The 144,179-nt window shown below is 38.6% G+C and overlaps 1 protein-coding gene across 1 annotated transcript; it reads right to left on the reverse strand.

Moving 5' to 3' along the window:
• Window positions 1-2,420: 2,420 nt before the first annotated feature.
• On the reverse strand, window positions 2,421-71,105 carry GADL1 (glutamate decarboxylase like 1). Its single transcript, XM_062496527.1, has 14 exons — window positions 70,881-71,105; window positions 69,953-70,079; window positions 68,190-68,280; window positions 67,483-67,589; window positions 65,838-65,953; window positions 59,817-59,896; window positions 59,649-59,703; window positions 56,153-56,269; window positions 50,246-50,310; window positions 49,920-50,001; window positions 42,901-43,100; window positions 38,592-38,643; window positions 35,419-35,508; window positions 2,421-2,695 (listed from the first exon to the last, which is right to left on the reverse strand). The coding sequence occupies exons 1-14, from the start codon at window positions 71,028-71,030 to the stop codon at window positions 2,522-2,524; spliced, it is 1,506 nt and encodes a 501-aa protein (XP_062352511.1). The 5' UTR covers window positions 71,031-71,105; the 3' UTR covers window positions 2,421-2,521.
• Window positions 71,106-144,179: the final 73,074 nt, after the last annotated feature.

The following is a 144,179-nucleotide window of genomic DNA, read 5'->3' on the forward strand; positions in this document are numbered from 1 at the left end:
CTATAAAAGAGACATTTTGTACATGCTAATCCTACATAAGTAACTATGAGAAAATTACATTAGTCCTGAAATGAAACCATCTTATTGAGCACCTGGGACATGGTAAGGGGTCAGAAACAATTGAAAATATATGGAGATTGGATAAGGTACTCACATCACACTGGAAGGTTAACTTCAAAGAAATCAAAGGTTAGCTTCAAAGAAATCAGGGTGCATGTTGATCAGAGACTTATTTTTCTGCAACTATGAAATAAGTTCCAGTTTACTCTAATTTAAAAACACTAGACCTACTACTGCTACAGAAAGAAACTGTGTTACTTCCACTTGACATGTGCCATAAGTGTCACAGAGTCTGGAAACAGAGAAATGCACTAAGAACATGAAGAGAAACAAGACAGTAACACTTTTTTGATAGTGGCGATGTCACAAAACACCACACACCAAATCCTTAGCTGATGAAAGGTGTCATAATTTCTACATTAATCAAAAAATCAAGTACTCACCAAGAACCTCACCATAAACAAAATATCTGACACTGTATTCTGTCTTTCCCTTCAGGGTCAAAAAAAGAGAAGGAGAAGGGGTAATGGTCCTGTCTAACTCAAGATGAAAGAGCAAAGTCATCAGCATTCCTTCATGCAGCATTCCTTGACTGGGAGTCAAAAAAAGCCTTATGGGCCCTAAATTTAGGCTTTCCAAGAACAGGAAAACTGGTATAGCCAGAAGCACACTCCATCAATAAATGATGGAGTGATTTGTGGGCATGAAAGAGCAAAATCCAGGGGCCAGGTTGTGATATTCGTTTTATTATCAACGTGGGTTTTGCTTAGAGTCCAGTGGATCACTATGATGGCACAAGTATATCCACTTCCAGGACACTGTTAAAGGTGTCCCAGGTGACCCTTGCTCTTAACTACTGCTCTGACAGTGTGACCCCCTTGGTTATCATGACCTTGTTAAGCTTTGCACACCATCATTCCAGAGACTGGAAACAGGAATTTCATGCAATGTTGGATCCTAGTACAATGTAGGAAATTAAAACAAGGAAGCATCGTGTTTAAAAACAGCTTTCAGGGGGACAGAAAACATTACAGCAGAAAGGTTCATACTGGTCAGTGCTACCTCCAATACAGAATAAGGAACTAATAGCAAAACATTAACATTGAGTAGATGTTGACTACAAGGTGAAAGACATGGCTATTTCCATTGGATCGCCGCAACAACTTCGTCACAAGAAATACATTTCTATCTTTATAAAATGGATTTGTTTTATGGAATAAAAAACAGATGTAAAGCAAAAGTCTAATTCTTACCACAAAGACAAAGTGCAGAACTTCATTTTGTAACTCGAGATTTACCAAAAATGTTCAAACTGTTCATACCCTAAAATCACAGGAAGACCTTCTCTGATCACCACTACTGTAATTTCAGAGTAAAATTACAAATTATACACTGATAACATAAAATCAAGTCATCTCAAATCTGTAGGAAATATAAACAAATAAGCAATTTTGCTATATTATTAATATAAAGTCACCATGCGTAAAAATATGTATCTTCTGGGTAAATATATATTTTTTTCTCTGTTAAAATTTTGAAGTGCATCTAAAAGCTTCTAAATAAATCTCTACATTTTAAAAATAGATGAAGGTGAACAGCAGCTCAGAAATCATCGGTAACTTTTGTTAACAAAGTAAGAAGTTCTAAATGTTATTCCAATATTTTCAGCCCTCCTAAAGTGGTGATATTTTGGGTGGGCAACACTGGCAAACACTGACTCGACCAAATGACTCTGTTTTTTGTGTTTTCACCATTTTGTGTTTTCACAAAATCCTGTGTGTTGGAAAGTCCTGTGGTTCAACCTGCTTCCAGCAGGGTGAACATTGGTCATTCAGGGCTTTGTGCAGGAGGTTCATGCAAACCTCTGGGTGTGATGACTGCACTGAGCCTCATTGTACTGTCTGCCTGTGCTCACAGCAGAAAACCTGGGCAATCCACCTAGTTAGGTGGCCTTGAGGAACTCATTTCACATAAGTTTACAATTTCCAGTCTTATCATGTTAATTACCAAACTAAAATATTGACAGAGTAGAGAAGAGAATTAACTAGCATCTTAAGGCTCACTGACAAATCCACTCATAATAGCAGCTTTAGAGGAATTTTGCCTGCATGCATAAGTGACCAGTTAGAGTTACACTGTGCACAGACACCCAGTAAATAGCTGCCTTTCCTGGGACAGAGACACCATTTTCAGAAAGTGCTCCTTTCTTGAGGAAACACTTCCCAGAATGGCAGCAATGGTGCTGGAAGCACCAACCTGTCCCCCAGCCCCCGTCAGCAAATAATTTCCTGTGAAGGGGTGTTCTACCTGCAAAGTTCTCAATACCAATCTGTAAAATGACAGCCTCCAAGCTATATGCCAAGCTTTTTGCTACCTTTCACAAAATAGTACCAGAATGCCGCTGCCACTCTCTCTCCATAAATATCACACATGAGCAGCACCTGATGCTGTGGATCTACAGCTACAAGTCCTTAGCAAGAAGCTCGATTTCATCCAGCAGGAAGTCCATGTCCTCTCGGCTGACTTGTGGGCTGATAACCACCTGGCGGAAGAAGTTGACTTTGCCCCGGTGAGGCTGGTACCCAAGCATCATGCTGCCCTTCTTCATCATCCTCTCCTTAATTATAGGGGCAACCTGAAAGCAGAGACAGAAAAAAAAAAAAAAAGGTTTGATGTCACACTCAGAAATGCAGCATGTTTGGGCAGGAAGTGTATTTTGTGACTTAAAGAGATTTTCTGAACTGTCTGAGATTTGTAGACAGTCTCCTTGCCTGTCTTCCCCACTGCCCGCCCCAAGGAAAGCTAAGCTCAGACCTGCAGGTTTAAAGCACTGACACCCTTGTGTTCCGCAGTTCCCGAAAGAATTGGAGCAAGATCTAAACCCTGGTGCTTGAGGCATTCATCAGTGACATGGGAAAGGCTGGGTTAAGGTCTCTAGTCTTCCTGCTTTAGATCAAAGGTTTGAACTCAGGAAGAACATCAGCCACAGCTGGCTAAAGGCAGAGTTTGTCTCCTTGTGCTAACTAGGCTAAGCATAACTTCTTGCCCTGGATGACCCTTTTCCACCACATCTGCAAAGCAGCTGTCCTTAGAGGACATTCTGCAGTGAAACCCTGTGAAACTCAAGTTGCCAAAAAAGTCAGTGTGATGCAATATTAAAGGACAAGGCCTGATGCTGTTGCTTAAGATTTCATCTTGTAGATTTAAGACATGAATAGCTTTTGGCTAAACCAGTCTTGTGTTGCATGGGATGAAATTCCATAGCTTCCTACTGCAGAAAAAGCCCATCTGTGTCAGATGAGTCAGGTCCTTATAGCAGAGCATTTGATCTCATCCCAGCAGGGCTCTTAACTTTGGCCAAATAATCTTGTGCATAGCTTAAAGCACGTGAGTAGTTCTGCATTGTCATGCTTGAAATAGGTCATAAGCTTAAATGAATTGCTGGACTATTCCTTGGAAGGCAGAACTAAGTATTTTGAGAGGAGTATTTTTTTAAAAGGCCTTTCATTTTAATATATTAGTAATAACACCAAAGTATTTCAGAAGTATTTCTTCTTAGAGATGGTTCCTCTCTTTGTGATGGTGATTTTGAACTAAGAAAATAGGTTAGTGACCTAACCTTGGTTTCTGCATTAATTCATTTCAGCTCTAAAATTTTGTGCCTGCTCTGCAAAATATAATTGATGATGCCAAACTTACCTAATAGCTTAATTTATTCATTATGCATTTCAGTTGTCTTTTTTGCTTAGATAGATCAGGTTCTCAATGCTAACAGCCTAGCTTTTCTGCATTTCTTTAGTGGCCAGGTCCCCTGAGAACAGGTCACAGCAGCAAAGGAGCAGCTGCCATTTCCTCAGAACAACGTCTCAACAGCGACTAGTTACATCTAAATGTATTCATCTGGTTTGCTTGTGGAAGTAGTGTGCAAATTAATAACAAATTTAATTTAATTTATTTCTTAAAAATAAATAAAATAAAATCCTCTCCACTCCAGACCAAACATTCCAAACTGCACCCACAGTCAGGACACACCAGCTGTGTCCTGACATTACCTTGACACTATGACATATGACTTGACATATTACTATACTATTACTATTACTTTTATTTGACATATTACTATGACACTATGACCTTGGCACTTTGCCCCACAGGTGCTGTGCAGGGCACCATGTACATATAGAAAAGAAAAATAATCTTCCACCTCTGTCCTTGACAGAGCCCCCAAGTGACTTCTGCTCACAGAATAAAGACATTACAAGTGCAAGGGGAGAAGCAAATTCTTCTTAATACACTTTCTTAGGCTCCTCTTTAAGATTCAAATCCCTATGGCAGCTTTTAGCCTTTATTGATGTTCCATCACAGTTATTTCATCTTTTGTATCACACTATTGATTCTCTTCATCCCAACACCTGGCGCTCCATAATCCATCATCCCAAAATGTGCAGTAGCACAAACAGAGGCCATGAAAGCAAAAACATTTACAGCTTCAGTAGTTTGAGGACTGTAAATATACTGCATTTCAGTAGGTCTTCTCTCATGGAAAGGAAAGGTAGAAAAACCTCACTTTCATGATCTCATTCATTATCTCATTCATCCTCCATGCTAATGAAGCTGTCCTTTTAACCTGAAGTGTGTTCGTCCCTTTTTGAAGGCAAAACAAACTCTTCCTACATAAATATAACAAAACAAGCGATTTATAGGCTTTTGACATTATTAGTTTTGGGAAGACTTTCCGTCACATATTTTGCATGTTCTTTTTGCTAAAGTGGTGCAGTCAGCCTAACACAGAAAACAGCAAGGAACAGAATCTATGTTCAAATGCTGAAGCACATGTCTTACAAAAGAACCACTAAATGATACCTGCATGCTGAGGCTTGGACTTGAGTTGCACAGGGTATTACTGCTAACAGAAGGGAAAGGCAGCTACCACTTTGCAGCAGAAAAATTAGACCTAGAAGAAACTAATTGCCAAGTGAGGAGTTCAATGAGTTTAATTCTCACTGAAGTCAATGAGAAATGAGTATGCTCAAATATCAGAAAGAGCTGCACAGCCCCATTCAGGATAGGCTCCTTGGAAAGCAATTTAGTGAGAGTGAGATTGCTTCACCAGTCCAATTATTTTCCTAAGGAACTTAGTTCAAATTGTAAATCTAATTCTTTATGTGGCCCGTCCATGGAGCAGTCTCAGAATTTTAAGTGTAATATATCCTAAACCTGAAGGTCTCTCCTTTCCTTTACTTCCTTTACCTCATCCTTCCCACTGCTAGCTTCCCCTGCCAATCCACCCTGGAGACTATTGTTTCAAACACTACAGAAGCATAAAATCTATCAGACAGGCTTTTCTTCCACCTAGAAATATGGGGAGGAGGTGCCATTTGTGCAAGGCCATTCCACACCAGGATTTCCCACATTGCTCTGTGAAGCCAGAGCCCAGGAAGATTTTCCTAAGGATTGATGGGTGCATCACAGTCAGCCTCTGCAGAGCTACACAGCGGCTGTAACAGCTCATACTTCCCTTCCTACTGATAGCAGAGCTTTTTAAAATAGACCAAAGATTGCAGAGCAGTTTAGCTCCTTCTGTAGCTAGTTGAGTGACAGGTTAATCTCTTTTCCCACTCTCAGTCAGCACTCAGCCCCACTACCAACAATAAAAAGTTTCAGCCCTAAACTTTAAGCTGTTTCTGTCAAGAGTCCAGACTATAGCTGATCCTCATACATATTTACATGGAAGATGTCAGTGCTTCTTCCCAGCACATATACACAGAGAGCACTATGATAGTAGCCGGGATGAGCTTAGACACTACAGCTGAAGTATTTAGTGCACCAGAGGGATCAGAAGAGCAACATATCTCCTTCTCTATATCTCAAGTATCCTTGAGAAAAGTGATTCTGCACAGTCACACCACAGGGCAACATTTACCTTTAAACCACTGTGTCCTACTACTTGATGAGTCCATCAAAAACATTTAATCCAAATTTCTCCAACACTTTAAGAATGTCCATCAGGCTTAGGTTATAAAAGCATAACACACTTCAGCGACCACCATTACAGACTGACTCAACAAAAGGATTGAGCACATTCTCAGCAGAAGAATCCCATACCCAGTGTCTCCAAGGGCTAGTTCCCAAATTTGGACAATAAACATCTATTCAGAGGACTTGATGAAACCCTTATTTGAGAAAATTTCTTTTTCCAAATAGCAGGGCCTCCAAAACCATTCTCACCTTGGTCAAACTATGCAAACCTTGTTTTTAGGCCAACAACTGCCTTCTAGCACATGGGTTTGTTGTGCAAAGGGAAACCTTCAGAGCAGCTTTGTTAAATAGGTAATGTTCTCACTCCATTAGTCATGGCACAGTATTATGCTTTGGAATTCATTCACTGTTAGTTACCTTTTGGTGAACATTATGGACATTTATGAGAAGAACTGGTTTGTAAATTTTATTCTTTTTCAAAAAATAAAAACTGCATTAAGATAAACTACTTGATTTGTTCAAAGCACATAATCTCATTGACTTCTAAAATACATACCCCACTATCACCAGTTTGTAGTTCAATTCATACACTTAGTCCAAAATATCAGATACCTTCTGACATGAAAGAACAGTACAGAGCAATCTGGCTTTTTTGCTCATACAAGGTAAATGCACTGAGCCCCCAGCCCTAACTGCACTGGTGCTACTGGGTATGGATAGCTAAGTAAGCTGTGCTAAAGAAAAGAAGAATTTCCCAAAAAATATGCTTTCTTGTTCTTTTTTTTTTCTAAAACAAAGAAATTGGCACCTACTGGTTTTAATTAACCCCTTATTTTTCTGAGCTAATGTTGTCCCTGACAATTGCAATTAACAGATAAGATGAAAATGCAAGAAAGCTCAGGCTGGACAACTGCAGAGTGGCTTGCTGACAGTGGAAGACTGTGTCAACCTTGAGTATAAATTTCTTTCTCTAGTATTCTCCTTTAATCGGTAAGTGATCTAATTTTAGACCTAATTGAGTAATTTCAACCTGTGCCATCACAAATTATATTCCCTACCCCTGACACTGTACCTCTGTTACCTGGATGCCACCTGTACTGCCCTCATTCTCACAGACTCCACCTGGATTTCTCTAGTTATGCCTGATACACAACAAACTGTAGGCTAGAGGCTATAGGCTTTAAAAGCAACATTATGTCAGGCTTTTTTTTTTTTTTTTGTTTGTTTAAACAATAAGGCAAAAGAAGTGAGTTGCAAAATTGCTAACAATGCCGGGTAAAAATATTCTGCTAAGCAATGAGTTTACAAAAATATATTGCTTCAGGGGGAAAAAAATGTGAATTTGAAAAATAGCCTAAGATATCATCAACCATAAAAATAAAGAAACCAGAAAAAATAAACATTTTCTACCCTTTGGAAATAAACATATTTTGAGTATTCATTTCAAAATACTGTTTTCAATTGAAACTTAAATTCAATTGGAAATTGACCCATTTTTATTAAAGCCCATAGAAAAGGACTGAGGAAATTGAAACTATGCAAATTGCTTCATTTTAGCTTGCCTGAAAACAACTTTCTGGTCAACTAAAACCAAGAATTTCTTCCAGTTTCACAATTCAATGGCCAAGCAAAAAAAAAAGGATTCATTATTTGTACAAGCATAAGTATGTGGGATCAAAAGTGCTGACACTGCTTAAATAAAACATCCGTAGAATTTTTGTCCCTCAGAAAAGACAGAAAGTATGAGAAAACTCATGGGACTGCCCATTCTGTTGGCAAAACCTGTCTGGACATCCCACCTGAACAGCTTTCAGTGGTGTGGATGAGTCCAAATGTGCTAACCCAGCAAATACTGCAAAGACAGAATGCCTACCAAAATTAGTGTTAATATTGGCAACTGCTATCAGAAACATTTTTCCAAATCTTTTAAACAGTTCCCAGGTGGTTGAGCATCTCTGCAGCATAAAGCTGAAGAGTATTTCCAGTTGCTGGCAGCAGTAACTCCCAGTCACAGGACCCCATTCTGCTTCTCCTGATATTAATTTCCAAATTTCCATGGACTTCAATGGAAGCAGAATGCAATTGTCTAAATTTCCTGCCTAAGCCTCTGCTTCAGGTGGCAGTTTGCAAACAGCCTTCAGCTTTTACTACAGAAAGCCACATTCACAGTAAATCAATAACCTTTCTAGGGATCCATAAAAACAGGCTAGACAGCACTGGAAGAACAGAAGCATATTAGCAGCTCAAACTATTTCTCTTCCTCAAATACAGCCTTGATTAAATTTTCCAAGGTACAGAATACCACATGAGAAACTGGCTGAAGATTCATAGCTGAAAGACAAAAAAGCTGCCCTTCTGACAAAACAGAAAGATCACATTCTCACGATTTCACAGATATGGGAAACACATTTTGTGCCCTTGTCTAAATTGTTCCTTGCAATGAAAGACAAGTTTATACAGACCAGTCCCTCTAATCTGACCACAAAAATCTATTTTGCCTCCCCCAGAAAGGGCAAATTTTCATTTGGAAGTTCATGATTTTTACTTAAAAGGCAACTATTGGCTGTTCAAAGTCTGACAAGTTACTCTTCCTGCTAGAAATTACCAGTTTGAATTCAGATTCAATGAATGCATATTCATATTCATGCATATTCATAGCAAAACAACTATTGTACAGCAATGTCCACCAAAAAAAAAGTCAGTAAAACCCAAATTTATGAAGTATTTGGACACAATCTTAAATCTTCACATAATAATCTATTAATTTCAGGATTTTTTCACAATGCAGCTTCTTAACTTGCTTAAATGATAGAACAGTGATTTAAGTACTGGATACAGAGTCCACAAACAGGACTGGGCCCAAACCATGCCAGAGGCTGTCTGGACAAATAACTACATCTCTTTTGGGTAACATGCTTCTTTTTTTCCTATATAACCTTTCAGAACAGTGAAGTCTTTATGTGTTCATACATTGGTGAGGGTTGGTCTCTTCTTTCAAGTAACTAGCAATAGGACAAGAGGAAATGGCCTCAAGTTTTACCAGAGGAGGTTTAGATGGGATATATTGGAAAATTTCTTCACTGAAAGGGTTGTCAGGCACTGGAGGAATCTGCCCAGGGAAGTGGTTGAATCACTATCCCTGAGTATATTTAAAAGCCATGTAGATGGTTCAGTGATGGACTTGGCAGTGTTGGGTTAATGGCTGGACTAAATGAACCTAAAAGGTCTTTCCCAACCTAAATGATTCCATGATTCTATGATTCTATCTATTGCAATTGGCCAACCCACTACACACTGATACAAGTGGGCAGAGCATCCACAAGGTATGATATATGTATTCCATAATTTCTGTGTTAAGCAGGTCTCACAAACATCGGCAACAACATGCCTGCTGCACTTCCCAGTGTGGCTGCAGAAGATAAGCTTGATATCAAGTCAGTATCAAGTAAGAACAGTAGCCTGACATTTTAATATTCATCACTGGATGCAACACAAATGAACAAAACACTTTCTTTGGTTGGCTGTAATCACAAAACTAACTAAATACTATAAATATTAAGTAATAGTGCTTTCATCATATTTTAACACCGAGAAAGTGTATTCCCTACTGTTAAATATCTTTTCTTGCCTTTTGCTGCAACATCACTTGCTGGCTTTAAAACAGGCTTTTCCCCTCTCGGTGATAATTAAAAACAAACTCAGACCATTTGTCAGCTGTCACAGCAACCAGGACAATCAAAATACCAAATATTTGCACACCAAATCACAGCTTTGTTCCTGTAGCCAAGGTTCTCTGTAAAACCCAAACATGTTTTTCTTTTGTCTAGAATTTGTTCTGGGCCCACATCCCTAAACCACTAATAAATTATTGCCTTACAGTATTGTGCCAGTGTTCCCCTTGTGCCATACCACGCAACAAAAGCAGAAATAAGTGCATTTGTCAAAATAGCAGTAACCACTTCCATGTTCTTTGGGCAACTAACATATCAAAAAAGAACAGATGCTGCTGTATTTTAGTCCCAGTACCAACATTCTCTGTGCACCTTCTACTCATGCTCAGGGCTGCACAGTATGTCCACACTACCATATATTGCACATCATCTTCCCATCCACTGCTTTTTGCCAGAGGACATGTTATGAATCCACAAATCCCTGAAAATTACCTGAATAATAGGAAATAGTGGGCTGGCTTCAGATTTTGATTGTCTTCAATGGCTTCTTTAGTCTGGTCATTTATGCAAGAGAAAATAGCCTTCAGACAAAGGCTTCCACACTAATGGTATTGGCCTCTGAAAAGGAGCAGCCAGGACAAACAGCTCCCAGAACAGAATAAGCACTTGAACAAGTTTGTGTGTGCTTTTACTTACAGCTAAAAAGTACATTGCTGAATAACATGGTTTTCCAGGTGCACAGTCCCATATCTGCTGCTGTCTGAGCACCTGTGGTTTTAAAAGATAATTCACATGGAATTCTTTTTTTGTCACTTCTGTGTTGCTTTACCAAGATCTTATTAACAAGTCATGTAGAAAGTGCAGGCATTAAGAGAGCTCCAGAGGTTAGCACACAACACCATGATTCTAGTGTTCCAATCTGTTCAAAAGAGTTAAGCAGCATTGGTTTTGTAAAAGTAATAATTTTAAAAGTTTTTGCAGCATACACAAGGCTCTTCTGTGCACCATTTTAATAAGTTCCCATTTTAGTGACTAGGATTTTCTGTCTTTCAACCCTGCCAAAGCTCCCTTTCTCCATCCAGGATGAAAGGGTGGCATGTCATCTTGAAAGCAAGAGTAACAGAAAAAACCTATCCTTTTTGGTTTGCATGCAGAGGGCTGAGAATCCATTCTGCTCCATCGAGGGAAGAAAGAAATCATAGTGCAATGTGTATGTCTGGGGCTGGGAGGGACACTTTACAACAGGAGACAGTTGCATTATGTAGTGACACAGGTTCAAAAACTCAACATGCTTCTAGCGTAGAGAAAGGAGCACCACTTCAGAAACTTGGATTTATTCCCTACTGTTAAGAACTTATTTGCTATTTGTACAAGTCAGCTTCTGGTATAAGATATCAGCACCTTCTGTATTTGCAGTACAGTAAGAACTACAGAGCAGCAATGCATATTCCTTAACCAGATCTAAGGAAAAATGTGTATTTCAACAAAACAAGGTAACTTTCATGTCTTGTTTTTTTCTCCTTTTCTCTCCTTTCTCCTCATCATACTGACTGTCTCAGAGGCTGCTACAATTCCTTGGGAAGCATGAGGGGACAGTGTCTGCCATGACTCAAAATGCTAACACAAAAGCAAGGCAGTTGTCTAATTTGATCACCCAGTTTAACAAAGTAAATTATCCCATTTGCCCCTCCACACAGTGAAATACAAGACCAATTACTGTCAGTTATCAAAATTGTTTTTTCTGAGACTCCTTTTTGTAAAGCCTGATATGTCTATGATATAAAAGCCACTGAGTCCTATCAAAGTTAACACATTTTTCCCATGAACATCTTGTCCCCAGACAATGTTCACTCCAGCTCCGCCTTGCTTCTCATTCCCAGTGAGCTGTTTTATCTATTTTAATCCCAACTGAAACCAAATATATGTTACAAACCTCTGTGATTAATGCATACACAACCAGGAAACTAAAAGAATAAAGCAGAATCTCTAGGGTGTCAAAATGTGCAATTCTATTGCAGTCTGAAAGGGTGAAAAATGAAAGGAAAATAATGATTTGCACCTATGAGTATTTGCAAACTAAAGAATCAAAGTAAAGGTAATGATGATTAATAACAGTCTTAGGTAAGTAGAATTAGACTGCAGTCAATCCCTAGATAATTGAAGGTCAGTTAAAGGGGGAACAGCAGACTGGGAACAAAATTTAGAATCCATTTTCCAAGGATTTGTAACCTCAGAGGAATATATGAAATAAAAAATCTGCTAACCTTGGGCCAAAACCCTTAGAGACATAGATACGGCTCAGTATTCAGAAGCACAGATGAAATTTTCTAATCCTGTACACCAAATTGCTCTGAGGACCTTATTCTTTCTGACCAGTCTGACCAGGTATTCCCTGTGTACCATGGTAAATGGCACAATTTCCCTTAGTGCTGCATCTACCTATAAATCACACACAATCAGAAAGAAAACAAAAGCAGGGTAAAGTACTTGCATGCTTTTGTCATGGTTCTGCACCAACATAGATATTCTTAAAGAAGGAGAGAGAGCAAGAACAATGTTTTGAGCCTTGAAAGCAATTATGATCTGCTAAACAAAACTCATCCATTAAAGTCTGATAGATTTCACCTTCCTTTATTGAAAAAGTTCTGCAGAACTCAATAAATAAAAATAATTTTCCTACAAAAATTTATAAATTTTCTGATTGTTCAGTGTGTCTGGAAAAGATTTTCTACATTAATCAACATTTACCACCAGAACTCTGCAATTAAAGTCACAGGGAGTTTTATGGTTAAATTCACCTTTGACAGAGTTAGACTAACCCATGTTTCCTTATAAATATCACCTATTAAATTGTCTATTAAATTTGAAAGGGAGGTCTAAATATCTGCTAATTGGATATCTGTCTTAAGGATTTTCTACTGCTTTTAGAGGAATGCTTCTCAGTTAGAATTTTTTTACACTTTTAGATATTTCTAACCACACTGACCCCTTTGGAGAGTAACAAGAAATCCCTCCCTTGTAGGCATGAAAAGGAAATATATTCCATCCCATTTCTCTTTAAACTCTTACAGCTAGAAAGGAATCTGTGCTTAAATATTTGAAGAACAAAATGAAATCCTAGAAAGAACTTTGTATCTCACTACACATGAAGGAGCAGGATTTCCTCTCACTCATCCCCAAAAATATTTTTGACACCACTCACTCAGTATAAAGACTGCTTAATTGTGCAGATGATGCAACCTTTTCTGTGGCATTAATAGTAACTGATTTTCTCTGAGCATTTCTGGAATTTCTTATCAAGCAACAGCAAGGAAGGGCAGTTTTATGTGAAGAAAGAACAGTTTAGGGCCCAGATCCTTTTTCTTCTATCTGCAAATTCAGTGTTTACCTTCAGTTCCTGAAAGAAGAGTTTGATGCAGCAGGAAAGACGTGCAGCTCCCCTCTCCTCCTAGTGAAGTTGGTGACAGGAAACAGAAGAGTGCTAACGTAATAAGTAGATACTAATTTAAGTGGACACAATCTTAAGATTTATTGACCTGAGAGCAAGAGGTCAATCTTTATTCAGAGAACAATAAATCTTTATACTTCGTTCTACCAGATGTTAATCCAATGTATTATTAAATCCGTCCCATTAAAGCTAATTAGACTGTGTCCCCTCATGAGCCTTGTTGCCAATAGTCATTAGTATTGCATGGGTCATTATTACTGTGCTTTGATAATTAAATCACATAATATTCAATAAAATTAAATATATGGGGATAGAAATATTTATTTTTCTCTGTCATGACTATATTGTTGCACATTTCATTAGGTTCTCCTCCATGCTGCTATAGACCTTTCTTACATTCTTCTGCCAGCACAGCTAAGGAATCAAAAGCTCTGCTTGAACTACACCATTTTAAAAACTTTTTCATTTATCTTAAAAACCTGATGCTCTTAAAGCCATACCCATCTACTTGTCATGCTCTAGGCAGGTAAGAAGGAGTGACACAAATCAGTAAGTAAATACTGTTAGGGAAAAGAAAAAAGCCACACTCTTCAGTGTAAGTGAAAAATTTCTCCTACTTTGGAGTTTTACAGTGCTGTCCATCCTCACATTTCAACGTACTTCTTAGACAATAAGAAATACTAATATTTCCACCTTAATCTCTGAAAGGAACTGAGTCACATAGAAAGGAAGCAATGACTGGGATCTTAATCGCAATCTATGCCAAAGCTAGACATCACTCAGGTACATTAGTGACCAGCACAGGTTATTTTTAGTGCAAATTGGCTTTGCAAATACTCTTGCAGAATACACACAAACTCATCCCATTTGGGTCAAAGAGGTTTCCTTCCTGGGGGAACCTCAGCTGAACAGCAGCAGCAGGATGCAATGCAGAGTGCCCCCCTTGCAGCACAGATGCCAGCTCCTCCAGTGGGTAGTACTGCACAGTGCACACCCAGGGCTGCTGGCTGCTGTGAACTGCACTGGTGAAGGCTTAGTGAGGAATCACAGAAAATCAAATCCCGGTCACTCCATCTTCTTTATACCACACACATCACTAACACAGACTACCATTTCCCAAGTTCCAGCTCTGTATATTGACTTAGATTGATTTTTGACGGTATTTTTCCTTCAGGACCCACACTGTTTACAGGCTGTAATTGGTTATTTTTGTAAAAGCCTCGCACATAAACGGAGCAACAGCTTCCTTGAGAGGAAGTGTTAGGAACATTGAACTGTACAACATGCTACCCAGAGACACAGCCTTCAGCACTGAGGATAAAATGTGGAAGTAGGATTCTATTCCCATCATTTTGGCAGTCTAAAGGTTAGACATCCAGCCTATGCTAGCCATCTAGGCCTTGCCTATAGTTAAGGGAGAAAAAGAGGCACTGCTAGAGAGTGATTCATCTCATCCTAGAATAAAACAGGCCTTAAGATAGATGGACTCAGTTTGGAAAAGCTTCTCTCCTCCTGCATGGGCTTCAGAGGAAGACCTCTGCCTAAGTTTTAGTTGGCTAAAGCAAGGTAAGATGAAGTCCACACAGACAGTTTATCTTGAATCAAAACCATCTAAAACCCATGTTCCTCTGCTGTTTCTAACTGGTGAATTGCCCCACAAGCTGCACTGGATGAAATACAGAGGGAGGATATACAGAGTGCAAGAAGATTCAAGGGGAACCAAGTGTGGAAAATGCCTTATGCAATACTTAGGTGAAGAACCAAAGGTGTGGACAGAGAGAGGTCAGGAGGATGGGGGAAAGTGAGGAAAATCCCATGCAGTACTACAGGCTTGGGGCAGAGCGGCTGGAAAATGGGTCAGTGGGAAAAGACCTGGGGGTGTTTGTTGACAGCCAGCTGAACATGAGCCAATGTGTGCCCAGGTGGCCAAGAAGGCCAATGGCATCCTGGCCTGTATAAAATAGTGTGGTCAGCTGGACCAGAGGAGTGATTGTCCCCTTATGCTCAGCAGTGGTGAAGGCACACATCAAGCCCTGTGCTCCGTTTTGGGCCCCTCACTACAAGAAAGACATTGAGTTCCTGGAGAAAGCCCAGAGAAGGGCAACAGAACAGGGAAAGGTCTGGAAAGTAAGTCCTATGAGGAGCTGCTAGGCAGCTGGGTTTTTTAATGTGGAGTAAAGGAGGCTCAGAGAGCACCTTCCCACCCTCCATAAGTACCTGAAAGGAGGGCATGACCAAATGAGGGGCAGCCTCTTCTCCCAGGCAACCACTGGCAACACAAGAGCTGCACAAGAGGAGGTGTAGGTTGGACTTCAGGGGGAATTACTTCATAGAAAGTGTTATTAAACACTGGAATGGATTCCCCAGGGAGGTGATGGGGTCACCATCCCTGGAGGTGTCCAAGGAACAACTGGATGTGACACTTAGTTCCATGGTCTAGGTGGCAAGATGGTGGTCAGTGCAAGATTGGAATAGATCTTAGAGGTCTTTTCCAACCTAAGTGATTTTGTGCCTTAAAATACAGGGAAAATAAGATTAACAGGACAGATTAATTAATAAGATTACAAGCAGACAGATGGTCAGCACCCTTACCTATCTCATTCCTGCACTTAATCACTGGAGACTATCCTTTATTCTTATTAAATCAAATTTCTTTCTTCTGTGCAGGTGTGTGAACATTAATAAACTCCAAGATGAACAACCCACATAGCAGGACAGGAGGTCTGAATACCTGCAACCAAGGTGTCAGCAACTGGAGAGACTCTATTTTCAAAACCAGTTACTAGAGAGATGGGAATGTGAGTATATTTCAAGACTTCAGACCTTACAAGCTGAAGAAAATATGATTGTTTGTAGTGTCCATTTCTATACGGCATGATTTTAGATGTGTTCATGGGGATGCCAGTAAAGACACTGCTTTCTGTGCTGATCTCTGCAGCCAGCTGCATATCATGTATTTTGTGTGTGTGTGTGCATACACACACATGTGCACCTCTTGGAATTTGTGTACTCACTGGACTTGAGGACAGAGACCCACAGTGGTGTCACACCTATTGGGCTGGAAAGGGAGGAATGTTACTAGATCCCAAGGTCAGCCACCTTCTGACACTGTACTGAATTGCCACTGCTCTGAAATCTTTTCTGTGGTTAATAACCCAACCCAAACCATTCTGTGATTCTGTGGTTTTCACTGAAATGGTAGAGATCTGTGCTTTGAATAATTTTCTATGTGTAAGAAATCATTTGCGTTTTTCCCCAGGAGCATCCCACAAATGCACACTGATCTTTAGAAAACTCTGGGGTGGAGCTTCATCTGGCATGAATTTGAAAAGTAACTTCAGACTAGGATTAAATCCATATATGTTTTTACCTCATTATTTTATCATATGTGAAGTTCTCTAAGATCAAGAACTTAAACTGCACACAATGAGGCAATATGAGGTTTGCATTTCTGATGCTGTTTGAGCAAGAGCCATCTTTAACCAAGAACAGTTGTGAGAATACGTGCTAACGCCATTCTAAGGGTGTGCCTCAACTCTCTTGACGCTATTTCCCTTCTATGTTTGGAGCCAGTTTTTATAAATTTAGCACACACAAATTCCTTTGGTGCACTGCTGCCAAGCTGGCCATGCGTACATGCAAAGATCAATTTTTCCCGTAAGCACAGATTATTTGTATGCATATGTTACATATATGTATATTTGTATACATGCAGCTGTGTAGGACCAATTTAGAATGAAAGTCAGGGTTGTAGTGGACCCTCCAAAAAAACACAAACACAAAAAACAAAGGAAAAGCTCCATCTTTTGTCTGGCACAGCTTTCCAACAGGCTAAACAGCAAATGACTGTCACATCTAGCATGGCTATAGGCTACTGCCCTCCTACAAGCTTCAAACTGTGCTTATTTTACTTCGCTCAGATGATTCTCATTATAACTGAGATGAGTGCCGAGTTAAAAAGTCAGTATATGAATCATATCATCAACTCAGTTGTCTGGAATTTTGCTTTTCCATGCATTTCCTCATTGCTACACAGATCACCAGTGTAAAACATGTTGTAGCTGCATCAAATTTCCTGTTGCTCTTTTAACCCTACAATTGCCTGTGAGCAGATGTATTTGCTGCTATCCAACTTCCTAACCACTGATGATCTGTGCCTTCACTGCCTGCCTCACAGAAGTCTCAGAGAGTTACAAATATTTACACTGAGGTTAAATCCAAGGGGGGATCTCTTCATCCAGCTTTGGGGATAAAGCCTCTACACTGAGTGCCTGTGTTCTTATCAGGGGGGAAAAAAAAAAAAAAAAAAAAAAAAAAAAAAAAAAAAAAAGACAACCCAGATGTTCAGTTTAAGCCTAATTTAAGCCATGCCATTGCTCCATGCACCATCAGATCTCATCCATCTTTCCATACATGGAGGTGACTCCAGAGCACTGCATCTTTTGCCACAGCCACCACCCTTGGCACCTCCTCCCACAGCAGAGCAGAATGAGGGTTATTTCCACCAGCTTTTAACCTTGTCAGAGGAAGGATGTATGCATGTGAGTGGCTCTGAGGACAAGTCACAAGACAGGCTTCTGCTTCCCTACAGAATTACAGAGAACAAAAAAGAACCTTTCCCTGCTATTAACATTTTCTGTTTATGTGGCCCGCTCATTCCTTTAACTGTTTATTTGAACTACATTTATTTGTTATATTATAACAGCTATAGTACAGTCCAGTGTGTTCTACATCACCTTACAGTCCTGTGTTTTGTACATTTCCCTCTTGCTATCTGAACACTGCACCATTGATATTTTCTACCTACAGTCACTCTGCAAAGTACTGTACTAAATTTCCCCTTGTCCCAGATCTGTCTAGGTCCACCTATCAGCCTCCATTCCTGAATATTATACCTTGCTTTTTTTTCAGTAAAAGAATATTTTTGACTGATTCTCTTCAGTGGAATGCATTTTTTCCAGTTACAGAATCCAAAACACATCTTGCAATCTTTCCCCTTGAAGCCAGTAGGAATCTGAAAGTACAGGACTAGAGCAGGTTTTATAAATTCAGGGTGAGCAGTAAAGAAATATTTTTTCCTTGGTTTGTTTTTAATATTATAAAAAAACTGTAATCATGTTTTCAGAATAATGTCCCCTTGCTTTTTCATTACTACCTTGTATTAGCCAATGGTAATCGATCTGTACATCCAAAGTTAAGTTTCAGTCCATAGCAATTATTTCAGCAGCTAGTATATTTGAATACCTGTATTTTGGAAACAACACTAACCCCAACTTGAAGTTGTGGAATATTTGATGAATGTTTTACAATTGGACAGAGAGAAGCAGTTCCTATCCAACAACTGATTTTAAAAAATCACAGTTAGAACAGGATATGTGAATTTAGCAGCACCTCTACCTTAATCTCGAAGATGATTTTACTAAGTAGATTAATCATTAATGGACACAAGAAAAGTTTAAAAGCTTGGCAGAAAAAACTGTCAATCTTGTGCTTTCAATTTCCAATGTCAGCTGTGATTTTGGGAAGGAGATTTTGGGCTGCTTTTTATCACCATCTAGTGCATGAATTAAAGAACTGCACAGGTTTAAGGACTGACCGATTAAAAGTTAAGCAGCAGCAGGATTAACAATTCTCTTCATCATTTCTAGAAGAGCTCAAATAGGTTTAGCGAACTTGAAAATGCAGGAATTTCCAGATGCCCCTAGCTGCCTGATGAAAGTCAAATGTTTCATGCAAATACTGTTTTCTAGCAGTCTTGACTATGATGGTCTATGGATATAAAGAAAGCAAGACATGCCTAGTGAAATAGTTTCTTTTTCAGTCCAGTTTACTTAGTGAGAAGGAGCAACATGGTTTCAAGCAAGGAGTCCTTTCACCAAGCCTCTTCTATGTGTTTAAATGCTACATTCATTTCGTTGTTTTCTGGCTTTTTGTCAAGTCAGAAACACTATTTGCAAAATTTTTCACTTACAAAAATTAATTGTGTGCATTGTTATAACTAAAGCCCACATTCTGATTGTGCTACAACATTTATCCATGCAATGGGGACTTCAAGGCTGGTAAAATCAGTAGGATAACTGGACAGAGGAAGATTATCAGTACCACTGGGGATAAAAGCCCCTGGCACCTTTAGGTGTTGACCACTGCAGATGAGTCAGGACAACGTGGACTATGCTTTTCAACAGTACTGGCCAACCAAGGCCAATTCTTGGATAACAGACTCACTTTTCAGAAATCATACTGTGGCTCCACCCACATAAACTCAATATCTTCACCTCAGGAACTTACTTTAAAAGAACAAAACAAAAGAGAAAATATGTCTTCACTAAAACAGGCTTATACCTTTAGTATTAAATATTAAAACTGTGAATTTCCATTAAAGATTAGCAGGAGTTTCAGGGGGCATTGGGAAGAAGACTTTGCTTGTAGACAGCAGAACAGCCTTCTTCTTGAGGGAAACAATGCTTCCTTCCCCCATTTTCTAAGGAAAAGGCCAGGTGAAGGAGTAGTCAAAGATGCTTCAACACTGACTTAGCAGTAGCCTATAGTCACTGTTATACAATATCTACACATGCTAATAACCTCATACAGCAACAAGCCAAAAATAATGTCCATAGGTGTCCCTTCACATCTGAAATTAAGACCATCAGCTGAATTTTGGGGGGGGGGGGGGGGGAACCCCAAACACAGCATTCAAGTACTGTTAAAAATGTATACTAAATCTTTAAATATTACTGTGTTCAGACTCCATAGAGGACCCTCAAATGCCTAGGAAGAACTGTAAAATCCTTACAAGTTTCACATTTATTAGATACTGATCTTTTGATGATAAATATTCAATACATCTTTTTCAAGGTAACTTTTAGGAGGAAAGGGAAAGGGAAAGGGAAAGGGAAAGGGAAAGGGAAGGAAAGGGAAGGAAAGGGAAGGAAAGGGAAGGAAAGGGAAGGAAAGGGAAGGAAAGGGAAGGAAAGGGAAGGAAAGGGAAGGAAAGGGAAGGAAAGGGAAGGAAAGGGAAGGAAAGGGAAGGAAAGGGAAGGAAAGGGAAGGAAAGGGAAGGAAAGGGAAGGAAAGGGAAGGAAAGGGAAGGAAAAAAGGAAGAAAAAGGAAGAAAAAGGAAGAAAAAGGAAGAAAAAGGAAGAAAAAGGAAGAAAAAGGAAGAAAAAGGAAGAAAAAGGAAGAAAAAGGAAGAAAAAGGAAGAAAAAGGAAGAAAAAAGAAGAAAAAGAAGAAAAAGAAGAAAAAGAAGAAAAAAGAAGAAAAAAGAAGAAAAAAGAAGAAAAAAGAAGAAAAAGAAGAAAAAGAAGAAAAAAGGTAGTGCTGCCAGGAAAGTAGGAGACAATTCATGCTTGCTGGTTTATTCTTTAACAGTTCATGCCTTCAAAATAGAGCTTGCAGCACTAGTGAGGAAATTATGCTGATTTGAGAAGTGGAAGACATTTCTTGCCCCCCTCAAGCACAGAGGGATTTTTCCGTGACTGCCCCAGAGGCATTAACAGCCTGAGTGCTAATTAGCAGTTCCAGCACATTGCTGTCGTTCTGGTGCCCCCCGATGGTCACCTGGCCCCACTACTGCGGCTGCACATCCTCCTGGAAAAGCCGTGCTCCAGGGCTGACCCACAGCTGCACGTGTAGCTCTTCAGCCGGCTGCACCCGAGCCCCGAGCCCTGACACAGCAGAATTCCCATCCTTGGGATCCGGAGCGGGGCATCCAGGGCAGGTCCTCCAGCCAGGTCCCAGCCGCCATCCCTAACCACTTCCAGCAGAGCACCTTGGCAGCTTCGGCAGGGAGTCCTCCATAGCTGCCTCATAGCTGCTGTTGATTGTGAAAAACAACCTGATTCACAAGCACAAAGGCTAGACAGAATCGTCTGTGCTGACCTTTCAAGGTCATCTGCTCCAACAACCCTGCAATGAGCAGGGAAACCTTTAACTACAACGTTGTTAAAAGCCTCATCCAGCCTGACCCATAAATCTTTACAGGGAAGGGATAGCTGTAGAAATCTACATTATATTAATCAAACTGAGGCATCATTCAAGCAATCAAGACACATGGATATCCAGCATTGGCCTTGTCTTACCTTCCTTCCCCAGCAGTCACCACATCACATCATATCCACAGACTCTAATTCTTAAAATAATCAGTTTTGCACACCCTGTCCCAACTCACCAGCACAGTGGTGCAGACCCAGTATACATCTATACAGATACATCTTCATTTCCCACCATACTGTGGCCCAAAGAAATTACACGCTGGACTATAAATCAGCACTTCCCCCTGTGAACTCATCACAACCTGACTATACTCAGTGAAGCCTAAGGAAAAGGATGGTCACAATCACAAAGACAGGTTTAAGAGACTTAATTTCCAAAAAACTTCAGGTAGAAAAGATAGATGAAGGCTTAAAGCTCTTTAAGAAGAGATTAGATGGCCAAAAGCGGCAATACTTCAATCAAGAAAGAAGACAGCTTTATCTAAAAGCCCATCCCGATTTATTGGCAAAGGGAAGATAGCAAAGCAACATTTAACAAGTTGAAAGAGGGAAGCAGATCGGATAGCAGTCAATACAAATGTGACATGAAGAAAATTAATCGGAGGGAAAAGAAAACCTTGATTGGCAGGACTAAGGAAAAAAGAAGCAGTTTAGTATGTACATTAGGGATGACTGAAGCCCTATCCATGGTTAAAACATTAAAAATTCAGGCAAGGCAGAAATGCTCAATAAGCTTTCTTTTTCTGCTGGGAGAGATTCCTACTACAAATCTGATGGGCCTTCCAAGCCATCAGCAGCCATTGGGATGTTAAAGATCTACTGAAGAGAAAATTTTAGGTCTATAGGCCTGGATGGCTAAGATTAAAAACAACTCACTGAAGCTGTGGATAATTTTTGAGGATACTGTGGAAATTTCAGAAAACAAGCATTGGTGTTAGAAGTGGTAAGGAGGCAGACCTAGTGAAATAAGGTTTCTTAAGTCAATGTGAACCTAAAGTTAAAAAATAAAAGCTCATGCTGGACTTAATTTATTATGAGTTAAAGAGTAAGAATACATAGAAATTCTAAAATTTATAGAAACAGATTCAAAATGCAGTCTTTTGTGTTCAATTACATTTATATCTTTGCCAAGCACCATTTTTTTTGGTTCAGCCCATCTTCATTATTTTGCTGATATCCCAAGTTTTTTTGATGATTCATTTGCACTTGGAGCATTAATAGGAAAGCCTTACACAAGCCATTTAAATGAAAAATAGCAGGAACAATTCACACAGGAACAGCACAAAAAAATTAGGACCACAAAATAGGAATGCAGTAGAACTAAGCAAGATTCAAATACCTAGCATATCTCCCCATGCAGGAAAAACAGAACGTCAATCAAATAGTGCTGCTAGTGAGGCTCCACAGAGACCAGGATTAACCTTGATGTTGATCCTCACTGTTGGTTTTCTGAAAGTCAATAAATGACAGCTGATACCTTTTGCAAGTGAGAGAGACTCACAAAGGGAGAAAAATGAGGAAGACAAGCCATTGCACAGACCTGAACTGCTCAAACTCACTCAAAAGGTAAGTTATATATGCAGAGAAAAAAAACAGAGACAGCTCAAAATGGATGACTACCCTAAAAACAGTGACTCTGAAAAGCCTGTAGCAGTCAACAATAAAATAAAATTCATATGAGCTTCCAGGTCACACATCAGAAGCCAAAAATCCTTCCTGGCAAGCAATTGACTTCTCTGCAATTGTTTTCACTCTACACCCAAGCCAAAATCAGCTTTTAAAAGTTCTGTCAAGAGGCAGACTACAAAGTTTTGTAATTAGGTCATTCATGTGAATGCTTTAAAACAGTCAAGACTGCTCTTAAACAAAGATTCCCAGATCATGGGACCACTGGTTTATCTGGGATGTCAGTTTGTTTTTTTCCATAGGCCAACGGGAAAAATAACCCAAACCACCCAAGATGTCTTGACAATTTATTTTGTTCTCAAATTAGTAATTTATACACACAAGAAAACTTTTACTTTCTGCACTCTTCACCTATATATATATATATGTATATATTTCACAGAGCCTACAAAAGAAATACAGTAGAAGAAAAAAATGTGCTAAGATTTTATAAACAAGTGCATAGGTATTAGGGAGACATTTTTTCTCTACATACAGTAGTGGAAACACAGGTGCTCGCAAACACAGGTTCTGGCAAGCAATACATAGTTCAGATGTTTGTTGGGTTTTTTACAATAATGAAAAATGGGAAAGATGATGATGACAGCCATAGAAATAACTCAATGTCTAATGAAGACCTACAAATATGAATCTATTTTGTTTATAAATAGAAGTATGAGAGGTGACTTGATGATAACTTATGAGCAAAAGGGAAAAACACATTAGAAAAGGCTATTTTTACTGTGGATAAGCATTTTTTCACCATATTTTGTACAGGAAGGGTAATTTGCTATTGAAAGGAGGTGCCAAAGAAAGTGCTAGTTTTGCCATTCCTTGATGTTTTCCAGTCAAGAATAGTTGCCTTTCTAGAAGATGTGCTTATAAGAAAGTCACTGCCTACCCAGAGAAGAGTCCCCAAAATACAGAACTGGCCAAGTAGACAATGACAGTATCCTAAATCTACCTCTAAACAGTTCTTGAACTGTTTGAATATTTGCAAACTGTGTTTTAATTATGATTGTAATTCTTTCTTAGAGATGCTGAATTTGCCCAATTGCCCACATCCTTTGAAACTCCACTGACATGGGAGTTCCCTACTTACACCTGATATAACAAATAGAGGGAAATATTTCCCCAGATAGGCAAAGCCAGTGTTGAAATTGTCATCCATGTTTCAGACTACAGTGGAAGTTTACCTTTCTTGTGAGGCAAAATAAAGACTTATTATTCAGCAGCTACTTTTTTTCTGGCTGGTAAAGCAGGAAAAAAAAAATCTTATTTTCCAACAAACACATACTAACTCTTGTTGCAGCAGTCCATTAATTAAGGGTGAAAATCAAAGGTTTTATTTTCCTTCTGTCCAACTCACTACAAAATGAGCCAAAAAAATCACTATGCTATTTTATCTCATGGTCACTATTATTGCACTATGGTCAATTAATTGCTTTTATTTATTAAACCAAACAGAATGCTAGAAGACACTTGTTTCATTCAGAAACCACAGCAGGTACCAGCTAGCAGGGCTGCTACCCCCACCAATACAACCAGAAAGATTTGTAACCAGAAGGAACTTTACTGAGAAGTGTAGAAATGGTTCATTAAAAAAAAAACCATCATCAACAGACCACACTACCCCTCACTGTTCATTCATCCCCCTGCAACTTCTGATATTTAAATACCTTTATACCTAAAGCACTCAAAGAAGGTCCTGTTACCACACCCTTGCAGAGGGAAAGGCAGCACTCTTAAGAAGGTGCAAATAAATGGTGCCTTCTGTTCCACATTGCAGTTTAACTAGTGCAAAAGCAAGACATATCATTCATCAACAATTAAACAACTGCTAAGAATGATTTTTGCTTGGCCATGCTCTTTACTTTCACTCTCAGTGAGATTCATCCTATGCACAGGAGCAAGGGGAGGAGTAGATGATACTGTTATCCTACACATACCCTTCAGCATTGAAATGCCAATTATTAGTGAGGTTAATGAATATATATAACCATCATAAAGGAATATGTATAGTCATCATGTATCCAGCCAGTGGCTCTGGTGGGCAGCTCTCTTATCAGTCCCTAGTGCACCCTAAAATGTTCACTGCAAATGCTCACCTAAAAATCACCTCAGTCATCAACCCCATCCCACTGTAAAACAGATTCTCTGAACTGCATACCAAAAATCCTCCCAGGGCCAGGGAACCACAGCTTGGGCAGCTGCAGGAAGATAGCTCTAGGAGCAGCCTACAGGCACAAGGTGAAACTGCAGTGAAAACTCGATGGTCCTCGAGGGGATTGACCTGCCTCGCTGCCCCAGGTCTGGCACAGTCAGAAAATGCAGCCCTGGCACACCAGCCCTGTAATATTCAGTCAAGAAAGGTTCAAGGGTCTCCATCTTTCCAGGACTTCTACAGTTTCATTCCAAGTCTTTTTCTCTGTCAGGCTGCTGCAAAAGCCAACCTTCCTTCTACCATATTTAAATAAGAAAATAATTTATTCCTTGTGCAAACCATAGAGCAGCAAGTCCACAGAACCCTTCTGTTACTGCTGTTTTTCTGAGACAAAACTACATCCTCCCCATATCCACACAGTACCACCTGTGCTGCTTCAGGCATGCAAATTATTGCTTTCCCATCACCAGGAGACCAGTTAGGATCCTTCAGAGAGCCCCTGAGGCTTCTCATATGAAAGGAGTAAATTCAGAGCTGGCAGACAGATAGCTCAGCATCAGAGACCCAGAGAACTGGTTCAGTGCTCCTGAGAGACCATTCTGCAGACACCCAGGACAGAGACAAGATAGCCATGAGTCAAGGGTACTGGAGATACTCTGAAATGATAATGTCTCTCAAGGACTGTTTTTCTCATTTGCAGAAAATTAGGAAGAGGAAGGGGGGAAAAAGGGAGTTTATTGTTCCCCTGAACATCAGATAAAATAATTTAAGTCAGTGCATTAAAATATGATTACAATTTGTTATTAAAAAAAATATTATAGGGCTTTTTTATTCAGGTAAAAACTTAGCACAGAATGAAGCTTCTAGGCAGCTCAGCACTCCAGTACTTAGACATTCCTAGAATGCTTCAATTATTGAGTTCCCCTGTGATATATACTGGGTTTCATTTTGATCCACAGGCTATTAAACATGATATATGATACTTTCAGAAAAGCACTAGTTTGGAGTTCAACCTGTAACTTGAACTTCTTTTCTCTTACCACTGGTTATTAATGTGCATATGGCACTGAGAGAGCAGAATGAAGGGGTGCACAGATATTCAGGAGCACAGTGCTGCTTTAGGATAACAAAGTCCATAAGGTCAGACAGAACAAATTGTGTTTAGAGTCTTCAAACTCTGCTTTCTTACTAAAAGCAGTTATCTTCACAAAGAGGCATAAAAGGCCATTTAAAATATTGTCCAGCATGTTCTAACCCCAAAATGAAGCAAAGGAAGTGCAATTAGTCCCATTTAAACAGAGGAAAATACATGCTGATTGGGCAAACAAGTGCTATGTAGTCAGAAATCTGAATGCACTTCTTCATTGTCAGGGTGACCAAACACCTACCCAAGGAGGTTTTGGAGTGTCTCATCCTTGGAGATATTCTAAAGTCATCTGGACATTGTCCTGGACAACCAACTCTAGGTGTCCCTGCTTAAGCAGGGAGCTCAATGACCCGCAGTGCAAACATCAACTGTTCTGTGATTCCTTTCACAGGTTTTTTTACAATGGAGTTATTTGAGTAACACTATACGTTATTGCATCCTCTCCCTTCCAACAATAATTTTCTTTTATATGAAAAGGAGGCAAATAGCCCAGGAGGCAAATACACACCCATATACATGTGTATGCATAGGAACACACATGCATTTACATTGAAACACTGCATATGGACAGTTCTAAAGAGTTTCACAGTGTTGCATTACAAAATACTTTTTTTTTTATTATTTCTATAGCAGTAATGAACAAAAATGCAGTAGTCTTCTGTGGGGCAACATGACTCCAAGTATGAAGTACTTATTTTTGTTATGCCATTGGGAAATGGTGAAAGATACAAACAAGTATGACACTGAAGTGCTCTTAATGCAAACAAACAGAGAGGATAAACTCTTACAGTCATTACAAATTCCCTTTTGTTTTCTATACTTGGAAAATAGTTTAATATTTGCTTTTTAAAAATGTCATAGCTGACATAGTTTTCAGATTAGCTTTTTTCTGTCCAAACACAATGAAAACAATTTTCTGAGGCATGTTGCCAACCGCCTGCTTAATTTTTATGAATTGCACCACTTTCACATAGTCCCCCCAAACATTCACCTTTCTGGAAAAGAAATGGGGTTGTTTTACCCTCTTGGTCTTTCCACAGTTTGAGATGCTTAACAATGGGTGCAAAGCATCTGCTGCTCTGGGTAACAGGTTGTATCTATTTGAAAGCCAAACAAATTAAAAAGTACTGTCTTTGTTCACAATGAAATAGCAAGGAGCTCTTATGCAGTGCTTAAGTGCCCTTTAGTTAAATGAGTCTGTGCAATAAAGCAGAGAGTGCAGTTCCACTGAATTCCCACCACTTGTGTCAAACTATCAATTACAAAATAAGACTTTTTAGAAGCTTCCTGTATATAAACAGAAAGATTCATTATATTTAGAGTTTTAACAATGCAAAGATTTGACAACAGGTTATTTTCTATATCTGAACTGGAAGCTAGAATGACCCTCGGGTCTAAGGAGGCAGGATCCAAAAATTTTAAGATATTGGACAAGTGGAACCCATGCTTTCCCTGTAAGAAAGGAGTATGCCTACACAAAATATATTCCACCACAATAGGTGATTTGCTTTGGTCCTGAAAGAACCATGTCAACTGCTTTTTTTTAACCTGAATTAAGTATTATACTTAGCCTGTGGCCATATGGCTCCTGGTACCTGAGCCGGCTAAGGCATCATCACAGAGCATTACATACCGTGATGGAAACACACCTTGCAGTCACCCCCCTGGAAGGTTTAGTCATTTACTTTGAATTTGAATCTGTGGGGCTCTTGTGGCTGTATTTCCTAAGAATATTTCTCTCCACTTTGCCTATCACCCTCAGCTTCATTTCATGCCATTATGTTTATTACCACATAGAGAAATTATCGGACCCTCCATTATCCTTAAAAGGATTTCAAGCAAGAAATGACTAGTGTGAAACCTACTTCATCTCTGGAGATCTGAGCAATCTTGCTCTGCAGGTGGCTTGGGGAAGATGAAACCCTTGTTCAGCCTGAATGCAACATATGGAGCTGCAGCAGACTCCCTCCCTCCAGCTTTGATTGTTTCAGTAGGCTGAGCACCAGGGATCAATAGACCTCAGTCCCCAGTGCACCTTGAACACGCACAGCTCAGTGTTAAGTGTCTGAAAAAAGTTGCCCTGCATTCTCATCTAGTAAACCATTCAGCATCAAAATCATTGGGGTTTCTTCTCTTTTCTTTTTTTCTCCCAATAATTGAAGTGTAGTTTTAGCAGCTGTTTAGCAGTGCTTTTAAAATAGAGTTGGTTTGCTGCCAGATATATTATTTTAGTGACGTTGATTGTTGTCTATTTGCATCAATTGAGACAGGTACCACTGACCTAACAAATGTAAAGATTTCTGCATGAATGGGACTGCCTCTAACTGGAGCCCAGCTGATACTACACACCCCTGAAAAATCAGTCTGGAATAAGGGGTAAATCAGAAATCGAGAACAGAAATATCTATGACTGTCATGTCATGAATTACTACAGTATCACCTAGGACTATTATAGAAAGCACAGGTGGGAAGCAGCAAGTTCACACCCTTGCCTTGTCTTATTACATCTTCTGTAGTTACAATACAGTCATATAAATATAACTCTGTTCTAGCCCCATACACACACCTGATATGCCAGATATCCCACAAAACAGCAAGTGTGAGATTGGGTCACTCTCACACACCATTATATGTGGCTGAAAGTCAGGCAGGTGTACAACCTCACCAATGTAAAATATACACTGAAGTGCCCCTAACACCTGGGTTGAATGCTAAGGTGAAATGGACACTGTCAAGTGCATTGATTCATGCATGGAATCCTACTTCTCCTGACAAATACTTTACCAGCCAGTTCAGCCCTTAGACTAACACTACTACTTCAGTAATCATGTGAGAATAAATATAAAAGAGAACAAAACATAAATTCCAGTTATGAGCAGATACACAATCAGAAATCAAAATATTCTACTTTGAATTAACATTTTTTTTTAAAATCATGTTATTTTTTTATTCTTATAACCCAATTCTATGGAGGATATATTTAAAACAAAGTAATGTTAAATACCTCGTATAATTAACAGCTACAGTCGCTTTTGTACTGATGAATTATATAAAACTGCAGAAAAAGACACATTAAAAGGCAAAGAGTGCAAATCCCTCATTAACGAGGTACTGAAACACTGCTATAATTTTTCTCAGCTATTATATTATACTGTACTGTTTCTTCTCATTTATCAAGGCTTAGACCTTTCTTCTTAACAACAACATTTTTATGCAGTCAAACTACAAAAAAATTTTATTCATCTGCTGCTGTACATTATGCAGTATCAGTTGCAAAATAAGAGATGTTGTTGCTTTCAAAAATTAATGCTTATTTTGTTATTAAATTTCTGAGCATCACCTTCTGCTGGGGAATGGTCACACTACAACATAAGTCCTGATTATTACCATGTTACTAATTTTGTGGCTTCCGTGCTTGTTATGCCTCTCTCTCCTAAGGTCCTTGCCTGCAACCCTGCCTCCATGGCATCTCCTGATCTCACCTCTCTTGGAATGTTACATTTCTGCCCCTGTTGAACAACACAATACTGAGAATGAAGCTAGGTCTGCTCAATCGGGAGGAAATTTTGCAGCCCTTCTCCCCAGAAGCCTGTGAAATAGAAATCTAAAACTGGACACAGCATGCTGAGAATTTAATGTTAGGTTCTTTTTACCTGTATTTATAAATAATGCAGCCAATCAAGGATCATGCCATCTCTTAGGTTGCCCTTCTGAATAATAAAGTCTTTCCCAAGGGTGCTTCTGACTTCAGGTTGCCTAAGTCAAGATCTGGGAGCTCCCTTTCCTGCTCTCCATGTTAAAGATGGTGGAAAACCAGCCAGTTCCTCAAGTAGCTTCCTTGGGTAACTGCCTTAAGTTTCATAGGGTGAATCTGAAGCTTCTGTTTGCCTTGATTTCCCTGAAAAATCAAATTTCTTCAAACAGACCCTTCTGAGGTCCCATGTGATATTACAGTCCACCTGCCCCTGGAAGGTCTAAAAGAAAGTCTGCCAAAGCAATCTCTTCTGCCTGTAGATTTTTATTTATTGAACTCCACAATAGATTTGAAGGGTTCTTTAAGAGAAAGCAAAGATGTTGAGGGATGGCACTACTGAAGTCTAGATAGACAACACCCACAGCCTTTCCTTCATCACTAAGATGGTCAAACTGTCTTGGAAGCCAATGATTTGGCAAATCTAACTCCCAAATATCTCTGTGCAAATCTTGCCATTTGTTTTCCTGTCATTTGTTGTGGCCCTCCACTGAAACTCGTGTCAAACTGAGCTAGATGCTAGAGACAAGAGTCTAGCTGCTACCATAAAAGTTACTTATATAAGGAAAGTTCACAGAAACCTGTCTCTGTCATTACTCTTCGAAGACACACAATAAAGTATTGTTTAATTGTTTCCTTGTTCAAGTATAAGAAAAAGTCAATGTTTTTCTTTCCATGTACCACACACAAACGGGTACACAGGGATACAGCAAATCAAATAACATTTTGAAAAAAAAAAATCGCAAGTAGGAATACACTTGCAGTGACATATTTGGGACCTTTCTTATGTATAAACCTGATTTCACTGCATTTAATACTGTGGTTTTTACTTATGTAGTTTTTCTCTTTTTCTTCCAAAATGCAGAGGACAAACTTTCTTAATATAACCAAGTGGAGGGCTTGTTGTCACTTCCCATTCAAATCTTGTACCATAATCAATAGGTATTTTGAATACATAAATACTGCTGAATCTGGTCCTTGATTAAGACCACAAGATTCAGGGGTTGCCAAGGCAACACCTCTTCACCCTCCTTAAATTTATGCTTTGATATGAAATATCTCATTATGCAAATGTATCACAACACCATTCAGCATGACAGTCTATTTTACAAATATGCCATCAGATAACAGGTGTATTCTTCTCCTGAACAGGAGAGAAAGGCTAGAATAAGGTTACCTTTTACTAAGGTGAAGAGACAAGGGGCAAAATGGCATTCCAAGCTATACAGGCTTTAGTAGGACATTACTACCGTAATATGACTTTGCATCCTGAACATTCTATTAGAGCCAATAAGTTTTGTATTACCTGGCCAAAAATCCTCAAAAGGAAAGGAAGGAATCAAAACAAAACCAAAATATACCAACTGCATCACAAAGTATAGTCTGAGACTGAGATGCTAGAATTCTAAGTTACTGAAACTAACAACTGTGTATAAAAGCTTTACTGAACCATTGGAAATCTAATACTCCCACATATGTTCTTTAGAACCACAAAGCAGGCAAACTTTAGTAAATCAGAAAATACTTACTAGGATCCTACTGCCACTTTTTGAACCTAGATTTTGAGGTCTAAAGTGGTACTTAGCAATAAACCACTAGCCTCCTTTACTGAGCAGCATTCATTACATAGTACTCCACCTACAGTTATGCCCCAGGATCCTTTGGCAAGGCCAGGATCCTGCAGGAGGAGGGGTCTGTTAAAGACACTTACTTCTGTGATGTCTTTTATTCTGCAAGACTAAAGTCTGAGTTTCAGCAGACTACAAACTGATCCAGAATGAGACATGGCGGGCTGGCAATAAGATTGTTCCAAATGTATCCCCTCAAACTCTTCCTGGTACCCTAGCATCTTCTGTGCTGCCAGGAGGCTTTCCAGAGATGTTATCACTAACAATCAGCTAATTCTGCATCATCTGCAGGCCTTTCAGTATAAGCTGAGAAAGCTGGCTTTTCTAAAGATTTTTACGAGAAAGAATATTCATAGATATTTGTAGGTATGGAGAAAATATGAAAATTGAAATTATATAGGTTTATGTGTTTTTACTTCTCCCCTCACTCCCATTTCTGGTTTGTAATTTCCAGTTCAGCTTTTCTCGCTGTGTGACACACCGACCATTCTCAGCAGTAAACAAAATAAATACTACAGTATGTAACCAAGGGAAAAGGAGCGAAATTCCCACTGGGGGGCGCATATAGCACTAGCAAAGCCATCGCTCCTTCATCCCGACAATTATGTCAGCTCCAGGTCAGACACAGCAGCCCCCCAGTCTGCAATGACAAAATTCCACCACTTACAAATGCTTCTAGTCGGACCTACCAGCAACTCCTCAGTACCACAGAGGGCCTGTTTGCATGGCTTCTACATGAAGAAATCTCTTCTCACTTGTGAAGAATGGCACTGGAAGACACCTTATGCAGCCAGATCCTTTAGGGGCTGTACCGTCTGCTATTGCCCAGCACTGCTCAGTGCTCAGGGCATGGGCTGTCATGGACATCCAACTGCATCCAAAGCCTTGCTGGATGCTCTATTGTTTATAGAACTAGTTTCACTACACAGCCAACTCCTGCTGTAATCCCAAAACATGAAAGTGGTGTCAGACTGTGGATGTGCACAGAATTCCCAATTTCACGTATAACAGAGGAATGTACCATTCATGGTGTTCTTTACTTCCCCCACCATTGTGTTGTTTCTCACTCCCTAAATTGTTCAGGTGATGAATCAAAATACTAGTTAGTGGCTGTTCCAAATCCTTCAGGCTTCTATCACCTTTCTGTTTTGAATGTAGGAGACTCTGAAGAGTGCAAATTTCACAACTGAAGTTGAAGGCTCCAGAATTTAAAACAAACAGCCTAACTTAAAAAAAAAAAAAAAAAAAAAAGGCTTCTGAGAGACACATTCTATGTAGGACAGCAAGAAGGCTGACAGAATCAGGTATCATGCTACCATCCAGTCAGTCCTGACACATTTCCATATAAACTGGGCCATGGAAACTGGAGAAGAGCCAGTACAGCAGAAAACCTCCAGGGTTATTTTGCACAGGACTACACAAATTCTTCACAAAACTGAGGACTTTAGATCTGAACAATTCGCTTAACTACTTTCACCAGCACTAAAACTCATATAACTAGCCTTGGAAGACAGCATGTTATTCTGAACAATACTGCTGAACAAGTAGTTGAAGAAAATCAATTACTTGCCCTAGGGATTTTTAAGACATATGTTTCCTTAATTATCCTCAGTTATGCAGGTCAACAAAATGGAAGATTGATTTCTGGATAAACAGAATAACTGTGATGTTAAAATGTGGTGTGAAAAGAGAAATTGTGAATGAAAGCATTTTAATGCTCATTTTAGTGATATTATGGGAATATTCAGGAACTGCTTGCAATCAAGAAACCATCACAGCCCCATCTGTCCATCAACAGCACCATGTAACATCCACTCCAGCCTTAATGCTGTTATCATTTACACCTTGCTGATCAGGATGCACTTCTTCTTGTCCAGCAATATATTTGTATTGATTAATGTAATATAATGACCATGCTGGTTGCATCAGCAATGTTAAAAGAAATTGATCTTAGCTGAAAAAGTCAAGTCAATCTTACTTTTCCTGACCCAGCGCTGTCATCTCATTTGCCCACTGATACATGTTGTACCCCAAACTGGCCCTCAGCATCCAAAAAGCAGAGTAACCCCAGATCTATCCCTGCAGAGAATCAGAGAGGTGAAATAACATGTTTTCACTGTGAAACAGGCTGACTTCAGTAGTGTCAAACTACTTCCCGGCAGTGTCTAAAATAACACAACTAACAATCATAATTTTTTGTTTCCTCCAGGAGAAACATTTGTGCTATTTCCTAGGGGGCTTTGGTCTGTTTTGAGCTAGATTTTTTTTTACAGGCTTTTGTGGGGAAAAGTGAAATAATTTATGTCTTAGGATTTGGGATTTCTTAGGTTTTCATCAGAGGAAAGATAAGAATCAAGCAAATGTCACCTTGCCCATTAAAAGAGTGGTTTGAGATCTGCAGCAGAGGTCAGTTCCTGGAAGAAATTGCATGCCAGCTTCTTTCCCTGGAAGTTCTTTTCCAAAAAACACCAGCTAGGAAATCTGTATTTCCAAAATCAATCTATCTGCATTGGCACATAAAATAAAGGCAGGTATCTATTCCCTACCCTGACTAGAAGCACCATAGAGTAACAGAGCAAAGAATCAGTAAGTTACACTCCACAAGCCACTCAAATATGCGTGCTCGAAGCCATTTGCTGTGCTTCACCCCTTCCCTCCTTGGTCCCATCTGTAGCCACATAAATCAGAGGCAGTTTTAGCATTGTTCCTTTTATGCCTTCCGGTTGCTCTTTCCCAAATCCTCACTCTTCCATGAGTAGATGACCTGTTCCACAGCTCTGTATATATACAGACAGGCATACACACAAACACACACACACACATATATATACACATATTCATATATATATGTATATATATATAAACAAATATTCATATATAAGCCTTCCACTCTAAAGAGAGGACAGGAAGACCCAAACAAAAGGAACATAACTTTGTGAAAGCATGATAAATTCCATGCCTTTGCATCCATACTGTGGCTATGCATCTGTATTACAAAAGTATACTTTCCAAAATAATACATATGAGGTTAAGGAAGATCTTCCTCCTAAAGACACCAGTCTCCAGCAAAAATTGAAAGCAATTCCTGTGAAAGCTGCTGAAATGAGAGCAGATGTTACAGGAAGCACATATATAAAGTATGTAAAAGCTTGTTTACATAGTATGCAGATGATATAGGCATCCTTTTCTAGTTAAAATTTCTAGTAGCAAATTCTATGAAAAAAATAAACACAGAACACCAAAGCTCTTCCAGAGATGAGCAAACAATGAATTAAATTAAATTCCTCACAGAATAAGTTATTCAGTTAAACATAATACCACAAGGTCCGGAGGCTTCTTAATTAAGTCTTAACTAATGACTCTTCACTAGTAAATTCAAAATTTTACTGCTGCTTTTTTTCCAAAATGTCCATGATTTTATATCAGGATGACAAAGAGTTACCAAAACACTAATCTGTGAAGTTTTTCCAATAGTCTTCTCCCACTGTATTCACGTTGTCATTTATGCTCAACATCAGAAATATATTCTTAAGCACTTCCTTGCTTGCCTTTTCATAGATTATCACAGATAATGCAAGCCAAGTTCCAAGGACAGCACTAAGTATATTAAACAGGTAATGAATAATTTGTCTAGACAAGAGATGCGCCAGCACTCTTCCTCTTCTCTCAGTCTGCCAGCTGCTAACAGTTTGGATAGCAAGCCGAATACTTGTTAATGTTTACATCTCTTAAAGTAAGGAAAAAATTAATTAGATTTGTCTAAACCACGAAAAAAATTTTACCAATATCTATTCAAGGATTAAATCCTCAGTCTACTGATTGGTTAACATGGTGGGGCAAAGCCAAGGGCTATTTCACATTTTTATCTGGCACACAGATAAATCAGTAAGCCTCAGGTAACACAACACTCACGTGGTGCAGCTTTTGCCAAAATTCAGGTCCATCCTCCATTTTTCTTAAGCTCGGTGGAATGTACCAAAAACAGATGTTTGCATACTCCGGCTAAACAAGAGAACAAGTGATTGCTTATAAGATGCAATAGGAATACATATTACAGCTTTTCAAAGAGTTCTGCTTTATTTTTTGTGAGGGTAAAGCCTTTGAGTTTACACCCTTTTCTTTAAAGTTTCCTTCTCCAAGTCACCTTTTTTTTCCCTTTTTTTGAAACTAGAAATAATTTTTCATCGATTATCATCCATTCCTCTTCCTGCTACCAGGGGCTCCTTTTTAATTTCTTCTTCCTATATCCATCGTTAAGACTGTTTTACTCAGTAAAAAATTTTGGCTAGAAAAAGTATAAGAGAGGCACAGAAAGGTAACTTACAGAATTTAAATTTGAAGCAACTTTAAATAATACATTATCTATTTAGTGTTTTTGTGTTTTTAAATAGAAATTTCCAATGATGCCTTTTACACAAAACAAAAACTCAGTTTTTGTGACCATTTAACACTTGCACACCTTGTCATTTTTCTACTGAACAATGCCAATCTCCTCTCATGTCATAGAACACTCTATACAGTGCTGGAGTTAATGCTGAATTTCTCACTTTCCACATTTTACAAGAGTCTAAAGACCCCTTGCAGGGTGTACACCATATCCTGAATGTGTCTTGTCTAATATCTAAGCAGGCCTTTTGAGCAGAGACTGAAACGCCACATGTCTGCTTCTCTCCAGGGAAATTTTGCCTTTAAACTCAGCATAGCTAGCTGCAAGGCACCTAGCCTTCAGTGGCTCTTCATAAAGCATTATAAAATAAGGCATTTTGTGCTTATGAGGTTTCTGTATCATATATGATTGAGAAAATGTTCCCAGCAGGCCAATCCAGGGTCTCTATCATTTCCTGCTAATTTGGAACTTTTTTTGTTTACCTGCATAGAGAACAATAATATGAGGAACAGATGCACCTTCTGATCCCATCCCACACAACCCATGAATCACAAAATCAATCTTGACCTCCACTATCTGCAGCACAGCATGCAGATGCCATCTAGATTATATTACAGATTATGATACCTTGGATTGTGAACTCAACACACCCCACTGCTATCTCACATGCCATCCTCATCAGTACCAGTGGAAAGCAAAAAACACTGTTAAAAGGGAGCTTGGTCGCTGAGTCACAGCACCTCCTTCCCCCACTGTGGATGTGACTGCTATTATAATCCCAGGCAGTCTCCTGAACAAGAAGAGCCCACCAGCTGAGACATGTTCTTCCACGAAAGGCCACCGAGAGCTGCTCATATCATTTTGTACTTCATTTCAAACAATGCATTAAATACAATTTAATCATCAAGAAGAATACTATTGTCAGCAGGAACTGAGCTGCAAACCTGCCATGTGCTGCCACTGAATGGAATAAAGATTGGTTCTTAAAGTCCCATTTTTTCCCCCAAGAGCTTGCTTTGAGTACACATGTAAATACAGACCCTGAAAAGGCAGTGCCTTTCCTGTAAGAACGAGCACTAGCTAGTGTTACAGGGTTTACTGCAAACAAGAACTAGCTCAGTGCTACAGGGTTTACTGCAAAACTATTTAAAATCTGATGGCAGGAGCAAACAGATGGCATACATCACCATATTGCCATTGCCTATATTGCCTTCTTGATTATCTCAGTTTCTTTTCACACATCAAATACATCATTGCCCTCTGAAAATACCATTTATCTTAGAAAACTACCCCTAACCATGCTTCACACTCTATTTCTGGTTATCTTGTCACAGGTCTTATCCAAGCAGGTAAGCAATTATACCACAGAAGAGTTCAAGATGACTCAAGTGGCATTTCCAGAGAGCAATTCTCATTACATGTTTTTCCTCACTGCATGTATCAGAGGATCATCTTCCTAAGATTCTTGTCTAAAGCCCATCTTCCCTTCAGAGAGGCCTTGAACAGCTGGGCCTCACTGCCTCATAGCATCTTTTCTTTGAATTCTCATTCCCCCTGCACTTCTGAAATTCCCCACTCTCATATCCCCCTGCACTTCTGAAAACTTTCTTAACCCTTTCAACTTCTCAACTCATAGAAGAACTCATAGAACTCAAGAAGCTCAACTTCTTTCTCATAGTCCATACAACAACACTCCCTTCAAACCCACTTACAATCCAGGTGTCCCATTCCTGCAGGAGCTACACAGTAGCCTCTGCTCTTACCAAGACTTTTCACCTCTACAGCAGATCTGGGCTCTCTGCTAAGGCCTACAGTAAGAAGAAATGAACAGCTTTTGACAGAATTGCCACCTTACTAACCCCATCCTGTGCTGCTGGCCGAAAACTCTTTAACTGACCAGTTTTCTAAGTTCAAGAGAAAAGTTTACATTGTATGAATAGTATAAAATATTTTTCACATTTTATATTTTGTCTAGCCTAACCTGGAATGCTCATGGTGGCACTTACTCCACTTCCCATCCTCTTCCATGTACTCTCTTCCTCCTGATCACACATACCAGCCTGTCTTTCATACAAGTAGTTTTCCAACAATGCAGTAAGTTTTTTTATAAAAATGACAGGTCTTTGCAACATCCTCAGATATCAGCCTTATTAACCAAAGAGCTGAGGACAGGTGGAAAAACAGTACTTAAGCTCTGTTCCCTTCACTCATTCTCCCCCAAACAAGATCACCAAACAGGAAATAAGCTGACAGGTTTAGTAAAACAAGTGAAATAGTGAAACAACTTTTGGGTAGTTTTTAGGAAGATGGGAGTCAAAATAGAACTAGAGAAAAAATACAGACTTTAACAATGAAAAGTCCATTTTTAGGATCAAACTATTTTTCCATTCAGCACACAGTCTTATCTGTAGGTCTGGCGAGCATTGCTTCTTTTACAGCCAGCCTCTTTGCTGTCACAGAAAAGTGCTCCATCTACAACCCCTGAGGCAATATAGGACCAGAAGCTAGGAAATTAGGTAAAATGATGGTCGGGAACACAGCCTGTGTTATATGTGTTCAATCACACCTGTGGATCTCCAATATATAAACTTAGTAGATTAGACACTTTAAATACAAATTGGTAATTGACTAAAAAGAACAAAATCAAACAATGGACACTTCCTAATAATAACAATAGTTCAGTTCTCTCTTCACTTACCTCCAAAAGAAGCTGAAATCCCTCTCTTTTTTTAATTTCCTCCACTAGATATCTGTAATTAAAAAATCATGGGTTTAAAGCATAGAACAAAACAGACAACAACATAAAACAGGGTCTTAAACATGTATTTCTTTTTTCTTTTTTTCTTTTTTTCCACACTTAGAAAATGACAGAGTTAAACCTCATTTCTACCTGCTGTGAAAATGCAATAGCTATCAGTTCCTGGAAACAAAAGAAGGCTAAAGCCAGCCAAGGAGCACTGAGGAGAAGCCAACTTCTGTCCTCAGGCACAGATTTTCAGCAGAGCCACATGGCACAAATTGATCCTATTTGCATCAGGTTGTGAACTTTCCCAATGCAAATTAATACCTCCATTCCTTGTCCTCAAGTGCCAGTGCTGGGTTGCCCCGTGTTATTTCACGGTCAGTTTGACACCTCTTGCATTCTACTATCACCAGAATCTCTTAGCTTAGCCCAGAATTTAAAAATTTGAACATACTTCAAGCTCAGCGATTTTCCCAGTAGTGTCCACATTCCACACAGTACAGCAGTGCAATTTTCCATTCAGTGGGCCACTACTTATGTACAACAATCCTTGGACCTCCTATGCTAAGAGTGTACTAAAATGGGAATTGCTTTTCTTTCTCACCTGCCACACCTGATAAACACAGAAGCCCTCAATGGAAAGATGGATTTGAATCAAAAGTTTGGATACAAACAGTTTCAATTTACAGGTGTTTTAAAAACACTACCGCAACTTTGCCACAGCACATATCACACACAAATTCTGAAGCAAAGAGGACATAGATGGGAATTCTCTCTTTCTTCTCCCCCCCCTCAAAACCTTAAATATAAAAAATTCAACAAATTCACTGCAAATTTACACTGTTTTTCCATTCCAACAAAATTTTACTCTTCCCCGTGAAGATATTGCTGTCTAACATTAATAAACCTGACACAGTTAAACTACTGATTGTGCACCAGTCTGTTCTTCTCTTGCATTCACTATTTGGCACTTTCCTGTCAGAAGCTGCATTACTGGTCATCACACTAGTAATATTTTTTGGCAAGAAAGAGAAGTATTGCAAGAATAACCTGCCTTGGTCCTACCCACACACCTGAAACTTGCCCCTGGCAGGAACACCTCTAGCACAGTTGTCTCTGCAATGCCTTCTCCTCAAGAGAGGTGCTGCAGAAACAGGCTGCCTGGGGAAGCAGTAAACAATACCCTAGATGGCACACATTTTTCCAAACAGTGCCTGGGGAGCTGCCACGCTGTTTATCATTAGCAAGTGCTGTGCCTGTGACTCATCACCTCCCAGCACACATCCCAGCAAAGCCTGTACGGCTGCAGTGGAGGGCCAGCACCCACAACACAAAGCTCAGGAGTTGTGCTGTGCACTGTGAGGTGTTTCCTCTTGCTGGAACAAGTCACAGCTCTGCTATAGTCTGGTCATTTCTGCCATGACCATTCAGATCCTCCTGTGTGCATTTGCTTGTTATCTGGCTGTTAATGTCCACACTATTGCTTAGGTTGAAAGAGAGACACTATTATCTGTAGGGTAATTAAGTCAAAATAGCTTGCTGCTTCTGTCCTGTTTATTAGAAGATACTCGTCCGTGCCACAAAACCAATATTCAGCAATACCAGCAGGCTATTCATATGACAGTGGCCTACAATTTATTTTTGTCTTTTAATAAATTATGAAAGTGAAACCTATGAATAACCACTTTCCTTTTTCTTTTGTTTAAGGTTAGAGAAATTTTGCAATGCTTAACACCTTTCCCTCTTACCTCAAGAGCTTTTATTTTATATCACCTTGGTATAAAAATCTGATGTAGGCTACCTGATGGTCAGGTCAGGTTCACAACACTGTTAATCATGTTCTTAACTACACTGCCAATATCCTAAGAAGGCAGCCATTAGAAAATCCATTGCCCATGATTTATCTTGCCAGGATCATTTGATGGCAGTGGAGCAATTTACTTTGTGCATCTTTCCGCAGTTGACAGTGAAGTTTTATTATCATGTCACAGCTGTAGCATGTTAGAAGGGCTTGAGTCTTAGTGAAGACCAAAGTACACAGAGAAATGTCATTTGCTATGATTAAGCCTTGCAGAAAATGAGGGGGAGAGATCTGCTGTGAAAGTAGACATATGTCTGCTAACAGTGGGTGTCAGAAGAGGAAACAGGCAGAAAAATTCCAAAGAAGGTGAAGCATAAAATGCAGAGGTGCTTATATAGTAACTATAGTAGTATTCCAAAAGCAGTTTACTTAAATTTTCTTTTTAGTGTACTTTATAAAGCAACATCCCTACATCAAAAATAATTGGGTGCAAGAAAATACACAAAAAAATTCTCAAGTTATCAGCTGCATGCTCTACTCTATGTATTTAAAAACCAAGCCTTTCCAAAGAGATAGCATCACAATGTTCCTGGGATATTTAATACCCTGAAAGCATGATTCATCTCTAGAAGAAGATATTACTGAAGTAGCCAACAGGCAAAGTGTTCTGCATCAGAAATACATGCCTGCAGTTACCCTAAAACCTTTGCAGCTCTGCTTCTCTTCAAACAAACAAAAATTCTATTCTATCCTATTCTATTCTAATTCTATTCTAAACAAAAAAAAAAATGCCCTTAAATTCTATAGTCAGTAGACCAATTCCAGAATTAATACAGGTCTGTGTTCAGGAACACTGAAATACCACCTTTGCAATCAAAGTAACATCTAAGGTAACAAATGAGAAGGGCTGCACAGCTGAGTAGTAAGTAAACTTGGTACAGTGCCCATGTCCATGCAAACTCAAGATGGCAATGCCACCACTGTGAAGAATCTATTTCATCAGATAATGTCTAAATATTAAATTACTTCCTAATGGAAAAACAAACCAAAAACCAGAAGAGACAAGCCAGTCACTCCTTAGAAGTGTTACCATCTGAATCCTAATGTTAAACAGAAATATCGATCCCAGAAAGGTCATTAATCACTACACAGTCAAATGACCTTGGCCAGTGACCTTGATAAGGCTGAATTCTCCTACTGATAGTGGAAAGAATTACTTACTCTGAACAGACAAAGAGCAGTACAATGCTTCGGAAGAAAAACAAGGTGCAATTTAACCAGAGCATATTAAAAAACACAAAACCAGCCAAAAAACTGAGTGGCTTTAAAGAAATGAAATAGAGGAAAAAGTCACAGCTTTTTTGAGCTTTTCTGCTTTAGTTCCTTTTTTTTATTCCTTTCAAATCCACTCTGGGTTTAGGTCAGGGGCATTTTTATTTTCTTTTAAAGTAACTTCATTAGAGTCAGACTATTTTCCTTTAATTTTGATTGAAGTAAACATTCAATTCTTCTACTTGTCATTTCATATAAAAAGTAAAATGTCAATACCAATTATTTGACTTAAGGCAGTGTGTAGCTAGTTTGGTGTAGTTTTCATTGTGCTTCATCTTGTACAAATTCTGAACAAACATTTTACTTAAAGTGAACTGTTTTTAATGGCCATTATCTTATTTCAAAATATTTTTTTCTAAGAGAAGAGAAAGCCCCCTGTGTATGGAAGTCTCTTCCCAGAAACCAAGACATCACCATCACTTTATAGACACCTTCTACCAAGAATTTTGCTAGATTCACTTGTGAAACTCAGTTTTGCAAGACCAAAAACTAAATTAAATTGAAGAGGACAAGTGTGGGGAAGACCACAAGAAAAAGGAGCTTCAGTCCCTAATAGAACATATTGTAAGCATTAAGAACTTCAGCAAACTGGAGAAAAAACACTCAGTACATTATGACAATTTTGCTTTCATACACCTCTACTAGATCCTAATATTATCACAATGTCCTCATATGAGTTTTCTATTATCAGTTTTTTGCATTTCCTCTTTCACAAGGAAACATGTGAACAGGAAAATTTGGCTCTTGCCAGAAACAGCTTAGATTCTAGTGCATAGAACTTCTTTTACACTAACACCGGAACACACAGTTGAGCTAAAAATGTTTCAGTAGCTCTGTCCTATGTCTAGTTCAGACAATATAAATGTTCCACAATATAGACTGATAGCCTAATTTTGACCTCCATGTTTACCAACATTTATGCTTATTGCTAAAAGCAATAATTACTATTAATTTTTGTAGCAAATGTAATAACACTAATTATTCTTGTTACTAGTTCCACCTACTATGCACAAACAAAAGGATAGAGGCAAAATGTGGCAATGGGGTCTGTTCCAGGGTATGGAGTACCAACAGTGCCAACATTTCAGCCAATCAAACAGACTAGACATACTCAAAATTGTGAGGTGGTACCTCGCCAAAGCCAGTGCCCTGTTTACTCTCTCCTCAAGGCCCATAGTTCCCAATGCTTTCCACATCAGCCAGAATTTGAAAGCATCCGGACGCCTGCTGCACTGAATGGACTTGTCACCAGTGTCGTAGCTGACATCATAGAACTTGTCCTGCTGGAACAGGTACGCAGCCTCAGCAGAATAACACTTCTTCAAGAGGCCCTGTGAGGAAACGTGGCAGAGACTTCAATTGGTAATCGGCATTTTCAAACTTTCTCATAAGCCAAAGCTTTTCTTTTCCTGTCTGTGTCAAATGCCTATTAAAACACATCTGGATATTCAGGATACCATCAAAAGCTTATGGTGTGGTTTAAGAACCCCAGATGAGCCTAAAGTCAGTGAATTCACTCTGAAAACCAGCAAACATTTTATTATTATTATTATTATTATTATTATTATTATTATTATTATTATTATTTTCTTTGTAATGTCATGGAAGAGCATCAGGCTGAAGAGAAACTTTGACTCAGATCTCAAGAAATGAGAGTGGGTACTACAGAAACAGTTGCTCTAAAACATATATGGATGTGAAAGAGAGAGAAGGAGGAGATACCTGTGTCCACTGGTCCAGTCTTTAGATCACAGAATCCCAGACTATTTTAAGTTGGAAGGAACCCAAAAGGATCACTGAGTCAATCCAAGTAAATGGCCCATAGAGGGAGTGAACCTACAGTCTTGGCATCATAAGCACCAAGATCAAGGACAAACCCTGAGGAGCTTCCTACTGTTCACAAATGGTTCAATCCATTCCTGCTTTGGTTAGTTACAGGTATGGAAGATTTTAGCCCTTACCATCAAATAGTCACTGTGGATTTAGCATAGGCTGGTGGTTTGAGCGGAAAAACTACAAGGAGATTAGTACAACCCAATTTTTTTTATCTTTCACATTTCAGAAAAATATAACATTAAAAAAAAAAACTTAAGATCCTTTCACATGTGCTGATCATGATTTCCAAATAAAATTATTTTTATTCAGCAATTCGTAGCCTAGAGTTTCTGAGGGGCAACCTGGGCAGAGATGAGCAGCACAAAACAGACAAAGATTAATGAGTGATGCGGCAAGTTCCAGCAGAGAGCAAGGCTGGGAAACAGAAAGCACAGAGGCTGTTACAGGGTCGAAGATGCAGAGGAAGAGAAGAGACATAGGACCAGCCATCGGCTGAAAGATGAAAATACCAAAATACACTTTGTAAAACTATTGAGTGGAGAGAAGGGCTGGTAGAAAGCAGGTCACAAGAGCAGAGAAGAGGGTGGCCCTACAAGGGGCCCTGGAGACAGAAAACGTGCATCTGTCGGTGCTGAGAGCACAACTCATTTTCCAATTCAATATCACTCTTCAATCTGAACCAACAGAAAAAGCATTTCTCATTTCGCCCTTTTCTCTGCATCTGCTGCAAGTCTGATTTTGAAATGGCACAGTGTCTGATATCACTCTTAATCAAAGTGTCATACTCCCACAACAGAGATACAATTCTTGATCTACATTCCAATAGCCTGCTTATGACTTTGGGACTGGCAATAAAATGGAGTAAAAAGGTCAAGACAAAAAAAAAAAAAAAAAGGAATTGAAAATAAGAAGAAGAAAAAAAAAACTGGCACAGAGTAACTCTGCATCTCTCCTAGACTTTTCAATTCCCTCCAAAAAAAGCTAAGCAAATAAAAAACCCCACCTATACATCTATGTATAGAGCACAAAAGGAAAACACCACCAAGGTTTCTCCACAATTTCTGTAAGGGTTTGACAATCCCATTGTAATATTTGTTTGATAAAAGTACAGCAAATTTAGTCACAGGAGCAACACATTCAACCTTGTGAAAAGACAGTTTATATGACAGCTTGGAGAAAAAAGGGCTGGTGTCTGCTCTCCCTTTGCATAGGGATAATGTGCTGCTGCAGCAGAGGTAGCCACAGCTGGAAAGCCAATGATGGATGCAGTGTTTTGGAGCATATAAAATTCTAGGCCTACTTTCCAATTTTCTCAAATAAAGAAGAGCAAGAAGATGACATTAGAAATGACAGAATAGTCAAGCACTGAGTCATCCATACTTTTGAGATTTTTTACAGCTTTTTTTTTCCTCTGGCTAGCAGCTGCACAACAGAAACAGGAGTCATTTAGTCAAGACATTGCATTCTATTCATTTAGACCTTCATACCTTTACTTTCAGGAGAATGACAAGTTCAATAGACATGGTGTAAAAAAAAAAAAGGCAGCAAAATCCACAAATTTAGGCTAATTGCTTTGTCTCTTTCTGACTTAAAATGTTGAATGATGTTATCTGTGGCGAGTGTACAGCAGGGTTGATCAACGTGGAACCATCTTCTGCCTTATCAAAATGCAGTGCAGCCCCACAACAGATGTCATAGAACACTAGTTCCCCTCATGCCTGTCATCCGATAAACTGTAACCATTGTTTGTCACAAGAAACCTAAATGCAACATTACAAAAGACTGAGAAGCTCGCTTAAGATCACAGGACAGTTGAAGAGTTAGGTAGTTTTTTTAAAATGCTCTAGAGTGAAAGTGCAACAAACATTTTTATGGCCCTGAGTCAGCTTGTACTGTTGGTAATTTAGTTAATTTAAATAAATAAATAAATAAATAAATAAGAAGGCAGGTACTGTCCTGGTTCTCCTGGTGCATCTGAAGCTGATAATACATGTTAACTTGATGATCCTTTTCCACCTACTTATATTCCTAAGAACTGCTGAAGATACTGATACTATCAGTCTCCAGAGGCAAGTACAGTGACATCCTCCTGCATTTCACTAGAGCAGAGAGGAAAAGAAACAGAAATCACCCTTTGTGAAAAAGAGAGAAATATTCCAGAAGAGTGGTGGAGGAGAAAGAGAAGGGAAAAGAAAGGGAATGGAAGAGAAAAAAAGTCAATCTCAATTTTCCTAGTCAAATGACAACAAAGTAGAAAAGAAAAAAAAAAAAAAAAAGAAAACAAAAAAGAAAATAAATATGCTTTCTAACTCAGCATCCTCAGTCCCAGGAAGATCCCAACAGTTTTCCACACATTAACTGAGATGCTACATCTGCTCAGAAGAATTACAAAACTTTCATTAGAACTGCCCCATTGGACACCTTTGAGTTTCTTTCTTCAGCATCTTTTATCTTTCTACATTTTTAATGCAAATTCTCAGCCTTATAGTCAGTTGCAGTTTAGGAAATGGATATACTACTTTCATAGAGGCCACAGTCCACTATGAAGTTTCAAAGACCTTTTGATTTTGATGAAGTCTTTGTGTATTCTAATTATTGGCAAATTGATGAAAAAAAATATTGACACTGAAAGAAAGAGCGCCAGCTTCATAATTCTACATATTTTTCTCACTGAACAGACTTACCTACAGCAAGTCTTCTGATCTCTTTCCATTTCCATTGCTAGTTAAAAGTGAATTTCCATTTAATTAATAAAATATCTTTTTCCCCATGACAAGCCTCTCCCTGATTTGTCTTTTCTGAGGCAATAAGGACAATCTTTTGAATAGCATACTTGAAAATTGTCAAAAGCAGTGCAATGTGAAAGGACACTATAGCAATTTGTTTCAAGAGGTAAGAAGGTGCTCTCAGTTGTATTAAACCCAAGCAAAAGCAATGAGAATAGAGAATTTCCTGCAGCTGTCCTGGAGGGGAATCTGAAAGCTAGATATCTCTATGATACTGCTAATGATGAGGAAGAGATTAGATGTGGATGGCTACCATCATCAATTTAATAAATCATAATCTGTACTAAAATGAGATTTTATTAGCTACATTGAGACTTTATTCTTAACTAATAAGTAAAAATTCTGTTTCTTACTTAGAACTGATTCTTAATTACCTAAACTAGGTAATTCACTCTCATAAGTCATGGAACTTTGGCAGTGGTGATAAACAGTAGTTCTCTGTTTATACATAGATAATACTCAGATATGGATGACAGCAAGGACAAATTGGAATAGCTCTATGGTTTTAAGGGAGTATGTACAACTCAACACTGATTCCTAGCATGTTAAGAATACATAAGACCCAAACTGACTTCACCAATGTTTTGAGATTATTTGTCTGTCTAGCTTTGTGTTTAAACAGTCACAGCAATTCATGACGCAGTAATACCAGTGTTTTCTGAGTAAGACTTCTTGGAGAAGTGATGAAAGTTACTCAGGGCATGGCAGTGAAAAAGGAATAGCTGAGCACTTCTTGAGCATTTAAAGTACTGAAGAACCACAGTCATTGATCTGAGCTTTTACAAAGGATTAACCAATCTTTCTTTCCCTTTGGTGAAATTGCTTCTCTCTTCTAATCAAGCCAAACACATATGTCTCTTTTCTACCTTTCCTGGAAATATTCCAGTTTTGTTCACTAAGGCTGGAAGATACTCTTTTATCAACATTTCACTGGAGTTAATCTTTTTTTTAGGTTTTGTTTTTTTTTTTAAATCTGTACAGGAAAACATTTAATTGCAATGTTTCATTCTAACAAGCCAGCTGCAGTGCCTTAAATATATTAACACTGCTAAACTCCATTGAAGCAATATGGCAAAAGAAAAAGCCAAACCAAAAAGAAAGCCACTATTATTTTTGTTAATGGGAAATTACAGTATTACCAGTACAACTGAAATGTGATGACATCTTCTAAAGATTATCTTTCATACAGAAAGTATGAAAGAGAAAAAGAAAAACTGAAAGGGATTAATTGGCTCACTTATAATCAGCTAAGCTTAATTCTGAAGTATTCCACAATTTCCAAATGGAACTCAAAGCAAATGGGAAGATGGGCCAACAAAACTTCCTCAATCAATCTATCAAAGGGAGATAGGCTAATTCATAAGTGGGACTTAACATTCATGATTAACATTTTGCCGCTTTGATTTATTGCAGAATTCAGAATCTACCTGAGGTTCCTAGAACATTCATGAGCAGAGCAATGTGTGCCAGACTCTTCCAGCTCACATCTCAGCATTCAGTTCCTACTGATGCATCCAAACCACAGTGTGAAGGACTTATATTCACAAATAAACATGCAATTCATCTTAGCCATAGGTATTTATGTGCTTTAGGAGAAATGGAACAAGCTCCCAAATAAGAAACTGATACATGTACTTTTCCCTTCTCTTACTGGTACAAAAATAGCATTTTTAATGAGAAACTGGATTCAGCTGCCTGTTCTGGTATGGAGAAGATCAAAGTGAAGCAACACTTTTCTGTCAAAGTGTCTTAAATATGCATTTGATCTTTTTTTCTTAAGGATTTATATTCCAGCTAGCTAATAAGGAAGTACTCAAATCTGTATGTGTGTCTGTTTGCATATAAAGACTTCACTGGCACATACACAGAATGAGTAAGAGCCCATATTCCAGAAATTAGACACAGAGTAAAACAACCTTTCTTCCCAGTGCAGACAAATCTGCATTCCAGAACGTCTCACTGTACAAAAGGATCTGATGCTGTGATCCGTAATACTTGTTTTCACCCCTCAAAGACCTAAGATTCAGCTTTACAAGTATTTCTAATACAATATTGCCTAACTGTGGTTTAAAAGTGGAATAGGATCACTCCACCAGACTTTGCACTGCACAGAAGGGAACAACAAAAAGGCTGACAGAGCCCTGAAGTTGAAACAGAGTTCATACAGTGACTCAAAAGGCTAGAGCAGCTAGAACATTTCAATCCTCTACATTTCTTTCCTTTTTCTTCCTGAGAAATTTCCACTATTCAGTCCAAATAGCCTTATCATCAGCTGGGGCGATATCTATGTACAGAGCCTAATTAGTTAAGAATACAACACTGAAATCTTGCCAAGCCTGCAATTAAGATACCATATTAATCTTAGTCAATAGCTTTATTCTGATTGTTTTTCAGCTTGGAATAAAGATAATGTGATGGATGGTAACCCTGAAATGTAATCCTCTTCAATCCCACATTCTCTAATCTAAGGACATGAGATGGCACACTTCTCCTTGCTGTCCTGCCATGTCTCACCCCTGACCTAGAGCAATCAGCTCCAAGAGAGTGCTGATTAGCAACTATGCTCTTTGGTCCTCATCAGTTCTTACTAACAAAAGTTAATTACAAACTATATGGATAGGTAACCCCAGCAGCTGACTAGAAAATATCAGTTGTTTTGACAGAGATTTATAAAAGCAATTTACAAATCACGACCACAAAATAGTGATGCAAACCTTAGGGGCTCGCTATCTTAATGATATCAAGTCATTTTTAACCTGTGGAGTATAAGGTAAAACTCACCCATAATGGTGGGCAGATAGCATAGGGTTTAGCAGATCCGATTTTTAAATGAAGCTTGAAATAATGAACCCTTTACTGGTTTTGGTGGGGTTTTTTTAAGATAAAGGAATGCCACAAGGAGAGAAGAAGGGATTTTTGCTACATTGCAGAATCATCTTGATATCAGAGCTCTGTTGTTTTCTTGGTAGACCTTTAAATCAGTCATGGCTTTTGGGAAGTCCAAATCACCCTGCTGACGAGGAAGAACTGGCAGAGTGTGGAGAGAAGGCTCAGTACCTTTACCTGCATGTGCTCTGACTCCCATCCCTCCCCCACTCTGGTGCTCCCTCCCATTCAAGGGGTGAAGATGAGCTCTGCCTGCTTGGAACAGACGCAGCACTGCTGCGGTCCCGATGGATGACAGCTATTCTGAGGGCTTTGATGAGCTCTGTGTTTAAGTGTGCCAGGCCCAGGTGACAAAATACTCCATTCTGAATGCAAATCATGTACAGAAGTTAACTAGCAAGGGCACCAGCTGCAAAATCTGACCACTTGTGAGTACAGTGACTTGAATCATTTTCACCCTGCTCTTTTATTCACCCTTTATTAATTGATTAAGTGGTGAAATTCAAAATAATATAATTCAGCCTTTGTACTGCAGCACAGTAAAACTGACTTTTAGCTGTTTTCTAATTATTTCCACTTTCATATTACAGCAATGACAGGCTATTAGAATTAAAAAAAAAAAAGGTGGTCAGGAGGGCTTACAGAGTTGTCTTTCACCAGAAGAGCACAGCACTGGATTCCTGCCAACAGCATTTTATGGGGATTCCAGGCAACAGAATCAGCCCTGCAAAAATCATAAATGGAGAAAGGGAGGTGAAAATTGCATCTGTAATCATGGGTACTTAAGAATCAAAAAAGACCAAACACAGTCCAAGCAAACAAATCAGATTTCCCACACACCCACCCCCACCACAGGTTCAGAAATCTCTCCAACTATTTTTAAAACTGCAGCACTTGTGGAAGCTAACAGGCCACATAACTTCCACCTCAAACTCTAGTGAGTGAGCCCATGGACTAAACTGACTTACCTGTGGATACCATGAAGAAGTCTGCGATGCTTCCTTGATATCAAAGCTGAGCCACCCCAAGAAGCCTGTTGGAACATTTATAGAGCCAAGAAAATATTATTTGTAAAAAGTTATTTTGATAATACTTCAACTAATAATTTCTAAAGGTGTCTTATCTAATTTAAAACTTAGTTTACTACATGGTCAGGGCTAAAAGGCTAATTTTTGCCTTTAGTTTCATCTCCTGAAATAAAGATGGCAGGCTGGGTCTATGCCTGAAATAGAGGAGGTTGTGGTCTGTGCCATTACATGAGCCACAGAGTGGCCCTTCAGTGTAAGCAAGGGCAATGATCTGAAATGTACTTGCATAACTAGACTCATTCCTGATTCCAAATAGAGTTGTTTCCTTTCCCACAGCCTTAAACTATCAGTGACACCAAAAAGGCCCATTTTGTACAGCTTCTTCCTGCTAGCCAATTCCTTTCTGAGAATTTCACAGGGGAAAGAGTGGACAGTGATAATCTCTGGCAATTGCAAAGGCCAGGCTCAGATTTTGCACAGATTTGAAAAGCAAAGTCTGTCAGTGAGCAATAGCATCATTTCTGCCACCAGCAGTCCAACTGACCTTAAAATTACTTAAGACTCCCTCCACTCATCTAAGAACTAAGTGTGTGCTCTAAGAGTCACTTAGACCTTCTCTGCAGGGAGGAGCTCTCCACTGAAACTCCTTATTTAGTTCCACCTACTCTAGACACCCATTTTTGGATGACACCTTTGGCAGATGTGTCTCTCCAGGGACTAGAGAAGAAACCCAGACCACAAGTTTTTATTAATAAAAAGTTTGATTTCTGGAAAACCTGAACCAGGGAATGTGATTATTTTTCATGAATACTGCAAGGATCATCAGGTGCTGTGAACCTTCAGCTCCCAAACAACAACATTTATCCACAGTGCAAAGGTCAGGAGATCATGCAAACACTAGATATGTCACACAGTGCATTTGAGAAGTTACTGCTAAATAAATTAATTTATAAAATTATTTTCAATATTCATGAAGGCAGAATACACTTATGCAAACTACCTAAGCTTAGAAAATACATGCTTGTTTGGTTTTTGGTTTTTTTTTTTTTCTTTCCTTGAAATAAAAATATGTGATAGCTTATCTTAATTGATCATCAGTGTTTGCTTCACAGGCCATACATTAGGAACAAGATCTGCTATCTCTGGGAGACAGGATGGCAAAGGTCCACAAGGGAGATGAAAGTTATTGTCTTAAAAAGTCATTCTCATTAATGCCACAAATTAATAGATTACATCATATTTTACATTGTCATGCTCACAACACCCTTGCTGAGACAAGGGCTGCTGCACAAACTACAGGGGGGACCTAAGGTAGGAGATTTTTTTGCCTCAAACTTCATGGTAATCCTGCAGAACCATGACTTGCAACCAGCTAGTCCAAATTTTCCATGCTATGGGATGACAATCAAACTGAACTTCCTATTCAGAGATAAATTTTACTCCTCTCATTCCATGACTCAATAAAGTCAAAACAGTCACTAAGTTATTCCATGATTTTCAGAATTTATAAACAACGCATTAAAATATAATAAACTTTTACAAAATTTGCAACCAAAATGTCTGTGCTTGAAAAAGCTGACAATCTCACACTGTTTGTGAAAAACAGGACTAGAAAGGCATTTGAGAGATCATCTCAATAGTGCGTCACCCCCAAAGGCAAGATTAACCATAGACCTCTCATTTCTCTCAACCTCATCTTTTCTATAGGTTATTAATCAATAAATAAATTACGTCTTTAATTAGCATTGAAGTGAACAATAAAAGGCAGAGAGAGACCAGCAATTGCTCCCTCCACAGCATTATTGGCCCTACTTTCTGCCTTTTTATAAGGAACCTCTACTGGAGATCTAGACGAGAGAAATTATATTACTCTCCTTGAGCCACAGTAATACAAGATGAATTTTTGATCCATGTTTCTTTACCCAATTCAAAGAGCAAGTGCTTAAGGATCCAAGGCTGAAAAAAAAAAAAACCAACAACAAAAAGACAAGAAAAAAATTGCAAAAACAACCAAAACAAAAAAATCAAACACTATGAATGAGAAGGCATTTAAGAAGGCTGAGAATCACTGGGTTTGTCTGGTTCTAAAGGCCTCTCTAACAATGGAGGCTGCACAACTTAACCACTTAATTTGTGTCTAACAGGAATAACACATTTTAATTTAAAGTGTCAGTCCTAAACAATGTTACCATTTGTCACACCTCCAGCGGTCAGGGGAACAGATTAATCCTTTTCTCCTAGCAGCCCCTTTTAAAGCTGCGGTAGACTATTATGTTCTGTTTATTTGTCTTTCTAGTTTAAATAACATCAGTGATTTCCATCTTTCCTCATTGGTCATAATTTCTAGATACGATTCTGTTTACCTACATTGTTTTCCCATTTTCTCTTCTTTATCCGGTAAGGCCTTCTCGAACTGCATCTTTTTATTTGGACAAAATTTAGACAAAGCAGATGGTGTGTGAAGTAGAAACAAAGAATCATTTTATGTATCTCCTTTATTCAATTCTGAAAGGTATTTAGCTATTTGAAAATACCACTGATTTGTGTACTAGAAAAAGATCTGGGCTTTACAGTAAAAATCTGCTATCTAGCCAACAATTCCCAGCCTGTGTTTGTGTACTTGAGTACTGCAGCTGAGAATTCTACCTTTATTGAACTGTAGCCTAGTTTTTCCACTTTTTTCTCCAAATTGTCAAAATCCCTTTGATTTCTAATCCTGTCCTCCCACTGCCTTTTTCAGAAGTCTTATGTCATTTTCAAATTTGTCAGCATATTCTTTTTCATCCAAGTTATTTAATGAAAATACCAGATAATTTCTACCCTAAGACAGACCTTTGAGGAATCCTGCTCAAAAAATTTTCCCCTTTCAGTAAGCAGCTGCTAACTGCTCTGTGGGAATGGTTTTCCAGCCAGGTTTTCACTCACCACCAGAGCTGCAGCTTGGCCTGTTTCTCTGGCTTTTTGATGAGATATTGCAAAGACACAGTAAAGTCGACTGCTTTTCCTCCATCCCCGAGACTACAGAAGGAGGACAGACTGATCAGGCTAGAATGACACATTTTTGTTTAAGACAAATCCAGGTGAGTGCAACGCAGGGTAGGTCAAAACACAACTACCCCACACAATGTAATCGGTAACAAGGTATGAGAAAAGTACTGCTTCACATGCAACAAATCACTTACAGCTGAATGATGGGAATCACAGTGTGCACTGCCTGATTAAGCTAATTACCTAAACATGGGTTAACAGGTCAAGCCTGATTTTCTCTATTGGCCTAGCAATAGGAGGGAAAAAATAAAGTGAACCATCAGGAAAGAAATACATGGCATTTAAAGCTACATGGAGACAATACATGACATACACAGATGCTGGAGGGCATGTTGGTGATACAAAACAAGTTACTGAGAAAGGCAGCAGAGATGGAGGTTAAAATACAGTAAGCAACTGGGACACTGTACTGTGAACAAAATCTTGGTATAGCCTCTGCTCTTAGAGCTTGTCTGAACAGCTTGACTGCTAGGGCAGTTTGGACCTACTGGTGGTATTTATCTTCTTAAAACATTTTCCTTAACTCTCTTTTTCCTCTCTGGTTTGTCTTCATATCAGAGCTTATCTACTATTTCTGACTTTATTGAAATTTATCTTCCTGAAGCTTACTGAATTTCTGTTGACATTCTCCCTTTTGCCCTTCCTAAGAATCACAAGCTTTATCATTTCATATTTAATGAAAAGTGTCTCCCTAAGGCAAACACATCAATTTTTGGGATCAGAAAATATTCTGAAATGAGAAAAATCAGTGTAAATCTGGAAACAACACCACTGACATTCATATAAGATATTGTTAGTAACAGCTTGGGAGAGCACTTACAGTAGATAATCCTGATGCCTATCAATGATGCATGAAAAGTCCTAAATTAGACAACTTTACCTGGGTTTTACTCCTTATTTTGATTGTACTGTACATTTTTTCCTTCAAAGTTAAGCAGGCCTAAACAGCAGTACACACTTGTTAGACTGCATAATAATGTGTAAATCATTCAACAAGAAGCCAGGCCTTTCAGCAGACTGTAGAGTCAAAAAGATTTCAAAAAGGTTACATTCCATCCTATAGTGATAGGAGGTATGCTCGCTTATAAAGAAAAAAAAATAAAGACAAAGAAAAAATGCAATTCTTCTGTTTTTCTTATAGTCTTTCTAAATGGCAGAGACCCAGTTTCACAGTACCTGCTCACACACAATTTCAGCAAATCTGTTTCTAGTAGTTCTGTGAGAGAAAAAGTGCCACACTAGGAATCCCAGTCTGCTCATTTTACCATAGCACACTTGTATATAAATGTTTGCCTGATATCACTTCTGTGGAAGGCTTTCCATCTTTTCTCATATCCTGTTCTCTTATAAATACAGCTAGGAACTTTTAATGGAAAAATAGTGAAACAAGCATCCACCCAACCCTTCATATAGTGTGAAAGATAGATAAAATACTGATAGAACTTCTGAGAACCACGAAGAGGCTAATAATGTGAATCACATCTTAAGAGAACAATTGATCTTCCAGACTGTAAACCAAATTTATCACTGGACATTTGTCCTTCAACTAGGAAAAAATTAACATCTGACAAATACAGTAATTTCAAAACAGAAAATAACTTAGAGATATTCCTGAACATTTTACCTTAGTTCAACATGAGGCAAAATTGGAAGAATAATGTTAGTTCTTTTCAAAACATTAACAACTCACTGAAGTTCAGACCAGGACCCAGGCTTATCCGTGGGTTTTTAGTTCAGCTATAGGGACACTACTCACTGTTCTCCTACAGCCACTGGAGATGGCTCCAGCCACATCTATTTGACTGACCTAAGGTCCAACACAGATTCCAGCTACCTCCCTCTTTCCACCAGCTATACACAGACACACAAGAGAGTTGTCTAACACAAGAGAAAGTCTAACAAGAGTGTTGCACTTCTGTGGAAAATCTGATGAGTCCTTCTCAGCAACACACAGCATGAGAAGGCTTGGCAAACATTTTAAATATTAAGCCTAAATTCTGCATTTTTGTCTCCAAGGATATAAGGAAACTCTTTCGACTCACATGTACAGTGACTTTATTAATGTCTGTGAAAATCTCCACAAATATTGCTCCAGATTCTCTTATTGTGCCACAATTTTTAATCTAGTCATTCTGGTTTTGTGGCATTGCAATTATAAAGAGAATGCAATTTTAGAAAATATGAAGTGGCCTATCTTTAGAAAAATACACTTACAGCTAACTCTTTCAAGTTGTAAAAGGCACAGTGATTATTCCAAAAAGATTAATGAATGGATTTTAATATCCAAACCTAAAATTACGAAGATTTTATTTTAAAAATAAAAATTTCTGAACAGTCTAGGAAAATGTAAGGATAAATACAGGAAATTCATAACTGTAAATATGAAACAGAATAATTTATGACTGGTTGAACCAGAAGCATATCTTTATTTTAACCTGTACAAACGTCAAACCAAAATTCTAATGTGTCTATTTCCCAACAGAACGTGGGGAGAATTGAAACTTATGTTTATATATAATCACTCTTGAAGCATTTTTAGGAGGTAGCAAGAAAATTATAAAATAATTTTGAAATATAACCCGACAATAACAAAATGGCTTCGGCTGCTTGTCAGAACCAAGTTATTTGCTGTTTTGCAGTATATATAACAGAGTCAAATCAGAACATATTTCTGGCCCTTATGCAAGGAGAAAGAAATGTTATCAGAGTCCAACTTCTAAAAAAAAAGTCAACAGTCAAAGTAAACTAGCAATTATAAAAATGCAGTGCTAAACAAAACCACACAATATACAAACTCACATCAACATGAAGCCAGAGGCCATGCTTTTCACAGATATCAGCAATTTTATCCAGAGGATCAAATGCTCCCAGCACAGTTGTGCCTGCTGTAGCACAGACAAGAAATGGTGCTGACCCCTGCAACAGGATCCAAAACAAAAAAAAAAAAAAAAAAAAGAAATTATCATTTGCACTGCTCATCTCTTCCTTGTATACTTGCAGAGTTAAAATATAAAAAGATCTAGAAATGTAGGACAATGATGTAACAATCTACATTTTACTTTCCCAGCAGAAGGTACTGTATTTAATAGTGATTAATTGCTTTCATCTTTTTCTTCTTTTTTTTTCCATGGGAAAAAAAAAAAAAGGCATTTTCCATTTCTAGTTAACACCATCCCAGGGCAGACTTCTGCAGCTTCAGACTGTTTTGACAGATGCTAGTTTTGTCAAAATCAAAACATACCAGATCTATGACATCTCTCTTTATACAGTGATTTGAATTCACACTCTCTCACATTTCACTACCATATATGCTGTCATTCTGACTGATAAAATAAAGCTATTAGCTCAGCCAGCAGACTACCCGTGCAAGGAAAGGGCTCATCCCTTCAGGGTTTCCACCTGTGCTGTCTCTACAACACCCCTGCTCCCTGCCTGGTGAAGAGGAAACTTCAGCAAGGGAACGTGATTTGCCTGCAGCCACATTGGTGTGCGCCATGACAAGGAGAGTCACCTGTCTGATCCTATGCCTGACCTACAGCTCGGTGCTCTTCCCTCACTCCCACTCCTCTGCCTAAGAAAGAAGAAGGATTGTAGATGGTAACTGAATGTTAGGAGAGAGACCGCTGGAAATCTTAGATGGTGTTAACATCAGGCAGGTGGGATAAGGAAAACTTCTGTTGGTTTGTGATCTCAGCCAGCCACTGACAGAAATCCATCTTTGCTTCCCTTCAGCTAACAGCAGACTGGCTCACGGATCCTTGCAGATCCATGTGTCAGGACTACCTAGAAGCAGAAACTGCAATAACAAAAAGAATTGGTGGAGTCTGTAACAACTCCATGAAAATGAGGTAGCAGCCCTAGCAATGACTGTGGAGTCTCACTTGCTGGTAAATGCATGCTGGAAGAACTGCTCTGCATGGTTCAGCATCTGACCTGCAGAATAGCAAGGCACTTACTGAGAAGGCACTAAAGTTGTTACTAAATTGTACAAGCTGGGATCACTGAAGTTCATTTGCAGTGAATTAGATCTTTCAGATGTAGTAAGTGTGTCTGTGGAGGTAACTCAGTGGAGCTTTAGTGAAATCAGACATCAGCTGAAAGATCAAAATCCACACAAGTCTTCCACATATCCTTACCCAGCTGAAATATATATTTTTTTACTTACTTTTGTTTCTTTTTTTTTTAAGTGTTGCTACTTTATGCATCTACAGAGACACACAGGCTTGATTAATGTTTATGCTCCAACAGTTTTATACTTTTTTACAGTGTAGAGGACTGTTAGAATGGTACATAATTATGATTTATTTGTATTTTTAGGTTTTCTTTACAAATGGTTAAAGCAGTGAAACGTAACACTGGAATGAACTTAAGTTAATCCCATACATTCACAAAAACTTACCAGTCTTTAATTCACTTCTTGGTCATTTATTCTCAGTACAAGCTATCACAATAGTTAATCAAACTTACAAATCAGCCTGAAGCTGGAGTACAGAACATTTGCAAGTGAGACAAAGATGTATCCAATGCATCTATTTTCTGTTAGTGTTCCCAGCAATTTTGTCCCATAGCTACATCAAAGGTTCTCAAGCAGCCAATTGGTAGCACAACTGAATACAGGAACAAGTCTCAGATCTCTACAAATTCCAGTAATTGTTACCGTTATACTTTTCCCACAAAGAAGGTAATTAAATTTTTATTACTCTTGACAATACAGTTAAACTAATCTTCCTGCCTAAATTCTTTAAAAAGAGAAGACTCCTGCCATTCATATTCAGTGATCATTCTGTGCTTCAATCACTAGCAAATACATCCTCTCTTGTCTAGAGTCATTAGAATATTTACTGTAATTCACTGAAGTGTCCTGTAAAAGCTGTAAAGTAGCACTTTGTCAAGGACACACTGAACCTATGATGAAATTAAAACCTCCCAATACACCTGTAACTTCCTTTAAAATGCAAGTGAAATCAGGTTATGCTATAAGCAGAGCATTTTAATACAGAACATTTGTTTTTAAATTGCAGAGTATGGTACTGAAGTTGACCTTTCTAAAAAATTCATAAATGCCAGATGATTTCTTTCAAATGACCATTACATGTATTGTTACAAGAACAAGAATACTGTTTATGCAGAAACAAAGGGTTGATTCTCCCGGAAGCCTGCTTCCTCTTCCTTTATTTTATTTCAGACCCTTTCTCTCCCACCCTCAGCTTTCTCAAATAAGTACAGGTTGTCTTCCTCAGAAAATGCAAAGTAAAGAAAGAGGCAAGCAAGAGAGTTTGCTAAGGCCTCCATGCTATCCAGCATGAAACTCAAGTAAGAGATGGTTGTTTGGCAGAAAATGTATCCAAATCAGAACTTAGTGAAAGCTGTTGTGGCCATGCCAGTGCAGGACAGGACAGGACTGCCTTGGCTTTTCTATCAGCCACAAAGGTAGATTTCCCAGAAATGGAAAATTCCAGAAATGGAATCCAGGACAGGATTCCATGGAAGGTACCATCTATGCCATGGATGTTGCACTAGCTGCTTTGTATTCACTCACCATGGACTAAAGGCTGAGCTCTGAATTCTACTGTTCTGATGCACAAACTGGAAGTGAGAAATAGGGCGAGCTAACCAAGCCAAAAGAAGATCCTCTTGGAAGTCACATTTAGCCCTCCAAGCTCTCTAAAATAAATTACGTTGGCTAAAGGTAAGGGCTGTCTTACAGATTGTGGGAATGTATGCCTATGTTGTCCAAATACACACATCAGTGCCTTTCCAAATTCTTGCCTTCGACTTTCTACTTGGCAAAGCCCTTAGGACAAAAGAGGCCCATCTCTGCACTCTCACTAGAACAATAAATAGAAAGGACAGAATTTATCATTTAAAGCTTGCAAGACAGTTTTAGAGACTAAGCCACATGTTATAGTCCTTGCTCACTGCAGAGTCAGTAGCTGCTATAATTAACTGAAAAACCGTTTTAGGAAAACATACTGCATCCATTTAAAGCAGGATCAAGGGCAAAAGAAATCCTATAAGAAATGTGCTAAATACTTCAGAGCAGCATTGTACTCAGGACTTTCATTAGCAGGAAACACCCTGTGGAATTTTCCTCCCTTCTAAGAGTGTAGAACCCATAAGCTTTGGCTTGTTCCACAAGTTTGTGGCAAACAGATTGCACCTGTAAGAAAGACATTGTTACATTAACTGCCCTATTTTTAAGATTTTGGTCACTCTTAATTTTCCTTCCTTTCACTCAGACACAAGCAAACAGTCTGCATACACTCCTCCTTCATGCTCTCTCTCCCCCTCTCACCTCTTTCCTGGCCCGCTGGACTTGTTTCTCCAGTTCCTCAGGTATCATCTTACCTCTAAGGGACAGATTTAAAACTTTTTCAGTTACATTCAAATAGGTTAGTTATGTACAGCACTACTGCATTTTAAAAAGGCTCAGAGATCAGAGTCATAGCTTTTGCTTTCTTACCTTTCATCTGTTTTGATGAAATACACATTCTCTGTACCAATACCCAGGAAGGAGGCTGCCTTCTTCATGGAGTAATGGCACTATAGGTGAGAGCGACACAAAAAAGGGTACACACACAATTAAACAAGAGAAACTAATTCCTTAACATAGGGAACAGTGACAAGTACAACAGCACCTAACAGCCATGACAACAGCATATTCTAACACAAAAAGCAAACTGATAAGGTACATATCACAAAGTCCATCTTGTATTCAAACACACACAGAAAACTGGGGAAAGTAAGACAAAAAGACTCGTGCACCATGTTTAAAATGCAGGCTTAATTTTAAAAAGTTAGAAGCTCTATTTCATGCAAGTTTTCTTACAGCTGGTTCTGCATCAGAATGAAAAGTAGAAGCTTTGAAGTGTCATCAGGGAAGAATTATTAATTGTTTCAAAATGTTTTAATAGAACTGAGTCAAACGTGTCAATGAGTGTAAGAGTTAGGAAATGCATGAGGAAAAGGGTCTAAAGGCTGCTTAACTCAACAGCCTGGAAACAATTCAATACGCCTGAAGTTCCAAAAATGCCACTCCTTGGAAACTGGACCCTTAGTTAGGATGTATATTTGAAGCTTCTACTACTATTTTTGTGCTTGTAAAAATTCTGTATGCTTTCTCTAACCCTCAGCTGGTGGCCACTACCAGAGATAGGATATTCTGCTGAACTGACCCATGGCCTAATTCAGCAACCCATGTTCACAGGATCAAGAAGCTCAAGTCCCAAGACCTACCAAAGCTTCAGATGAGGTAAAATCGGGATTTGCAATGCTTTCAACACCTATCTCTGCAAAAGGATCTGGAAATCATGGTGATGTGAAGACAGTTCATGTGAATGTGAACCTTAGAAACTACTATGAAAGCAAGCAGACTTTAGACAGGACTCAATACATTTTCAGACTTTACTGTGGATTTTGCAAAAGGTTCCAATGTGGGCCAGTCTGCATTTTTCAGAAAATTGAGTTACCATTTTAGCAAAGATTTTTATCTAGGTCTCATCACAGAGACATATCTGAATGGGTACACAAACATGTGCAGCCCACTTCTCACTTTGCACTGAATAAAGGGCATCAGTCTATGAAGCCTGTAAAGTGAGTCTAAAAGAGGATTTTAGAAATGGGTGTTTATTCAATCATAACGTGGTAAAATTACTAAGGTGAGAATGCTATTCAAGCCCGTAGACCACTATACACTTTTTACTTTTAATAACCATATTTCTAACATTCACCTTTATAGAGACCTGCTGTACTGTGGATGCTCTTATTCCAGCACAAAAACATTTTGCCTTGTTCCAGAACAAGAGTACACTGATCTCTGCTTAATTTGTCTTCAAGATTAGTCTGGGAATTCAAGACACAGTAACCTTCTTAACCCAAAGATATTTAGACATCAAAACTACCCACTTACAGCAGTGGAGTCACTTTTAAGGGTACACCACATCCCATAGTGCTAGACATTTCTCCTTAGAACCAAGACCATCCAACCCTTGGATTATCACTGCCCTTCTCACAAAATTTAAATTGTCTCTTTTACACATTATTACTGAAGGGTTAAAATAATGCATACTCCAGCAAATACAAAGATGTCTAGAATTGTTACTTTTCATACAGAAGGTGAAGCCAGGTGGTTAATTAATTCCATTTTCTTCCTGAGAGTTCACACAAATGCAGTTACTGCAGAACATAATTATGAAAAATGTACAACATTTTAATGTGTGGGCAAGAATATATTAAGGGTATTAAAGCCTGTCACGCTTCTTTTGATGAGATGGATGATCTCAGAGGGCTCTTTTTCATTTTGACATAGAGGTTTCCCCCACCATCACCCACTTTTTAAACAAAGGCATACAAAGACACTACCTATGCTACTGAGAGGTTTTAAGAAAGCTTAATTTGTAACATGACACATCCACAAGGCCTTTAGGGCTCAGTCATTTAGACTGTTACAAGAATAATAACATACATAGGTGGATAATTAGTCTTACATTACATCAATAAAGGCAATAATGGCTGTAAGTGGCTGTGTGCTGTTCAGCTGAAGTTTGGAGATGTTTTTGATTGACTAGTGAATCACTTAAAATAGAAGTTGTTTCCATCACTGATACCTAGCCCTTACTTTCAAATGAAAGGTATGAATCACCAAGAATAATCAGATTGTTCCAAAATGAGTAGGCAGCAGACCTGCAAATTCAGTATACTAGTAAGCAGACAATCAGTAAATTATATATTTTATTATAAACAATGATATGAGAGACTGGAAGAAAGATAAAAGAGGCCTGAGTATGCAAGAGATTATACCAAAAAGCAGAGGAAAAGAGAAGAAGAGAGAGAATACAAAAATAAACAGGCTGCAAGATACAGAAGTACTTCTGAAGGAAAAATAATGTATTTCTTGGAAAATTCTGTCCTTCAGTAGGACAGAAAAAAGAACAAGAGTCATAATACTACATAGACTTGGAATATGCTTCCTTTGATGAAAAAAAGAGGTCTTTCAGTTATATTGATTAAAAACATGTAAGAACTTCTTCCCCCCTCTTCATTACTAGAAGCCATTACGCTAAATCCCATTGCATCATTTTAAGAAAAAATATACCAGAGACCATTTAGCACTGATAGCCACAAGTGTGCCAACTAATTCACTTTTCACAGTTTCCTTTCCAAAAATGAAGAAATATCCAGATGAAAAGTATTCTTTTAAATACTGTGAGTTCAGATTACTCTTGCCATATCTTTATTAAATCTGTAGCCGTTTGTAGTGAGAAATTACCATCTTTGAGCATGACATGAAATTGGAACATTGGTGCATTTAAGATGTGCTGCTGCAGTATTTTACCTTTATCTAGACATAGTTTCCAATTCCTTCCTTTCAAAGACAAGGCACTTTCTACCTGTGCTTATTAAAACAGAAGATAAATTTGTATTTTCTTGATTTTAAAAAGTTTCCTAGAAACATAATTGCAAAAAGCAATTACATTATTATTAGATTGCTTTATTACCCATTTTTGTCTGCTGTAATTCCAACAGGGGACAACATGATAAGTCAATGTTGTGTTCTCTCACTTTATTTCTTTCATGATCAAGTTGCACTGGAGAGGAATTTAGTTTCATTTCATCTAAAAAACTTCTCATATCAGCATGTTCATTTCAACTGTTTACACATCTTCTCCTCCCCTTTCTTACCTCAAACTTACCAGATTTCTACCTTTCAGACCAATGTAACACATACTTGTGCCAAAATAAAGTTTAGATGTGACTCAAATAGCAAAAGGAAATTAAAAGGTGGGCTGATATCTATAACTAGAACTTTATTTATCTCCTACAGAGCCACAAATCCTGCCTCCAGAAAGTGGGATATAACAATTACTCTTCTGCTTCTACTGTATCAAGAGGAATCACTCTGTAATGGTTCAGCAAAAGTATTACAGAGTAGCAGCATAAACAGTGTTCACCGTGTATCACCACAGTTTTAAATATCCAAGCATTTCCTCGCAGGAACAAGGAGCCTTTTTATTCCTGAAGGCCAAGAAGAATACATCAGAACCTTGGGTGGGCCATGCATTAAATATACATCTTTATGTCATCCAAAAACATACAAAAAAATGTATCGCCCTGGATCACGTAAGTCATTGAAAGTCTGTGCATTCCAGTGCCCTGCAGCAGGACAACTGTTTCAACCTGACAAGTGCCAAACAAACTTAGAGACTTGGCAAATCAAGGCAAAAACCATTTTATTTCAGCACAGCATTGCAGCCAAGCCCTAAAATGCCACAAGGGCCTTGAACAGTCAAGGCTTTTGACTCCTTATTAATTCTCAGTTCATTATAGCTGCATGGCTTCTCCATGCCAATGCTCTTGCCTGATTCATGACAAAGATAAACCCAGGTTTTTAACTTCTCCAAGTACTGTTTTACTTATTTTGTTAGTTTCTATTGTTGGGGGGGGGGGCTGTGTGTGACAATTTGCTTCTCGAGGTATCTCTTCAGTTAAAAAATAATTAAAAATATATTTTAAAAAATTCCAACAAAACTGAAGGATGTTTGGATGAGGGGATTGAGTGTACCCGCAGGAAGTTCACAGATGACACCAAACAGGGTGGGAGATTGATCTGCTGGAAGGTAGGAAAGATTTGCAGAGGAATAAGAACAGGCTGGATTGAAAAGCTAAGTGTCCAGTCCTCATCCTTTCAGCTATATTGATTGAAAACATGTAAGAATTTCTCCCCCCCTCTTCATTACTGAAGCCATTACACTAAATCCCATTGCATCATTTTAAGAAAAAATATACCAGAGACCATTTAGCAGCTGAAGTCATGAGTGCCAACTAATTAACTTTTCATAGTTTCCTTTCCAAAAATGGAGAAAGAAATATCCAGATGAAAAGCATTGTTTTAAATACTGATTACATATATTCTCAATATGGCATATCTGAACAAAAGTTTCCAAAAGATCGCATAGCTTGGACTCAGTACAGGTGGATCTAAAATAAGTATAAATGGATATGCCCATTTCCTCCCTCATAGTGCTGAATAACACTAGTTATCTTACAAAATAGTCACGTTATCTAGCCATTAAAAGCATCAGTTTTACAGTAAACCATTATTGAGTACTGAAGAATATGTGGTTGTGTGAAACAAACGAAGTATTACGTCAAAAGCATGGCTTTACAAATAATTTACCAATTTATTTTTCCTGGTCAGCTCTATGTTTTATGGTTTTGGTCTTCCTGGTGAAGCAAAGACAAATTTATTCTGGCAACCAATTAAAATTTATTTTGACATTAAATTAAATGTTTGCTTATTTCAGAGTAAGAAAATATATTGTAGTTAAACCATGAAATGAAACAAAATGTTACTTCATGATAAAAATTTCATGGGCTTCACTTCAAAAGTATTTATGGAAATTGCTTCAAACTCATTTTTTTCTCCTTAACTGCTGTGGTGATGTAACATGGTGGATTAAGTATGAACTAGCATGTCATTTCATACACATACTTTTCAGGAAAAGAAAAGAAAACAAACAAGAAAATATATTTTATTGGGGAAAAAAACCTAACAAACCACCTTTATTTAGGACATGTGGGCTCAGTTCCAAAAGACGTGCTATCTTGGAAAGCATACAATGCTTTCATCCCTTAGGCTTCTTCAAAATAAACTTCTCATCAATTTCCACGGCAAACTGTTTGGAGCATAAACGTCTGAGCTAAAATTATTCTACTAAGTCTATATTTTCTAATACTACAAGGTTTTGAGCAGGCTTCCACAGAGGCCTTTATATAGTAGAGTCAGAATCAGTAACAACTCTGCACTAATCAAATGATAAACTCTTAAAAATGAAAGGACGGGGAAGAGAAAAAAGCCTCCAAAAACTACCGTCAGAATAAATATATGAATGTAACTCAATTTCCCATGGGCGTTTTGGACTGATATTATTCAAAAACTAGCCACATATTTTCAATTATTTAAAGAAAAAATGTCTAAAGGTCCAGCATTTTTTTCTGAGAGGCATATGGTGGGTTTGACTCTGTACCACAACCAATCTGCAGTCAGACATAGGGCAAAATGGGAGCTGCACAGAGCCATCTCACAGGTCCACAAGTATTCAGTTTAGTACAAATTAAACATGCAGAAAAAAACCTTTGACATCCAAAACCTACCTACAGCTCCTGCTAGACTTAATGTTGTGGGAAATCAAATGCTGCAGACCTCCACAATACAGCACATGCATTCTGCTTCAGGTTTGCCCCATGCACAACCTATTCTTATATCAGCAGTTTTCAAAGCAGGAACATCTGTGTTTGTTTTCTGAAAGCAAGAAAGCTTCTGTAGGGAAATTAACCATCAGACTTCTCCACTTAGCTCCAATACTCCACATCATACACTGATGTCAGAATTATTGTACCAGTGCCCCATCAGATATGCAAATGATATAATTTTGCAGCCACTGAAAAATACAGTTCAAAAAGTTTTTCTTTGTTTTCATTTTACCTCTTCCGAAGCGAACAGAACTAGTCTTGGCAGACCTGAAAGCCCTTTCTCCTTTATCTCAGGGCAAAATTTGTACCTTGCTAAGTTCATAGCATACATATTAGAAACAGAGCCACCTGCAAAAAGAGACATACAAATATTGTATTAGCCACAGTACGAGTACCTTTCCTGCATCAGAGTTCTTGACCTATTAAGGGAAAAATAAACCCCACAGGCATCCTAGTGATGCAGCCATCACAGTTTATTTCCTCCCCTGAAGTCTACATACATAACATGAGCCTTGGTCTCTGCAGCAGGCATGGAAACAAAGCCTGTTTGGAGGCTTTTTGGGGATGCCTCCTGAGACATAAGAGCTGTGCCCAAGCAGTCCTTCCTGACAGAGAAAACCCCACCACAGTGCCTTCCCCTCTACACTGAAGCAGAGCAAGCTCAGCTGACTGCACCAAGCTCAGAGCCTTGGAGATCTCTTGGGCAGCCAGGCCTCAGAGGACCATGGGAAAAAAAGGATTTTGTAAAAAAAAAAACAAAAAGGTCTTTAGGGAAAAAAAACCAAACGAAACAAAACAAAAACAAACAAACAAACAAAAAACCAAACAAAAGAGAGTGGGAACTGCAAGGTAAGATCTGGACAAGTTTTATTCACTTGGGGCAGGTTTTATTCACCTAGAAGAAAAAAATAAAGCAGTAAGAAAAACCCCTACATAAAACTAGGACCAAAAAAGGACAATTAATTTATCTTCTCTCAGTAGATCACTAAGGCAGAAATTATTGTTTTGAAGCCAGAAATTGTCTTGTAAAAGTAAAGTTTCTACCATAAACACACATCAAATTTGATGTGAAAAAATTCCATACCAGTAATATATTTTTTTTTTAAATAGGGATTTTTAGCTTATTTATTTTTCTACTACTCATGTGTAGGCTAGAATTACTGTCTTTGTTTCAGTTTGGGGGGTTGGAGTTTAAACTTATGTACTCACTTAATTTCATTGCTCACCCCCAAAATAGATATAAAAGCTTCACATCTAGCCCAATTATTTATTATCTGAATAATCTGTGAAACATCACCATTACACCATTATGCTCCGTAATTTCAGTGCAGTGGGCTTAAACACAGCCTTATGGAACATTTGAAAAACATGGTTTGTCAAGCATCTTAAGAAATACCTGTTTGGCCTGCCTTATCATTATGTTTAAAGAAGTTATAAAAATTCAAAGGAGTTAAGATCATGTAAACTCTTGCTCCCACAGTCCATAGGCAAGATACACAGATCTATGCCCTCAGGCACCATGGGTTGACATCTAGTACATCAATCAGCTCCCTGTGTGTCAGCTAAATTGACTCTTTCCAATGAGGCTGTTGGCATTGTTAATAAGGTCAGGAAGGGGCATCAGCTAAAAACAATAATTTCAAATAATTCCATATAATTATATTTAATGTAGAAGTGGTTTTATTCATTCACAGGTCAGAATTGCTGAATTATTACTAGAAACACATAAAATAAGCTTAGATTAAATAGTTTTGTGTATCACTACACTTTTCACTTTTGCATGCATTTTCAAATATTCTACAAGATTCTAATGTTCATAGAATTAATGGAATTAGGCAGTTTACAATGACTCATCTTGAGGTCTGAACTGTTCCTACCTGGATTAAATATACCATCCCCTTCTTCCCAGCCTATGAATTCAATCATTTTCTTGATGACTGCTTCTTCCACCAACAGAAACACAGGGGATACTTCATATGTGTATCTAAAGAGAAATAATAGCACAACAATTGATATTAAGACTACTGAACTCATAGCACAGAGCATTGCTAAAATTAGATAAAGGCTTCTTGCTCCTTTCTCTATCAGCAGCTGATAACCACCAAGAATAGGACTCTAAACTAAAAACATTATGGATCTCATCCAGCAGTTGTTTAGTTTCTGGTGGCATCTCATTGACACTTCCACTCTCAAAGTAGTACACCAGAGTTTGCTCTTAATGAAGGCCACATGCCTAAATTTCAGCTTTACATTAGCAAGTGAACAGTAGACAGGTAACCATTTGCATTCAACTCTGTGCAGAACACCTCAGAGGAATGAGCAACTGATTGAAGTCTGATTAATTCATTTTTATGTACTAAGTAAGGTAAAAGTCTAGGTTTAATAGCACTGAAAAAAAATCTCTCCTCTTAAACCCCATCTTCAGCCAATCAGAATCAGCCTGTTTTCTCTCCCAAAGTGTTGCACAATTCCTACCTCTGTAACACTGAAAACAGAATTTAGAAGCAATGAAGCCAAAGAAGCTGTTATTCCAAAAAGCATGTTATGTTAATTTGTCATCCAGAGGACAAAGAACCACACTTACACACTGGGGTTCAGTGCTTCTGTAATGAAACGAGCCACTAATGAGTAATGATCTATTCCAGCATACAGCTGATTGAAAAATCTCGGATGATCTGAAAACACAGAGGGAAAGCAAGTGACAGGATATTCCAGAAAAGAGAACACATCACACTCCCTCTCAGCTGAATGCTGATCATTGCAAATGACAATTGACTCCATGCTCTCAGTATTTGGATTGCTCTGGATTTGCTGACCTTTCCTAAAGTTAGACATTTCTTTGAAAGTAAATTTAATAAGCAGTTTCAAACCTCAAAACATGTCTTAAGAAATGCAAGTGGTGCACAGAATAAATGTGAGCTGTTTACAAGTTTTATAAATAAAAAAAAAAATTAAAAAAAAAGGATTAACAATTGAGGATACACAGTGGCTTTAAACAAGGATTTTGAGAGGCCACAGTTGATGCTTAGCCAAATTTTGCTAAGCAGTAGAATACAGGAACCTGCTGATCCCAAGCAGCTGGGCTTTTTCTCCCACCAAAGTCTCAGCACAGAGACAGAGGCAGTCTAACAACTTGGAAAATTTTGCTGCAGATTTAAAATGAATAAGAAGTTAAGAGAATTTGTTTATCTGCATTGAAACACTGAGATATAACTAATTTTGACAAAATTCTATATACTGCTGCCTATAAAAGCAACTCAGTTCAACGGCAGGGTCACCACCTAAATTTTAATCCATAACACAGCATTTTTATATGCAATATCAGGTAAACAGTATGGCTCCATTTATATTATAACTGGGGCTTCAATAAATGTCTATGTGCAAACTAAAGACTATTTGCACAGCATAATTTTACATATGACAGCCCTGCTAAGGTGACATAGTGTAACAAATTATAATCTAAAGGAAATTTGCAAAAGTAAGATAAACAGAATATCTTCCACTAACTCTGTAATTATATCTGCATATTATTAGTAAACCCCCTTGCAGATCAGTATCACTACTCTTCTGTGGTTTTTGAAAGCATAAGTTCTGTCTCAAAATTATTTTACAGTTTTACTCTGTAGCAACAGTGATTGTAGCAGCGAATGCAGCCCAGAAATGCAGCTATATCAAATGTCTTTCTTACTTACCAAAATACAGCCCAAGTAATACAAAATCTGAAATCCTGAGCTACCAATTCACAGTGCTATTTCCTGAACAGGTGTTGTCCATCCCTTTTCACCAAGACTGAATTACCCTGCACATGCTGCAGAAAGGTTAGCTGTAGAGAGCTAGTCCTGCAGAGCTGTGGCATACTGTCTCAAACACTGCAGGCTCTCCTCTCATGGTGTCTGGAACAGGAATTACTGCCTATCAGCAAATTAACACCCTACAAGACTATTGCTCAAAAGGAATCATCACTAAGAATATATGAGGGCAATGATGGTGACTCCAAATCTCATCACTCAGACAGCAGGAAATCACACAAAAAGGTCCTTCTCCTGCCTATTTTGCTAGACTGTTATATCATTTGTCTAGGTGACTTTCCCAAGACTTCAAAATGACAGAATCTACTATTAATGCAAATGGCATTACATTAATGACTTTTTGATTAGTTTGCCATTATTACATCTTTTAATCAAACCTATGGTGACCAGAATTCAGTAAAACAACCGTTTGCACACTATAGGCAGGAGGGAAACAAGTATTCACACTCGCAGCTCCCTGAAAGGTGACAGAGCTTTGTAAACATTATCCCATCTAAGTTAGCATGCCGAGCAACTGTGCTTAAAATCCCATTCCTACTGGTTTTGACGCTGTATTTTATAACATCACGGCAGAGCTGCAGGATCTTCTGATGGCATTCTCCAGTGTCCCTCATTTCCAGGTCAAGAATCTGCTTAAGCTTTTCAGGGGCTTGCCATTCACAGACCTAGAGATGGGGAGCAGGGCAGACAGCATCAGTGAAGAGCTTAGCCAGGAGCAAGAGGTTATAGAGGTACAAAGTAATCACCCCGTTCAGCACTGCTTTCACAAAACTTCCCATGACAGGGCAGTGTGCCACCAGAAAATATATCCAGTAAACTGGCCTCATGGGATGTTGGTTTTATCATGTCTCAGGCAACACTCAGCCATAAACAGTAGAGTGTGAAATGCTGAAAGGCAGCAAAGAAAGAGGCCTGCAGCTCAAATCCTGTTCTTAGGTAAGGATTTGTAATCACAGTATTTCCAGATGCTGTTCTGCCAAGGGGTGGGAGCAAGAAGTGCATGCCCAAAGGCAAGCATGGTTTATTTGCAGGACCTCTTCCCATAGAGCCTCTTAAGCAGGTTCTGCAGAACCCACAGCAATCTTATAATGCTGCCTTTTCTGGTGGTAACACACCCACTTCCCTCCTTCTCCAACACCACTGGCCCTGAGGAGAAAACAAATAACCCCACTGCAAACATGAAAAACACTAGATCCATTTGTGATCTCAAAGAAAATGACCTTTGTATTCCAAGATTAAAAAAAAATACCATCATTTTCTGGCAGACACATGTGCTAATTATGTTACTGGAAGGTTTTATAATACATTCTTCATTAATTTGTAAGGCTGTATTTTATTTTGGTGCCAAGCACAGACTAGAAGCAATTTTGAGGCTACTTAGAGTGCAATAAAATACAGCTTATAAGAAATTGATTTATTGTTCCTGATCTTCACTACCAAGTCTCAACAACATTCTATGGCTTTACCTTTTCTGTTACATCATCCGCTTTCTGGACAACTTCTTCCATTATAATCTTACAGGCCTCTTCCACAAACTTCTCTCCTGCTTTTGAGTCCATTATTGGACCATTTAGGATGACCCCATCCACGAAAACAGCATTCCTCTTCTGCAGCATCTCCTGCTTGGAAACACCAACTGTAAGAGAAATAACTCATCATTAAAGCAAGGCTCAAAAAATAATAAACTAAAACAATATTCTTTCACTGCTGGAGATTTAGTCAACTTAAAAAAAAAACTCATATGGATTTTTTACCTGTACAAAAATCCTAAATTTTGGTGGAAGAATATTTACAGACAAAAAACCCACATTACTTCAAACATAAACTGTTATTCCGTAGGCAGTAACAGCCTACTTGTATTGTACCTACTGCTTTCTCTATCATACAAAAGCATGCAAGGGACCTTCCAAATACAGAGGAAAATATCATTCTGGCTCAGAAAACATTACAGCTGTATAAATAGAAATACAGTGAAAGATAATGGGCATTTTTCTTAGCTGAAAATGTTTCCCTCCACAAGCGATCCCTCTGCTCCCGCTTTTTCATGAAATAACTTTCAGCTTTGTTTCCTGTATCTTTATGCTTCTTCCCACCAGCCAGTCCTCTTTCTCAGAGTCTGCTGTTTCTTTGCAGAGTGCTTCACTGATTCACGCTCAATGAAAATAAAACCTTTCGATGTCACATACCTGTACTTCTTTCTGCCCTTATCCTATTCAGTGCCCTCAATCACGAATTACAATAATCTGCTGAGTATCTTATCTTGTTTATTCCTTTCTCCATTGATTATCTCGTTCCCCTCCCTCACATTTACCCATGAGACACTCTCCTGATGTGTTCCATGAACACATTTTTTTTCTCCCTCCTTTACATTACCCCTGAGAGCTCATCCAAGTTGCTTGCAAGACACTGGCCAATAGTGGCAACTACGTATCTCTTTCATGTATTGATTTCATATGGCAAGATCTGGAGTCTGGTTTTCACCAGCGTGAGGATGAAGATGAAATTGAGACATTTGGAGATATCAAGGGAATAGGTATTTGAAACAGGATCACACTGAAAGGAGAAGCGGTAACTACTGTAGCCAATTATCTGGGTTACAGGCAGTATCTGCTCACTGATCCTGCTTTAGTACAGCTCAGATCTGTAACACCAGGCAGCACTGCCACCATGGGCTGTCTTCATTTACAGTGAGCATGGTGCAAGGCTGGGGTGTATGGAGAAAGTTCTGTGCCCAAAATTGCTTTATCTTATTGCTTTACTTTTTGCTCCACTTACGAAGTAGAGAACACAGGTGGCTCTTTCACAGGTCTAAACAACTGAATTTCCAGAGGACTGCCAGGCGCTGCAGTCTGACACATTCATCATGCTTATCATAATTACAGCTCCTCATGCACAGGAGGACATAGAAGAACAACAGTGCTGCTTAGAAGTGTACATCACTTCAAGGTCCTTTGATTGAAAGAAACCCTGCTAATCCCATGAGCTTTTATTTTCTGGTGACTCAGAGGAGCTATTCAGTTCATTTTGATTTATCAGGAGAGATATGACAAACAAGATAAAATTCTAACATGAGACGGGACCTCACACTTCTCCTAATGCTGCCAGCAAAAATGACAAACCCACCCCCCCACACACATTTCTGAAATTACTTATATTTTTAATCCAAATGGGCAGCATACTAAGTTTTTCTGAACTGAGTAGCCTTCAGCCCACTGTTATAGGAAAGGCATGAATGTTCTTAATGGACAGATGGGGAACAAGCAGGAAAAGAGTACGAAATCTTTTAACAGGCAAAGAGGGAAAATCACAGACATCAAAAATGTCAATTCTCATCATGCTTTCCAGCACACCACAGCAGGGGCCCTGTAAAGAAAGTGCAGCTTTGGAAAAGTCTTAGATGTTTATCTCTGGAAACACAAGCTAGTAGGTCAACTTCACAAGATTTAAAACCCTGGGTATTACCAGGAAATGGAAAACATCAGGGCTTTGGGCAGAGAAAACAGAGACTAATTTTGTGCTGAGATTTAGTTATTTGATGCATAAATAGCTGCCTTAGGTACTATTCAGAATTCAACATAAACACAAAAAAAGAATTTCAGCCTTAACATCACCTGGAGAGTCTATGATCTCTAGGTATGCCAAAGATGTTCTGTTTCTACCAAAAAAAAAGAGGACAGAATCTAAAAAAACCTACAAGGGAGATTAATATCTATTTCAGGGCACAGATGTTAATACTTCCTTTGGTTACAACAGAATAGATGGTGCAGCAAGAATACTCACTAACTCTTTAACTCATTTTTTGTTTGTTTGGGGTAATTTTTCTGTTGTTGTTTGGTGGATTGGTTTTGGGTTTTTTGTTCTCCTTCAAACTCTCAGGTGTCTGCTAGAAGCAGAGTTGTGAAAAAGGTTTCTATTGGTAACTCCCTTATTAACAGCCCTATTCCTGTCACTTTTGCACAGAGATAAGATACTAGTATTTCCATGACTTTACAATGATCTTTTTATAGGAATTCTGCAAAAACAGAACTTTACATTACTTTTTCTACCTGGTCTTTAGGGAATTGAATCATAGGTCTAACAGCTTCCTGTTTGAAGGGGGATTTGTTCACCTCTACACACAGTTTTACAGTCTGCCTAGGATGCTTTGTGGATCCTTAGGAAGATGTGCTCTGGAAAAACGGGTGATGGTCTCCCCCTAGTACCCACATCTTTTTCAGAACTTGAGCACAGTCTATGAAAGAAAGGCAAAGCAGAGAGGTTAGAAGGAAGAGATGGAAGACAGACTTCATTTTAACAGCATTTTACCTGCGTAAAGCTCCAGCAAAGAGTTTATAACTTTGCCCATATTTTAGTTCATGGAATAAAACTCCTTGCAGTTATTGTTCCTCAATAACTTTTTGGTTATCACTTATACTTCCAATCTGATGTTTTTGCAAATTCTGCCCTGGAATATACCATAAGACCATTACTTGAAATTAGCAGAAACAATTATTTCACAGTCAGGTGCAAAATCAAGCCCCAAGCACACACATTTTTTCTGAGGTAGTCTTCAGGTTTTGGAAACCACTACTGGATACACACAGCCTTCTCATCTCTCATAATCTTTCTGCAACTGATGATACTTAATCTTGTACTTTTAATTGTCTGACTTCTGGAGTTCTTCTGAAATGACCAAACTCTTCTCTATCAAAAAAATTAATGTGCTTCCACTTGGTTGAAGTAAAACACTGAAGAGGAAAACTAAGTAGATTATAAACTTCTGAAATTCCATAACATTTTTTATTTTCATCACATTTTTCAAAAGAGGCAAATGACCAATTTATTATGCTTTAGAGGTGAACTTCCAAAAAGATTCCAGGTTCACTTTCTGTGTCACAGTTAAATAGATGCCTTTAACACATTCTCAGAGCTCAACAGCCAAGCTAAGAAACATACTCTGCTGATGATACATGTTGTCTCTTACAAAAAAAAAAAAAATCATTCATCAAATACTCATAACATTATTTCACAAAAAATTTTGGGCCTCTTATATATCTCTCAAACACACCTGACTGCACTAAAGGAACATAATTTTCTTTGAAGTGGGAAAGCCCACTGCACCTTGTAACATACACCCCTTTCACTTTCAAATATGAGAGGGAAACCATCTAGAGATGTGACTGTAATAAATGTGTTTTTCCTATTTGAGAATACAGAAACACACTCTGAAGCAGACTCAGAAAATAGACTTCCAGAAAATACATCAAATACAATTTCAGCCAAATGGCTCCAGGCTTGAAACAGAAATTAAAATTTAGCAAATGGAAGTGCTTTAACACAGAGATTAAGAATTACAGACAGTTTAAAATATCCTTCTGCAAAAGAGAAGACTCAATTCTGCTCTAGTTGAAGGCAATTGGGCATTCAGCCACTGGCTTCAGCAGCAGCAAAATCAAATCCATAATTCTCATATTTCATCCTGAAAGAAATATTCTATTACCAAAGCCTAAGTATTTCCAACCACCATTTCATTTTTATGATCAATATTATTTTCCCAGCAGAAAACATAAATTAATTGGAGTTGGAATAACGTGCAGAAAAAAAAAAATAAGCATTTTTTCAGATGTTTCTATATCTTTATGTAAGTACTACCATATATTTTAAAAGCTTCATCTGTGTTTCCATATTTGACTGCTAAATCCTTGCACTACTGAAGCATTGTATTTGGCCCATTCTAACAATATCAGAGAGTAGCATGAAATGACCAGAAAGATCTACTGCTTGCAAGGCAAATGAGAAAACAGAAGGGGGTTCTTGTGTAAGAGTAGCTTGTGCTTGAATGCCAGAGCCAAATCCTGTTCAGTTTATACTGAGTTAGCACCACTGACTATTCAAGGGAATGCAAAAAGCTGGCTTTGGCCAAAGACCTATTTCTGCTTTGTAACAAAGGCAGTAGTAATTGCCAGCATTAATCAGAAAAAAAAAAAAAAATTCTCATTCTCTATTATCTAGTCATGGGTCTTCTTTTAGTGTGCCCAGCAAGACAAAACAAGTGCCTTCAGCATCAAGACTCCACACCACGTTTAATGAATTACTGTGGTGCCATTTTATGTATCAGAGCATTAAAACACATACTTGTCCCACACTATGCAGCTATTTGAGTCCCTTGGTATAAATAATCTTTAAAGACATTTCTGTTTCTTTAATCACTGCTTTCTGTACATATGAATAAAGCAAAGCCACTCCAGTCTTAAGGCAAAAATACATTATTTCTTCATAAACTGATTTTCCAGGCCTGTAGCCAAGTAAAGGAGATGCAGTTTTCTTAAAATCTAGTATATAATCCAGGACTTGTAGTCCTGGGAAAGCTATCTACATGAAAAAAAGAAGTAGGCATGGATATGGTAGGGCTTATGCAATTCCCCCTATACAACATATTCTTGTTTTGCAGATTTATGGACCAGGCCTGTGGATAAAGAATAAGCTGGGTGCTTCTCCTCAGAAGGTTGGCAGCAGCCACCCCCACACAGGAATCCTCTGACTATGAAAAGGCAAATGTGACCTTTAAAGAGAAGGACCAAAGGAAAACAAAAGTACTTGTGTCTGGGCTCCAAAACCCCTGAATAGACTCATTGAGCACACTGCTAGCACTAAACAGTAACAGCACAACAAATGGGTCCTATTCTCCATCCCACACCTGAATTTCCATTTCCTAAAGGAAGGGTTGGGAGAATGAAATGAGGAGAGGAGACCCAGTGATGAATATTTGACAGGGAATGTCAGGACCATGATAGGACAGAGCTTTCAGAGGCATTTCCTGAGTTCTGAGGGGGTAGTCTTCCTAGCTGGATGCTCATGTGTCATGTTGTGTGGTCCTAGGCAGGACTTGCTTAAAAAAAAAAAAAAAAGAAAGAAAAAAAAAAAGAAAAAGATAAAGTTACAAAATAAGATTCAGCCATTTTTCTGCAGCCAGTCCTCAGGAACTGATGTTAATTTTTCATAACAGCTCAGCAATGCCCTTGCCAAGTAAATGAATGAAGGAATGATTCGTGCTGTAACATTTCCAATCGGGAAGAAAAGCTGTGGAGAATCAGAATTCACCTTGATGCAAAACTGAGAAATGGCAAATGCCAACTATGAAATGGAAAGCCCACCTCCCTGACTCCAGGATTCTTTCTCATGTGTTCTAACTCTTAACACCTGCGAACAGTGTAGGAAGTATCTGAGAAACAAAACTCTTTTAATTTTAATTGAAAGTTGTGCACTGATGATAAACATCTAATGAACATTCCTTTTTCAGTGGGAAAGCAGCTGAACCTGCAACATTCAAATTAATCAAAGCACTGTGCATGGGATAGCAACGTTAACTTCAGGAAGCTGAGTTCAAGCAGAAAGGGTGAATATACACGTGACCCACATAGAACATACAGAATCCCTGAGATTTTTCCAGTTCCCAGTGGAAAAAAAAAAGAAAAAGAAAAATTAAAACACAAATAAATGAAAACACAAATAGCTTTGGCTTTTTTCCAAATGGAAGTTCTGAAACTTGTTTTAAGAGTTCCTGACATCCTGCAATTTCATGCAAGAACTAAATTTTTAATATAATATAAAACTGATTTTTAGCACCAGTTTTTCAAAAATCAACTAAGAAGGCAGTAATTTATTACAACTGGGCTTTATGGGATTAAATACAGATTAAAATGTAGACATAGATGAAAAGTCTAAATTTGATTTTAGAAAGTTTTACCTGCACATTCAAGTTACAGTCAAAACAAGTCTTTTCCTCTCATTTTTTCATATCATAAACACTTCCATATCTTCTGCTTCCTACAAAGGATTTCCAATTGCTGCTCAATAACTCATGTCCACAACATAACTCTGAGATATGCCCTTATTTACTAACATGGGGAAGCCAAGGCATAGCTAATCAGGATGTAACTTTCCAAACCACTAGGTTCTCTGAATAGTTCCCACATAGATATTCATAATTTATTAGCCTATTACTTCAATGTAAAAATAGTTTAAAGTAGCTCAATGCACTTTCAAAATGGGGCAAGTTGTCTTGCCCAAAGATCAGTCACACAGATGAGGGACCCATCGGGGCTCTGGACACACCATTTCAAGTTGTGCCTTCCATGGGTTTACTACCTGATTTTGGGAAGACACTCCTGAGCTGCAAGAGGCCAGGCTGCTGCATGGCACTGGCAGGTGCCAGCAGAAGGCACTAGCAGTTGTTTTCTAGGGAATCAACCTGGATGGTGCCTGGTGGAAACACAGATCTGATCCTACTGTGCATGCTAGTGCTCAGCAATGGCAAGATGAAAGAGACCCAAACAGAGCCACCACACTGCCTGTACTGACTGCACCCAGGTCTTCCATTTTTCCTCCATTGAAGGCAGAAAAAGGATACCTTATTTTGTTTGGGGTTTGTTTGTTTGGACCATACCAAAACTTAAAACAGTCATTTGACCTCAGCATTAGCGCTGCAACCAAATACCAGGTACATACAGCATTTGTCACTTGCACTTTCCCCTTCAGGCTGGTGCCAGAGCTTTTAAACATGATATATTGGCCCCAAAGAGGGCTCAATAATCCCTGAACAATGGAGTAGGGCTGCTTGCAAACAATTAGTTTAAGCAGCTCAATGAGACCCTGCAAGCTGTTTTGCACTCTAACCAGCAGAGGGATGCCAAGACACTTAAAGACAATTTTTCTTATGGAAACCATGACATTTGCCAGTGGATACGATGATTTTATAAGGCTTTTCAGCATACATAAGGTGAGATGTGACAAAGGGTAGAGATAGCTAATCTTTAGAAACACAAGCTTTTCCAAATTATCTAGATTTAACCAGCTATGTCATAGAGTCATTGCTACCTTGCTGACAAAAGACCATGGTTACTAAGAACCACCTTTCTCACAACACTCATAGTACTGAAAAGCTTCTGGTCCAGTGGCTTTTACTTTGAAAAACAATTATATTTGCTTACACCTGACATGTTTTTCATTAAAAAAAAAGTAAAGACCACATATACTCAAGAAATGGTAACAGAGATGGGCATATGCATACATTTGAATCAGGTCAAAGACACCTTTTACTACCCTTAGATGAGGCCTGACAATTATCAACAGAAACAACCAGTACTGACATGCCACAATGTGCCAACAATTTTCCTTTTCAATTTATTATTCCCTCATTGCCCAGTAATGTTAAAATAAGATTATTTGTGTGCCCAGAAACAAAAAGGGGGAAATGGCCCAAATTTAGGCATGTCCTGCTGAGTATCTTGGACTAATCAACTTACCAACCTCTACCTCCTACATCCTCTACAATTTGTGACACAAGACAAAGCAAAAAAGGCTCTAAGAAATTTAAATCTTGATTTTTGGAAAGCTTGGAGAAGTAGTTTCCATAAACATCTGGGATGAGCAAAAAAAAAAAATACTATCTCAAGCTGCATCATAGAGTGGGGAGAAGTGAGAAATACAAAGACATGTACTTCAGAGTGTCCCTTTTTTCTGTCTTGAATATGTAATAAATGCTTATGCAAATATAAATGTTCTTTAAAGAAGTAGGCAGCTTAAAACAGTCAAGAGCTGGGAAATTAAGGTGCACAAAATCGAAACTGTTTAATAGGCAATAATAGCTGAATCAGTATGTAACAAGATCTCATAATATATTAAAAAGTGACAATTTTTGGTTGTATAAGTGACAGTTTAAAAGATGCCTTAATCAAGAAAGAAAAAACGTTTATTGAACTTATCAAATGTCAAATTAAGCTTCCTCACTAAACGTTCATTAACTGCCAAGAAAATTCTTATTAATTTTAAAGCACCATGAATGCACTCACGCAGAATGGCTTTATTTGATGCAAGCTTCGTTTCTTGCAGAATGATGTCTCCCTTCCTCTGATGAAGTGATATTAGAAAAGATCCGAGTACTTCTTTTATCAGATCAGATTTTAAGACACGGGAGAGATCCTATCCCACTGCTCTGACCAAAATACTAACCTGAGTGTCACATTACCAGAGCCTTAGTCTCCCTAACTTCCAGGGTGCTTTACCGTTCCTCGCATCACAGCTGTTTGAGATGGCAGCATCTTACAAGAAATGTTTGCCAGCTCATCTCCCCAATCTGCTGGTGGCATAAAACCACATAACTCCCCATTGATACCAAATACACACTGAGCCACCAGCAATTCAGAAGTTAAAAAGCAGCATATTGCACAAATGCTGGCTGCTCCCTTCCACTTGTGACTGCCAGCTCTGACTCTGTTGATGAGCTAGCAACCTGCTTGAAACTCTGCTTAACACACTCAGACTTATGTCCCACAAGAAAACAGCTCACCTATTTTTTTTTCTCCAAATACAGAATTTGCCAAGCTTTCTCCATGCCAAATCAACCTTGGAAAACTACCCTGATGCCATATGACTGAAGTATATGTGCAGTGAAGATTCCTTTCTGCAGCTAGGAGTAGGAATTTACAACTTGGCCCCCTCTCATTGATGGATTTTGCTGTCTTTTGTGTGAATGGAAGCATAGCAAAAAAAAAAACCCAAAAAAACCCCCACAATCATTACTCATCCCTGCAGAGTCATTAAGGCTTCTCTTGCTTCTCTTGTAGGTAGTGCTGATATTTGAGAGAAATTAGGCTCAACCAGCAATCAGCAAGATGAAATTCAAGCAGTCACTTTCAGATACATTGAGGGGATTTAGAAAAGGGAAAAAAATAAGGAAAAGAACCCAGACCGTCACCCCTCAGATTGCTCCTACTGTGCTCACCACAGCAGCTACTGCAAGTGTTAACTCTTCACATTCAAGCCTCCACCCCACTTTGCCAGCTGCTCCAGCTGTGCAAAGCAAACACAATGAAGGCAAGTGCCTTCAGTCTCTCTCCCAGATGCTTTCCAATAGGACTTTAAAAGTCCATAATATCAGTACTAAAAGGAGAACAGCCCAGGTCTAGTTTTAACAATGGACTCACATTTATGGAAAACAAAAAAAAAAAAAAAAATTCAGCAGGCAGCAAAGTTGTACCGCCTCAGGAACCACAGAGCAAAAGTTTTACAGTAACTTGAGCTTATAGTGAAGGCTACAATGTAGCCTAATTTCATTCACCATCCCACTTAAGAGACGTTCATTCACCAGATAGAACCTGGCAGAAAACATAGCAAATCACCAAAGACAATGGAAATAGAGGTCTGTGAGAATAAAGAATTCCTCATGAGAGGAAAAGTGCAAAGAAATAACAGATGCTACTCATGAATAAGGTAGAGAGACAGGAAAAACTGCAGCAACAAGGGTGGAGATCACATTCCCATTACATTACATTCTGTCCTACCAGCACAAGCCAATGGTTTTGAAAGGAAATTAGGGAGGAAATTAGGACTTCTGGTATCATACAACAGGTGATATTTGAACAAGAACACTATTACCCATCTAAATCACCAGGATCTTAGTCTTGGTGACTGCAGGCAGCATTATCGTTGGTGTTGTTTTGGCAGAGGATATAAATACAAGCTGCATCTAAAGCAAATGACTTTGGGAGCTGTTCTCACTCACACAGTACTGCCCCTGCTACTCACGTAGTACAGCTGTCCTTACAGTACAGCCTGAAACTACTACGGGCACCAGAACATATTTACTACACACCATTGTAACTTTACAATGCTCATTCAATTTACCTTAAATAAAGCAAGAGGGATCCACTGTTTTTAAAATATTAAGTTTCTCCAGTTTTTTTTCAAATATGTGATTCTGTTCAGAGATTTTTTTTTTTTAACTAATATAGTGCTAATAATTTGGATCACCTATAAATGTAAGAGGAGACTTCTCAACCTGAGAATAAAAGCCTTTTCATTACTTCATCCATGTTTAGGGTAAAATATAAAAGAAACTTATTAGATCTCAAGTCTTTTTCGGTGGTTTTCATAAGAGAGTCACAATTTGAGATAAGTGAAAAAGTTGTTATCAAGAATATTGATCTTGTGGGAGAGAGGGATAGCCATCTGCAAACACTTCTACTATTTTCTGACTTAGCAATCAGCTTCCATTCACAACCCTGAGGACTTCCTCGTTTCTTAACTTTGTAAATTTAATCTCTGCATTTTCTAAGCTCCTTTGGCAGTGTCATTATTGTATTAGCCATAGCTCGTCCACAGTCCCAACTTTCATAAACATATGGCCAACTTTCACTTTTCATTAATGCTGCAAGGCTTTCCTCTTCATGCAGGTAAAGAGCTTGATAAAACCTTTATAAAACAGGATTAACTTCGTTACTGAGTCCTTTTATTCCAAAGCAAATCACTATATTTACTATATATCGCTATGTTATTCTGGTGCCTGATGAGAAAGATAAAAAATTTAAATAAAAGGCACCGCTCTTTAAGACCATCTTATTTTAACAACAGCAACAAAAAATACTGCTCTGCAATGTTTTTATGACAACTGTTGCAAAGTCTGTGCCTTATTAAACCATCCTGGCTACGCTACTGCTGCGCTGTAACAAAAGGAGGTTACAGGTAGGTCCCCGGCACGCTGCTCTACACCTGCGCTCTGCACCGACCCTGCCTCTTTCCTCTTGCCCCAGGGCCCCTCTCCTCGCCAAGCCCGGGGACGCCCGTGATACCCGGGGAGGCTGCAGGAGCCCCCGCAGGGCGAGGGAAGCGTCAGAATCCACGGGCGGGGAGGAGAGCGAGCCGCTTCCCTGCTCCCAGCCCGTCCCGAGCCCCTCCGCCCGCAGCCCGGCCGCAGCGGGGACAGAGGAGGGACAAGGCGGCCGTGCCCCCAGCGTTTACCATCCATCTCGGCGTCGAGCTGGGACCGGAGAGGAGCGGGGGCCGCTCCCGCTGTGCCCCGGCCGCTGCCACAGCCTCCGGGCTGCCGGGCCCGCTATAAATACCCTCGGCACCGCCGGGCCACCGCCCCTCCCGCGGGGCAGGGCGAGCCGGCACGGCCGGGCACGGCACGGCACGGCACGGCACGGCACGGCACGGCACGGCACCGCCTCACTGCGCCGTGCCCGGGGCTGCCTTCAGTGCCCAATCGAGGGGTTGTGGCAGTCGCTGCCTGTAATAGCGGGTCTATTTCGCTGCCTCTAAAGCCTGACCCGGCGCCTTAAAGCCCCCCCCTGTCCGGGGCTGCGTGGGTCCCCTGCCCTGAGCACGGCTCGCCCCGCTCACTGCCCGCAGCCCGGCCGGGCACCGCCGCCCGCCGAGGGCAATTTCCACTGAATCACAGAAGATTCTGAGTTGGAAGGGATCCACAAAAATCAAGTCCAACTCTTACCGCTGCACAGGACATCCCCAGGAACTGCACCATGTGCCTGAGAGCATTGAGTCCAAATGCTTCTTGAACTCTGTCAGGTTTGGTGCTGTGACCGCTTCCCTGGAGATCCTGTTCCAGTGTCCAGCCACCCTCTGGGTGAGGAACCTTTTCCTAATATCCAGCCTAAAGCTCCCCGAGACATCTTCAGGCCATTCCCTCGGATTCTGTCACTGGTCAGCAGGGAGAAGAGATCAATGCCTGCCCTTCTCCTTCCCCCATGAGTAAGCTGTAGACTGCAGTGAGGACCCCTCTCATTCTGCTTCTCCAGACTGAACAGAACAAGTTTTAAGGGCTCTAGATGAGTTGTGGCTGACATCCCTGTTCCAGTTCATTCAACTTTCCTCGTTCAGTGCAACATAGGTGCCTTCTTAATCCTCATCCCTTGATTTTCTCCTAATTACTAACTCTTAAAATAAATTTCCTCCTAATTACTACCTTCTAAAAGAAAAAGGCAAACAAGCTTTGTTTTTAAGTGCTGCTGTGGCAAGAAGGTCTAGAAGTGCCCAAAAATTAACTACCAATGCCCCCAAAATTTTGTTTCCCCTTGCAATTCAATCCTGATTAAAATTTGACAGAGATGTTTGGAAGCAGTGAAATATTCACATGTGAATTGAACATCTATTCACAGTAGTATCCTAATTTTTCTTATTTGCAGTGAAACAAGTGTAGCCCTTTTGCAGCTTAACAGTAGATTCTACCAAGCCACTAATGACTTGTAAAATTGGAGAATGTAATTTTGTAGCCCAATAGATATCCTACACTACAGAGATAAGTGTTTTAACCTCATTTTGATAGATAAAAGGGATTGGTATCACTAAATTAGAAGCTTGTAGTTGCCTGGGAACAAGCAATTGTGGTCTGATTGTATTAATCATGGGTAAATGAAAGCCCCAATCAAAACTATGCATTTCTGCTGCTTCAAAGAGCTAATTTCCCCAAATTTCTGGGTAAAACAGTAGGGACAGCTGACAACGAAAACCATATTTAGTGTGAACATCAAAAGAAGGGCTCTCATAAAGCCTCTATTAAATGGCCAGAAGACTGTGACTTTGTAATCACAGAGAGTAGTTAACTTTACCATAAAACCTCAAAGGTGGCAGGCAGAAAAAAATGGGAAACAAGGATAAATTACATAAATTGCAGTTGCTACAAATAGCAAGTTACAATATCAGAAATCAATAATTTAATAGGGAAGAAAAAATATCCAGGGTTGTGAGAGCTAAAGGCAAACAGGACATTTAAAGTCTGTTAGGAACAAAAGAAAACCCAGTAATGATACTGGCCCATGCAGTAAATGTAGTCCACAGGTGGTTTTGTGCTGATGTGTAAAATGTAAACATGTCCTGTAAGTACTTACGTGCTACAAAAGAAACAAGTAGATGTATCTCAAGAGGGTTATGAAGAACTGCTCCAACCTGCTAGTAATTAAGAAAGATAAGAATAGTGACTTGTGAAATTCCAAAGAGGTGTTAATCTTATACCAGTAGTCAAAAAATTAGCAAGTGCAATGAGAAGAAAATACAGGCCAACACCGGCACCCTAAATAATAAAGGAAGAAACATTTAATTTAAAATTATTGCAAAGTAATTAATAGAAATTATTCCAGTCTTTTTTATGAAAACCAGGTCTAATCAAACTTCTCTAAATTCATTCTTCAATGTGATTGTTTGGTTTCGTGCACGCTGACGGTTCAGATTTTAAGTCTGAAAGAAAACGTGTATCCCATGATACCATTAAAGCAGCAACCATTTAAAACACTAAATTGACTAGGCCTTGCCTAAATGAATGATGACAAAAAGCAACAAAAAGTAAAGGAAACTTTTTGATTTGGTATGTTTCTCTGAAAATGACCTCAAAAGGAGAAAAATGGCAAAGGTACCAAGCAACCAAGTGAAGTAGTCAGAACTGAGTGGCAAACTGGACCTTGTCAAACAAAATACATCTACTGTAGCTAAATCCCTGTAATAAGCTTGAAGGATTGTAGGTGTTGTGTACTGAGAGGGTGATGGCACTCACTGGAAACGATTTAGGGGCTATAGTCACCAACGCATTCTAAACACTGACTGTGATGTTGCTAAAAGGAAGGATTAACCTGCATCAAGGAAGTAGGAATAGGGAACACAGTTTTCTCTCTGGATATATCACTGATGACACCAATCTTGCATACTGTGTTCCTGCCCATATTTTGGAAAAAAAAAAAAAAAAGCCAAAAAATAGCAGTGGGGGAAGATAAAGAGCTGAAAATGTGATTTGAGAGTTGAAGAAAGATGCTGCTAAGTGAGACGTAAAGAGCACAATCTGTTTATCATATCAAAAAGATTGACTTGATTACAGCATGTAAGTACCTCGATGCAGAAAAAAATACTGAATTCTGAAGGGCTCTTTAATCTAGTGGAGAATGGGATAACAAGAAGCTGTGGTAGAAACTGAAGTCAGACAAATTCAAATGTAGCACAAAATTTTTCTTTTTAAGGTGACAACACATCACTGGAGCAGCTAATAAAGAGACCAAGAAATTTTTAATGGTTTTGTGTCCCTCAACCAGGACAAGATGCCTTTCTGGAAGAAGAGGTTTCAGCCAAATGCAGGCTATTGCTACTCCTTTCAGTGCTTTACCTGTGTGAAATTTAATGACACAGGATACAGAGGAGATCAGACCATATGACTAAATGGTCCTCTGTGTCTTATTTAATTTTTTCTTCTTATGCTAAATAATTATAAGTAGGGTTGGCTACTGGTGAGCATCTGCTCAAGATGATATTCTTTGTCAACTGACTGCAATCAGTCTGAAAAAAATTACTACCCTGAGTGTGTAGGATTCTAAATGATTGCAGTACATAACACATTCTTGGCAAGCAGTACATGAAATACCAAAAGACAGTCAACATTAGTCACCTATTTTCATTTGTCAGTGTACTAAGCTGACAAGATTTCAATTCATTTCTATCAAAAATGAGCTCAGAAGAGCTTAAGGAGAAGCTAAAGGAAAGGGCAGCAGTATGAATCCATTAAAAACACTGGCCATCAGACTTAGGTAACGTGATAATTAAACACAAACTTTAAAATGCTGGCAGGCAAACCAGACAACTAATTCAATATGCAATATTACACTGGTAAATATACATCAGTTTTAAATATTTATGAATTTCTTGCCCAATTTGTGCATAAATGAATTAGGTTACCTCACCTGAAGCTATGATCCCCCATAATGAGCTGTGGTATGCAGTGAAGACTAAAAGGTTTGACATGACGAGTAATGCCTACCTCTCTGAAAGCAGCCAGCACCACACAACTGAATTGTGTTGTACATAAACTATTGAGAACTGCATTAAAATATTAATGAACTAACATTCTTCTTAAATTGTTGTATTTGCCGGGATGTGAACTTGCATTTTCTCTCTGCTGCTTACTAAGCTGATATGGCAAAGTTACAACTTACACTTGCTTACACAACTTACAAAGCTGAAAGGTCTCAGTGGCCTTTCTGATCTTGCTACCTGTCCCCTGCCTGAAGTTTATTTTCTGAGCACAAAACCTTTTCAACAAATCAGGAACCTCCTCTAAACTATGCAGAACCCAAATGCTGTAAACAAATAGTTAACACAGAAGATTAGAATAACAATTCATTCTTTACTGAAGGAAGAGAGAATTGTGTTGAAGAGGGGAAAGTTCATTTTAGAGTGAAGATGTAATTTTTTTTCAAATCCACTACTCCAAAATTCAGCACAAGAGTGCTTTTCAAACAAAAAACCCCTAGATTTTATCTAAAAGAGGCTCAAAGATTTTGTAATATCTAATACTGGTATGAAAACTCTAATAACATGTGATTGCTCCTGATTTTTAGAAATTATTTAGAAAAATGCCAGGGCCCTTAGATCATCTTAAAGATGGGAGCTTTTAAAATTACTGTGTACTCTACATATCTAACCTGGAAGGTGCATAAATTAGGGTCTCAGCTCTTCCTCTGTCTTTTCCCTGGAAGAAGCTGTGGGCTCCATTTTTAGAATGAAAAAGAATTCACAAGTACAAATGGAGAGAAAAAAAAAAAGCTGCAGGGTCCCTTAGCTTGTGAAAATCAGATCCAGATATGGAGGCATTAACAGCTGAAATGTCATGGTTACCTCCATTGGTGTCAACATCACCTATGGGACTCAAACACTAGTAGTCTGCTGCAGGTAACTGAGATGGAAGAATAAGCATTAAGGAGTTGAAGGCCATTCATTACCTTTTTGATGCCTAGAGGAATAATGTTGCTGTGCTAGTGGAGGCCAAGCAAAGGTTAAGACTGATCACTCTACATAGTAAAGTGGTTAGGTTCTCAAGTTGCATCATCTGATGCCTTCAAAGGAACGATATGGCATTAGATGGCTGGCAAAACACATTGTTCAGAACATCAAAGCAACAAAACACCAGCTGCCAAGGTCTGGACTCTCAAGGCATCAGCAAAGACAACAAAGCCAGCAGGAATTTGCAAATACTGAATTTAAGCTGAAGTACGGGACAGTTTCAGGAGATGGTATTTTGCAAATCAGAGTTGAACAAATGGTCATTCCCTTGACACACAAATAAGCCACATGTTCTTTTGGACAGCACATCTACACCTGCCCAGAGGAGACATATATAACAAAGACTGAGTGGAGGGAAGCGTGAACTGAAGGAGGAGTTCACAAACAGCAAAATATCCTGGACCATTAGGAGGCAGGGCAAGGACACAAATGCCAGGACTCAGTGCTGTCCCTGCTGGTAGTGCCAGGGCCAGGATGAACAGGAAACAGCAGACTAAAAGAGTCAGAGGAACTGGAAGAACTTCTCAGCATTCCACTGCAGGCCTGGGCTGGACATCCAGCTCAGACCTGTGGCAACCTTATGCTGCTAGTTTTATCCCCACTTGCTGCTCAAATGGAAACTTACTCCACTAGCTGGCAAGTCTTTTGTGGTTTCATAGACCCAGCTTAGATACCCATGTTGTGTATTTTAAATCTGTTAAATCACATCTGTATTTCCTTGGGGAAAAAAGAAAAAGCAGGGTAATCCATAATCCAAATAGATCTGTTTATAACCTTTCACGACTGACAGTTGTTCTTTCAAGTCAATAATGAGACTTACAGATCTGCTATTATACCCATGTTTAATAAAAACAGCCATGGAACATATATTATTAAACACTAGACTGCCTACAGTGCCTGATCTCAAAATTGTTACACAATTTTTGAGTAACTGATATGTCTTGTACATTTTACTTTTATCAGTCTTGGCAAACCAGATCATGTCATATCCCCTCTCTAATGTTTATTTTGATGGGAGGTGAAATAGTTTAAAATCTCTAAGGAAGAGGAACCTCTCAAGATTTGGGAATCAGCATACAGTTTCACCCATTATATTTTAATCAAGTATTTTTCTGGAAAAGATCCTCATGGTGAAATAATGCTTAACAAATCTCATTACTCAGGTTTATGGAGTTGCTTGCCCCTTCTGTAATTCAGAAGGATTAAATCACTCCTGAAAATTAAAAATGAGCTTTTGAATCAGACAAAGACAGAATAGGCACAATAAAGAAATCACAGTCAAAAATTGGAACAAAAGTGAGGATATAAAAATAAGACCCTAATTTTATCTGAAGATTTCATTGGTTACAAAGAAAATGTCTAGACAAGATTCATTCCTACAATTCACAATATTACCAAAATCTTTCCATAGATCTATAACCCATTTTTGCCAATTTCATTGTGTTCCAGACAGCAAAGCTTAAGGGGAAATAGCTAAAAAATGCAAGGTGGTTTCACCCTCATTATGCATCTGTATCTGATTTATTTTAATAAACAAAAATATATAGACATTAGCTTTTGTCTTTCTATTTTTAATGTAAGAATCTTAACCTATTTTAAGCCAAGAGATTCACAGAGAGGAATAGAAAAAATTAGAGAAACAGTAGACATCACTCTACTGTGGTTACTGCAGCTAGCGTGGGCATGTATGAGTTATCTCTAAATTAGCAGGGTTAGATAATGCTAAAGAAGCACCAAAAGTTACACAATGCTCAGGGCAAGCTCCAGACTCTTGCTCAAGGCTGGGTATTTGGCCCATGGCCCACTTGGAGCCACACGCTGCTGCAGCTGGAGTGCTGCCTTGCACAGGAAGGTAGCAAATAATCACATGTGCTGGCTGAACAAATCTTAGATCAGCCCTTAGGTTGTCTTGGAAGGTAGGAGATAAAATCTATATAGGAATATTACAAAAGTGGAAGGTGAAATTAGTAAAAAGACAGGGTTACTCTCCTCAGTCAGCTACATTATAATTAGATTCTCCCACAACATCTCTTTTCCTAAATTTTTTTATAGATAGTGTCAAATCAGGTTTCACTAGATATTCCTGAGACGATAAACTCTGAAGAGCACCAGAGTAGAACATGACAAAGCAGAGAATGAGTAAACTCTCCATTTTGATGTTCTGAAGTGTCAAGAATCTTAAGAAAACCCTATATACCTAGTTTTTCACATAAAGTAATGTGCTTACTTATTTATTCCACACCTAAAAAAAATTAATCCTTTGTGGTTTAAAAAAAAATGAAATTGGGAAATTTTGAGCAGGCTAAGCACATGCCACCCTGAAATACCTTTGCAGCAAAAGCTGTAATTTTCACAGTAGCAAGCCCTAAAATAAAAGGCATGAGTATTGTTTCTAGAATCAAGATTTATGTCCTTCGTAACACACAGCCCCCAGAAAGTAGCATGAGTCCAAGAAATGCACTCAAGAAGGTCTAGCTCTCTACCCAGTGCAGCTCATTGTGTGGAACCATTTGGAAGCAGACAGAGACACCAGACTGTAAGTGGAAGATATCACCATTGTCTTCCAGAACACGTAACCATGCAAAGGAGGGTTAATGCTTCAGCTTCCCATCTCTGTAAACTTCGGGAAAGAATGAAGTTTATAGCAATTCAAGACAGATTTGACATGAATTATTTCCTGTTGCAAAACCGGACCATGTAATATTTAAAAAGGATGCAGAGCAGCAGGCAATTTCAGAACCACACTGAGCAATGCTATTTAGCAAAAAACCAGCCTGTGGGTTCTGCAAATGAAATTACTCCCAATGCTCAATTCCATGGAAAATGTAGAATTCTGTGTACAAACAATGTACACCAAGCAGCATGAAACTGCATTTGAGGACAAAAAAAAAGCTTCTTTGAGCCATCTTCAAACCTGATTTGACCTTCAACAATTTGACTGCAATGAGCACAATTTCTTCTCTTTGTGTGAACACCTGTTAAAGAAGTCTGAGGTAAAATGAAATTGCTGCATGCAGGGATTATAACAGTTGATGTCATGGCTGGGTTACAAAGAGTAGGAACAGACAAGAAGCAAACAGCTGTCACCATCCCACACCCAGAACAAAGGGGTTTTTTAACAGTAGCATGTTTTAGATAATGTAAATACTGCATGTAGATTAGAGAGATGGTTTCAGTTAGGTAAGTGGCTTACTACTTTTCCGTCTTCCAGGAGAAATGGAGCAGCAATAGGGAAAGGTATAACTTCAGCACAGTATTAGCTGTGTGAAACCAGAAGGCACTTTTGGCAGAAGTTAAGGATTTCAATGGCTCCATTTTGTCTGAAGATACACTTTGTTTAAAAGCACAGTTACATCAAACACTGAAACTGTGATAACTAAAAGTGGCTCTGATATCTAAGTCCTCATACAGAAAGGGAAGTGAACACTTATTTCCAGTGGACACATGTTCAACTGCAATTCAAATCTGTCCTGCTGCAGCATCTGGTTTTCACACAGCTTTCACAACACTGAGCTGTATCCCTGGTGCAAATAGGCAGCATATGCAACAAGCCGACCTGCAAAATTAAGAGCAGGAAAGAGATGACTGAAAGCTGGACACTACACAGTGCATATCAGTGATATTTGCAAATCTTTTTTTTTTTATTTTATTTTTTTTTTTGGTTGTTATTTCTCCAGCAGCTTTTTCTAGCAAAGAAAAAGGTTAGCTGGTGACAAAATGTATTTTCTGAGATCAAAGTAGATAAACAAGAAATAAAAGCACCTCTCAGGCCAAGAATTATGCTAAGCAGCTCACTCCTCTTAGCATTCTTAGCTCTTACGTAACTTTAAAAGTCTCCTTTGTTAGATTAAAGAAAACAGCCTTGCATGCAGCCAATATAGGGGACAGGAAGGTGGGTCAAAGCAGCACCAATGTGCTGCTGAAAGTTAACTACTATACTTCTGAGAGGTCAAGGATCTGAATTCCCATCTCTTGCATCCCTGCACATGGAGCACATTTCACACTTTGATCTTGGGAATAAGCCAGTGAATTTAAATTATGACTGGGCAAAAAACAAAGTGAAAGTCCCAGCCCCTAAGTAGGAAAAAAGCCAAATTCTTGTTGTTGAGACACTATAATCACTCTTTCTGCTTCTCAAGGACTCTTTCCTCCAAAGAAAACACCATGAAAAGTGCCAGATGTTTCTGCTGCTGGAGCTGAGGCAAACCTAGGACAGGTTTACCTAAGGAAGGCACTGATACAAGATGTGGCACTTAATGATTATAGCACAACTTTATTCCTGGACTGTATCCTTCTTACATGGATAGCTTTGGAGACCTTTTGCAATATGACCATTATATAAATAAAAATGAAACTGGAGTTTCTAGGTAGAAATGGGAGTGTATAAACATGAGAAAATAGAAAAATTTTGAATAAAAGGTTGTTTTCACTGTTTTCTGCTACATTTTCAATTCGGCAAAGACATTCACAGCTTAGGGGCTGAACTGGAGCCTGTGTGCTGCTATTTCTTTCACCATCAAATGCTTTTGGAGCACTATTAGATATTAGGATTGTGTGAATTGGTCTCCTGAAAACAACAATTTACACAGTGGTTCTGAGAAATTTTAGGGAGAAAAATAGATAAAAAGTTAGCTGAAAACCAACAATTGCAACCTAAAGGAAGTATTTTAAAATCCTGGATTTTTCAGTTATGTAGACTCCTTCATGGGATGGGCTGCTCAGGCAGGAAAGAGGAACCATTATTATCAATGCTATTTTTCTGAATTTAATAATTTATAACTGATTTTCTCCTGAGACATCATCCATTCAAACTTTAGTTGCATTCTTTGCCAAGACATCTTTTCTCTTGGCATCTCTCTGGATTGCACAGGTAAAGAAATGCCAACTGTGACTGCTCACTCAACCAGCTATACTAAAAATAGTAGAGATGACAACACTGCATAGTCTTTTGTACTTGACAAAATGAAAGAATACAAAGACTTACTCTACAAGTACATCAGAAGGAATAGAGCCAAATGAGTCATGAAATACAAGGCTTGTCAGCAGTGAAATGGAAAGAAAGTAAAATGAACTTCCACCTTGTTTTAGAAAAGACCCTGGAAACATTTCACAAATAAGATGAACTATAGGGAATATCTGAAAAATATGTAAATCAAGATGCATGAACACACATACTATTAAGAATTAAATAAAGAGAAAATGCATCATTTTAATGTATTCTTTCAGTACCTACTTACATAAAGCCATACAGAGAAGTATATAACACATTTAGAGAGAAAGACACTATTAAATTATATACTTCACAACCAACTATAGTACATTAAACCCAATTGCATTCCCTTCTGAATCATAACCATTCTCAAATTTTTAATGCCAAGAGCAACTTAAAGCCAAAAATTGTAATTTTACATCCTCTGTGTTGCATCCTGCACATAAGCAACCCATTTTGAAAGGTTTGTCTAGATACACTTCTGGTATCAGTGTAGCAGTTCAGACACAGAAAAACCAGCACAACCACTGAAACAAATTCTCTTACCACTGGTATTTAGAAGCGTTAAATCACTAGATTAGACCAGTACATTGCCTTTTAAAATAGAGCTACATATATTGACATAGATAATTCTTCTTAATGGTGTAGATATTTGATTTCACTTCAAAGGTCAATCCCTATAGTTTAGAACTTCTCAATAAATAGTATAGCTCCCTAATATAAATTGACTTACTGTAGCAAAATTAGTTATTTCCAATTACTTCCACTTTTACAAGATGACTCTTCAAGGCCATTTGCTTTTTATTACAGTGTTTGGCTATCATAAGACAACACTGCTACTATTTTTGACCCCTCTCTGTAAATGCATGAATAAACTCTTTAATCCTAACCTCTTGTAATTCAGTTCATTTACAGAGGGTAGAATGACAATAAGGGCTTTTGTTCCATTCTGGGTGCCTTGGTTTCTTTACAGATGTCAAACAAATTCCGGAGTATTCTTAGAACTAGAATGGATGTAGTAAATGTGCCATTAGAGTTTTCAAGAAAAACCTCTGTTGACAGCAAACAGGACTTTTTGCTTGACAATCCCAACCCTTAGCATCTTGCACTCTTTATTGCTCTCATTTTCTCAGAAGCTAATTTTAAGAACAGGTTTAATAAGAGAAATATCCGAAAGAGTACTCTCTTTTCCTTTCCGAAGCATATACAAGTTTGTTGGAAGAAATAGCTAAATGTCTGACCAAGTCCAGAATCATTAGGAAAAATCCATATTTATCATTTTGTTACTCTAAAGCTTTTTTCAGTATTCTAATTCTCACAACAATAAAAATTAAACACTAATTAGTTTCATAATTAGGCAAGCTATCTAGAATGAAGAGAGTTAATTAGTATTTCTCCCTTACCAGTCCAAGAAAAAATTCTATTCAATAAAAATGTTGAAGCAAAATGATAAATAACAGAACTCCATTCGGGGAGTTCCCAGATTCTAGTCAGCACTAAAAGGAATAGGGCACTTTTGGTATACTGAGGCATTATAAACGCAATCTTTCCCACATGTTGGAAACTATGTCTGAGACTTTTCAAAGGTTTGCAACTCAGAGTTCAGTTTGTCTGTTTGGGAACTACCTGGTGATTCGTGTGGTGTAGTGCCATTTTCTGTCTAAGGACAGCATAACAATGCCTCTTTCTCTTCTCTGAGTCCTCCAGAGTGTAGTATACAACCTCTTGGTGTAAAGAATGTGCTGAAGCTTTCACTTGATCTCTTGTTTACAATGTCAACACTTCTGCTTTCTTCTCTTTTGTTTAAAGGCTAGAAGCATATGGCCCTTAGTGGCCTTGAAACCCCAAGGGGTAATTTTAACAGACATTGTGTATGATAAAGAATTTAAAAGTTAACCTAGTTTGACAGCAGTCCCACCTGAAGGAGTTTATTTTATAAAAAATGTATAGGAAAAGACAGATTTTCCATCTCATCCATGCTACTATAGGCAACAAGAGAGAAAAATAAGATAGATGCATAGAGTGACAACATAGGAAAACAAGCCTACAAGACTCCTGGGCTAGTCTCTAATGAGCTCTTTCTCCCTCACCAGAAAGGACTAACAGGGAAAAAAAAACAAACATTAAAAAAAAAAAGGGTTAGCTTATTTTCAGAATATTGTTTTTACAAGATTTGACACAATCTCTCTAACAGTGGGTTAAGAGTCAACATAAGATGTATCTAAAAGTCTGTGTCCAGTTTCTTGTGTGTCTCAATATAAGATGTATCTAAAAGTCTGTGTCCAGTTTCTTGTGTGTCTCATTATCACTATATCCAGGATCATCAATACTAACACAAAATCTAATTACCTGTCTCAGAGGCCAGTAAAAACCAGAATGGACATCGAGGATGAATGATTGTCCAAATCAAGATGCATCTTGCTCAGGCACCAAGGGTTAAGCTGGTCCCCAGGAATGAAGCCAAAAAATCCTTCCAAACTAGATTGGAAGGAAAAGCTTGGAAGGTTCTGCTGTCTATCAATAACATGATGGATTGTTTACTTTGTAGGACCTTCTAAACCTCTATAAAGACGTTTAAATTCTCCTGGTACTTTAGAGTCTGAACACACTGGTATTGCCCCAATCTCTTCTGCTTTTTTCCTGTCACATGGTGTGCTTTCGTGTTTCTGCCTTTTGTATTATGGGCTTTTGTAATTATGAGTTTGGGGTAAGTTCTGTGGCTCCTGGGATATACACAGAGTAGCATTTCTGTGGACTTACCTGTGTGAAACAGTTATCACAGGGCTATCTGCTACTGCAAAGGACTACATTTGATGGCTGAGGTGATTCCTTCAAGATTCTTCTCCCGTCGAGGTGATCTTTACAGATAATGCATTAGACAACTTAATGTGCAGCTCAAAGGGAGCATGCTCCAAACCTGCCCTGCCCAGCCAGCAAAAAGAAAGCTAGACAGTCTCCAGAGCCATCAAGACAACATAAACTCAATATTGCTGTTAAAATAAACAGCAAAAGCAGAGATTTCTCGGTCTGACTGCAGCTGCTGCTGCTTCCACCATCTCCCTTCTTACCCCAGGGAATCAAACTTCACACTGCAGATATTTTGACAATACGTCCTCCTGCCTGGCTGCCTGGCATGTTAACACCAGGCTTAAAACAACACATGGTCTCCATCTACCTTTTCTTTGGGTGATTGTAATCCTTTGGCTACATATTTTAATCCCTTTCCTCCTGAAATTTGTCATTTTATTTTAGACTTTTTTTTCACTTCAAGCTGTCATTGTCACATATAAAATTCCAGAGCCAGTAGTAATGAGCAGCGCTGAGGGCAAATAGCATAATCCACATGCTACCTAAGATCCTGCCCTCAACCTGTTTAGGAATTACAAGGAGAAATGCTGTCCCCATATGAGTCAAGAAAATGAATAACTACTTACTCTAACAGAGTCAGATTTTTCAGCCCTGGTTACTGAAGCTCCAAGCACTTTATACTGAAAGCTTCCCCTGTGGCTGCCACCAGAATCAATTAGCAAGGTATTTGTAGGAAAATACAAAGGCAAAAGCAGATCCATGTTCATACACACCCTCCTTCATCCATTCTCCTTCTCCAAACCATCAATATACCTGACCCACTTTCTAACTCCCTGTTGTTGCAGATGTTGCTGATGCAAAGCCTGCTTCAGCTTATTGGGAAGATACATTCATCAGAGAAATAAGGCAGTGCAGCAGTGTCTTCTTTTGTCAGGAGCAGCTGGAATTATTGCTTATTTGGTGTCACTGCAAGGCATTTATAATTAGGAGCAGAAGATGTGTGTGCCAAGATAAGCTGTAAAAGACACATTTTATGCCAAAAGCAGGTTGGGAATGTCTTTGTAAGTATGGCAAATGGTTTCATTTATACCTTAATGAAGGCAGTTTTCTTGGATTTCATTTTTGCTATTTGCATGGAAGAATTTGATCTGCTGCAATAAAGATTCAAGTAGCATGCATCTATGATGGCAAAGTACCAAAAACCATTATTTCAGTCTGCAACAAATTCATAATTCCATGATAAAGAAAAGAAAATCTCCATAAATGCTCACATCTCTGAGTATTTAGATATGAATCTGAGGATTTAATTTGACAATGAAAGAGCATTATTTTACACGATTTCCAATTAATTTAAAGTTAATTTCAGCATGAAGTGTGTTTGTTGAACCCTGCTCAAAAAGTTTAAAATAAAGTCCCATGATGTCCCAACACACCTGATAGCTGGCAGTACCAAAGGACATGTGTTTCCACTAAAATGGTAGACTGTGGATGGAAATCGCAGAGGCGTGGGTACATTTTTGCCAGGGTAGTAATTGCTGTCAGAGTAGCAGTCAGCAAGAAGACTATAAGATCTTAAACCTATGCAGTTGTTTTCTTAGCAGCTGACTTAGCCTTAACTGCAAACACATAATTCTATCACCCTCACCAAATGGGTGACAAATTGTTATCCCTTGTCACATTCCCTTGCTTGGCTATAGTCTGAGTAGAGGTATCTGTGACAAAAGGCTGCATACAGCTCAGATTCACCACCAGGACTGTGCTGCCTGGTTCCCCAGTGGGACACCTTCCTGTCCTCTTCTCTCCTGGGGACTGGCTGAATAAACCAATTCATCAGTCTCTGAACAAGCCTGTCGGGAGCCTCCTCACTGTCAGAAGGAATTATTGCTACTACTAAACAAGTCCAGCCAAACCTCCATGCAGGTTTATCCCCATGCATCCAACAACACCAAACATTCCTGTGAGAAACTCAGTTGGTAATAATTGTGTTTCAAAAGTCTTCAGTGTGACATATTGCAGACCTTACCAACCTTTTTAGTTCAAGCCTCACTCCAGTGACCCCTTTTGCCACTAGACATAGCCATGAGCTCTTTGGCATAGTGGCTTGGTGGAGGGGTCTGCAGAACACTGGGTGAGCATCTCTTCATTATCTGCATGTGTGAGTGCAAACCAGTCATACCCCAGAGGTCCAAGTGTTGAGTTTCATTACTTAATACACAAACATCCCCCATGACCTCAAGTGTCTCTGTACAGTACTCAAATAAATCCCTCTGCCAAGATCAAGTTGCAGGGGCCATAGACAATCACACACTACATGATGCCATAATAAGCTCTTTTCTCATACCTCTTCCTGGATAAATAAAATTTAATCTCCAAATTATTTTTAATTAAAAAATAAACAAAAAACCCTATATATTTGAAATACATTATCAATTTCATTATTTATTAGAAATCCTTTTAACTGGAGTTTTCCAGAAAAAAAATTACCTGGGATTCCCAGATGACCCAACTGAGTGGATGGCTATTACTCTTCTAAAAGCAGAAAAATAAATTAACAGTCACAACACAGAGGAAGAGAACTATGTGATACAGAACACTGATACATTTTGACACTTATGACTTGCAGATCAGAGACCTATGAAAACAGTACTGTCCTGTCAAGATTTTAAAAAATGAACTGGATGAAAATCACCTACAGAATTCTAATTAGACCTGTGCTTCTCTGTCCATGCCTGACATGCCACAGGTTGAACTTCTGCTTCTTCCGTCTGCAAGTGAAAGTCAAAGAGTGAAAGGTCTGACATTTGTTGCTGAGCTGCACTAACCATTAAACGAATGAGGTGACAAGAGATGTATTTGTTAGGTCACCTTATAAGTGAGATGAAACCCATGCATTTTTAGAGATGAAAAGAAAAGGGAACCAAAGCACAGGATTATCACTACATGATCTGAATTGTACAGGACAGAGTACCTCGAGACAAAAGCCTGAAAGGACTTGGCTCAGAGCAATGATGTGCAAATGCAGTGTTTCCATGGGAATAAATTATTTTGGTCCAAAAAGAAGCTACTTGGAATTCAAAGTGAAGCAACACTGCTAAGGCAAAAGGACCACGAGGTCATAGTTTTTTCTCCCTTGAAGGAACAAATATTTTCCAATCTTACTCCACTTACACACATTAAGTCACAAAATATGTAACCATTCCAAAGACAATGGACTTTGTAAGTGGACTAAGTAGTCACACTTCCACAAAGTTTCCTTACTATTGCTGGAATTTGTTAGACATTAATAGCAAAGGTTCTTTTCCTTGTTGGTCAGCCTTGTAGCTAACTGGCCTCATTATGGCACTACCATCACAGTGTTCATTACAATCTTGTTACAATGTGTTGCAGGGGAACATAAAACATTCAAGAAGTTCAATCATAGTAACTAAATACTGTAATATATATATATATATATACAAAAGAAATTCTTTACTTTTGAAGCTGGCCTGATACTGTGATACTGGACACATTCCCTAGAGAAGCTGTGGATGCCCCACCCCGGCAAAGTTCAAGGCCAGGCTGGATGGGGCACTGAGAAAACTGGTCTAGTGAGCAGTGTCCCTGCCGATGGCAAGGGTTGGAACAAGATGATCTTTAAGGTCCTTTCCAACCCAAGCCATTTCATGGTTCTGTGACTATGAAATAAGCAGGGCTGTGTACTGCCCTGAACTCTGGACTGTGATCATCAATGCCATTTAGGTGCTTGCATGCTCCCAGCCCAGTTCTCACCCATCCAGACTTCCACTCTCGCACATCCTACCTGGGCTCCATTTTGGGGTGGGACAGCATTGGCATGCTCTTACTAATCCATTTTGGCTCAGTCGTCATATTCAAAGATGGAAAGAGAATTCAGCCATATGAAAATGAGCTAAGGTACACTACCTGGCCCCAGATTTGTCTAGCTTTAGAAATACTGCCCCTGTACAATATTCACAGTACTGTGCAGCAGAGGCCCATCTTAAGGCCAAATTGCTAAACTAATTGCCACCTGGAAAGTCCTCTACATTTGTTGGTGTTGAATCCAATGGCAGTCAGAAAGGGAAGCTGACCTCAGATGCATCTGAGGCTTTGCAGTACACTTAGAGGTGTGATTACCTACCAGATGAAGGGCTTTGATCTCACTCTGAGACCACTGAGTCTCCTCAGTGAGACTGAAGCAATTTTAATCATTGACATGTGGCCAAGAGGGGCTATTTTTAAAAAAAGTTCTCTGAAATAGAATAGGTATCTATTTAGGTGTGATAAAACTAGAACATTTTTCCAACAATAGAAGTCATTTGACACTGCTCAGAAAATCTGTAAGACTTTCACTGGAAGAATTCAGATCATCAAAGTTTAGTCACTAAATTACTTTTTTCTTTTCAGGAGGAAGAGAAATAAAGACAGCTGTTATATTTTGTATTTTCTATCATTTGTATTAATGATCTCACATTATTTTTTTCTGCAGTGTTTACTCCGACAAGGACAATTTCAGCTCCAGCACTCTATGCCCAAGTGCAGTGGATGCAAATATATGTGGTTTTAAAAACAATAATAAGACAGTATTTCACTATCTTGCTTTGATTCCTCTTCAGGAAATATTCTCCATATGGATGGATATTTTCATAATTTTACAACTGAATCGAGGACCTTCAAGACATTTTGAATTGTTTCAACATCATCAAGTAGATAAAATGCTGTGAAGTGGGAAAAGTGCGAAGCTGCATGAGATATTACATTGAGGTCAAGAGAAAAAGGAAGATGCTGAATACTTGGGAAAGGAAATGGAGAAAAAGAACATCAAGACCAAAATTCCCTGCAATAACAGTGACCTGTGCAGATCACTACTAGGTCAGAGTCCCTGCAAAACTAGAGGACAAAAGATGAGAAAATCACAGATTTCTCACAGGTTGCTGAGCTAAAGGCAGGCCTCAGGAAAGAAGAACATATCCTTACAAAGGCTAAAGGCCAAAATAATAAAGCAGAGGGACAGCTTCAGGTGTCTCTGCCAAGAATCTAAAAGAGCAAATTCCAAGTCCCAGAAATATTAGACAGCAATCCCTAAACAGAGACACCAGTTCAGAGCATATAAGGACATTGGGTATGTGCACACAGATGGAGAGGCCAAGACTGTGAAGCTCAGAATCAAATTTCCAGAATTCAGTGTTTAGGGTAGCAGTACTCAGGTATAATAGGAAAGAGACATGGTCATGAATCAAAGAACTTGGATTTAATTTCCAGCAGCTAACTGGAGGAACTCAGGGCCTTAGCACTACAGTCTCTGGACCTGAAAAAAAAAATTTTCTTTTGAACTTTCATATGCCAGAGAAGTCTGTACAAGATCAGTTTGCTGGATGGAAATACAAACTATATTCTCTACAACAGAGATAATTAGCAGGGATCTGTACACAGGAGATTAGGGAAAGACCCTGGCAAAAGGCTCCTGAACACTGGGTCTCATGAGAGGGTGTTTCTGTGCTCCATGTAGTACTGTGGCCTTGCTTCTCTACCAACCCTCACATCAGGTGCCACAACAGGCACATTGAAGGTACACTGGTCATGCACATCCTCCATCATCAACCTCCACAAAGCAAAAGAAAGGATGGGGTGTTTCTAGCAAATGGCTAAGGCAAACAACAGTCAGGTGAGAAAAATGAGATGCAGTGCCATGGCAGGAGCAGCCTTTGAGCAATTGCGAGATTTGACAGGTCTGTGATTTCCTTAATCTAAAATAAAAAGAACATGTTATCCTTTTTGGAGGAAAAAAGCTTCAGGCCCTTAATTGTAGAGACAATCATCCTAACAACATCCTAAAAATAATCCTAAGAACAACCCACAGTAACTAAAAGGTCAAAGAAGGATTGCTGCTAGGTTTAGCTAAGGAAATTTTCTTGTGGTTTTAATTAACCATATCCAACTGGCTTAAAAACTGTTCTTTGGGCTCTTTTGAGCATGTCTCACAACACATTCACTGAACATCCCTATCCTAAACTGCAGGGAAGGAATGTATGATTCTCAGCGAAGAGCTGAAAGTGCAAACATGAACATAATGAGTCTGCCTGAGCTGCCTAAACTTGACTGTACCCCTCATGTATGTGGATATTGTGAGGGCTAGTTCTCAGTTTCTCAGACCACTTGCCAAGCAGGAGATAGTCTCAATGAAGCATACAAAGAGAGAAAACCAGGACAAGAGGCTTCCTTGATGGAAAATATCTGATCAGATTTCTCCAGTATCAAAAGCATACAAACAGATCTTTCCGTATTCATCTTGTCAATAATTTACAATTAAATTAGCATATACTTAAAATCTCCTAGACACAGATGGACTGGAAAACTTCCATGAGGCATTACACAATCAAGAGGACAAGTAGATGTTAGATTCAAGAGGCCAGGGATGAGAAGCAGGAAGCTGTAGCCAGTACCGACAGAAGGGTCTAATAAGAGACTCACACTAATATTGACTGAGGCTTCAGCTCGCAGCAGAGAGCAGCATGAAGCCACCATTGAATGGAACTCGCTTTCTGATGTTCAGCTAAGAACAGAGACAGCTGACAGGACTGAAATGGGCTCTGTCACAGTTAAGGGACCAACTATATTCTCCCACTGGTGCTATAAATATTCCCATGATTTAACTGTTTTCCAGCAGTAAGTGCACAGACATGTCAAGACAGAGATACTGCTTTTTTAAAGCAGGATTTCAAAATTGCAGTCCCAGTGACTTGCTTTTAGGGGGGCATGTAAGTGCCAATACAGATTGGAAAATCATGTTTCTAAATGGCCTCCTTTGAAGTCCCACACTCGAAAGTAGCACATCTTGACAAGCAGAAGAGAATTATGGTATTTATCAATGTGTAAAACCTCACAGTTGCTAGAAATATGTATACCAATATTTTTGCTTTATAGCGTATGGCTAGAAAGTGAAAAATACTAGGCAGTGCTCAGTTAGCCTTCTGCACTGTGAAATGCACTGTGGTCTGTTCTGTTTTCTTGTGCATAGCAGGGTAACAACTCCCCAGGCAAAGCACAGGGATGTTCAGTGCTGTCTCTGACATTCTCACCTACCTTGTACATTTGAGCATGCATGTACTCACCCTGCTACAACTATTCAAGATTATGGTAAAGGTTATGTAGATTTCTATAGTGATGAATTCAAAAATAAAACTGATGTAAGAACTGTGTGAAGAAAAAGAAGTCAAATGTGGGACTTTTCCTGCAACAAAATGGGTTCCAATATCCAAAGCACTGTGCATGTGCTGGAGCTGTCTGAGGGAGTGCTGTTGGATATTTCAACAACTTCACTATATCATCAAAATTTGCATCCCACTAAAAAAATAAAATTTAAAAAAGAAACCAACCAAACAAACAACAAAAAACCACCCGTCTCAACGCAATCCAACATGTTTTCAAGCACTGCATGGTTACAATCTGGAATCCCATTAATTAAGCCTAGCAGGTGAAAATAATAATCCCCTGCAGAAATCATTCAGATCTTCTAAACTCTCTAAACTTTCTTCTAACTAGTTTTCTTTGTGTAACTTGTGCAGCTGGCACCAAACATATATTACTGTGGTTTTCTTGGCACGAGGTTGCAATGGCAGAAGGCCATGTTGTTCAAGTGAAATAGATACTAAGTACCAGATGCACAGAAGGGCTAGGGCATATACATTTCACTCCTCTCTGTATTTACCTCCCTATCCTGGAGCTTGGTAAGTAAAACTGCTGGCTGTCTCCTTCCCCTCTTAGCATACAAACCCTGAATTCCCACAAGGGACTCAAGCGTAAATGTGAGTGTTCCCCGAGTCTCTGGAATATTTCTGGCCATGCACATAGATATTTAACATCACTTGGCAGTCTGGTGCCAAGCCCGGCTGGGTTCCACCAGTTGTTGTTCCATCTGAGGGGTGATCCAGCTGGTAGACCATCAGCGTGTCTAAAGGAGGAGTGGTATTCCTGCCTTTGGAAGCACAGCTAGCAGACAAACCACTGCTCCCCCTTTTGTACCACAATCTAGTGGTAAATTCATAAAATGAAAACATGCATTTACAGCCATCTTCTGCCTGATGGGATTCAACTGGCCCCTCAAAAAGCTTCTCTTAACACAAGTGCTTGCCTTTTTTTATGGGGCAGAAGTCCCTACAATCTCTCTGGATGAGTTAGCTTCAATTTACATGAAAATTAAAAGCTCATTGAATGAAGGAAAATAACTCTGTCACCAAGTGGTCAGAATTCTCTCCATGGAGCTTGCAGTCTCAGGTCAATAGGAGTGATTACAAATTTTGCAAAGAAAAGTCACAATAAGCAGTCAACGTTGGTGAAGGGATGATGTCCCAGAACTTCACACGGGAGAATGTATCATTGAATACAAAGCATACCTCTTAAATCTTTCAAACAAAACAAAACAAAACAAAACAAAACAAAACAAAAGCAAAAAACAAACTAATGAGGGAGTGTAAAAGAAGCACCGTTCCTTATCCTCAGATAAGGGTAGTTACAGTGAAAAAGATGTAAATTCCACTTGTCAGAGCAGAACAAAGTGCTGCAGTGTCTCTGTGTGCTGGTTATTGCCTCTGAGCTGTTCTGGTACTGTCTCATTCTTCAAATATAAAGGACCAACACAAATCTAGGCTTAAGAAAAAATGCATCCTGCAGGCTGAAGGGTGGCTGAAACACAGCAAATCTCACACTTTCACAATGTACAAATTTGTATTCTAGCACCTGTACCCAGGGACACTGCGAGCCTCTGAGCTCTGTTAGTTTGCCATCCAGCAACCATTTTACAGGTGCAAAGAACACCTGGAGAGCCACAGTGCTGTTCTGTTTAAACAATCATCTTCTGCTTGTTTTCTTTCAGACAGAGAAATCTCTGAGTCATCAGCATCATTACTGCCTCCTTTTTGCTTACCTAGCCTCATTAAAAGGATTAGACAGATCAGCAAGGGGCAGCAATTTAACCAGTACATACTTTACAAACAAAGCTACACGAATTTCTTCCACCTCCTCTGATACTTTTGCCACATGAAGAAACACCATGGCCTGATTTTCCCTAAGCAGGATTTCTGCTCTTGAAAAGGCAGTGGGTTTTTTTATTTTTTTGATGTATCCAATACAAAATGCCCACATATTTTAATTCTTCCCATCAGTCTAACATCTCTATCTATAGTAAATTGAAGATGCTTATCATTCTATTGTCCAAGCAATTACCCTATACATGGCAGAGAATATTAAATGTTCCTTAAATCCCATTACAGCCAGAGGAAGATGAGTCACTGCATGTCACTAAAATAACCATGACATTGAAGTGGTTTCCAGTGACTGTTGCACAAAGACTATGGAAAACGTCAGGATGAGTGACATCAAGAGTCTACTGGTAAAATCTGTCTCTTTTCAAAATAGAATAACAACGGTGGTTGAGATTAATGTCTTAAAGATCACACAGTATATATATGCTCACAACAAAATACACTGCAAATATCTGAAATGCAGGGAAAACCACTTTGCAACGCTGTCATAGAGTCCAGAGCAGTGTTAGGGGACACGAGTCAAGTCTTATACAGCTGAAGGAGAGATTTGGCCAGGGAGCATTAAAGGTGAGGCCTATTCTGCCTCAACAATAAAACTGATGTAACAGTTATGGCCAACAACAGCTCTTCCCTTCAGTAGGGAATTCAGCCTAATTCTCTTTCTTACTCTGCTAGGGCAGCATTTGGTGCTGATCAGGAAGGGGGAGTATCACCTACTGCCCTTAAAAGCACTGCTCCATTTCAGAAGAAAATTATTTTCTCGCCAGTTTGTTCTATGAGCAGGCACTCTGCCTGTCCTGCCAATCTACCTATAAGCAGCTTGTAAGCCTGATGTGATATCAGTGTTTTATAGTTGAGGATAGGAGCAGAGAATTCCTTATCTGTGGGTTCTAACTAAGCTGATATTTGCTACTCTCAAGTGAATGCTGAAGTCCTTGTTCCTCTCGTCTCAATGGGATTTCTGCCAGTGAGGTATTAAGGCATAAGGATGCAGTTCTCGGGGTTTCTGCTGTTCTCAGCTGCATCTTAAAATCCTACAGCTATTGTTAAAGGAAAACTAATGAATAAGACTTGGCACAAAGTAACAGGGCAAGCTTTAGATCTTCTGTTTATTGCATTTCATTTAGTGAACTTCCTTGCATGGGATTAAAGACTCAGCATTCTACAGAAGCAGAAATACTTTGATTTCTAATAAAAAAAAATCATGTTGATTATTCAGGCCAATGGATCCACAGCAACCATGACATTACTTGTGACAAGTGATGGGAAGAGTGGATATTTTTCGCTAGAGATAGTCAATTGGAAGACAGCTGAAAAATGGAACCAGCACTGGAAGAGATTAATGAGGAACTAAATGATTTACAAGTACCATGTCCTCATTTGACTGGGAATTAGATAAATTAACAAAAAAAAAAAATCAATGCTTTAATGAAGCTGAAGGGCAACTCCACAAATATATTAGAAATGGTCTTGGAGACAAAGTGGGGGGATGGAAAGAGAGGAGGAAAAAGCAAGCAAAGGAAAAAATGACAGCCTACCATGTAAAATGTGCTTAGCAACCCAATGGAAATGGCAACAGTTCAAGCAGAAGCCCTTAGTTTTGTTTCCTGAGGGTGACAGGCAGTGAAGGAGAAGCTGGTATAAGATAGTTGATACATCTGTTAAAAAGAAGATACCTTATATGTGGGGAAATCTTATAAAATAACTGGGTCATGCTACAAAAATGATAGAAGTTTAATTTTAAACATAATACATTGGCAGGATATTGTGTTGTAAATGCCGGAGGTAGAGGGAAATTTAGCCTATATTAAAGAACACACTTTCGAGGATCTTCCAGGATACATTCTTTCAGCAACAAATAAATGCAAAAGCCATGTGACTTGTCCTACTTCAGCAAAGGTCCATAGCCACAAAATGAAAAATGTTGATTCTGTACCAAAAATAAGTTCTATATGACAAGGAATACTTCTTGAGAACCTGCAAAACATTACTTCATAGCAGAATTGTTACAAAGGAAACAGCAATGCTGTTTTTCAATAATTATCATCACCAGTTCCATTTCATGGCCACTGAATTCAATTTTATCTTTCACAAACCAGAAAAGGGCCTACAGCTCAGCAGAAAATGACCAGTTATTTACATACCAATGGTCATGCCTCCAGCCTGTTGTTTTAGTAACACAATTTTCATTGACTCTTGAGCTGAGGGCTGTTAATATGCAGTCAGCTCAAGCATTTTTACCAGTCTATTTATTGGTTTGTTTCCAGCATTTAGGTCCCTAGAAACTGGGAAAAGATTCACAGAAAATTTTTACAGGCCAGGTTACCCCGGCAATTCATCAAGGTGATTCAGCTATATCTTGTTAATAAAACATCTATAAGATTTTACATCAGTTTTACCTTTGGTGGAAGTTTGCAACTGCAACAGCCATGTTTGCATAATATAGTCTATACTGTTTGACCTGCTTAAAGCTTCCTGCTCTAACACTTACTAGTGCACATAATAATTAATATATACATTACTAAAAGCATATTATTTTGATGCTTTTCCCAGTTATTCATAAAACTGAAAGAAAATCCAATTTTTCTAGTTCAGACACCAAACCAAGAAAGAGAAAAATATTTTAACACTAACCTACTTGTTTTCAGTTTAATTATCTTTAGCACAGACCATATCCAAATATTTGCTTGACCAGAGAGGGACTGTGAATTGCTCTGGATGACTTCAAGCCTTTTTGAAAAGGAAGCTATCTGGTCTGCCTCATCTGCTGCAATAAACGCTTCTGTATTACACACATTAAAAATATTATGTTGGGAAGAGTCAGTACACACATTCCTAGAGATGGATAACAAATGCTGTTCCAAGATGTGAGAACCACTGACGTAATTTGGATTGAGCCTAGATTTTTGCACTTCCTCATACAAAGTTCAAGCAAAAACCACTGGATTTTGGTCTATTAATGGAGAATGGGATGATACCTTCCCTTTCTTTATTGTTGTAAGTTCCCTTCTGAATGAAATCTCTTATTAATGGTTTGGCTTGATGATCTTGGAGGTTTTCTCCAATCTTAATGATTCTCTGATTCTGTGATTCTAATCCTGAAAATACTCATGTTTGGAAAATATTAGAAGTATTCTTGTCAACATTTCCATCTCTTCTTTTTAGGCTTTGTTGTCGTTGTTGTTGCAGCCTACAGAATTTGCTGCACTAATCTCAAATTCAAATATTGTTCTGACCAACAAATATAACTTATTTATTATTGAAGAAAGGAAGATAGGAAGCAGACAGGATGCAATTCTGCTTTGGGTAAAGATATTTTATAGGTTGTGTATGTGTAAAAAAGTTAAGGATAGGGACCATGAGATGAGCTGTCCTTTTAGTGTGACATATGGCAAATTTTAACAGCATCCTTAGAACTACTGGAGAATGAAATTCATCTCTGTGTAGAAAATTGCACTTAAGCCTTCAAAACAAGGCTATAAGTGAGAGATAATGGTCGTATATACAGTTTCCTGGCTCATGAATGGAGCAGAATTTCCTCCCAAGGGTTTAGGATAAATATGAATATTCCTCTGAAAAATTGCAGAAATGGACAGGTAAGCAAAAAAAAAATTGTTTTCATGAAAGCTTTTAGTGAAACAGAGAGGTGTTGTGAATTCCTGCACTCTTGCAGAAGTGCCCTTAGTGGTAAGTGTGTTCATGCTGTGCCACTTCACTGCTTGGTAGGCACAGCCATAAAAGACATGTGGATTTTTTAGTATTTACTCCTGAGGATTTTCTTTTCTATTACATTGCACTGCTTAGGTGGAACAGGACAGAAGCACAGACACCAAAAGTATCATGTGTTACTGGTGCTATTTCAAAAAAAGGGCAGTTGAAAAGAGATTCCTCATTTAGTTAAAAATTTATGCTAATTTTGCTGGACATTTAAACATAATCAATGCTTTCAGAGGGGCATTCTTAAAAGATTCATAGATCCTCTAAAAGCAAGATCCAGTTTTTGATCTGATCAGCATGCAAACACATTTTTTTCAAGGATTTGAATATCAAAATTATGCTGTCAGGGAGCAGCCCAAAATAATATTTTTCCAACATGACATCAAGTACCCATTAAAATCCAGTTCTGCAAGGCAATGAGTAATATGATGAGAGCCTAAGTTGTCTCTGTGCTTTGCATAAAGGTTCTCAGACTGCAGCAGCAGGATCAAATTGAAGGGAAAACAATACAAAGATGATAAGAAGAAACAAAGAAATGCATTACCCTTCTGTTCTTCCTTAAAGATATTTGCTATCAATGTTGATAATGTTGCAATGAAATTAAATCTATTCCATGATGTTGTATTCTCAAAACAAACATGTTTCTCAAAACAAACACATATTTATTTATTCTCTTCATATAAACAGTCATGTCTGCCTAGAAGAATCAGAGTTGTAAAAGGAGTAACTTCCAAAGCACAGGGAACTTGTTATGCTCTTTCCACATCTCTCTGAAAGTACACAACAATCTGAATTGTTGGTCTCAGCAGGCAGGCAATGAAGGACCACTAAAGCCACTGCTCTTATGGTAAGAAAATTACTGATCTCTGTGTGCAGGGACAGCAGTGCTTCCTCACCTCCCTTTGAAGAAGGAGCTCCACCTGCCAGGACACACCGGGCAGGGAGCAATCTCCTCCGACACAAACCACCACCAGGTGGGCACTTAGTGCATGTAAGGCATCTGTGGGAATGCTGGGGAGATGAAACCCTGGCAAGAAAGTGTGTTTCACAGGACTGCATGTGAAAAGGAGGCAGGAGGAAGAAGAGGAGAAAGGACAAGATCATCTACCAGGTCAGAGGTGCAAGAGGAGAGATGTTTGTAGCTTCACTTGGAATACCTTCGTGATTCTTCCCACCAAAACCAGCAGGACCCAAATGTTTCCTGGTGTTTTTAGAGATAAATTCGAATAAATTTGAAGCTGTGAGTGAAACCTCAACATGAAATTGCTCTGATAGACTAGTGAGCTGTACAAGAAGGAAAATCATGTTCTGAATGAGTGAAAAGCTCCAGTTGCCCTGCCATCAATATGCTAAATGAGCCATCCTTACTCTCCACTGGCCCTGGGACAAATGACAGACATGCTGGCAGATTGAGAGCAGTGCCAGCCACACATAACATACACCTGTGACTCCTTATCCTGTGGAGGACTCGGGACTAATCTCTGCACTACTGCATGACACTGCTGAAAGTTCATAAACCATTCCACCACAGGAAAACAATTTTTTAAAACGAAAACAGAGATCAAGAGGAGGAGACCCCTAGGACAAATTATTTGAAGTATTTCAGCACCCCACTGTATTCATACTCTTATGAAGATCACACAAAATATTTGATGGAGCAACCAGAAGTGCCAAAGTGTAAAACATCTCTTCGCTATTAAATTTTAAAGCTTTAATTATAAAAATGTCTGACCAACTCTAACTGGCACCTTTACCTTTATGGTAATGAGAACAAAACCAACGGAACTTGAGAGAATTAATTACTCTCTCATTTCTTTGGATAAAGGTAAAAGCATAAATCTTGTAATTAAGGGAGAGTTTGAACTGCTGGTGTTTGAGTCAGACAAACTAGATCTGTCTTGCATGTAAGCAGGGGCTCATAACCTTGGTATGACAGTTAGGACACACACTCATTAATGGCTGTCTAGAGCTATGAGTATTCCTTTACACATCTGTGCCTTTCATTCTCCATTCATAGGCTTTTAAACTAGCTTTTTTTGGCTTGCCACCTGCCTTCTCATCTATTCCGGAAACCAGCTCGCTTTGTGGACTCAATGCCAGCTCCTTGCCGAGGGCTGGCACATGGTCTGTGGATTATTTGAAGCAGGAAGGGAGCTCAGATCATATAGATTCCTTGTACTATTTCTCCAAACACACGCAACATCTATCCCTTGTAACTACACCTGAGGGAACACTAAGAAGCTGTAGGCGGAGCTCAGGAATGTAGAAGCAGGTGATGGCAGATGTGTCCAGTGGTCCTCTCTGCTGGAATTCTCTCTCCAACAGGGGCCAGAACTGGAAGTTTAAGGAAAATAAAAACAAAAGAGTTTACATGTAGAGAAACCATCCAGCAGTGGATGGAAACCGTTAGCACTATACAGCTCCCTGAACTATTGATGATGTATTTTTATTTTTTTAGTCCATGCATTTGTCCTGTCACTTTTGAAACCTGCACAGACTTGTCAGATACAGAATGACACTTTGCCTGGGCAGACCTAATTTTTACCTATCTTTTGCCATATAGGTCTTGAATGTCTCTGGCCATTTTCTACAGTTCCTCTATCAGCTGGGAGAAGCAGGGTTCTCAGAGGGAAATTCCACTAATCATAAGATTAGCTATTGCAGATGCTGGGGATGAGTTACCTCATGGAGATGTTTTTTCCACCATTAACTTAGAAGGGAGCCTAAAGAAAGCCTCACTTCTGACAGCTATAGCTAGGTGACTCAGATGCATTGCCAAGAGCATGCTTCTGGAATGCAAAGACACCTTTGCTTTAAAATGGCTGATCCAAAGAACACAGGAAATAGAGTTAAAAGGGATCTGGAGAGGGTCCCTTTAACTATACAGAGATTGTCTCAACATCTCAGCTGAGTGATGCCATTGCTCTTTAGGATGGAGCTAGTTACTGGAATGACCTACTCACAGTATGTGTTTTCTTAATAAAGTCCAGGGCTCTGACACAAAGAAAGCTGAAATTAGTACAATATTTGACAACATACTTGACATTTTCAAGAGAATGCACCATATAACAATAACAAAAACAACAATAAAATGTTTCAGAAAAGCTAAATCTGATTATGCAGTGAACTGCTAAACAAGAATCCGAGCAGAATATTTAAAGGGGGGAGATAATTAGGCAAATGTTCAAGAGACAGAGCTTCATAAGAATGTCAAATGTCACAATTATCCATTTACTTGATGAAACAAGTGCTCTGTTGATTAAATTTTATTGCTCTCACTGCTTCCTGCTTTAACGATTAAAACATCAGAATCCATTCTAAGACACCATTTTTTTAGGAAGGGAAAGAGGATGCCTGTGTCAGCAGAGATCCCTGGACAAATTCTGAGCCACTCCTGAGAGTCTGTAACACCTGCTGCCACTCACTATCACAAAACCCTGAGTTTTGTGGTCTGTGCTGCTGGGAAGTATGGGGAGGGGTCATAGTTTTGCTTTCATCAGACCTTCTTTTGTGAAATGTAATCCACCCACTAGCACCAACCATTCAATGTAGCAGTCCTCACCAGCCATAAAAGCTGGCCGCTGCAGGAGGCTGGGTGAAAAACATAGCACTTATACTCTGCTTTTCTGGAGGACGAGCTATCACCTGGCTTTAGGCAAACATGAAAAAGTCACAACCATTTTTGCTCCAGTCTGGTTCACCATGGTATTTCCATCCCAATGTAATTTTGTGCATCAGCACAAACATGGAGTGACACAGGAGTTATTTCAGCCCTGGCTATTTAAAGTTTCACAGAGATGAGCTGTTACAGTAAGTCTGTTTACATGAGAAGAGGGACATCATGATTTACAGCTCATGACAGAATTTGGAAAGGCCAGCTGGTTTTGTTCTGCATTACACTATCATTGGCTCTAGCATGAACCTGACCCATCAGTTTTGGAAAGCTCTCTGTTTCTAGATGAGGCTATTTTCACATCTTGCTAATCATGTGTAGCAACAATAGCTACTGCCTCTGCCATCAAATCCAGATGCATCAACTCCAGGCTTCTCTCCTGCTTATTCAGTGCTGTCACTGAACTATGCCCTGAATGATGCGGAGTGGTACTGTCTTACTACGTTGTCTCTGAGCTCTTTGGCCCAAGCTTTCAGTAGACTAGAAGCAACTTTAAGCTTATCAAGGGTCTTCTTGCTCCATCTCTGCAGTGGAAAAGAAGAATGGGAACTGTGCAGCAATAACAGCTGAGCAGCAGCAGCTGCAATCATAATACCTGTGTAGATTCCTGGAGAAATAAATCAAGTATAAGGAAGGGAAGGGAGAAAGTAAGAGCTCCTTCAATCAAATTCATCTTTTGATACACACAGATGTACAGGAGCTGAAGGATGCTCAGCCTGACATGTTGGTATTACAAAGTATCTGCCAAAGGACAGCGAATACCATTGTCTCTTGTTGTGCTACATTTTGTCCCTAGCAGCACAATTATAAATTCAAAAAGACTTAGGCCAGTTTTCAGAAATAGAAACCTGAAGTTAGAGCTACATTTAGACATTGGCATCAAATGATGAGTGGTGGCTGTTGCAGGCTCAGAAGTTTTCACAGTTAACCCGCCCATGTCTCAACATAAACTTAGCTGCTCAGGTCTGTGCTTCTATTCCTAAAATGCTTGTGTGGTGAACTCACTGTCACCACACCCCAAATCCCAGCTCTGCCTGCTCATTAGCTTCTGATTCAGTAACCTGCCAACTAGCCTTGTGTTCAAATGAGCTACACACAATTCCATCAGAGCCTGCTATTACCTCTCACTGTGATTTCAAGTGCTGAGCAGATTAACATTCAGCGGACACAAAAAATAAACATTTTGCTTCATTACTTCTAACAAATAAATAAAATGGATTCTAGAAGTCCTCCCAACCTCTTCCTCATTCTTTATTGTTTTGATATACTAAGCCACAGTGTCCCAAACACAGCATATTTCTCTTACATTCCACTTACTTCACCGTGAAATGACTCAATTCAGCCAAGAAGATTTGAAATATACACCAAAGGCTGTGTAAAACAGCACTCTTACCAAGTGTGGAAAAAGAAATATAGTTCATAAACAGAGTAGAAGGCATATTTAACACAACTTCTAATGAACTCCAGAGGCAGTAGAGCTTGAACCAGACAACATACCCCTGACATCAGCATCGGCTTTCAAAAAAATCACATTGTCCACAGGTCATATATTTCACTGCATCTCTGAAGAAATGCTAAATCAATAAAATAGCTAAAGGTTGCCAATGAATCAGGCAGTGTTCTATAAAAAGCCAAGCATTATTGCTGTGGGGCAACTTAAGAGCTGAAGAAATATTTGCAAGGAAAAGGCCATCCCTCCCACTGGAGCCCATTCATATTCAGTTGTTTGACACATTCCAGTGGACACCAGTGAGCAGTACCAGGAGCTGGAATCGTGTTGGCTTGCAACCTCTGCTACAGCAGCTTTTCTTGATGGTGTGGGGCTTTTTACACGCTGTCAGTTTGATTTCTTGAGTGTTCCCCCTCCCTGAGCCTGGATTTTAGCACCGTTATGAAAACTCAAGCTTGCATTGTCAACACATACACCAATTAATGTCTGTGTTTCCTCAGCACCCATACATCCAGATTGCACATTCCATAGCCTTCAAAGTGCCACAGATTTACCCATACCTGGTAATTGTGAAATCAGAGCTGGGAACTTCTTAGCAATTCACAGTAGATGTTTGGTTTACTTGTTTCTCTATATACCATAGGATGCCAACTTCTTGCTGAGGGGAATACACAGAGGAGAATAAAATATTAGGTGAAACCAACTTTGATATTCTACTGCAAACCCAGAAACTTAGCTTATTGGTGTCACTGAATAGCTTTGGGTTTTGTTTTCCTCATATGCTCACATCCATCTTACTGAGTGGAGTCCTTAGAAAACCAGACTATCATACTCATCTGATTCAGTTTTCACAGAAGTAAAAATAAAGGTAGGAGTCTATTTCCTGAACTCCTGCAGAACACTTTTATCTTTTTAGGCTATCAATTTTAAAAGAAGGAAAAGCTGTCTAAAGCCAATTCAGTGTTGATGGGGAGGCTAAGAACTACTGAAACCAAGATTATTTTAATTTCATGCAAAAGCTGGGACTAGAATTTCTATCACCCAATGTAAACATTCTATAAAGTGCTTTCTTTTCAGTCATGGGATCATACAATTCCTGCAGTAGTTTCAGAAAACAATAATCAATTCCAGAAGTATATAGTACATATATTATGTCTTGGCAACACAGTTTTCTGTTTTGCTTTCTGTTGCTAAAAATACAGATTTTTCACAACCACACTTTCAATATGCATTTAATATTTACATACAGGCTGTTTTTTACAAACAGGGCTTTTGGATAAGCTTCAATGAGCACTGTGTTCAGCTCCATTACCTACAGTATCACAGCCCTCTGAAGATATATCCTCCCACTGTTACCACCAGCATTGACAAAAAAAAGGGGTCTTGTTCTCCTCAGTCACTCTCTTGCAAGCTTCACAGTTGGAAAAAGCCAATCTCACCTACAGTTCATTACTCACCTCAAAGAATTTGAAAGTGCAGGGCAATGTCAGAGAGAATTTAGGCTTTATACATGTCATACTTATGTTGTTCAACTTTGGCCCTACATCTTTATCTCTCTTCCTCTGAACACTTCCATGCTAGATTCACTTCTCATAGGCACTTAGCAATGGCAAAGACAACATTTACAAGCAGATGACTTTGTGGGTGACCAAATGCTCACCAGCTAAACACACATCAAAATTGTTTTCTTTATTTTTCAGGAAGTCAGCTCAGAAAGACTTTTGGATTCCAAAATGTTTTCCACCATGTGTATTTCAACATTGTGCTTGCTGGCAGATGGTGATTAAAAACTTATTTTCAGCTACCAGTTCTGTGGAACACTTACCTACAATACATCATTTTTTTCTTCCTCCTGTGGTAGAGCCACTGGATCCTCACAATGTATGGATTACAAATATTTTCCATTTCTTCATACCTTTCTGATGTTACACTCTGAGATACTGGGCAGTGAGAAGGAACATCAGACAGTACATGGCTAATCAGTCTCCTTGTAAATTCATTAAGCATTTTCATTTAGCATTGCTATGACTTTTATCCCCTTGAAATTATCCTTTTGATTCCAGTTGCATTCTATCATTTTCCTGAGCAGAGCATTTATCTTGTAATAATTTTAAATACATTTCTGCAAAACAGTCACCCTTTTAGCCCTAATATTAAAAAAAAAAATCCTCTGCTGCACAGAATGTTTTGTCATTATGTTGTATCCCCTTTTTACAACACTGATTCCCTTTTCATATTTAAACCTGACACAAGTGGCATAAGTGGGTGGGACGATGAGCAAAATTCAGTCCATGTATCTTCAAGCACAGGAAGATTAAACCAAAAATTAATTAAGCCTAAGTAAGTAAAGGTCTACTGCAGGAATGACAAAGCAGAGCATCTCAAATGTTGAATGTGTTTCTTAAAAGTGAACATTTACAGATGCAGAGGATACAGACACAGAATATCTTTTTTTCCCCACAAATTCTGATTCCCAGAATGTCATTAACAACGCCAACTCACTATGTTTAACAAAGTTAGGTGTTCTTGTAAAATTCTCGTCAAATGTAACATTTATATCCTTCACCCATACGAGTCTTAAGTATTAACACAATGAGTATTTCCACAAAATAACTGCAGATTAGTTTGCATTGTTCAACATTTATCAGGCTCTAAAATGAATGCAGAACATAGCTAGAGTGAAATGTTTACCCCTCCAGACTTTTGTGGAGTGAATCTTGTAGATTTTATTGTGGTGGAAGGAGCAATCTATGGGAAGCACCTAAAATATGGTATTTTAGGTGAGCAATATATATATGTACAAGCTCCTAACATCAAGGTGAATCTTGCTACTGATTTCCAAAGCTGTTAGGCAAACCCTAAAAAGTGCATTGAACATATCCCCATTTCTTCCTCATGAGTGCAAATAATGCTGGGCACAGCATGACTCCTCCTGCTTGGGTGTTAAATGGAGGCTGAAAAAAGCAGATGGCTTTTTGTTACTGGGATGCTGAGGGTACTACAGGGAAAAGACAGTTAACGGTCTAACTAAATCAACATTTCTGCAGCAAAAAAAATGAGCCAGTGGTAGAATGTATGCAACTTTTATAGCATTATTTGTGTTTCTTTCGGCTTGGGATATGGTATTGTAGTCGTATCACCTCTCTGCCTGAAGTGTGTCAAATCTAAAGTGTACAGGTTCTGAAAGAAACAGATTGTTAAAAAAGATATATGAATGGTGAAATCTTTAAACAGTTGATGACTATGCCTACAAGACCTTTTCAGATGATATATTATGGCATGTATCTCCATCTTTTTCTCCCCATACTATTCAAAATGTTAAAACTGTCTCTGATTATGATTTGTGTCTGAGCTAAGAATAAAGAAAGTGATCAGCTACAGCTGCTTTATCATACTTCTCAGTAGGTGTAAACTGAGATATTTCTGCTGTATTTTCCAGGTTGAGGTTTGCTCTTTTCACCTCCACAAGAACACTGGTTTTGCAGTCAGTAACTTGGAAACCTTCTCTGGTATCAGGATCAAGGAAAACTGTTCACAATTGCCAACCACCAAGGACTGTCAAACTTTGGACAATACTCCACGAATGAGCTGCCCAAGCTCACACACTGCACTACTGGACAAGCCACTAAAGGGCTTGGCTACCACTGGACTCTTCTATTAGGTCCTTCTGATGTGAGCATAAAGAATGGAGTGCTCCATCACATTCAGACAAGCAAGGTCAGAAAGAAGAAAATTAATGTCACGTTACATTTGATCTGGTGTCAGCAAGGTTCACTTTCAGTAGAGGTTGTGTCAGTAGGGCTCAGGTCATTGAACTTTTCCAGAAACTATTCTTGTCCGGTTAATTTTGCTTATTATTTGATAGCTCTCAGGTGTGGTTTGCTTAAATCCTCTGGCTGCTGTGAAGTAGAAAAATGCACTGTAATTTTGCCATTTAATTTTAAATCTCAGCTAAAAAACAGCTGTTGCCCAAGTCTATAATTTGCTATGACTGACTACTCCTTCTACTTTTATTTATCCAGGTAGCTATATTATTTAAGTCTGTGAAGCACTGGAATACAGTCTACCTGGAGAACACTAGTAAGTGGAGAATGAAGTGGGAATCTTTATCAGATTTCACTGATGACTTTGGAGAGCTTTTAAAAATTCTCACCTGGCGCTTCCCAGCACAGTCATTCTTTATACATCTATTCCATAATATGACATGAAAGGAATTTTTGGCTTCAGTCCTTCTACTTTCTGACTCCAGTAGCTCCCGAAAATCTTTCAGATCAAAGAACGAGTGCCAGTTTGTCATCTTTGTAATGATGCATTTTTAAAAGGTATAGCTGGTGCAAGAAGTTACATGTACCTTTTCTGCATCAGTGCATTTTTCCAATTAAGTAAGATTCCCTGTTTCTGCAGGCTCAACTGGTCAGATAATGGACTGCAGTGAGATATGTCCTGAGCTGGATGCTGCAACAGAGACAAAATTAACGCTGGGAGAAAAATGACGGGAAAAGTAAAATTAAGTGGAATGATTGCAGTGCAACTATATAATTCACTTCTAAATTGTTAGAAAAATTACAAAAGTGTTAATCTTTTAGCATTTAATGGGCTTAATTTATCCCCAGTTTTTATAGTCCATTAGAATCTAATAGAAAAGTGGAAAAAACCTTGTGAAGAACCTTTCAGCAAGCTGCAGAACTCGGTTGAAAATTATATCCTTACTACACAACACCACGGGATTTTTTATTCCTAGCTTAAAAAAAATTGACACATTTTATAATGATACTCCGTTGTTGCAAGGCTTTCATATTTAGGGAATTCTAGCCAACCCATTCCTACCTTGTGAAGAGAGGATCTTTATTTGGATGCTGCCTGCTGGGTAACACAACTAATTCTGCTGCTGTCTGCAATGTTTTTCTTTCTATCTTTCATGGTCAATTCAAATACAATTCAAATTGAAAATGAGCCCAGGACTGTCACTTACTGCACGATTTACAGTTACAAGGCAAGTGTTGCGCTCATTGCAACTTGTTCTTTAGTAAATTTTCAGCAGAGGAAAAAAAAATATGAAAAACTGTCTTTGGTTGCCTTTTACTTCAGCAATGTGGGTTCATGATGAGTAAATTGACTGAGGAGTAGGTCTTGAGCAAAGAGATGCAGAATAACCAGTGGCTCACAAGTGTGCTACAGAAAGGCAGGCTGCCCAAAAATCCTGGTCAGATTTCAAGTTTGATTTCAAAGTGCTGTATATGCCCATGATTCCAGATCTTCTGCTCAACCACGGCGATGAGTAGCTTCTCAGATATGTAGCTAGACACAGATTTAAAGACCTTATAAGGAGAAAAGGGTCTCACTTAAATATTCTTTGTGGGAAGGAAAAATGCAAATGAATGAGTCATGGCTTCAATTAACATGAACTGCACTCTAATGGCCAGCTTCATTCTGTCTGATTCATCATGTAAAAAGACATGTACCCCTGCAGAATGTATAACTAGGGGTTTACTAGTCACTCAGCTTGCAGAGTTCCTCTGCTGGTTCAGGACATGAAAGTACTCTAAGCCCATGACTGCCATAATACACCAAAATTCAGGGTTTATAGTTACACAGGGCAGCACTGCATCCCCAGAAAGTCCTGTCCAAAAAGATGTTGCCATGATGGATAACGGATAAAAGTAGTCTTACTTTGAGAAATAAGCCACTTTTCACTAGCAGGGAAATGCTATAAATAGAAAGATAACATAATCCACATAGAGAAAGGTTCTCCTTTTAAAAAACAGTATAGAATTAATCAATATGTCTCTGATCCTATTACCTCCTTTTGGCAAGTAAGGTTTTGGCATTGAGAAGAAAGGGCTGACACTGTTATTAAACAATTTCTTCTTAGCAATAAACTGATTATTTTGGATTAATGATTAATGAGCTTCAAAATATTAAAAACCGTAATTCCTGCATCAAGACCAATGATTGTGTGCAATTGAAATGGAACAAATCTTTCAAAAGAAAACATTGAATTCTGATTTTCTACATTAGAAATTTTCAAGAACCCAGTACTATTCCACTTAAATTATTTCCAGCGATTAATTATCCTCTTTGTTAGAAGGGTGTACTTTATTTCTCTGAATCCCAGTATCCACCATCATGGATAAGTACTACAAAATTATCTTTTTTTGGATCTTTCCAGGAGCAAAAATAGAACTAAAGAAGGAATAACAACTGATGGCAGGCACTGGACAAAACAGATCCCCACACAGCTTATAACTTGTATTTATACCTAATGTCTGAACTGGAGATGTGAAATCAGTTGCTACAATCTTTTTCTTTCAGGACAGAAGATATTTTTCTGTTGTAAGGAGCAAAACATAGTGACTGAATTTCGACTTTATTTTTAACCAACAGTTATTCACAAAATGGGACAAAGCTGAACACAAAACTTCAATACCAAGGAAGGGCTAACAAGTAAAAATGTACAGATCCTACACAAGAAGAAAGCCTGATCCAAGTGATGGGGACAGATGTGAATGGATATTGAGTATGCTACCTTTGAGGAATGGTCTTATGAGCCAAAACACAACACTGAGAAACAATGTACATGTGCATATTATATCACATTGCAACAGTTTTCAGAGCAATTCAGCCAAATTATCTTCCACCTTTAATTCCCAGCACAGACTGCAGCAAAGATATGCAAGCTTCCACCAGTCGATGCCATAGCACATCTTCAAGAACCAAACAGAAATTAAAATGTTATTAGGTACTGCATTAACACTGAAAACCACCATCCAACCATTCACCAGACTTAAAATTCTTGAGAATTATTTGTTTTCCTGGTTTTAAAATCCGAAAAACCAAAAAACTTTCCTTGGAAGTAAAACTCACCCATGGAGAAAGACCAAATCTAAGAAAGAGAATGCTAAATGGTGAGCCAAAAACTTCCCTGTTTATCCTTGGCTGATGCTATAGTAATAGGGAATATTGAATGTGTTGGAAAATGGCAAGGTTCACTTCTCCTTTGCTGAACCTCTTCTCACTCAACGGCCAGCTAAAGGGATACTGCTCTTCCTTCATTAACACTGCTGACAATCAGCCTCTGCTTTGGATCAGAGAGGCATAGGGTTCTGCTAAGGGGGAAAAAAGCCATTTGGATCAGGTTTCCAAATCAGGAAAATTATAAAAATAGATGATTTTATCCCAGGCAGACATAGTATTAATAAACCCCAACACTCACATTTATTCATCCAGTTTCCTCATGGACTTCTCAAGTATTCATGTGATAAGAAATCAGAAAGTAGTCACAATGAAATTTACTTTTAAACCAAGTATTACTCCTCCTCACACTTATCAGCATTTTTTAACCTGCTCAGATACTAAGAATTCAGACCAATCTGTTTTAAAAACAAGATTAATTTCTTTATTTCACATTAGAAAAAGACAAGTTGTCAAGCACAATCAAAAAAGTCTTCATTTTCCAGGAACAATAAAGCCAGCCTACCTATATTTGCATTGTTTTGCTTGTGTGAGATCCAGAGGGGCTGTTTTCCATCTTTGGCATGGAAATTCAATGCATCCAAAATTTTATTAACAGATGAGACATTGTTTGTGGCTAAATTCTGCTAAGATCTCTGCTGCTAAGCAACCTGCCTTAAGCACAGTGTGAATAAGGTCAGTAAAGTTTCTATTTCAGCAGGATGTACTTTCTGTGAGCAAAATTTGGTAGCAGACTTGACCTCCCTCTTGAATCCAAGTTATACCTTACTCTGCATCTCTCCCTGTCTTGTATTTGGAAAGCTCTTTATCAGCTTTGAAATACTGCAAGGATGAGGCACCTCCTCACATGGATATGGTGCTCTGATTAACACAGGCATCCATGGGGGAGGCCAGTTATTGCAACATACTTTAGTCTGGAAACCTGCTGGATGTTCTGCCATGCTGAAAACACACATTGCAGATCCTGGGCAGATGCTGGAACAGGGACTTAGTAAAATATGCTAAGTGAAAATAGATGGGCTGCAACTGCTATGAGGTTACACCTCTCATGCCAGGTCACATCTGAGGACAGGCTACAGTCACTCCAACCCAACAAACAGCCTCTCTGCTTTTTCTCCAGCTCCCCAGAACCACAGAGTCTGCAGAAATCCATAACTCAGTGCAAGGAATATGTGCAGTGCCACTGCCACAGTGGCAACAGAGAAATTAAAGCTTTTGTGCTAGAGGCTCAAGGGCAAGACTTCATGTTATGTATATGGCCCCAGATTCACCACAGCCAACTTCAGGTCCTCCACTGAGGCATCCAACCCCTAGGCTTCCCCTGTACCTGCCCTGCAGTGAGCAGCTCAGATGGTGCCTGCAGGTAAGTTAGTTGTTTTAGCCCACATGCCTCAACTGAGTGCCTCTGCTGAAATGGGATGATCAAGGAGCATGGATCCTTTTCTTGATAACTGATCAGCTGCAGGAGTTGCACTTCCGCTCACTACAACAGCCTCATTCAGTGGTGACATGATGTCCCCTAACTCTAGCTAGCAAGAGTTGCAGGTCTGAATTGTTGGAATAGCTAAGGACTATGTCCTGCACCGCATTAGAAAAGAAAAACCCAAACAACAGTTTCCAGTTTATATGTCATATTTTCCAAAACATGGTTGGCCTGAAGATATGGATGGTTCAGAAAAATTGACTACCTGCCCAAATCACCCAAATTCTTCTTTGTTTTGACACTGGATCTAGACAAATATTAAGTAACGGATACACAGCATATGAACATGTATTTGGTTGAATACTAATCCTTGCTACTGCGTGGTAAAATTGATCAAGGAGGGTTTTGATTTAACTTTAAAACAGTGCAAGTAGTGAACTGTGTCTGTGCATTTTAAATAGCCTGAATGCATAATAGAGTGATATTTTTTTCATTATTTCTTACATGAAATACAGGTGAGTTGAATACACTTGTAATACACATGTGGTGGGGGGGGGGTTTCCTTCATGTCATATTATACTATCAATAATATGTCTGAAGTTTTATTCAGATTTTTTGCCAATTTAAACAGAATTGTTATATTCATGTTTAAAATAAGTTTGGCCACTAAATCGCCAAATAAAAGCAAAACATTAGCCATCCTCACTATAAAGCTGCACCCGGTAAACTTTCATATGAGAAGTGCTTCCTGGAAGACAATGGGCCAAATGGAGATGGCAATGAAAGTATTTTGCAAAACCAGAACAAAAAGTAACATGCATAAAATCTTCCTGTTTTGATGGCCAAAAATGTCCCTGTTACAGTGTTGGTACCTGAAATCTTTATGAAGTCAAACAGAATACTTTGAGCCAGTGACTATGTGCTGTCTAAATTACTTCGTTCCAGGGCAGAGGTTTTTTTTACTACCAGATGGTTGTTGCTCCAGTTGTGGTAGCCTAGATATGTGCTGACATCTAGTGGGCCTTTAGAGAATAAATACAGCCCAAAGATGACTTAATTAGCAATAAAGAATAATAATCTCATATTCAAAAACGGGGTTTTTTGCTTTTCTTCCTTTCTCCACACAGTGCATGTAATAGTGTTCTAGATAACTGCATTTTAGTGATTATTGTGCTTTCCGATATTTGTTCAAGATGATGTTTTCTAAAGAACTGTTCCCATGCTGAGTCCTTTGGGAAAATCCACCTGGAGGCATTTCTTGACTGACAATCACCATGTGTTTAAGCAGAGACTGTAAAATTGAAAAAGAAATAGATGGGAGTGCAGTTCTGCATGTCTGGAGCCACAGTAGGATTCTGTATTGCACCTGATGTGATCAGAGGCTCCTTAAGCTATTCCCACTAAATTCAGATCAGAATTTGTCTTTAAGCAGTTGCTAACCTATTGTTGTAAGTAAATGGCTAGAAATAGTCTCTAAATGATAATTTTGTTTACTACCGTCTTGAAAACACCTTCCTATATTGTAGACTCCAATGCATATTTATGAGATAACAGTCAAAACTCTACTTAGAAACCAACTTTCCATAGTATTTACTCCATCTTCATTTAGCACGTATTTCTGTTCATTTGCAAAACCATGCATGCAATGCACTCTTTACTCAAGATAACTAAACAGAGGAGAAACTACTAGAACCTTAACCACTGATTTCGAAGTAAGCTGAAAGAGGAAACATGACCAGAAAATCAACTGCCTTTAGGAAGAACTGATTTGGGAGACCAAAAATTCCTGCTTAGGTTTTAGTTGATCTTAGAGTCCCCACCAATGAGAAAGGCTTTTATTACTTGAGAAATAAGATAACTGGAGGTTTTAAAGTAATGAATAAGTGTGAATGTGGTCACAGAACCCCAGTCATATTCAAACCCTAAAAAGAAGGTCTATACCACCTCCAAAGGGTCCCTGAGGCTATCTTCTTACCAGCTTTGATTTACAGGACGTAGTCTTTTAGGCTAAAGGAATAGGCTGTTGCAGAAGACCCCAGGTCATAGAAAGGGAGAGGAATGATATGCTGAAGTAGCACTGAAGAAATTTATTCTGAAGGAAGAAAATGGAAAACACCCTCATAGCTGGCATATGTGTGCTGTCACTGTTTGACACAATCACCAGGGTCCCTGACATGTATCCACCAGTGCCCCTAAGAACCCAGTGTGCTCAGCTCCTCATGAACAGGTCATTACTTAACACTTGTGTGACATTCATTTTGGGGGTATTACAATTCAAACGGCTGCTCAGCTGGTACCCTATAAAGAGTCTTGCCACATAATGTTATTTTTCATTTTTTGCCTCAGTGCAAGACCTGCTTGTGATTTATCAGCTGTAGCAAAGCACAAAGCCATAATTTTCTTTTATTGAACTCACTCTGGGTAGCCATCACTCTGCAGAAATGCAGATGGTCATCTTGTTCTTATTCTTAGCAATGGGACAAATGCCACAACTCTGCTGACAAAGACAGCAAAGCAGCCATTTATAATACTAAGAGAAGCATTCAATTTAGTATCTGTGCTAGCTGCACATAGTTAGGCTTTTTGGACACAGTTGTTATAGGATCCCACTCTGGTAATACTTCAGGAATTTACAGCATTTAGGCAAATTTGCATAGCATGTGTACTGGCATCCAGGTGTGATTTCTTTGCTTATGACAAATGAAACTGAACTATACCCTACCATATATATATATATATATATATATACATATATATATATATATATAGTTGGCCTCCAATTGAACTCTAATCATAATCAGGCTTTATGGTCTGTATTTGAGATAGTGCAGTTTATTAATTTGACTACCTCTTCCCTTACTTCAGTTTTCAGGGGTATCCACACAGTGCAGATGAAATTCTGGTTCTGGATCAGAACTGATGAGCTTGAGTGAATTAATCTATTTAACTATTTCATGGGCAATGGTATTAAGGAGACAACTTGCAGCTTCCCTTCTGTTGCAGAAAATATGGATTTAGGGAATTTCTGGTGCCAGCATGATATACGAAACACAGTTTCTCTGTTCTAGGGTGAGAAGAGTGGCAGTGAATTATTCACAGCAACTAGTGGAGTGCCCAGAGACTTGCCCTGTGATAACCAGTGATTTTGTGGAGAACAAAAATATGGTGTTGAATATTAAACAGAAAGGGGCAGGTGTTTTCTAATAAGCACCCTGCTGGATCCTGCCAAAGGGCCCCCATACAGACCTCAACAGCTGAATCTGGAATGTGCTTTATTTCATCACAGAACTGGCTATTGCCACAGCAACGACTCTTGACTAATAATTCAAAAAAACAAAACAGAGATGCAAGTCAAATCCAGAAATTAGAGTATTTAATCGTTCAGAACAAGGGGAGCTTTACCTAGCCTTTTCAGTGAATGGAATCAGAGCAAAAATTCATCCAGCATCTGCTAATGCCACATTTTAGTATTGCCTCTTCAATCAGAGTAAATTATATAGCTTAAGTGTTCATATCACCAATTAATCTCATCTGAATCAGATCTGCATATTAGTTGCTTGAAATAGGCTTAATATAGCCATAATTGTACTAAACATGAATACTATTTTTCATAATAATTAGGTAGTCACTTTGCCCTTTTTCTCAATTTGTCTAAATGTTCATATTTACATTAGAAGTTAGCAGTTAATTTTATCCATACAACCCTTCTCAATTATTCCATTGGTCTGTCAATACAACCTTCAACTTAAGGCACCAAACCTGTGCAAAGTACAACGTTCGCTGTATCAATTTCCTACGAGGCTCATTTGAGATGACTGGAACTCTGCTCCAACAGGCTCATGACAAGGAAGCAAATAAGATATTTCCCACTTTGGAAAAGGCTCAGCGAGAGGAACCAGGCACACTGACCCTCAGATCCTTTCCTCCCAAGCTGAGAGCAGGCTGTGAGCTTGCTGTGAGAGGGCCACGGAGCCTTGTGCCAAAACTCCCCAAGCATTACAGTGCTCTTCCATAGCACACTCTGAGTGCCTCATTTGCTACAAAGACCCCAAAAGTGACTAGGAGATAATTACTATGACCTCTGGTTGTTAGACATGTATAGAGAGAGTTAATAGCAGCACCACGAACTATCCTCATGTTTCATTTCTGGATGTGCTGTAAACCTTTGACTTGCTGCCAAAATTTAAGGTTGCCTTATGAGATAATCCCAGCTAAGAAGTTCAGTTTCTATGCATCTTCCTGCCCTTCTGCTGGAGACAGGGGCATGATGTAGTTAGCTAAGAAAAGAAACACAAATGCTTAAGGGCTGTGAATAATGATCTCGAATAAGTTTTTGCATTTGCAAAACAGGGATAATACTATTTACCCTCATACTAAATTTATAAAATACTTCTCCCCTGCTGAAGTCTCTAAATCCCTTATTAGACCACCAAGAATTCTCTTACACGTTTCCTGCTGGTTTTAATCGCCTAATCCTAATTTAAAGGATATTTTTCTAAAAGAAGAGAAACAAAACAAAACAAAACAAACAGAAATTGTGCATTTCAGAAACAAACACAGCAGCACTCAGAAAGAGCATGAGACTTGGCTTGCACTAATAACTTAAGAGATACCGTAAATGCTTTTTTAATCCACGGTGTTGAAAAATGCCAATTTTTTTGTGTTGCACTGAGCTATGAAACTACCCCATGAGACACTAAAGTCCACCTTGAGACACCATTGAAGCCAAAACTTTGATCCTCAAGGCTGTCTTGAGTAAATCATTACTTTTAAACTCTTTAATCCTTCATGCATCCATAGCACAAAATTTTAGTAATGCATTTGACTTAAAAGTTCTTATTACTTCAGAATTCAGTCCAACTTCTACTGCAAATAAAATTGGAGCTCCCGGGGCTCCAGAGAGAAGAATTACTCCTGCTTTACTACAATTCATTGAATTGATGAGACAACAAAAACAGTATGTCATCAGGAACCATAATTTTACATTCTTTAGGTGCTTTTTTCTCTTTTACTGTATTTCAGTGCAGCTTTTTCAGGAGAGGAGGAGCACAAGAATTGGAAATACAGAGGTCTTTGATTTCAGTTCTTGCTCCCACACAGGATGATGAGATGACTGCTAGAAAATAACCACAAATATTACACTTAGTAGCAGACAGCAGCTTACATCAGCTCAGATACACCAAGCTAAGGTTTGGGACCTTATCCACGCTGCTAAATAAAGTTCAAGCTGTGTGGCATTGCCTCATCACTCTGCATGTTTGGCCAAGGGTTTCCCTTTGGTCCCCTGTGGTTGCCCCATAGTCTGATTGCATAAAACTCTTTAATTGTGTATTATTCTCAATTCAGAGCATTTTAAATAATGCTATTGCAGTGTCACAACTCATCAAAACAACATTTCATCAGTACAAATGCAGGCTATAAGGCTGCATTATCTGTGGTTTAACAGAAGCCTTGAAGGTACAAAACATCTTAGGATATCATTAGGGAGAGGGGGCAATAAAACTGGTCCTGACAACACAAAACAATGCCAGACTGCAAAACAAGCATTAGCAGACCCAAGGGCTCATTCCCTGTCCCTCATCTCTCCTGCAGTACAGACACAGCCCTGTATCCCTACACACTCCAGCTGCCCTGGTCCATACTGTAGGCTCTACCCTGTACAAGGCTGCCTCAGGCTGCCCCTTCATGTAGGCATATATTTTGTGCAGCCAAATGGAAACTTGGTTTCTTCCTGTAATGCAATGATAATAACATCTACCCAATTAGTCTCCACAAAGTTCACCTTATCAATGCCAATATACTGTTCATTGTATTGGAAAAATATATCTTCTTTGTGCATACATATCTTCAATAAAGAGAGTAGAGAGAAATGTTTTATAACACTGTGATTGCAAACTGTGATTTAGGCAGTCATTTGCCAAGTGCTATAAAACACACCCATTTTTGAAACTGCCCTATCTATTAACTGTCAGTTCAAAATCAAAGGCTAAAATGAGCTCCTGCTGGCAAAAATAATTAGTGCCCTAATATTGCCACAGCATTCTGCTCTCTCTGCAGTTCTTGGAAGGACAGGTTGTAAAGGGAACATGGGGTGCTCAGCTGCAGGATAACCCCTCAAACAGAAGCTGCTTATGGAAAGTATCACCAGCAAAGCTGAGAGGAGCTGTATGTGCATGATCAGAAATCCTGCACACTTTACTACTTGGGCTGATCTATGTGTCTGTTAATTTTCATGGTGGTGCTGTAACTTAGACATCATTCCAGTTGAAGGAAGCTTATTTTGTACGATATGCAGTGTCCTGAAATAAAGCCTGTCACTGCTGTCTCAAGCTTACATTGCTACCAGGAATCAGCAAATCTCAGTGAACTTGACAATGTCTTTGGAAAACAAATTTCTTGCTTCTCAGAAAAACATCACGTGCTGAGTGTGAGAGGGATGGATAATACAATCCCTTGCTTTGCCTGCTCTGCTCTTTTCAACTCGCTAGGTTTTCAAAAATATCCTTGCTGGAAAAAATGAGCTGAAATGTGGATGATCTGGTTCCATTTACAAGAAGTATATATTGCACATATGTGTCAGTGAACCTGTTTTCTAGATAGCATTTTTAAAAATCACAATCAGCTAAATGTTTCAGATTTTTGATCTTGCTTTCAGGGGATGAAAAGGACAGATTTAGGCAGGGAAAAATAATTTTAAAACAGTAACATACAACAATATAAATAATCTTAAAAGCTTTAATAGCTTAAAGCATCATTATTATTCAGTGAACACTGTTTTCATTTAGCACTGCACACATGGCAAGGGGAACAAATCCACTTAGACCAAGCAAGGGAAGTATGCTTTCACCTGCCATCTGAAAAAAAGATGAATGCTTGTCCTCCAGGTTACATCCAGCAGACATCATCCCCTTAAAACAAACTTGTTTATATAAGCTGCAGAAAATTACAGCTCTTCTATCACCACCACCACACGGTGGTCTAAAAATTACCCTCAGGAGAGGGAAATAGCAGACACCAGCCATGTTCTAAGTTCTCAGTGAGCAGTTTGGTGTGCTTGCTTTTAGGTCCTTGAAATACTGTACATCTTCCCATTTACTTGAGAAGGACCTCATTTCTACCATAAGAGACACTCCAGTACAATAAAATGTTTCTCATGGACTGCCTCTCAGTTGCTCCTTCTGTCCCTAACTTCTCCCGTGGAAAATGCAGAAATCCGAGCTAACAAAAATTCTGACATTGTTTCAATTCCTTGCAGACCTCCCTGCTTAGACATGTGTAGCTCAGGAGCACCTTTCAGTCTAGCTTTGCAACAGCAGATTAAAAATATGACCTCTGAATCCCATTTGGTTGGCTAACAGACTGAGGGCTCAGAGGGAGACAAAAATCAGAGCTCTCCAGAAGTCTGACATGATGAATTTTCATATTGGTGGTATTGAAAAATAGAAAAAGGAAGGTAAAGAAAATGTAGTTAGACTGTCGTTTCACAGCTAAAATGAGCCATAAAATAATTGCTAACAAAGAAATTCACTTCCTATGAATACAGAATTAGCAACTATAATTCTTATGAATGAATCAATTAAGATCAGCGTAATTGTAATATATAAGTTTATATGACAAAAAATTATCTTCAACAGTTCACTAACATTAAAAAGTGTCATTAATATTACTTTAGAAAATGTTCTTGACATGTTTGTAGTTATACATTTTTATGTTTTCTGTGTAGTTTTAAGTCCTTAGCACTACAGAATTTGAGTACCTTACAACTTCCAAAGGAAGTTAATTGTCTTTTACTTACTTTTCTTCAAGGATGGGAAAGTATAAAGACCCTGAAAAACAGTCAAAATGGTACACATTTTATCTATAGCTTTGCAAATTCACTGTAAACACAGTCCTAGTCTTCCTAGTGTAATAATGTCAATCAAAAACTTTGTTATTTCACAAAAAGAAATCCACAACCAACAACTGTTGAAGTCAGCTGAGAGAAATCAATGTGGCTCTAGATTCTATTTCCACCTATAAACTCTGCCACTAAGACAGCAAGGAACAAGCTTGAAATGATCTTGCTATTTGTGCAAGGAAGGTGCTTACCAGCTAACACACAGCAGAAGTTTCATGCTCTGCATTCTACGCAGCAAGGGGATGCTGCAACCTGCCATTCAAAACAGTCCTTGGAACTGCAGGCAGCTGTGGGATTTGGGGGAAACAGTGAGGCTGTATAAGCCAGTTTATTAGCAAAGGCAGAGTCTGTGCAATTGTCATAACAGCCAGACAAACGACAGGTTCACAGCTATATGAGGCCCAATTGCAGCCACAAGCTGAATGTAGAGAACTGAAGGCTGGTGAGACATTTCTTCTGCTGTTGGAAAAACGTCAATGACTATCCAAGAGGCCTGAAGGAACAGAACTGAATATCAACGAGAACAGGTAGATTCCACCTCAGGAAGACTAAGGTGGAAAGAAGTAGCAAAATTTCATAATGAAAAGGTGTGAACATGAACAGCAGGCAAAGAGGTCTTACAAAATTTCTCTTATTTTCTTTATTATCTCTGTTATCCCTACCTCCCTCACAGTTTTGCTTATCTGAAATACTCTCTCCTTCCAGTCATTGTCCTTCACCATTCTCTTAAAAAGACTTCAATCTTTTAAAGCCCACAGAATCCAACCTGAGCTAAGATATTAAACATGCATCTTGAAGATGAAGGACAAGTGAGAAGCCAGAGACGGAATAATTTAAATAATGGGGAAAATTCTGGCCATGAAATCAAAAGGTGGGCAAGTTTATCCCACTCCTAAAAATTCATGCACTTTCCCAACATCCTCTTTAATTCAGATTGCCTCTTATGATTACTCTTTAAATATAATAAACTAGAGAAACACTCTAAAAAATGTTACCACTCCCATGAACCCTCTCGAATTTACAGTAGCTTCTGCATTCTTTGTAGGATGCTGCTTAGAAAACAGATGTGCTACATCGTGTTACTTGGGAGATCTGAAAAATAGGGTGAATAGGGGCATTCTTCACATTAATACTTGGTCAGCTGAAGCTAAGAAAAGTACATACAGAAATGCAAAAAACATCTTTTAAACACTGACTTGTGAATTTTAAGTCATTACAGAAAGGGATATGGAGCTGTAGATTTCCTCCACTGATTTGGATATATAGATACATAAATCACACTGCTCTTTCAGAACCACCCCATAAATAAAATCAGAATCAGACTCACATGTGTATCAACATGCCTTATTCAGAGTCAATAAATTATTTAGTAACAGCACATTCTGAGGTGTGTGAACTCTACAATGGCAATATACAGAAAAAGGGAAATATCCTTTTAAGCATTCCATGAGCTTTTTAACAACCTCCACTCTTGTTCTGTGCCCAAAAGGCTCATGAGAGCAGCTGAATACAAAAGGAACTAGCCTTCACCTGCTCTGTATGATTAATAAGTGCATTTATTGGTTATTACTATAATTATTCATATAGGCAAAAAAACTGTTCTGTTTGTGCAAGTCCTTATCAGGATTATATATAGAGATACAGTTATATCATGCTAATATAGCAGAATATAGCTAGTATGATTATTATTACATGCTAAAGTTATTAAATTTAATTATATTATAAAATTATATTATTTATATAACTCTATGATAAGCATATATTATATTGAAAGTATGCATATAAACAGAATGTCACCCAGTTCCAGACATCAGTGTTTGCTTTGAGCTGTTGTTCATGTTTGCTTAGAAAGAGTGTTCCTGAGTGTTCCTGAGCCTGCTTTACACTACAATATTAAGTTTTTTTTCCTCTTGCTCTTTGGACTCCTCACAAACCCTTGAATCTCGAGCAGACCACAGGATTCCATAATCTGAGAAGGTTTACCATTTATAGTTAAGAGGCACCTCAAGATAAACTGGATTTTCTGCTTAATTATTGTGCAGTATGGAATAATTCTGCACACCATGCAAGTACAGATAAGTGTAGTGGAATATGCTGTCATCTTTTAACTACCAAAAAAAAAAAAAAAAATGGAGAATGGTCAAGTCTCAGATGGCTGGAAACAAAATAAGGCATCTTTTGACACACAGGAGAAACACATTCTGCAGGGCACTGTGTAGGTATTCTGTAGCTTGTACTAGAAATGCATTGATATGATAACATGAGTAAATGTGAGAATTGTGATCTAAGACTGCATTTAGGGGAGTAGATAGAGAACAAAAGCAAATTTGGGGTTTTAATTGTGTTTGTGGAATCTTGGAATCCCATTCTGTGAACTGTGTATTTGAACTTTATTAGTGTACTCCTTGTCTCAAAGCAAGAGATGACCTGTAACAAACAGCATTCAGAAGACATTTATACACCCACTTGCAACATGCACAGATAAAACTGATATAAATATAATACAGTTTTTAAGATGCTTATACACACATATCTCAAAATTGAGTGCTGTAGAAAAGAGACATATGGGTAAGAGCATAATTTCTTTCAAATGACATAAATTCTTATATTGGAATGAAAACATGGCATGCTGTCTGTGCTAGATACTAAATTCATTCTATTTTTATATACACAAATATTTCATAACTTTGCTGATTTAAAAGCTCTCTACCTTTTCATGTTTCCCAGTTATTAAAGTAAACCAATTACTTATGAAAGTTTATACACTGCCAAGACTACACATGGGACCTAGGACTGTTCTTTATTTCATTAAGCATCAACATTTTTAATGTGAGCCTGGCTGGCCTGAAAATAGCAATGACTGGGGCTAGATCTGAGTTAGAGAACCTCTTCACAAGCTGGCTTGTCTCTGTGGTGCATCCTGGCAGCAAGTCTGAGTCTGAAGTAGAGATGGAGGTCGCACATACTTTGTCCTCTCTTTTCCTATGGAGGTAGTGAGTGCAGCATAGATTCTAGCCCTGAGCTGGTACATTTGTGTGACCAGCAGAGTAAAACACTCTGCTCCAACAGCTTTTGCACATGTCTTCCAAGGAAGAATTGGATAGCCTCATGGAAATATCTCACAACCTCCACAAATCCAACACTACACAAATCCAGCAGCACTATACTGCAGGTTTTGGACTGGAAGCACCAAAATACATGAGCAATTTTGAGCATGTGAGTTCAAGAGACTTATGCATAGTTCTCTTCTGGGTCAAATACCAGAAAGATAATTACAGTGTATAAAAAAATTCCCAAATCTTCCCGTGAACATGCCAAAACTTTGGCAGACAGACACTGACATAAGAGAGTTATTCAAACTCCAGCTATATTCAACCTTCAGCTGCTTTGTTTACAGTTTTCACAAAACTCATAGCCTTATTAGCACTTCTTTTTTATTAGTTATTTGACTGACACCATCAGTCACTACCAGCTATCAAAAAGTTATGGTCTCTATTCCTACTGATTGGCAGGAGCCGCCCTTTAACCTGCTTTAATATGAATGTCTCAGGTTATTCTCTGCAACAGCAAATACACCAAGCACATCTTCATTAGACCCCAAATTACTCACCAAAGATGCATTTGGAATCACAGAAAAAACTGCAGCTGCTTCAGACACAGAAGGTACATTGCCATGGTAGGAATCACAATACAGACAATGCTGAAAGGAATAGAAAAAGAAACCAGTAGGGTTAAATTAAAAGTTCAGTCCAAACACTGCTTAGCAGTATGAATGCAATTGTCTGTCAGACAAAGAGCATAATTTCCAACACTGTCAGTCATTTACCACAGAAAACTACAGAGTTGCATTTTGAACTGGTCAGAGCCCAAGAGACCTCACATGAAATGAAAAGTGAAATGAAGAAGTGCCAAGGAGGCAGGGAACTGTTTAAAGATCTTTCTGTTTAAAAAAAAGAAAAAAAAAGAAAAAAAACCAAAGGAGATCGAGAGATATTTTAAGCTAAAAAAAAAAGGAAAAAATCAGAAAATAAATATAATTTTAAATGTCTTATGTGCAAACATTACAAGTGGCTTTGAGCACATAGTAATCTCCTAAGTGCTGTCAAATAGTGCTCACCAGTCAAACCACTTTCCCAAGTTTTATTGCAATTCCTTAAATTTTATAGAGGCAGTTAAAAGGGATGTCAAGCAAAGGCAGCATTCTCTTAGCCTTTTATGACAGACCACACAAATTGCTTTATTCTAAGGAAATAGCTATACCTATTTCCTACTGTACACAATAATGGTGCTCAGGAAATAGTTACTTGAGTAAAATCAATTGTAAACTGGTTTTCTTTTTATTTTATATCTGAATTGAACTCCAAAGATGCTGCCAGCATTAAATCCTAGACATTTCTTGGCCAGGCAGAAACTTAGTAATGGGTAGGAGTATCATGCTGATTTACTTCTAGAATTACTACAAAAGACTTAATAAGACTGGGAAACAAACAAAAAAAAATTTAAGGGGGAGATAAAGCTACTTAAACCAGAAATATAAGCAGAGATATAGCATAGGGTTTAGAGGAATAGTTTTAGTCTTTCTTTACATTTAGCTAATCATTAGAAAGAAAAATGCTTCTGGAATATCTTTACAGAACATAAAATCAAAGCACAGGTGAACAGCAAATCCAAACAAAACGAGGAAGTGTTTACTATTCAGATCTGCATCTCTGTGAGGAAGAGGCACTCACTATTCCAGGATGTGTGTGTCAGATGAATGTTAATCTGCTTTGTTAGGATACCTGGCCAGGTTTTCTTACATGTGACCCAGATAATACAACTCTAATTCACAGACACAGCACCGTGCACAGGCATTCAGTCAAGGATTTCTACAAGGTCAAACAAAAAGGTGCCAACTTCTGCAGAACCTCAGCAAGAAATGGATAACTAACTCCAGGTGTCTTGGCATATCCAGACTGGGGCAGAGGCAACCCTGAATGCTGATGTTTCAGTTGTATGTGGCAACAAAATATTTGAAAGGGCACGTTTGAAAAAAAAAGGTTAGCCTTTTAAAGTTTTGCCTTTATTTCTTCTACAATCATTCAACAGCTACCTAATTTGCTATTTAAAAATGCATCTGTCCTCATGAATGTAATTTTTTTTTTAGAAAATTGAGGGGTTTTTATCTAGATAGAACTTTTCATCTCAGAAACTGAGTAAATTTCTCATTTCCAGCAGTGATAGTGATTCCAGGACGCAGGAATGGAAAGAACAGCTGTACCATGCTGGATCTCTGCCACATCATCAACTCTGCCACTGGCCAATACCACTCTGCCTAGAGCAGAGTGTAAGAAAATAAACATTTACCCACAATAGTGCCCCAGCTTCCTACAGTTTATTGAGGCAGATGTAAGAATTTTCTTTAGGCAGATTTACTTAAATTTTCTTTCATTAACCTGTCAACTGCTCTATAAAAACATTTCTCAGCATCTTGTGTTGATAGCTTTCTGGGCTGAATTACCCATTATATTCAGAAGTGCTTCTTTTTGCTGTGAAATAACACCTTCTAATTTCATTTCAAGTCTCTATGTTTTGCACTGGAAAGGATAATGAACTCTACTCACCTTCTTTATGTCAAGCTTTAGGGACTTCTAACTTGTTGTCCCTTAGCCAGATTTTCTCCAGACTAAACAGTGTTAGCATACTTAACTTCATATTATGGAAATTTTCAATACCCATGATTATCTTTGTTATTCATCTCACTAACTTTTTAAGCTATTTTTCATTTTATTTGAGATGGGGGAACCAGAGTTGTTTAAAGCATTCAAGATCCAAGCCTAATGCAGATTTATACAGTCATATAATAACATTTCCTTAAAATTGTGAAAAGAGCTTGCTTTCATCATATAAAAATATAGAGATAAAGCATCAGAACTTAGAATTCAGTATCTGTAAATAGATTTAGACAATATTCTTAAATATCCTTGCTGTCCTTAGGGCAATCTTATTTTCATATATATCCAAGAGAACCTACAAATCACTCCAATAACAGAGACTGACCTGCATTACTTCCTGTTTGTTTGTTTGTTTGTTTGTTTTTTAATAAGGCAAGAATCCTGGTCCTTCTGCTAACCTCCATATGGTAGTTGCTACTGATTCTATCAAATTATTAAGTGATGAGATAAAACAATGATCAGCACATTAGAAGAACCCAGATAAAATCAAGCAGAAGACAGTAATAACTCAATTTGTTCTCCACTCAGCTGGTGCTGAGTTCCAACATGGGACTGGCATGGAACAGCTGCCTCTCCTGTTGAGAAAAGTCAGTCAGGCTGATCAAAGACTGTAAGGTCCACCAGTAAATTTCCCTTGCAAAGCCCTGCACCCAACAGGTGGCAAAAAAACCCAAAAGTGTTTAAGTTCTCATTTTAGTTCTTTCAGATATTTGCATAACAGAAACAAATGTTATAGGACTGTTCTAATCTGAGCTCTGTAGCTGCTCCTGGCAAAGGGCAGAGCAGGTAATGCTCCACACTGAGGTGCTCTGGCTGTGACATTCCCCAAGACAAGCTGGTAGAAGTTGTTATATTTGCTCTATCAAGCCTGGCAGCAGCAGACTACATCTTCCACTTTGAATGTTGTAAAAGTGTTATTAGTTTGAATGGAATATTTCATTTCACAAGCAAAAGATGTGTGAGGTAATACACTGAATCATAATGCAGCTTCTCTTCCCTGCACTGCTTCCTCACAACAAACTGCTGAGTTGTGTGTTGACAGGTCTCTTCAGTCTTAAACTTTAACATCATCCTTCAGTTATCAAGCCCTCAGCAAACCACAGAAGGAATAATCAAAGGCCTTAAGGCTTTGTGCTGGAGGGAGAAGACAAGAGAGCTGCACTAAAATACAAATACAGATGGTGTTCATACATTTATAACACATCCAAACTGAGGTTGTCAACTGGTCTGCAAGACGCAACACCAGATCGTGATGTTCCAGGTTGCAAGGTCAGCCAACAAATACCTTGGGAGCTGTTCTTCAACACTGAAGAAAATCAAAGGGAAAATTAACTAGCTTTTCTCAGCTTCTGTGAGCTGTTCAAAATTGTTTTATGGAGGGACATACATCATTCCTTCTTGTAAAGAATATCTATGGTACCAATTTCCTGCGAACACTATACAAACTAAGACAAGAAGAAAATACCTGGAACTAAATATATATTACTTGGCTGAGCAGACTAAATGCAATAAAACTGAACTGAATCCCAAGAGTATTTTAGTTATTGTGTATACCTCCTTTAACCACTTCTCAGTCTTTCTTCCAATAATGAAATATAAGTTTAAAGATTTGTGGTGCCTTAAAAAAAAAAGTTTAAATTAAACCTAGTACTATGAGAATGTTTTCTAGAGAAAGAATTGTCAGGATATCTATCAGGATGTCCTTACTCAGATGTATAACAAATAAGGATTTATTTTTGGATGAAGCCCTGCACTGGAACTGAGGATGCTTACATTTAATCAGCAGCACTCCCATCAGCTTCATGCATGACCTAGGGCCAGCCAGTAAATTACTCTTTTATTCAATTCTTGTCAGTGAAGACAATATTAGTTAATTTATCCCAGTTGTGGTTATTTAGCAAGCCATTTGAGGCAGAGACCCTTTCGCAAAAGAACTCTGGTTGTTTGTGCTGCTGCAATAGGAGTAATTGTACATATTATTTCCTCCAGAGATTCCCCAATTCTTTGAAAATAAACTCCTGAGTCTACAGGATCCCTGTGTAGTCACCAGTAGAGGCAGAGTAAAACTGTGTACAAAGAAAGAAGCCCTGAGGTAATATTTTTTTTTTAGTAACCTTCATGGTGTATATGACTGAAGCACATCTTGCCAAGATATTGCAGTTCATTTAAGCACAGAATTAGCCTTGATTAACAGTCAACTTTTGCTATCAAATACCACCTATTTAATTAAGTTATCCTGTAAATTACCCATATTAAGAACTGTTGTGACTTAGATACAAGACGTAGCAGCTGTAGAGAAAGACTCTCTTAGACTGGTGATTGCAGTATGAAGGCTTGACGTGTGAAGATACCACAGTTACATGGTGGATTTTACATTATTTTTATGCATTAAAAACAGAAAACAGGTCCTAAAATTTATGCATTGTTTAAATTATAGTTCTTGTCCTATAGTATTTCCTTCTTCCAAAGTATAGTCAAACAATGCCTTCGGGGAGTTTTTTGGATCCTAAACAAAACTTAAGGAAATGTTATTCTGAATGGTAACTGCTACAAAATATATTCTTGACAGACAACACAACAGAGCAGGGAAAATTGTTCAAGGAATTGACCTATCGCTGTCTCCTCTACCTAGAAAATGAAATAAATGTGACCGAGTGTCTTAGACAAAAGACTGGGAAGCAAAGAAAAAAGGATGCTTAAAATATATCAGCATGATTCTGACTCAGCTGCCTTTAACTATTTGTCCCCCTCTGTGTAAGGCCAATCCCCTTCAAATCTCTGAAAAGTCGGGTGGTCAAGTAGTTTTAAATCCTGTTATCTGTATTTAGAGTGCCCAAAAAAATTCCTGTATAGACTTTCTGTTGTCATCAGCACAAATATGTACTCTGCAATGTTTTTGCAATGTCAGTCAAAATTAAAAGAGAAAAAATTAAAGGTGAAGTAAAAAGAAAAAAAACCTTGAGATTATTTTTTAAGCTATGTAAAATATGATATGATTTAATATTATCAAAAGTTTGCCAGAGTTTCATGAGCATTTTTACTTTGATTCATAAAGAAAAAGTATTTTGGCTAACACAAAAGACAGAAATTAAAATACACCTGCCAGGATGTCAGAGATTTCATGTCTCATGTCAAGTATAGGATATATTACCAACAAATGATCTTTACTATTTGTATTTTTATGATCTGTTGTTCTGCTGGTTCATTTCAGAATCCTAGAAAACTGCACTTGCAGAAAAATCTTTTTCCTTGGGAATTATCACTAGCTGACACCAAAACCTGTATCTGAAGAGTTTTGTTCCATTGCTTCAGTGGATTTTCAACCTCTGTTTGTGATTGATTCTTTTGTCAGAATTTATGTAAGCTACAAATTAGATCTAAAAAGTGTGATATTGCACCATATTTTCTGAAACTATTCCTAAAATAACCCTTCACTACGATATTCTATGTGATGTGTGTTTATGATACTATTTTAGATTGTAAGTTGTGAAATGAACTTCAGCGTTCAAGCATTGCTTCTATATCCTATAAAGGGCAATGTTTGGAATATGAACAAAATTATGGTCTGTCACTACAAAATGACATTGTGTTATCAAGTAATATCTGGCAAGATGAAACAGTTGGATAGGGATCTAAACACTATTGATACTCATCCAAAGTGAAGAAAATCATATCTGTTCTGACTGGTTGAAAATTGTTTTGAACAATTTATCAGACTATCAATGTCAAAGTTAGTGTTGTGAAGTACAGATTGAGACAGTAATTTTGGTCTCAAAAACAAACTTTAATTCCAGCATTAGGAAAATAGAATATTAACACATATTGTTGTAATTTAGACAGCTGTCAAATTAGTTGTGTCATGAAATGAGCTTTGAGAGTCATTAACATGCGAAGATACTTTGTTAATTACATCAATGATAGATGATGCACTGAGTATGCCTACCAATGAAAGCATCCTTAATGGAAAGCTGTGACATGTAAGATAATGCTGTTTGTTTTGTATGAATGGCCCTCTCACTTGAAATACATATATGATATATAAATAATAATATAAATATTTATATAAAAATATATAAAATCAAAATTTGCTAGCAGAAAAGTTGCTTCAGCTGTTACTTATCCAGCACCTCACAGGCCTTTTTTAGGACATAGAACTCTGCTATTTTATACACTTCTGTTTATGCAAGAAAGTAGAGCAATAATCTATGGGCAAATCAGATTTTGGTACAAGTGATGACCCAATATTCAACAAAACAAAAGAATTGCTCAACCCCAAAGGATTAATGACAGTAACCCTGGAAGACACTTAGTTTTACACTTTTCCTTAGATCTGTCATAGCTACATACAAACTGAAATAGGTTTAAATCAGAAGATTTGCTGTTACATGCTTGGTAGAAAAAATGAACTGTAGCTCATGTGATGATCACAATCATTGAATATTTTCCACCTTCTACACAGCTATGTTTTCTACAAACTTCTTTGGCAATTAACCAAGCTCCTCCTTGGTGCAGAGAATTGAATTCTCTGCTTTGCTCTCCAGTTATATTCACCATCCCTTGCGAGCTCCTCAGACACAGTCCCATTCTACAGCTGTAGTTGAAATTTGGTAATTTTCAGCCTGTTTAAGGTTGCTTTGCCTGCCTGTATCATGGTTCTCACTACACCATCCTTTAAAACTTCTTTCCATTTGAAGCACTTCTGTGCATTAAGAAAACTCCTGCACTTCAGGGTTTTTCTCATGTTTGTCGTTCCCTGTGAGCCCACAATCCCTGGGCCATTTGTCCTAATGGTTCTCTACACTCCCTCATGCCCAGAACGTTAAATCCCTTCTAGCATGCCAAAGGGCACCATTTGTTTTTCTTAATCCTATTGCAAATATCCTTTCTTCTGCCACCATCTACCCACCTCATCTGCTGTTTTCTCTCTGCACCATTTAAAATAACAGTCACATATAGAAGACAAGAATACTAAAATAATGTCTCAAAATTAACAGAATGTGTTCCTTCACCTGCATGATTTGTTGCTTTTATATTCCACCCCACAAAGCTGTTTTTTATAACCCCTTTCTGTTCTGGCATACAAAGAGGCAAAGTTCAACCAGAATTCCTCTGTCACCACTAGTAGCTCACTTTTCATGTACTAATTCACACTGCAAACCCATTGAAGCAAGGATTGTTCTTTTTAAATACCTTTTGAAGGCCTCTGGGGCTCAATTTCTCTCTGCCATGCCCTGATTGTCTACCCTAACATGACACAGTCCATCTCTTTTACCTGTGAGAAGCCACAGCACTGTTTCTACCATTGTCTCCCTCTTCCTTCTCAAAAGCAATGAAAACATATTTGTTTGTTCCATAAGCAAAGGTGAAAGAGTATAACTGTCTAGAATCAGGGTCAGGAGAAAAGACTGTAAAACTGAAAGATCATAAGGGTAGGCATCTCATTTAAAAGTGAGGGCTCATTTCAAAGCAATATACGTCTCATTTATAATCCTGTAATAGTTTTTAATTGAAGGGACCTAAGGGGCTGGGGAAGAAATCCCTCCCATTTCAGAAAAATTGAAGTTATCTGAAGGTGTTTGCTTATTTGTGTTATCCACCCAGTAGTAAGGAGGCCAAGCACTACAACATAAAACAGCTGTAGTATTAGAATTATATAAAACAAACTATTAAAATGCTCCACTAAGTTATTTGTGACCCAGAGATTAAAAATTATGTAGAGACTAACACACACACACTCCTGCACAAAGCTGGTCAGATTTGTGGTGTTATATTGGTCTACTGGAATCAGCTCTATAATTCAAGGCCCCCTGGGATGCAATTCTGGTCAACTTAAATATGCAAATTTACATCAGAATTGGAGATTGGGTTCAATTTGTATCACTAATGATCAATGAGATGGAGCTAAACAGATTTAAAAACATCTCACACTGAATGAAGTGTTCTCATTCTTGCTTTTTCCCCTTCACATTTGCACAGGAAACACCACACAAATTAACAGCTATAGATATAATGATAAAAACATATGCAGGAAAAACAAATAGAACAGGGTCAGTATACAGGGAAATGTATTGCACTCAATGTCTCCTATTTTAGAGTTATATTTTTAAGTTTGACATCTTATATCTACCAGTGCATTCTTTATCTCATAAATGGAGTAAGAACCAATTCTATGTCTGAATAAATTTTCTTAGAAATTATTTTGAAGCATAAATTAGAACATACTTTTTCTTCAGACTAGCCCACTATAATTTTGATTAAAATTAAACAGTATCAAATAAAGTTTATTCAGCCTGGAAGAAAACTGAATTCTATCAAGCATGATGAGCATAGGAGGTCTATAACCTTTACTTGTTCTAATCTCAATTTCTGATCTATAAAATATTGTACTCATGAATTCCTATTGATTGCTAACAATGCTTTTTTTTTCAAAGGAATTTATTTTCAGCATTCCTTTAACAGCAGTGTTCATACACACTGCAAGGACATTGAGCACTCCGAAACCCCCAATTGCTTTTTTTTCCTGGGCCAGTCCTGTAGTGATGCTCTCCAGAAAAGCTGAAGAGTAGTTTAAAAGAGAGAACATTTTTCTCTGTTGTTCAGGCTTTGATTTTTGTCTGCTCAGTAGAATCACTAATATGCCTTGTTTCACATATATTTTGAGGAGCTGAACATCAGAGTTCAGATTTCCAAGCACAAAAGATTAACACGGACCACTTCTATTGAACTCTTCCTGTAGGCACCAGGCACAGAGGAACAGTAGGACGTTTTGTTCTCAACAGTTCTCAGAGCCTGTTTATAGACATATGTCTATAGATGCATTTCAAAGCATCTAGTGCTTTTAGATGTTTAACTAACCTCCCATTTCTTGGGGTACCATCCCTTTCCTTTTTCTCCAGAATGAAAAAAAGCCCCAACATAATATTTTATAAGAATATATTTATGTACAAGAACTTACTGCAAGAGCCAGCAGGGTCTTGCATGAGAATTTAACTGAATTAATCTTCAGTCTTGTACTTCATGTCTCTAATTGTCCTGTGTGCTGTGCATGACTACACAAAGGGATGCCAAGGGACAACTGATGAACCATCACCAGATCTAGAGGATCTGGTAATGCATGTTCTGTTCTGTTTGGAGAACATGCAGAAGTGACTTTACTTCTCAAACTGGAGAAGATTTATGGAGTATTGCCTCAAATTAAAACAGGGAATTAATTTGTTTCCTCACCTGCCCAATATATGGCCTGATATTCAACATTGGACTAAACCCAAAACTCTGAAATAGACAACTCCTTTTAGCAAAAGGAATGCTCAGCTCACTAGGTGCAGAGTAGATTATACACTAGCCATCCAAGATCAAAAGGAAAAAAAGCAATAAAAAACCATTACTTTGTACTACTTTCCAATTTAAATCTGAAATCCAATACAGCTAATTTATCAGAGCAGAGTTGTGACAGATGGGGCAAAATGCCATCAGCTACAGACTTTGTTGACAGACTCATAGCTAGGAATTCTTAGAAAAATAACATCTGAGAAGCAGGAGAAAAATCAAGCAGTGGCAATTTGATTTCTTTTTCATAGGAGAGATGCTGAAGAGAAGTGTCATGGGAGAAACAGGAGATTACAAACCATGTACTCTGCATAACATAGTCCTTTATTTCCCTGGGGTAAGGACACCAGTCAAAGCTCATTCACCAATGATGTATGGTAAGTCAACTACCTGACTTTATTTCTTCTGTCAATAGAGGAAATACAGGCAAGAAAGAAAACGTTACAGATAAATATACCACAGGATATCTCCTCTGAGCAAAATCACCAGAAAGAAAATGTAGATATAATACCAAAATATGATTTGAGAGGAATCACTCTCAGTTTGCAAAACCTCTCTTCCATATTCCACACCTGCAAAGTTCTGGGGCAGGAAGAAATTTGTGAAGTCAGTGGAACAGAAGGACTCTAGTGTCATTGTCAGCTTGTCCCTGACCTCTCAAGTCCTTTTCTTTATTGTGAGGGCAACCCTTTGCAATCCTGTTTTCTTCTTCAGTACAGCCAACCTCCTGCCAAGAGAGCTCCAGAGACAAGGACAGGACCTCTGCCTGAATGCAATAAAGAACAGGAAAAGTTTTATCACGTAGACTGAGAATTCATCCAGAGGAAAAAAAATCCACTGCTCTCCCTGATAATGAGGAGTTATCTCTCCCAGTGGCACAGACTGAACCAGTTTGTTTTCTCAAAAAAATTCTCAGAAGAGTTCATTTCAGGAGCTACTTTGCGTAAGTAGTACTGACAAGTCCATATACATTTGGCTCCCTTTATCTTCTCATGTCATATTAAGGGCATGCAACACAAATTCTTTGTGCCATGCTACAAATTGAGAATTGCAATGGGCTGTAAGGCTTATTATGCAGGTCTTACATTGTTTCATGATATCTGAACCAGGGGAAAAAAAAATCAGGATACTTCCTGGAATCCAGGAGAGACCAAGAACAAGTTCCCAACAGGATAAGCTAACCCTGAAGGGAGCATACTCAAGGTACTCTGTACAATATGCTAGACCTTCTAAAATGCTGAAGAAACACAGAGCAGTGCTTCCCACAGTTTTGGGAGAGACTTGGCATATATACATAATTCCCTGAAAGGCTGGGCCAGACCACACTGCCTTGTCCACTGCCTGTTTCTGCCAAAGTCTCTCACACTGCTTACATAACCCACAGCTTACCAGTATTCCAGGCAGTACCAGGCTGTAAAACACAAACAGGATTTAGGAAGCAAAAAAATCACCTGGATGTTCCCCATTGTTTTTATACATCTCTGCAAGGTCAGGCAAGCACAGTACAACCTACAGACATTAACTTTGTGCCAGCTGTTCTCTTACTCTAAGAAAACAATATTGCTTTAATCTCATTTGCAAAAGTCTGATAAAAGAGAACCATTTATCATCCACTTTAAATGGATAAATCTCATTTAAAAATCATTGTGATGCAGTTTATATGTGATCTATATTGCTAACTTATCACTGAAAAAAAAAAGACAGGCCTAAAATTAGATTGTTCAGATGCATATGGATATGTGGTAGTGAGATTGAACACCATGCTGTCCCTTTGCTTCACTCTGCTCTATGGTGGACTGAAGTCAGAAACAACTCCGCAAAGTAGAAAGAGAATCCTTGCATGTTTCAGTCCTTTGAAAAGTGTTCCAGGACCCTCCTGAAACAAAAGGAAAAGATGTGTAGTGTGTTTGAATGTGCGTGTGTGCTGATGGTGAGTTGTCTGTCCGAGAAGCTAAAAATGTTACATGTTACAGACTTGTTTCATTTGTGCACACAGCTCCCACACTCTTTAGGAGCTACAGGATGAAAATTGTTGGTTAGTTTTTAGAGGGCCACAGGAGTTTTAAGATTGCTTGCATATTAGACATGCAATGATGCCAGTCAAAGCTCATTTATCATGTGGCAAGCCAACCTTGTGACTTTGTATTTTTTATGTAAATAAAGGC

Source organism: Cinclus cinclus, chromosome 1 (genome assembly GCF_963662255.1).
Source record: "Cinclus cinclus chromosome 1, bCinCin1.1, whole genome shotgun sequence".
NCBI classification, from domain to species: domain Eukaryota; kingdom Metazoa; phylum Chordata; class Aves; order Passeriformes; family Cinclidae; genus Cinclus; species Cinclus cinclus.

Bases quoted from the DNA above. Each gene is read 5' to 3' on its own strand.
- GADL1 (XM_062496527.1), bottom strand. From the start codon at position 71,030: ATGCTGCAGAAGAGGAATGCTGTTTTCGTGGATGGGGTCATCCTAAAT. The intron at 65,954-67,482 runs GTAGGAACAGTT...CTCTTTTTGCAG, and splicing joins GGATGGTATATTTAATCCAG to GTGGCTCTGTTTCTAATATG. The intron at 50,311-56,152 runs GTGAGTTTGTAT...ATGTTCCAACAG, and splicing joins GCCTCTGGCTTCATGTTGAT to GCTTCTTGGGGTGGCTCAGC.